At 37.1% G+C, this 144,179-nt stretch overlaps 2 protein-coding genes across 2 annotated transcripts; one reads left to right on the top strand and one right to left on the bottom strand.

The window, feature by feature from the left end:
- Nucleotides 1-1,747: 1,747 nt before the first annotated feature.
- On the top strand, nt 1,748-5,941 carry SP8 (Sp8 transcription factor). The gene has a single exon (XM_043589063.1). It carries the CDS (start codon nt 1,796-1,798, stop codon nt 3,263-3,265), a length of 1,470 nt encoding a protein of 489 aa, XP_043444998.1. The 5' UTR covers nt 1,748-1,795; the 3' UTR covers nt 3,266-5,941.
- A 20,937-nt stretch (nt 5,942-26,878) lies between these two features.
- ABCB5 (ATP binding cassette subfamily B member 5) lies at nt 26,879-143,241 on the bottom strand. Its single transcript, XM_043589061.1, has 27 exons — nt 143,187-143,241; nt 140,999-141,053; nt 139,243-139,393; nt 135,783-135,837; nt 127,132-127,323; nt 126,875-127,046; nt 124,333-124,457; nt 124,075-124,252; nt 122,651-122,764; nt 122,230-122,340; nt 118,843-118,968; nt 117,350-117,553; nt 110,547-110,717; nt 90,177-90,338; nt 86,512-86,652; nt 74,360-74,503; nt 73,343-73,447; nt 73,089-73,166; nt 68,798-68,881; nt 60,048-60,251; nt 57,041-57,141; nt 56,025-56,165; nt 43,772-43,928; nt 40,958-41,155; nt 35,947-36,153; nt 29,649-29,795; nt 26,879-28,119 (listed from the first exon to the last, which is right to left on the bottom strand). The coding sequence occupies exons 1-27, from the start codon at nt 143,237-143,239 to the stop codon at nt 27,922-27,924; spliced, it is 3,774 nt and encodes a 1,257-aa protein (XP_043444996.1). The 5' UTR covers nt 143,240-143,241; the 3' UTR covers nt 26,879-27,921.
- Nucleotides 143,242-144,179: the final 938 nt, after the last annotated feature.

The raw sequence follows: 144,179 nt of genomic DNA, 5'->3' as shown, positions 1-144,179 counted from the left end.
CGCACACATTCACACAGCCTTCTCCCTCACTTCCTCTCCCGCGCACACACTCATCCACCCTCCCTCCTCTTTCACACGGGCAAACCACATATTAATATTCCTCCCTCTACCCCTACACCAAGCACACTCACGCCACCTTCCCCCCACACTTTACTGCCCTGTCCTTCTTCACTCACAGTTACACAAGAGTACACTCACACCCTTCCCCAACACTTTACTGATCTGTCCCTCTACCCTCCTGTCACACATGGTTATATTGTCACCCATAACACCCTCTCTCTTCTCAGCACTGTCTGCCCTCCTCCCCCTCCGCCAGTGTCCCTGCTACACTCACATCCACTACCCCTAACTCCCGCCCCCGGTCTGCACTGTCTTCTCCTTCTCAGCTTGGTCACACAGTTACATTGTTACACACTCACACACACGCTTTGTAACACGCGCAGCCACTCGCGCCCCTCCCGCTCTCTCCCCACCCCCCCGCGGCGGCCCGCGGCGGCGCCGATGACCTCACGGCGCGCGCGCGGCGCGGCCCGGCGAGGCCGCAGATTGGCTGGCCGCGCCTCCGCGGCACTTCAAAGCCGGAGAGGGAGCTACAATTGTGGTGGAATGGGCGGAACTGATCATTGTATTGCACACCTCTAAAAAAAACACTGCCTCTGATTTATCAATATAAAAAAGATCCTCTGAGAGGAGGAGGGCACTTTTGTGTGATGGCAACTTCACTTCTAGGGGTGAGTCTCAGGATTTTCTCTTGCTGGTTTAATTAGTTTCCTTTTATTGCCGATCGGAGGGGGTTAAAGTCGCCCCGGCCAGGCCACGGGCTATCAGTCTCTATTGAGAGCTTTTTTTTTTTTTTTCCTTTAAATACAAGTGAGTTTGGAGAAAAGAAAGAGGGGGAGAGGGGGGCAGAGTCACTTTTTTTCAGCGCAGGAAAAGGTTCGAAGGGCATTTAGACAAGCCACCTCGCAGCGCCCGGCCGCTCCCTGCCCGGGAGACGTGCGCCCGGCCCATTTTATACGCGACGATTTCGGGGGTAAAGAGAGCAAGTTTTTCCTCCTTGAGCAAACTGCAGATTTTCCCTCTTCCCCTTAAAAAATACCGCAGCCCGCCTTGTCTTGCAGGTACGTTGAACCCGTCTCTCTCTCTCTCTCTCTCTCTCTCTCTCTCTCTCTTTACTATTGTAGTTTTTTTTTAATTTTTTTTTTTTAAGCAAATAAAAAGGAAAGCAGGACAAGCGAGCAAGCCCTCTAGTTTGACCTCTTTTGGCCTGGGAGAAGCGACCCAGCATGGGTTTCTGGGGACCGGAACAGGATTTTCAAAAGTCTCTCTGGATTACAGGGGAAGCCCTCTTAAAAGCAATCCAATGGTTTTTCCCCAGGCTTCTCGGCAGAGGAAACTTCCTTTCTCCCCAATCTGGACTTTTTGCTTGCTTGTTTGTTTCGAGGTGCCTGGGGCCTTGTGTGCACGAGTGTTGTTTTAGGTGAGAATACTTGTCAAACTCTTCTTTAGCATGGCGCTTTGCTCCCGAATCGGATGCCGGCAGCCAAACTTGTCCCCTCCCGTAGAGTAGGAAGCAGCCGGGCGCCAGGGCTGTTGGGGGAGCCAGGTGAGTTGGTGGCGGCGCGCCGCAATGAGAGATGGGGTGCCGTGGGGCGTTTTGGAGGCTTCCGGAGGACTGATGCACATTTCTTTCCTCCCTCCCCCACCGGCCTTTTGCCCACTTCCCCCTCCCCCACCCATTCTCCTCTCCTCCTTCTCGCAGGAAGAACCGAGGTTGGGATCCACTCCTCTGGCCATGCTTGCTGCTACCTGTAATAAGATCGGCAGCCCCAGCCCGTCTCCCTCCTCCCTCTCGGACAGTTCTTCTTCCTTCGGCAAAGGCTTCCACCCGTGGAAACGTTCCTCGTCCTCCTCGTCCGGCAGCTGCAACGTAGTGGGTTCCAGTCTCTCGAGTTTCGGTGTGTCGGGGGCCTCCCGGAACGGCGGTACGTCCTCGGCGGCGGCGGCGGCCGCGGCGGCTGCAGCGGCGGCCGCGGCCCTGGTGTCCGACTCGTTCAGCTGCGGCGGCTCGCCGGGCTCCAGCGCCTTCTCACTAACCTCCAGCAGTGCCGCGGCCGCCGCCGCCGCGGCCGCCGCCGCCGCCTCTAGCTCGCCCTTCGCAAACGACTACTCGGTGTTCCAGGCCCCTGGTGTATCAGGGGGTAGCGGCGGAGGGGGCGGCGGCGGCGGCGGCGGCTCCTCAGCGCACTCGCAGGACGGCTCCCATCAGCCTGTGTTCATTTCCAAGGTGCACACCTCGGTGGACGGGCTGCAGGGCATCTACCCGCGCGTGGGCATGGCGCATCCATACGAGTCGTGGTTCAAGCCCTCGCACCCGGGCCTGGGAGCCGCCGGCGACGTGGGCTCGGCCGGCGCCTCCAGCTGGTGGGACGTGGGCGCCGGCTGGATCGACGTGCAGAACCCGAATGGCGCGGCGGCGCTGCCCGGCTCGCTGCACCCTGCCGCCGGGGGGCTCCAAACCTCGCTGCACTCGCCGCTCGGAGGCTACAACTCGGATTACTCGGGCCTGAGCCACTCAGCCTTCAGCAGCGGCGCCTCCTCGCACCTGCTTAGCCCCGCCGGGCAGCACCTCATGGACGGCTTCAAGCCAGTGCTGCCTGGCTCCTACCCGGACTCGGCCCCGTCGCCGCTGGCCGGCGCTGGGAGCTCTATGCTGAGCGCTGGGCCGTCGGCGCCGCTGGGGGGCTCTCCGCGCTCCTCCGCACGCCGCTACTCCGGTCGCGCCACCTGCGACTGCCCCAACTGCCAGGAGGCGGAGCGGCTGGGCCCGGCCGGGGCCAGCCTGCGGCGCAAGGGCCTGCACAGCTGCCACATACCGGGCTGCGGGAAGGTGTACGGCAAGACGTCGCACCTCAAGGCGCACCTGCGCTGGCACACGGGCGAGCGGCCCTTCGTGTGCAACTGGCTCTTCTGCGGCAAGCGCTTCACGCGCTCCGATGAGCTGCAGCGGCACCTGCGGACCCATACCGGTGAGAAGCGCTTCGCCTGTCCTGTCTGCAACAAACGATTCATGCGCAGCGACCACCTCAGCAAGCACGTGAAGACGCACAGCGGCGGTGGCGGCGGCGGCTCGGCCGGCTCGGGTAGCGGCGGCAAGAAGGGCAGCGACACCGACAGCGAGCACAGTGCCGCTGGCAGCCCGCCCTGCCACTCCCCGGAGTTGCTGCAGCCCCCGGAGCCCGGGCACCGCAATGGCCTAGAGTGACGCCCATTCCGTGGCTGCCCATCTCCTCGACCCCCTCCCGTCCCGGTCCGCTTGGGCCCCGTCTGCCCCAGCCCTTGTTCCAGCCTCTCTCCACTGCATCCTGCTCGCACTTTCTGTCTCTTTCTCTCTCACTTAACTCATTCTGTGACTTTACTTTGTAAAGGGCATATGGACATGTAAGTAACACGCTCTCCTGGGCCCTGGCTTTCCCTCTCCACCAGGTAACACTGTCAGAGCCCCGTGAAGCCGTAACCGCCGGGTCTTTATTTCTCATCCTCTCCTCGTCCTCTCTCTGCCATCCCCAGGTTGTGACGGGCATATCTTTTAGAGGGAAGCGGCCGCTGGAGGTAGAGCTGGACGAGCATAGTGCCTGGGAGACCGGGGGCCTATGCACCAGCGGGAACAACTCCGCTGAGCAAGGTGGAGCGACGCCGTGGGGAGGGCAAGGCAGGAGGCCCGGACAGGGCATTCCCGCTGGGGCAGCCGCCCACTGGGTTCCGGAACCTCAGTATCAGGGGGCTCGGCATCGGAGAGTCCAGCCTGGCCGCTGCGTGCCGCTGCCCTCCTTGCGCAGAGCTGTTGCAACTGCGTCGGGGTGCCCATCTGGCGGCACCAAGACCCGAAGTTTGCGGAGTTAGTTCTCCCAACGTCAGCTCTGCCTCCTTTCCTTTGTTCCCTGAGGTGGAACCGATTCAAGTTTCAGCTAAGGGCAGTCTTGGCGAATCGCTGCAGCAGCCTTCTTTCATCTTTATAACATTTTTTTTTTTAACTAAAAAACTAAAGAAAAAAATGACAGCATTCTTCCACTTCGTTTCCCTTCTAGATAGTTTTTCCTCTAAGCAGTGAGCAAGTCTTTCTCTCGAAACTGCTAATATCGATCCCAAAGTTATTTTGATTGCATTAACTTAACTTATGGGGTGGGGGTGGGGTGAGGGTAGGTGTCTTTTTCTTATGCAAAAATACCCCTTTCCGGTGAGACCAGATTAACTATCTCCGTGTTTGTCCTTTTCTACCTCGTTTTTCACCGCTCCTGAGCATAATCTCCCAATCTTTTTTTGGTAGTCCAGCCATCAATTTGTATTGTACCCATTTCTGTAAATTCTTGGAATTCATTCAAGATTCTTAGGGTTAAACTTTTTTGTGTGTGATTTAAACCTATAAACACGTGAAGAAGCTATCGTTTATTTAAGACGAGGCTGTAGTTTAAATGCCAAAAGAGGGAAAATAGGAAAAAAAAACCTTTGTAAAATATATCTGAACCTAATGGTTTGTACAACTGGAGAATCGTTCTAGATTAGTTACCAATTAATTATAACTCCACCAGTGTATGGGTGTGAGGTGCAGCTGTCCAGGAGACGATTTTGTATAGTATTTTTCTTGTACATTACTTCCAGTAAATATTTGAAAATATATTGAAGTAAAGTTGATTTTGTCACAAAAAATATTAAGAGTTATTGTTGCAGTGCTGAAGAGCTGCAGGTATTTTGAACTCACTTCTGGAGGTGCAGAGCCACAAACGCACTTTCGGGGCTTAGTTTTGCTCGAATATGAATTTAGATAGGTATCAAACTGTAACTACGACAATATTTGATAAATGTGGGATGACATTTAATTTAATGGAGCATGTACTTATTTGCATTTGCTGGCAGTTCAGGCATAGTTAAAGTGAGAGTTCTCCTATATTTCATAATAACTGGGTCTGCCAAAACCCATGTATTAAATAAATTGTCCAAGTGAAACTCAACTAACTTTGGCCTTTGTGTATTTCCTGAAGGTAATATTGTTAACTGTTAATAAACACTCCTGACACTACATTTAAATGTTTGCAGATTTTGCAAACTAATTGCTCATTGTAATGTTGAAATAATTTGGATATTTCACATTGAAATGAAAAGCCTTTCTCTGGAACATTTTAGACTTGCATTTTAAATGCATGAGATGTAATTGATTTATTTGTAATATTTTAAATGGTATTAATAAACTCAGATAAAAGACTAGGCCAGTTAATTTGTATTTTTTTTCTTTTTAAAATATGGACATTTGCATTTTATCTCAGTTAAATGTCTAATTTAAGCAAAGTATAACCCTGTTTTTGTAGGAATATTTAAATAATTGCCTTTAAGATATTACTTAGATGGAATGATCTATTTGGCAAAGCTGTGTTACTCTATTTACCAAGATTAAGATTATAGTGTCTAAGAAATGTCATTAATTATTTACCAGTAGATTTAGCTCAAAGCATCAGGATTTACTGACCTCTTAAAATTTGTACTAAGTCACCAAACAATTCAAAGAAATTTCCCTGTTCTGCTTTCTTCTTTCCAGAAGGAGTCAGGTTATTGGCCATTGATTGTATTTGGTATTTAAAAGGCCAAGCCTTACATTGGAAGATCAATACATCTAAAATAAAAACATGGGTTTGGGGATAACTTTTGTTGTTAGGGGGTGGAGGAGGTCAAGCGAACAAAAGCTTGTTTTTGGCATTCCATGTCTTAGCTAAAGATTATGTAGAAGTAAATATCAGTAGTAGATTCCTGCTGAAATGAGTTATCTGTTCTTTTAAAGTCTCTAAACAGCCACCAAAGAAAAGGAAGGTTAAACCTTAATCTATTTACTAGGCTATTGTTCATAGGTGTCAATGATGCCAATAAAAAAATATTGTCTTGTTATGTCTAAGTGCATTTAAGCAATGAGTGTTCCTTGAGCCATACTTTGAAACATAAAATACTTTAAATGTTGACTGATGTTATATCAAACTATTTCATTATTAGATTAATATTATTATTTTGAATCAAATTGAATAAAAAGTTAGTGTGTTCAGATTCTTCTAAGTTTAGCTTCTTTCTTTCTCTTTGCATTCTCTCCCCGCCAAGTTCAGTCTTGGTGTACATCTGGACCTGAAAATTTTCCAATGAAATTTCTGTAAAGTCATTATTATCCATAGAAACTGAAGTGAAAATACAGAATACTATGAATATTGTAAATCCAGAAGAAAAAACAATTAGGGATACAATATTTTAGAATAATGCAATTTGTTCCCAAGGAGAAGACTGCCTTAATCCTGTTTTCTATGTAGGTACTTGAGCCATCCATTCCCTATGGTTTTAGGCAAGCAAGTTAGCCCTGATTTTTTGGTATGCTATAGCTCTAAATAATGGTTTTGAAAAGTAAAATAGTCTCTTTCTGTCACTTTCTTCCTAGGAATAATATGCAGAACACAGTTTAAGTGTTGTTTCTTTTTTATTGAATGTTGCAATGCTGAGGGATTCGGAGAAAACGGTTCTGAAGGAGTTAAATGTAGTGGCAGGTAAGAGGAAAGCTGCTTGGTACATTTGTAATATAACTTGCATTGCATACAGAATCCCATTTGATTTAAGAAGTGGTTAATGACAAGAGATATTTCTGAAAGGTTTCTTTGGGTTAGTTGAGGGGGGACAGATTACAAACTTTCACTTTTCTTCATCCCCTCCTCATCCCCCTTCTAGCTCTGGTTTATTTTGTTTTGATGGTTACTGAGAGTATTTCTAGATTTCCTTTGTGGAGGGTGGGCAGTATTCTTTTTGGGAGATGAACATCCTCTTCAGAGGACAGAAGATAAGGTGCAAAACTGTGATTTCTCTCTGCTTTGTCTGTGGTAAAGAACCTTTTAACCGTGCCTGAAGGCTCACTCAAATAAAGCCAAAGGCTGGATCTCACTTTGAACCAAGGGACAAGCTTCCAGGCTTGCAGATCAAGGTAGAGTTAAACTAGTTGTTGACCCAGAGGTCAGGCCAGTTTATATCAGTCCACCCTCTAGAGACCGGAACAGGGCTATGGCTGAACCCAGCCTTTCAGTTGATCTGCTTTATCTCTTCCCCAAACTATCTTTCCTCCCTTGCTTTCTTTATCCTTTGCTGGTTCAATTTCTTTCTCTCTCTCTGTCTCTCTCTCTGTCTCTCTCTGTGCTCTTCATCTTAGGGACATGACTGTGACTTGTTGATGTTGGACTATCAACAAAAATATTTTACACTAGAAACTTAAGCCGATGTGATGAGTTACTCTCCCTTATCAACTGATATTCGAAAAAGTTCTTAGATGGTTTTGCCTTCCATAGACTTTCCTCTTACCCCAGTTTTGGTATAACTTCACAGCTGGGCTTCCCTTGGGGAGAGAATGCTGAAATTAAAAATTAAAAAACAAACAGGTGATGAGACTGGACTCCTGAGTGGTCAGATCGATAATCCTGCCATCAACATTTTCATCTCCCAATGGATCTTTTGATGAGATTGCTGAATGGAATGTTACAGAAGGCCTGTGAAGGAATTTCTTTAAAATAAATATTTTATTTTATAGGATTAGCTTTCAAAGGTTAAATGATATTTTAGGTTGGTAAATTAAGGCAGGAAATTTAAAGAAACAAAATAGTAGATATGACTATTCTCTGGTTGCCTAAAATGGTAGAGAGAGATATTATAAAGAAAGAAGTTCTACATTTTGTTCAATTTTTCATATGAGTAGCCTCAAAGAGAGGTTAATTTGAGGTAGGTATTTTGAATAAACTGGGATTTTTATATTCCTGCTGATTTTTGCTGCTTCTGTCCAAACAGGCATTATTATTTCTCCCTACATCTGTAAGAAAAACTCAGGTATGATCAATGCTTTTTGTTAAAAAAAAATATATGATTTCTACAGATTTCTTTCTTTCTTTCTTTCTTTCTTTCTTTCTTTCTTTCTTTCTTTCTTTCTTTCTTTCTAACATAGGCCAGCAGATTAATTCTATCACTGTATTTAAAGAAAATCGTGTTAAGTAAGGAATCAAAAGGAGTGGGGTGTGGAGTAATGGTGTACTCATTTTCAAGTTAGGACTATGGTTCTGGGCGGCATTTTTTGAGGACTTTGCTTGTTATACAATTGTTGCTGTTGTTTAAAAATAAGATTCAGAATTTCCTTACGCCCTATTTATTCCCTACTTCCGGATTAAAGGAAAGCCGGTAATTCCTCGCTGTCCTGGGCTCCAATCGCTGCGGTTTAAGGGGATGCGCGTCAGTCAGTGGCCATCTCTTTAGGTTCGCTGCATTCCCGGTGCGCAAAAGTGTTGATTTGCTGTAGCGTGGGGGAGGGGGGAAAATCTATTTTCTTTGGTCCCTAGGCGCGTGTTTAATTTAATTTAATTTTCTGCGGAGTCTCCTGGCAGTGAGGAAGCAGCCTTATATATTTAGCTTTGGTTCCTAAGGACAGTCGGGGCTTCCAGAGCTCTAGGGACAGCGAGGAGAGCCTGCAGTGACTGAGAGTCAGGAATAAAGCGCCCGCTCAAAGCTGCCGCTTTTCACTGCTGTTCTAAAGCAATTCTTTAGAGCCCATCTAGGGGGGCTTCCTTTAAGCCCACTCCCTAACTTTGCTTCTCAGGCAAGCACTTCTTGCTGCGCGGGAGAGAACGGCGGAGGCGCCCTGTGCTTCCCTTGCAGGGTTCTTAGCTGAGGTCTGGGCTGCCCAAAGTTTCCCTAATACTCATATTCGGTGAATTCACGGGGAGGTTTGAGCCCCGGAGAATTTCCCAGCCTTTCTAAACTCTACTTCCTCTTTCCTCTCTCTGCTGCTTGACGTGCCGGCTGCTCCTCAGAAAGACACTCCGAGACCTCCAGGGAAGAATTCCGATCGGGCGGGCCCCGTCTTCCACTCGGGGACTGCAGCGAAGGGTGGGGCCGCGGTCTGGGATCTCCCCGCGAGCCCGGGCGCCCGCCCGCTGTCCCCCTAAGTGTTGCCTGCCGGAGCCGCCCACCTAGCGTCGGGGCACACAAAGGCGTCGCGGGCGTCTCCGCTGGCTGCGCGGACAGCGAGCGCCACCATGCGCCCGCGCTCGCTCTGCAGCGCGCCTGGCGCCTGCGTTGCGGGCGGGACCGGGCCTGAGCTTCCCAGAGACTCCGGCCCTGCTCGAGCCCGTGGGAATCGCGGTGGTGAGGCTTCCCGGAGCTCACCTCCTGGCTCTCCAAAGACACAGGGCCGGAGAGGGTTGGGGGTTTCCCTTCTTTCCTTGCTCTCCAAACTGTCAGCATCCTCGAGCGCCTGGACCTCGAGCCTCTCTGTCCCCCCACCCCCCACCCCTGTCCCGGAGTGGCACGCCCTGCACTGCATCCTGCCAGTGCCACCCGCGCCTTCCCCGGCAGGGACGGGACCAGGTCGTTCTCCCCAAACTTGTTTAGATTTCTCTTAGCGACGACTCCCTGCCCTCCTTCACCCCCGGTATTCTTTTCTGGCCAGACTGCTGCATTCACTCGCGCCCGCCCCCATCCCTCGCGGCGTTCCACAAAGTACAGCGTCCTCCGTCGGCGGGAAGTTTTAGTCTTGTCATTTTATTATTGGTTTGCCACACTCAAATCAGGGAACTTCCGCACCTTTAACCACACTGCTGTCATCAAGGAAGCAAAAATCAAGTCTGATTGGCTGTGAAAAAACTGCTCTTTTTGATTTTGGGAATCAAAGAACAGTATAGCCACCTCAGTGGCTACTTAGGGGAGCATTTTATAGATGGGGAGAGAAAGAGAGAGGGAGAGAACGAAGGGGTGTGTGTGTGTGTGTGTGTGTGTGTGTGTGTGTGTGAGAGAGAGAGAGAGAGAGAGAGAGAGAGAGAGAGAGAATATGAATCACTGTACCTGTTGAACAATACTCAACTTTTCCTTACCGCCTTGTGCTAAAACCCAGCAACTTGGGCTTTCTTCTCCCACCTTGCCTCTTGACCCTTTGGCACCTAGGTATTTGGGGAGCGCTAGCAACATTCTCCGGGGCCCATATTTGGGTGACACTTGAAGTAAGGGGAGGACAAGGGCACCCTTTAAAAGGTCTTTCCTGGAGAATGTTCCTGCCTCTCCCTGGGCAGCCTGAGGAGCTGGCTCGTAAGCGTCTTTCCCGCTGCTCTCCTAGGCTTCTCTAGGACTTAGTCCCTCTCGTCTTGGAAGTTCATAGTACAGGTTTGGATTCATGGGCTACGCTTTGTACTATGGAGGTATGCCAAGGATTAAATTTGGTGCTTATTGATGGTTATGCGTGCACCGTCTATATGCGTTTAAGGCACCCTGTGATGCTGCTGCACCACGCTTGCGTCCAGGGAGTTCTCAGGGCAGCACACCTGCGCACGATAGGGCTCCATCCTCGTCGCGCCAGCGGCTAAATCCAGGAGCTCTATTGACGCCTATCCCCGTAGCGAGTCGAGTAAGGCAGGGGAATGACCTATCAGATCTGCCGTGAGGGCCTCGAGTGCCAAGCCCCTGCAGCCCCCCGAAATAAAAATTCTGATCGCCAGAAGCTCCAGGATATACTTGCCGCGACCACCTCTGTATCCGCCACCACCCTCCTCCCTCAGAGTAGCCGGTGACTCGAGCCCCCGCCCCCCACCCCTCTCTCCGGGGTCCGGAAAGCCGGCAAGCGCTGGAATGCCGTGTTCTCTCACCCTATTGTGCCTAGGTGTTGCAAACCACTGGAGGACAGAGCTTCGCGCTTTGATCTCACGTCCCAGTCATTCTTTAGCACAGAGGGGTGAGTTTAAATTAAATTTCTTTCTTTACTGATAAGTTCTACTGGGCCTCAGAAGGTGAATAATTATGCAGTAACATTTCATGGGTTGTTGGAGTGGGGATTCCCACTGCGCTGCCACCAGGAACAGAATGTCCCCGGTACGCTCTCTGCTAAATGAAGCTTCTCAAGTAAGCTACAAGTGTCTTTCAGATCTCGGTGCAGATGATAGTTCTTCCCTGCTCTCACCTTTCTTCCTCCTGCAAAGCAGTTTGTCGTTACATTTTTCATATAAGTTTGTGGTTAAAAATAATTTAAAAAACTTTTCTAAAGATCTTATATTTGACGGTTAGAAAATATTGCTTTGTTGATTAAATATGCATTCCTATTGAGACAGCATACACATTACTGAAAGCTGGGGCCACATTTTCCTGGAAAATGGGAAGAGACACCACCTGGGATTTGTCTCTGAATATCTGAACTTAGTTTTGCCTTTTCTCTTCGCTTATTTTAGTGAATTAGGCTTTTTTTGCTTCAATCCTGAGAAAAAGGGTCAAGACTGGGAGCTGCCACAATCAGTTTTCTGAACCTACCTAGTTTGCAAATTCAGAAATGGACTTTTCACAGAGGGGTAGGTTAAAAGAGAAAAAATACCTTTGCGGCTTTATTCAAAAATAGTCATCTACTATTAGAAAATGTGGACTTAATTTTTTAAGATTTTTAATCTCCCCCCAAGGTATTATGAAACAGCATTAACACTTGAATATTTAAATGGTGATGACGTTTTGATGCTCAAAAGGAAATTAGACTCAACCTAAATCAAAGAAATCTAAATTTGTAATTTAAAAGCACAATGGAACTCTTTATTTTTTTTCAGAAAAGACTTTATGCCCCATTCTCATCAGTGTTTCATTGCATAGCATTTTCCTTGTTTACTTTTCTTCCCTTTACATTTCTTTCTTTAAATGAATTAAGCTCCCACAAGCTTTAAGATCTCTAAATCAACACATAGAAATTGGAGCCTGCTTATCAAGTTTTCACTTTTCTTTTGGCAACTAATTTGAAAGGGCCCAAACAATGAGCTGATTTACATTATGCTCATTTCACTCTGTACTCTATGTGAATGTTGAAAAAAAAAAGAAAACTCAATAATTCACCCAGGGTTATCTTTATATCTTTGAGGCAACTGATCCTTCAAGCTTTAAGTTTTTAGCCACTCCATTTTAAGCAATGACATAGAAGGAAGAAAGTAGATGTTTTCCCCCCTAGAGTTCAGATGATTGTGTAGTTCAACTGAAAGTAAAGGATTTGTACTGTGCAATTTTGCACCCAATTTAATGTCCCTAATTATGCAGGTACCCTATCATCAGGTTTCCTATCATTTCAGGAAGTTTTGTGCTCATTCTTCTACACTGATCAATGCTTCATTTCTCTCCTACATACCTATCCCTTATTTTGGCTTTTTTTTTTTTTCTTTGCATAAGTAGTTTCTTTCCCCTTTCAATTTAACAAACAATGGCCTTTGTAAGGGAGGGGAACCTGGTGGCAGGTGGAAATGCATTTAAAAGATAATCACATTAATTTAGTGATGTTTTAAAAATATTAAGTTATAAATATACTCTTTAACAGAATTTGTCTAGAGATATATAGAGTTTCTATTTTAAAAAGTAAAGTTTCTATTTTGGGGAAGATAATCATTTTAGTAACATTAAATTATATCTTTCCCAAAACTTTTAAGAAAATAAAGTTCTTGTGGGTGACAATTCAGTACTTTTTCTACTGTGATGCAGATTAAATTTTGTTCTTTCTCCTAATAAATAACTATTTTGCTTAAAACTGTAGTAGTTTTGAGTAAGGTACACATATATTTCATTTCCTATGCCTTTACTAGTGACAGATTTTAGTTCATTATCACAATTAAATGTTGTGATAGTAATGAAGAGAGAGCAGAAAAACAACCTTGTAAATATTTTGGCAACACGACATCATATATTCTTCAGTTGCATGCACTTTGTAAAAAGCATATGATATAATTTATTTAGTATATGGTGTAATTATTAAACGTGAATATACTTTGCTTAGTGACATGTTCACTTGAGTGTTTTAGTATGTATATCCAGGAAAATCAGAATCAGTGAAGTGTTCCATTCTTAAAATTCCATCTGTTGTTTTGCAGAGAAAATTTTAGTTTCATAAGAGGGGTATGCTAGTGGTCTCTGTTGCAAAGAAATGGGATTTATATCTGTGAAGCTGTTTTGGAACTACCTTTATTATAGTCCAAAAGCAGTGCATCAGTCTTTTAACTTCATTTTTTAAAGTAAACTTTTCATTTTGAAATAATTTTACATTTATATAAAAATTGTAAAAATAGTACAGTGAGTTCTGGTAGTTTCCCCTATTGTTAGCATTTTACATTGCTATGGTATATTTGTCAAACCTAAGAAATCAATATTGGTATGTAATTTTTTAAAATGAAGAGTGAAAGGCAACATATGTTTCATTGCATGTCAGTCAGTGGCAGATTGTAGCTTAGAAAAATGCTGACCTCATAATCGTAAGTTATATAGAAAGCTGTTCCTCAGGAATATCCCTTTAAAGTATAGTTTCTTAGAATGAACGTTTTTATTTCTTTCATAGTTAATTAAAATCTAAGAAAACATATCTAGCTCAATTTTTTTTCACATATAGAAGCATCAGATTAAATTTTGAAAGTTTGACAGTTTCACTTCAAATTATCAAAAATGTATTCTTAGCAATGTTTTATTTGCAGCCTAGACCTATTTTTTAATTCTTCAATTTAAAATGATTTATTTATTCATTATTATTGTCCTTAATGTAGTAACTACAAAATACAAATAATTTAATAATTTTATTTATTCCCACCGTATTTTTCAAGTTAAATTTTAGGGTTATTTTTACGAAGGAACTAGTTTGTCAGTATAGAAAGCTTTAAAACCTAATGATTGTCTGTTTTTCTTTTTTTAAGCACAGATAAATGTATGTCCTGTAGGAGTAATACATTTGCATGGGTTTTTGTCCTAAGGAAGATTATAAGGAGTTTCATTAAAAAAAGGAAAGTATTCTTTATTTAGAATGTATTTTTACTATACCTAGGGTTGCCAGAGGAATAGAGAATACACAGTTAAATTTGAATTTTAGACAAACAACAAATGATTTTTTTAATGAATATAATTTATTGTCAAATTGGCTTACATACAACACCCAGTGCTCATCCCAACAAGTTCCCTCCTCAGTGCCCATCACCCATTTCCCCCTCTCCCCCAGCCCCCCATCTACCCTCAGTTTGTTCTCTGTAACAAATGATTTTTTAGTATAAGTATGCCCAATGCAATATTGGCAACATACTTACACTAAACATGATTTGTTGTGTTTGTTTTTGAAATCCAACTTTATCTGGATGTCCTGATTTTTAATTCTCTTCTTTTCAAATGAAATTTATATATGCATAAAGACAAAATAACCTGTGCCTATTCATGAAAATGCTACGGACATAATGAAATTAAGATTTACTTGTTACCTGAAGGGTGAAAATATAAATTTGATTTTCCTATTGCTCTTTTGTGTTTCTTATTTTTCAGCTCATTTGGCTTCACTCTGAGTTATCCTTACACATTTACAATACTAGTGCTATCCTGTGCACCAAGATGGTATGTTTAGCTAGCATTTCAAGAAAGTATTATTATGCTGATGTTTGCTGGTCAGTATCTCCACACTTCTTTGTAATATTAATGCTGTAAAAAAGGAAGTATCTGTAAAAAATCCTAATTTCTGGGGCACCTGGGTGGCTCAGTTGGTTGAGTGTCCGACTTGGGCTCAGGTCATGATCTCTCGGTCAGTGAGTTCAAGCCCCGTATAGGGCTCTGTGCTGACAGCTCAGAGCCTGGAGCCTGCTTCAGATTCTGTTTTCCTATCTCTCTGCCCACCCCCCCACCTCCCTGCCCCAAGGCTCTGTTATCTCTGTTTCTCAAAAATGAATTAACATTAAAAAAAATCCTAATTTCTACTCTTTAGATTCATGCAGTTGAGACGCTAGCTATACTGAGGTTTGTTCATATAAATTCTATTCCACAGGTATTTTACACCCATCTCCTGGTTTCACTCTTACTTCATTGAACTGCACAAACATGGACACCTGTATTTCTAAAAGTCATGTATAAGTTGTAACAGCAGTACTGTATATAAAATTCACTTGCTAGAAGTGCCTGGGTGGATGAGTCAATTAGGTGTCCAACTTCGGTTCAGGTCATGATCTCATGGTTGATGAGTTCGAGCCCCACATCATGCTCTCTGCTGTCAGCATGGAGCCTGCTTCAGATCCTCTGTCCTCCTCGCTCTCTGCCCCTGCCCCACTCCCTTGCTTGCAGGCATGCTCTTTCTCTCTCAAAATTAACATTTAAAAAAATAATAAAATTGACTTGCTAGGCATTCCATAAATTATAACTAAATAATAATATGTTAGAGTTCTCTATCCTAGGAGAGTTTGTTTTTCCTTCTGTGGAAGCATTGCTATAGGACATGGAGGTAATATTTACTCATTTATGACATTTTCTCTTAATATAATAGTTTTCTTCTTGTGGTTCATCTTGCTGTTAATTTTTCTAATACTTTCTTATCTTTTGATAATTATTGTTTGTGATTATCCTCCGAAATAATGGGTAAAAGTCTGTGTGGCTTATATACAATACAGGCTAATAAGGGGTGAGGGGGAGAATGAACCTGGCATCTAAGGTTTATCCATCTTGCCTTCACACAACTCAGAAACTGAAAACAGTATTAACCCGGGCCATGTATACCAATCAGATAAATCATTAGAAATAGTATATGCAGTTTTTTTTATCCACAAACAGGAAATTTATCAAGGACCAGGCGTAAAGGGTAACCGCCTCTTCCATTCTGCTTTCACTAGGCAACACAGTTATTACTGTGAGGCTTCAGAGAAACTGGTAAGTGGGAAGTTTAGGAAGTTTGGGGGGCTGGCTTGATGAGTGTTCCCTGGAAAATTAAATTGTAAGTAGGTTCCCACAAACCGTTCTACTTTTTTTCCCCCTTATTTTATAAAGCCAATTCATTTGGATTAATAAATATTTTTTAAATTATAATTATCCCTCCGAATTCTAAGAGAGGCATTCACATACAAGTGCAAATTTGTCAAATCATATTATATGCATTCTAATCCAAATACTTTCCATTTCAATAGAAGTTTTAAAAATCATTTGTTTTTGGAGATAATTAGATGCTCACTGAAGATATTCTAGAAAGTACAAGAAATTGTGAAGCAGAGGAAACAAATTATCTTAACCCTACCTCTGAGATGTAATAATTGTGTCTTTATGTGGTTTTTTCTTATATATATGTACAAGGGTATAACCCTTTTTCCCGTTAATATTAAAATAAATTTCCCTATTAAAAATTATAAGCAAACATAATATTAAATGAGTATAAAATACTGTATTGACCATATATATCAAAATTCTACCTGCTTCCCTAATGCTGGTCATTTAGTCATTTCCAAATTATTGAATGTCCTTATGCACATTTTGTTCTAATTTCTGATTATTTCCTTAGATGCTAGAGGAGAAAGGAATTCTTGAAGAATAAGAACATACTAAAGGCTCTAGATAAAGGGCTGCCTGCCTGGGTCTGTTGGAAGAACATATGACTCTTGATCTGGGGGTCATGAGTTCAAGCCCCATTTAGGTGTAGAAATTACTGAAAGAAATAAATACAAACTTAAAAAATAAAGGTTCTGGATAGAGATGACCAGAATACTGTCCTGGAACTATGTAGAAGTTTATACTCCAGGAAACGGACTGCGAGAACCAGCTTTAAATGCACTGAATTATTACTTTTTAATGTTTATTTATTTATTTTGATGGGGGGAGGGGCAAGAGAGAGGGAGAGAGAGAATTCCAAGCAGGTTCCATGCCCAGCACAGAGTCCAAGGTGGGGCTCCATCTCACAAACTCTGAGATCATGACCTGAGCTGAAATGAAGAATTAGACACTTAACCAACTGAGTCATTAAGGTGCCCCTATATGCACTGAATTCTTGATCTTTGTTGAATTAATAAGGAAGAAATAAATTTCATTACTGTTTTTTTTAATTAAAAAAAGTTTTATTTATTTATTTTGAGAGAGACAAAGACAGTGTGAGCAGGGGATGGGTAGAGAGAGAGGGAGAGAGAGAATCCCAAGCAGGCTCTACACCATGAGTACAGAGTCCAACATGGGGCTCGAACTCATGAAACCATGAGATCATGATCTGAGCTAAACCTGAGAGTCAGATGCTCAACCGACTGAGCCACCCAGGCTCCCCTGAATCTCATTACTGTTGTAAGCTGCAAATTTTAGATTCCTAAACTTTTTTTCCATTTATTTGCCATTTTAATTCCTCTTTTGTGAATTGTCCTACTGTGGTTATGCACTTTTTAAAATAATATTTTTGTTAAGATTTAATTTTAACTAATTTCTACCCACAACCCCAAGATCAGGAGTCACATGCTCCACTGACTGAGCCAGCCAGGCACCCCAGTTATGCCCTTTTTTGAATGAGAGTCCACTTGGTTGCAAAATGAAACAGATGATCTGGGCCAATAGAAAACATTTTGGGGAAAGAGTGCTGCCTCTGGAAGCAGAAATTCTTTTCAAGCCTTGGTACCATACAGTTTCCTTAAATTGGAATTTGAAAATTGTTTTCCTTTTATTAGTTACTGGATTAGCAACAGGAAGTGGGCAGAATAGAACCTTATTTATGCTATCATTTTACAGAAGAATTTTGAGAAAACAACCTGTTCTATTTCCCAAAGAATGGACATTGTTTTGTACTGTCATATGGTACAGAAATATAGATTCAGTTGAACATGTTAGCTGTAACTGGTTGAAAAGTAAAAAAAAAAAAAAAAGAATCAATAGGTTTATAGAATAACCAAAAAAATAAATTAAGTTTTTTGTAATTTGTTAACTGAGTTAGCCAGGTGTTTTGGCATCTGGCTGCATAGAGCCACAGAACTGACCTTTAAAGAAAATTCATTTTTCATGGTCATCATAGATAACTCTGATTTGAAGGAGCCATGATAGCTGTACAAAAAGATCTATTTTAAAACTTTAATCTTCTATGGCTATTGGAGAAATAGTGTCTAAGAGTACAGTCTGTTCTACTCAATTACTAATTAATTCTAAGTTTTTTTAAGCTTCTTACATAATTCTATATGAGAGTTATTCTTTAGAAAGCTTGAAGTTTTGTAATACCTAGGTGACATATACAACCACTGAAGAGTCTTAAACTCTTGAGTTGTTGGAGGAAGGAAGGGAAGAAGAAGATGAGTAGACTGGATGTATATATCTCTAATATAGCTTCAACTTATAGGACAGACAACTGTTATCTTATAGTGATGCTTTAAGTGATATATTTGCTTTTGTTCAAAAATTTTAAAAATCAAATCAACAAATATTAAATGCCAACTTTGTGTGCAGTACTTTGGGTTAAAAATATGCCTTGAGCATGATCATGAATCACAGTCATAATTTGAGAACTTACTTATAATTGTAAAACAAAAGTAAAATATTTCTTGAGTTCTTTAAGGGAAAAATTATAATTTGAAAAAAATAATCACCCCTTCTTCCTGCCCTTATGACTCTAAAATTAACTACTTAAAAATTTAAAAATACATAGGCATTATAGTGTTATAATTTTAACATGCTCAGAGTGTATTAAAATAACTTAAACCTTGGAATTTGAACGTATATGTATTTACCAGGAATTAAGCCAATCTATTTTCATCCTCACATTGTTACAAGGGGACAAAGATTAATTTTGTTTGTACTCCAAATAAAGTTACTTGATTATTAAGTAAATTTAAATATTCTGCTGTGTATAACAAACTAAGAGAGCTCACTGATGGTGCTAAATAGATTTAGAAAAGTAACAGCTCTTTCTTTTCACTCTATACAGAAAATTCTAAACACACTAAAAAGAGACCAAAACATGAGGACAACAGCCTGTGCCTTTTTAAAACTGTAGTGCAACAGAGAAAATAAGTTAATACTTATCTGACATCTTTAATAGTTCTATCCATGCTCAAGCTTATAACTAGTATTCATAAATTCTGTACATAAAGTGATTGATTTTTGAGACTTTTTTTCTTTGTCTAGAACAGTACTTTTCAACTTTTTTTTTTCTTTTTTGGTTAACAAACTCCTTTGAGACTCTGATGCAGGCTATGGATCTTATCTTTAAAAAGTGCTCATCTCAACACTTCTCTGATGACTATAAATGGACCTTAAATTTAGAGGTAGAGGTGTACTCTTGAGTCCTTTGTATGCTCGACTAGCATGTTACACATTTTAGAAGAATTTTACTTGAGTAAATCAAAGAAAGTGTCTTTCTCTTATCTTTGGTTCTGTCATCTACCTTGGTAAAAATTAACATGGAGAAAGGAGAAGGGTTAACTCTTGGCTATCAGAATGTGGAGTTTCTGTGAAGATTCCAATTTTATTGGAGGAGCAACTTGAAATACATGAGAAAAACTGTGGGGGTGTTGTTCCATACATCTCACAAGAATCTGATCAAAATTTTGTGATGTTTGCATTTCTCTTGCTTGTTTGGCACATGCTAGGTTTGTGGTATAATTTAGTACTGGTTGCTCCAAATGGTTTAATTTTTTTTCTAGGTTAATGTCACAAGGCCTTCTGCAAATATGAAAATATATATAGAATTTTACAGTTTATAATTAAATTTTAAAACTCCAGTTTTAAAACAATTTCATCACTTGAAGCAGTATTTATTTTAGAATATTTGGGAAGTCATTTGTATGAATGGGAGCCTGGGTTAAGCATACCTGAATGACTTTTAATGACTCCACATTAGCCAGCACATTACCCAATGCATATGTTACTCCTTTTTTCAGTTACAACATTTGTAAATCTGTCTTGGTTTCTGCATGATACAGCTGTCAAGATCTTTTTTTATCTTAACCAAAGAAAGGAATGATGCATCAGTAAGTGGGTTGCAAATGGAACAAAAGAGTTATGATAAACACCCTGAAAATAAAGATAGCAGGGATGATTCAACAATGAGAGACAATCTGTGTAGATACCAGCCAGGGTCTAATCTTCCCATATACTGTGTGTGTGTGTGTGTGTGTGTGTGTGTGTGTGTGGTGTGAAGGGGAAGACTCAAGGGCTGTGGGGAAAATGTGCTATTGCTGGAGCAGCTGTATTTCTAACTCTTTCAAGTTGTAACTGGGCTGCGTACAAGAACTTTTGAGTGTGGGTGGGCAGAAAAAACCCAGCTTCATATCAGAATGTGAACGAGGAACCATGTACCTATGTATTTTTGTAGTGTTAGGAGGAGGCAAATAGCAAGTTGTTTCCTATGTGAACAGCTCAAAAGTATCTTAACCATTTCCAGTTCCAGTTCCATTTTAGCAGGATAATAGGTTAGCCGAGTGTGGGCTATGGAATCAAACAGATTGATTTCTGTTGTTTCATTGGTGTTTGACCTTGGGAAGTTTCTTTAATTACTCTGTGCCTCACTTACCTCATTCAGTAAAATCTGAATAATAATAGAATGTATCCTAATGTCAGTAAGTAAGTTAACACCTATGAGGCTCAACCACAGTGCCTGATAGGTGAGTGCTCAATGAGTGTGAACTTCTTTTTAGTAGTTCTAGCTTTCTTTTTATTCTTGATCATATTATTGTTACTGCTGCTAACAGGAGCATTCCATTTTATTTTATTTTATTTTATTTTATTTTATTTTATTTTATTTTATTTATTTTTTAATCTTTATTTATTTTTGAGAGAGGCAGAGACAGAGAGCGGGGGAGGGGCAGAGAGCGAGGGAGACACAGAATCCGAAACAGGCTCCAGGCTCTGAGCTGTCAGCACAGACAGAGCCCGATGTGGGGCTCGAACTCAGGGACCTTGAGATCATGACCTGAGCCGAAGTCTGACGACCAACTGACAGAGCCACCCAAGCGCCCATTCCATTTTATAATGGAAGACATTTACCTTCTCTTTGTTATTTTGGAGGTTTTCTGCTTTCCCTATACTTGGGAATCCTGATGACCTTGTTGTTATTCTTGATGACTTTACTTTTGCTCCTGCCTTCCTTTGGTGTCCTGTACGAACCATCTGTGAGGGTCAGGCTTTTTCTTTTTGGCTACCATGTCTCTTATTAACCCTTCTCTCTTCAGGACACTTAGCTCTAGGAAACTGGGGACTACAGGAATTTAAGAAACTAATGTGGGCAAAAATATAATTCTGCCTGAATGGGGCCATGGAACTAGGAATTTAAATTTAAATTTATGGGGCGCCTGGGTGGCGCAGTCGGTTAAGTGTCCGACTTCAGCCAGGTCACGATCTCGCGGTCTGTGAGTTCGAGCCCCGCGTCAGGCTCTGGGCTGATGGCTCGGAGCCTGGAGCCTGTTTCCGATTCTGTCTCCCTCTCTCTCTGCCCCTCCCCCGTTCATGCTCTGTCTCTCTCTGTCCCAAAAAAAATAAATAAACGTTGAAAAAAAAAAATTTAAAAAAAAAAAATAAATTTGTATCTCTTTTTGAGGTTTTCTGAGGATATGATGGTGGAATATTTTTTCCTTCCATCCTAAACTGTTTGCTAAGGGCATATTACATTCTTTATTGTTTGTTTTCCAATATTTTTTTCTTCTTTTTTATTTTTCTTTCTCTCTGTTTTCATTTCTGCTTCACAGTTGTCCAGAATGTGCTAGGAATTTAACGACTTCAACCTTTTTCTCAGAATCTTTTCTTGACTTTTCAACTGGGCAGAAAATATTTTAGTCATGTATTATATTACTGTGATGTAGGTAAAGTTGATGATCAAACAAAGTACCTCCATTCAATAACAAATTTTACTTGGCATGTAAAGAATAGCATTCCATCATTCTGTCACTTACATCTACAAAAATACAAATGAGTTTACTAGATCATATTTTTCCCTCAGTCTAATATGTAACAATAATTGCATTCATTATAATTTTTCACACCTACTTGTCTAACTTTTGCTTTTCTGAAATCTCAGTAAACTTCTTTAAGTAGAACCTCAAGTTGAGACACTGGGTGGCTCAGTCGGTTAAGTGTCCCACTTGATTTTGGCTCAGGTCATGATCTGTCCTGAGACTGAGCCCCGTGTGGGACTGTGTGTTGGGCGTGGAGCCTGCTCAAGATCTTCTCTCCCTGTCCCCCTCCCCTGCTCTCTCTCTCTCTCTCTCTCAAAAATACCTACCTACATACATGAATGAATAAATAAAATCTTAAAAAAATAGATCCTCAAGCAGTTTAAAAAGAAAAACATTTTAGTATGATTAAACTGAACCTTGATAATTAAGTACAAATCATTAATAAAATATGCCCAACAAACTCAGTTACATTGGTGATGCTTTTTGGCATATTTCCACAGACATTTTAATCAAAGATACTATGCTTTTGTCCAAGAAGTGTGTCTCTTAAAAAATTTTTTTTTTCGCTTGGAATATTTCTGTAATTTTGCCCATGAAAAAGCATCCAAATCCACCATACTTGTATATATGAGTAAACACTAAAGGAAAAACAGATCTCCTACCTTGGGCTGAATTCAGTGTTCTTCCAGTGGTGTGGATGTAGAAAATATTTTTAGAGTGTGGCTAGTTAGTTTTACTAGACTAGGTAACTGCTGCCAAAACTTTGGTTTGATTCTCACAATGACCCAATGTACTTCTGCGAGCAGTGACTGCAACTCAATTCAGCTAGTCATCTTCCTGAATAAATTGTGGACAGAGGTTCTCGGGGTGAGGATGGAGACTGGAGTTAGACAAGGGTATGAACCCTAGAGCTCAGGTCTCAACAAATTACTGAATTTCTTTATGCTTTAGTTTTCTTTGTTTTAAAGAGAGATAATATTAATAATAAATACCATTATAATGTTGATATGAGGACTAATGAGATAATATACGTAAAGTGCTTATCTCATACCTACCTGGAAAATTTCAAAAAAAATGTCAGCTCACTAGAAGCAGTTGTTTAAAATGGTTTTAAGAAAATCCAAAGTGCACTGGGTCAGAAGTGTGTGAAAGCTCATATATTTGCAGTATTAAGGATGCTGTTTTTACTTTCTGGCACATAAAGTTATTCAGTGGAAAGAGAATAAGGTTAAGAAAGTAGAACTTAGTATAAACTTCTATTTAATAAATCTAGTCTTAGAATAAAAGGAAATAGCAGCAATAGCAGAATCCCAGTAGCAAAAGTAAAGAGTGAAGGGCAAATATATCCCAAATCCTGGACTAGCAATGAGGATATGTAACATGTTACAATGGACAAAGCACAGTGCTTGGAGGTAAGATATGTGAGTGTTTGCTCTCTCATCAACATATAATGATGTTGGGCTGGATGTTTTCAGGGTTCTCTTTGGGGTGTTACTTAATGCAAATAGGAAGAATTGTCTTCTACGTGGAATAAATGTTTAAATAGTATTTAAATATTTAAATGGGTAGTTTAAGTAGTAGGCTGAGTAATGGCCTCCCAAAGATGTCCATGTCCTCATTCCTGTAACCTGTGAATATGCTGCCTTACTTATCACAAGAGACTGTAGATGTGACTAAGAATCTTGAGATGGGAAGATTATCCTGGATTTTGTATGTGAGCCCAATGTAATCACAAGGGACCTTATAAGGGGAAGAGAGGAAGGTCAAAGGCAGAGAGAGATGTGCCAAAGGAAGGCAGAGGTCAGATAGATGTAGGCCAAAGAACATAGGAAGCTTCCAGAAGATGGAAAAGAACAAGGGACAGATTTGTCCCCAGAGCCCATAGAAACTGATTTTAAACTTTTGACCTCCAGAACTGTAAGGTAGTAAATCCATGTTGTTTAATACACTAAGTTTCTGGTAGTTTGTTTGTTACAACAGCAATAGAAAAGTAATACAAACTTTATCAGTGTGGTTTTGCTAAAAGGAGGCAAATTGTGTTACTTGTACTATATAGAGACATTTGGTGATCCACGATTTATATATATGTGTGTGTATGTGTATATATATATATATATATATACATACACACATATATTATATATATATATACATACACACATATATTATATATATATATATATATATATATATATATAATTTTGGCTTTTAAATGAACTTTGAAGTTTCTGCTAATTCTTACTAATGGTAGAAAAATTAATAAAGGCTTGAAAACTACTGTGTCTCCCAACACCTCTTGCCCTTATTCTTTCATTTCCAATTCTTCCAGCTTCCTCCCTTCACTAGTTCTTATGAGTGAGCTTTCTAATTAACCTATGATTCCACCTCACAAATGTTTTATAGTAAGAGCTCAGAATTAAAACAATGAATACACAGGTGGACACTAATGGGAACTATTTTCATACAATAGGTAATACCCAAAGAACTTTGTGTATATTATGAAACCACAGACTAAAACCCAGGTTAGTAGCTATGACCTAAGTTGACTTAACACAGAAACACACTACAGCCTATTTTAAAATAGTAGGATATAAAGTAGATTGGTTGGGTTATACAACAGACGTAAATGGCATTTGTTTGTTTTTTTCTTTTCACTAACATTTGTGCCATACCTTATCCTTGTTAAATTGTTTGTATTCCATGGGTACCGTCATTAGTATCTCACTTATTTTAAGACTCAATTTTAAACTTTTAAGTTGTGGCAGTCCCAAAGCAGCTAGTCTCTACTTACTTTCTGCCTTTATTAGCTGATAAGCCCACAGATCCTTATAAACTGTTTGAGACACCAGTTCTCAGCATGGTTGCTTGTTCTGGTGAGCAGTGAGTTTAAGAGAATGCTGCCTGTGGAGCATCCTTTAAAATCTTTCATAATAAAATGCAAATAAAAATTAGGCGGCACTATTAATTAGAAAGGAAAGTGTTCTATTGACATCTGTAGGTATGACCATAAGATTGGTGTTGATAGGTTCAAGGGGAAAGTGGGCACTGCAGGTATAGGTATAGGTATACCTTGGAGATATTGTGAGTTTGGTGCCAGACTACTGCAATAAAGCAAATATCATGATAAAGTAAGTCAAATGAATTTTTTAATTATATACTGGCTTCACAGTACATATAAAAGTTATGTTTACACTATACTGTAGTCTATTAAATGTGTAATAGCATTATTTCCAAAAAATGTATGTACCTTAATTAAAAAAATACTTTATTCCTAAAAAATGCTAGCCATCATCTGAGCTCTCAGCAAGGCACAATCTTTTTGCTGGTGGAGGTTCATGCCTTGATGTTGATGGCTGCTGACTGATCAGGGAGGTGGGTGGTTGTTGAAGTTGGGGTGGCTGTGGCAATTTCTTAAAATAAGATAATTTTGCCGAATAGATGGATTCTTCCTTTTATGAATGATTTTTCTGTAGCATTTTACCCATAGTAGAACTTTTTTCAAAATTGGAGTCAGGGGCACTTGGGTGGCTCAATCGGCTGAGCATCTAACTCTTGATTTTGACACGGGTCATGATCCAGGGGTTGTGGGATCGAACCCCACATAAGGCTACAACCATGTTGTAGATAGATGTTCTTGTCATCCAGGCTTTGCTGTTCTACTTACAGAGCACAGGCAGAGTAGATTTAACATAATTCTTAAGGGCCCTAGGATTTTCAGAATGCGAAATGAACATTCACCTTAAAACTTAGTCACCTATTAGCTTCATTAGCTCTAATAAGAGTCAGTCTGTGAAGCCAGACACTGACTTCTCTCTACCTATGAAAGTCCTAGATGGCATCTTCTTTCAATATAAGGCTGTTTCATCTACATTGAAAATCTTTTGTTTAGTAGACATTGTCATCAATGAACTTGGCTACATCTTCTGGAGAATTTGCTGCAGCTTCTACATCAGCACTTGCTGCTTCACCTTGCACTTTTATGTTATGGAGATGGCTTCTTTCCTTAAACCTCATGAACCCATCTCTGCTAGCTTCAGACCTTTCTTCTGCAGCTTTCTCACCTCTCAGACTTCACAGAATTGAAGAGAGTTAGTAACTTGCTCTGGATTAGGCTTTGGTTTAAGGGAATGTTGTAGCTGGTGTGATCTTCTATCCAGGACACTAAAATTTCCTTCCGAAGGCTATTTTACTCTTATCATTTTTGTGTTCATTGGAGTAGCACTTTTAATTTCCTTTGAGAACTTTTCCTTTACATTCCTAATTTGACTTTGTGGTGCAAGAGGCCTAGCTTTTGGCCTCTGTTAGCTTTCGACATGTCTTCTTCACTAAGCTTAATTTTTTCTAGCTTTTGGTTTAAAGTAAGACACGTGTGACTTTTTCTTTCACTTGAACACTTATGGCCATTGTGGGGTTACTGGCCTAATTTCAATATTGTGTCTCAGGGAATAGGGAGGCCAGAGGAGAGGGAAAATGATGGGGGAATGGCTAGTAGGTGAAGCAGTGAGAACACACACACAACACTTATCAAATAAATTCACCGTCTTAATGGGTGCAGTTTGTGGTGACCCGCAACAATTGCAATGGCAACATCAAAGATCAGTGATCACAGATTGCCATAACAAATACAAGAATAATAATGAGAAAGTTTGGAATGTTGTGAGAATTAAAAAGATGTGACCCAGAGACATGAAGTGAGTAAATGCTATTCATAAAATAGTACCAATAGACTTACTAAATGCCAGGGTTGCCACAGATCTTCATTTTGTAAAAAATGCAGTATCGAGGGGTGCCTGGCTAGCTTAGCCAGTACAGCATATTCTTGATATCAGGGTTGTGGGTTCAGGCCCCATGCTGGGTGTGGAGCATAGTTTAGAAAAATATAATATTGAAGTGCAATAAAGCAAAACACTATAAAATGAGGTATGCCCATATTTGCTAATCTAGGAGGGATTACGGAATTAGAGCCTGAGGTTCTCCTGCTCTGAGGCTTTTAAGCATATCCATATGGTACTGCCCTTTTCCTCCTGCCCACTCTACTCTGGAAACAGAAACCACTAAGAGTTCTATATCCATGTATAATAGCAAAGTAGCCACAAGGCTTTCAGTGCTAATGCTTCTAAACAATACATCTGTCCCCAACCCCCCACTCCTATTTTTATTTTCCACTTAAAACAAGAGGCATAATACACAAATGGTTTCAGTTTTTTTTTTATAATACTCTGATCATTGGCATTGTGTACTTTAGAGAAGGTGGCTGTGTCAATAAATGGAAGAAAATACAATTAAAAAGAGAGATAAAATCACTAGATGAAATTACATATTTAAGTAAAGAGAAAATGTGACTCAGTTTACCAACACTGTTATTTACACTTAACTTTTAGATAATACATACATTACATAAAATGAAGTACATATAAAATTTAAACAAATTACTTGATTGAATAATAGAAAATGGCTTTAAAAATTTTTCACCCATAATAAAACTAGCTTTTATTTTAATAAGTGGTCATACACTGGTATGCCTATAATTTATTCTGCAAAACTCAAAGCTTGGAATAATGAAATCTTCAGAATGGATCATGTGAAGCATTTCACTTACTGGCAAACTAGAAGATAACTACCTAATCCTGCTGGGAATTTTACATTGTAGTCCTTCTTATCCCCCTAACAAAGGGATATAATGGAGTTTTGGGAAACAGTGGATATTCATTAAGAGAAACATTGAGAGAGAGATTATGAGAGAAAGTCCTATGGTTTGGAGAACAGGACTCACTCAAAGTACTTTGATATGTGCTGCAAAATGCTGAAAGTTCCAAATTATAATCATTCTCTCTACAATGTCTGGCCCAACGGCATCTTTCTCTTTACTAAAATCTTTCAATTTAAGTTAACTGGATAATTTTTTCCCTCTTGGAATAATTCCCAGTTTTATAGTAGAAGTTGATAGGAAAATAGGTTGATTTTGCAGAAAACTGTTTTATAAGCAAATGTGACAGAACATTTTTATAAAGGAGGGTTGCAGGCATTATCTCACTTACATGAGTTTAGCAAATTTTTGTTTCCTTTAAAAAATCTGAAGAGAAGATGGTGTGTACACAGAACATGTCTGTACTTGAATAACATGATTCTAGTTATTGATATATGTAATAAAAGAGATCAAAGCAGGCCAAATAATTACGAAGTATTCTTTCTTTGCATTACACAAAGATCAAAATATATGCTAATTCTAACAGTATCACTGCAGTGACTGTGCATTTACTAATTTAAAATATATATCTCGATTTCTCAGGAGCTCTTGATGAGTTCCCTGTTCCTTTATTTTTCCATTTTGCAGAACTACTATCAAATCTGCATTCTGTATTGTGGACAGTCTGTGAGCAACCACTAGGCAAGTCCTCCCCTGGCTGGCCTTATCAAGGGCGTGCTGAACCACCTAGAAGAGAAAAGGGCCCATGATTGCTAGCTTGAGTTAGATGCTAATATACTTATCCAAATCAAATTGATAAAGGTAATCTAATAATATTCTCTCTGTATTTGCTTATCCCCAAGGAAAACTGCCCAGCTCTGTGAAATATTCACCGTATTCAATAGGAATCTAGCAAAAGTAACCACAGACACATTAAGACTTTTAACTAGAAAAGCTTTTCTGATAATGAATAAAAATGAGATGGTTGTTTATATATATGTAAGCAGTTCTAAACTCAGAGTCAGAAAGTAGTATTTCTAAACCTAAGCAGAATGCCTAACTTACTTCATTTCTTCTCATAGCATTCATTTGTTTTAGTAGAATTTAGCTAGAAAACTGTCCTAGCAAAAATCTCAGATGCAATGGGTTATAATGTTGTATAGAGGAAATAGGAGTGGAGGGTGAAAACCAAAATTTCTTGAACAAATTCAACAAATTTGTTCAAAATTTGTTGAACATACAAAATGTTCATTCCAGTGATGGATATCTCACTTAAATCCTTGCAATAACTCTATAAGGTGGGTTATTTATTTATTTATTTCATTTTTCTGATAAATAAACTGAGATTCCAAAAGTCCAGGTCACTTGACCAAGGTTACACTGCTAGTAACTGATAAATCCAGGATTACAACTCAGGCATGTCTGATTCTAAAAATCATGTTTTTCTCTTTCATAACAGACTGTTTCCTTAGAAATCAAAGATAATCATTTGTAAATAGCAATCATGTGGTGGTCAACCACATGAGCTCTTAGATCAGACATCCTCTCTTAAAATTCAGAGAAGTTACTTAACTTTTCTAAGCCTTACTGAGCTAGCCTATCAAATGAGCATGCTAATAAAATAAGCTAATTCATTAAGTTGTGAGGATTGAGATAATAGCATATAATGGACACTTGGCAAATATTAAAGATTGTCATTCATTCAACCAGTGTTCATTTAACAAGTAAGTGCCTAGTATGTGCAAGAAACTACTAGAGGACAAGGACATAGCAAAATTAAACATCTGAAGGAACCTGCAGTGTAGGTCTATTGTCACGTGTCTCTTTGCTTTCTTGTTTCCTTCTCAAATGTAACTAATAGTCTATTAAAGATGGACTAACTGTAGGTTCTGACACTGCAGTGTAGATTACTCTTTTATGCATGCAGATTGCCTTATGAATTTGTTTGGTATCATAAGAATAATAAAATAGGAAGGTTATTTTTCTTGGGCTTTTACCTTGACTGGAGAAACATTTCAAGAATTGGGCCTTTTTGCTAAACCCATTCAAGTGAGAAGACCTTTGTAGAACATGAGCTGCCCTATGTCCCACCTCTTTCCCACCTCCCCACCAGCGTCTAACTTTTTTTTAAAGGCCAAAACCTTAATTAGAATTCGTGACCTATGACTGCAGTTCTCTCCAGGTTTTTCTTTCCTCAAGCTGACCTTGATTTCTTCCACAGTACTCCACTCTCTTATTTGATATTATATTCTGAGATGAAATAAAGAGAATGTTACCTTTTCACTCTCATTATCAAGGGCTGAAGTGGCCTCGTCCAACAATAAAATTTTTGGTTTCCGGAGAAGAGCCCTTGCAATAGCTAGCCTTTGTTTCTGGCCTCCAGAAAGCTGTGTTCCTTTTAGTCCAATGTGTGTGTTGTATTTCTATTACAGGAACATGCAATTAAGAAAGCAAGGCTTGGTTATTTAAATTAGCATGGCAACTGTGGGCGAGAACCATCTAAATATTTCAAATTTTGCTTCTCTTAAAAATTTGTGTCCCAACAAGTTCTGAAATCTATTCTTGGCCTTTGTTGCAAATAAATGCTAAACCAGCAGTAAGCACTACCATCTTATTTACATATCTAATCTGATCGCAAACAGCAGACCTTTGCCATTATGCTTCTACAAAGGAATTGTTCGAATTAAAGCATAAGAAAAAAAATTATTGGCAAAAAAAGTTCTCAGTAAACACAAATCTTTTCCATTAAATTACATTACCTTCTATTTTCAGGTCAAAACAATTAAAGGAAATCACTGGGTTTCCTCACACTGCCTCTTGCCAAACCTCTATGGGCGCATCTCTCCAGGTACTGGGATGCTGTTCTCAATGGTACAGGTAACTTCCTGACAATAAATAAGGCTGATGTCTGGAGACAGTCTGTTCACCTTTTCAGCCCATAATAGTGACATCTGGCACTCCCAATGTTTCTACAGCCCTCCTATTTACTAATGTCCTCTTCTCCAGTGTTTTCCTCCACAGAAGGATAAAGAAACTACGGGAGGAGTATCCTGAGGCTGTTGTAGTCTGCCAAATGATGACTGTCAGTTCAGTTGGTGCAAGCAGGCTCCCAATTGCTTTTTAGATTGTCCCATTGACTCTACTTCCCTCCGAGGTTTGACACTGCTTTCTACTAGCTCTTGCTAGTTGTCTAACAAATATATACTCCTGGTATCCAGACAAGAATGTGTGGATGGATCTGCTCCACTGGAAAAGCAAGGCTAATTATACAACTTTCTTTTTTTTTTTTTTAATTTTTTAAAAGTTTATTTATTTTGAGAGACACAGAGATGGAGTAAGTGGGAGAGAAGCTGAGAGAGGGGGAGAGATAGAATCCCAAGCATACTCTGCACTGTCAGCATGGAGCCCCATGCGGGGCTTGAATTCAGGAAACTGTGAGATCATGACCTGAGCCAAAACCACTGGATGCTTAACCAACTGAACCACCCTGGCGCCCCTAATTATACAACCTTCTAAAGGTGGATCCTATAGCAGCATCATTGAAAACATGCAGCATGTGATTAATATGCTATTCATTTTGTCTTAGTGCCTTAGAGAAGCTTGAATTAACTGCCTTTCCCTCCATATCTGACTGCCTTCAATGGGTACCATTTGGGCAGAGTGGGTATTGAGAGAGCCTGTGACACAGCTTTATGATAAACGTGTCTACTTCAACTCAAAGTTCATTTTTCAATTTAAAATGTGATTTTTTGCTTCATATAAAACAATGGGTGTCTCAATTACCACAGCCCAGTAAAAGTGTCTTTTCTGAAGTGAATGCTGCCCAAAGAAAACAGACTTTATCACTTCTGTAATTTTATTTAGGACTGTCAGCAGGCTGGGACTCTTCCCTCTAAAATGCATTTTAGGGCCGCCTGGGTGGCTCAGTTGGTTATGCGTCCAACTCTCTATCTCAGCTCAGGTCATGATCTCATGGTTCCTGAGATTGAACCCTGTATTGGACAGTGTGGAGCCTGCTTAGGATTCTCTTTCACTTGCTCCCTCTCTGCCCCTTCCCCACTCACATGCATACACACACTCTCTCAAAATAAATGAATAAATATTAAAAATTCACTTTATGAAATTTGGAACCATAGGGCAGGATAACAGATAAATCTATGTCATTCATTTCCATATACCACATAGTTCCCATTCAAATTAGAGAATCCAATCCTAAACCAAAAACAGAGAGAGGATTGGGTGGGAATGATAATGGTTTGTAGCTCTTTCTGCCAGTCTAGCTTAAATTGTACATAGATTCTTCTTGTGTAGCTAAAGAAGACACAATACTAGCTTAGAGGTCACTTTGCATTTCTTGGCCTTCTCTGGATTACAGAAAGATATTAGTCTCAAGAATGAATTGGATTTGGGGCGCCTGGGTGGCGCAGTCGGTTAAGCGTCCGACTTCAGCCAGGTCACGATCTCGCGGTCCGTGAGTTCGAGCCCCGCGTCAGGCTCTGGGCTGATGGCTCGGAGCCTGGAGCCTGTTTCCAATTCTGTGTCTCCCTCTCTCTCTGCCCCTCCCCCGTTCATGTTCTGTCTCTCTCTGTCCCAAAGGTAAATAAACGTTGAAAAAAAAATTAAAAAAAAAAAAAAAGAATGAATTGGATTAAAATTAAATTCAGATGGTTTTGTCCATCTTTAAGCAGAACAGATTATAAATGGGGGTATACACATGGTCTCAATACCACCCTAAAAACATTTTCAGATACTTAAAGTGGAGGTTTTTATTTTTTAATGAAGAACTATAGACTTCTATTCTCCCATTTAAACTGAAAATCTCAATCAAGTTTTTGGCAATCAGTGGGATGAATGGTGAGTGTCCTGGAATATTCAACCTGTTTATGAGATGCTCAAGGAACAATGGCTCCTTGATAAGAACCTGGGGCTAAAAGCCAGTTGGGTCCCGGAGAGAATATCCAAAAAGAGTCTGATCCTAAACCAACTACATTCTAGAGAATCCCTGCAGGCTCTCGGGAGGAACTTCAGGGTGATTTCAGTGGTTGAAGTCTTACCCAAGGAGTCACGATGTGACTTGACTGAGAGCTGCAGCTACACTCGGTGTGTTTCTCAGAGGATCCCTAAGACCAAGGTGGGGTTGCTTCAACTCCCCTCCTAGGCAAATATTTCCAAATATCTGTAGGTCATCTCCATGGCATATAGAATAGACGTGTTACCCTTAGCACACTCCAAACTGACTTGCTGTTTGCCCTCCTAGGTTGAGTTGCCAGACAGGTCCACAATCCTTTACTAGAAACCCTTAAGGATATATCCACTTAAGAATTCTGTTTTTTATTTGTCTGTTTGACTTTCTCTCTCTCTCTCTCTCTCTCTCTCTCTCTCCCCGCCCAATGTGGGGCTCAAACTCACAACTCTGAAATCAAGAGTCACATGCTTTACCAACTGAGCTATCCAGCCCCTGTTTGTTTAACATTAGAAAAAAATATACCATAAATTGTATATACTATGTATTATATATATTTAACACGTGACATGTATTAACACCCCCAGAAATGTCTGGGGAAGCAAGTGGTAATCAAATATATGAGTATTTATGCAGAAATATTGGATTATTCATTCTAAGTAGGATTAATAAAGGCTACATATAGCCTCACATCATTTTGGCCATCAAATATGCAAAATTTGTGTGTCAGGCATGGAGTTTAAGAGCTTTTGGAAATTGGAACTGGGGAAAAGAAAATGTGGACTTGCATTGTTCTCATCCAGAATGTTGTAAAGCACCAGGACTTGTCCTTTTAATGCCAGTCTCTGCCATACCTCAAAGGCCACAATGGCTTCTGGATGAGCAAACAAAAGGCTGAGCTCAGCAGCAATTTTTTTTCTTTAAAACACCTAAAACACCTCCAAACACCTAAAACTGTTTTATGTGTATATGTTTCCACACAAGCTTATTCTGTCTTCTAAGAATGTATTTGTCCCTTCTCAGCCTGGTGAATTCCTCTCATTCTTCAAAACCCAGTGTTTGTTTGTTTGTTTGTTTGTTTTTAATGTTTGTTTATTTTTGAGAGAAAGAGCACGAGTGGGGGAGGGGTAGGGGCGGGGGGGTGGGGGGAGACACAGAATCCGAAGCAGGCTTCAGGCTCTGAGCTGTCAGCCCAGAGTCTGACACAGGGCTTGGAACCTATGAACCGTGAGATCATGACCTGAGCCAAAGTCAGATGCTTCACCCACTGAGCCACCCAGGCACCCTTTCAAAACCCAGTTTAAAACAACATCTTCTGTATGGTTTTCTCTGAGCTCCTAGAGACTTTGTCATTCCTTCTTTTGTACTCTTATCATACACTCTGTGTGTTTTTATTCCAGCAGGCTGTCCAGTGTATCATGCACTTTCTCACCCAGTTTCCACAATCCTCAGCCAAGTCTTGGCAATTCTACCCTTACAGTATCTTTTAAATCCTGTTCCTTGCTTTATTTCACTTTATAATTACTAATTCAGGCATTCATAACACTGGAAATAGCTCCTAAGTGGTCTCCCAACTCCCTGTATTTTCTTCACTACAAATGATCATTTACATTACTGCTGGATGTAATGTCCAATGCCCTATTTCAAAATGATATTTTGGTACCATGGCTCTTTTTTTTTTTTTTTTTTTTTTTTTTTTTTAGAGTAACAGTGATAAGTCAAGTTAAAATTAAAAACACTGAGGGGTGCCTAGGTGGGTCAGTTAAGTGTCTGACTTTTGATTTTGGCTCAGGTCATGATCTCATGTTCATGGAATTGTGTCCTGTGTTGGGCTCCACACTGACAGTGCAGAGCCTGCTTGGAATTCTCTCTCTTCCTCTCCCTCTATCCGCTGCTTGCATTCTCTCTCTCTCAAAACAAATAAATAAACATAAAAAAAACCAAAAACAGTGAGAAACTAGTTATTCTTTCTTTTAGGAAATAATATCATCTTGGTTCTCAAAGTTTTTTACTGTAAAAAGTTAGTGCACTGAATCTCTGAAATACGTAGTTTTGGGTAAATGTGGGAACTAGCACAACAAAAATAATGAAAGATAATAAACAGTTTAAGAATAAAAGTCAAATGGTATAAATATAAAATGGTTAACATTTTACCACACATAAATTAAAGAAACAAACCTATCAGGATTATGGGGATAACAATCTGACCACAAATTGACAATACAGCAAATGCCTTGGTTAAAAAGGAGAATTACTATGGAAAGATACTCATAGGATCACAATATTTATAAAAATACATCTATCCTTTCATTATAGTTAGTAGTGTAGAATATTACTGGAGCAGGAGAAATTGTATTATTTATGGCCCCTTTCTAGTTATAGGCACCATTTAGTGTGGACAGGAGATGGTGAGGGAAGATCTACTTTTATAAAAGTCAGAGAGTATGGTGACCATTACCCTCCCCCAAAGAACAGGATACTAGATTGTTTAATGTTAATTAAACTTAGGCATTGCCTTTTAAAGTGAGCTAGAAAATAACGTTGTAGAAGTTTGTTTCTAATTAAAAGTAGGTATGTATATTTTAATTTAATTTTGCAGGTATAAACATTCAGATATTATAAGCACTTTAAGTTACAATTACTCATCTCTCTTCATGACTTCTGGATTTGTATTAATGCTTGCCATACTAAAGCTCTCTCTACAGTTAGCCAAGATTTTAACTTTCCTGTGTCAGCTGTCACAGAGAAGTGACATTGTGTTTGTCATTTCAGAGAAGTGACAAAAATGGCAAGCAAGGACTTAACATTCTAGTGGGGAAAGAGGACACTAAAATAAGTCTATAATCCCTCAGGGTAACTTTAGATTGTGATAAGCACCTTGAAGACTATATGGTATGTGATGGGAGTGGTGGGGACACTTTTGATAAGGTGGCCAGGGAGAGTCTCTGCAAAGATGGCATTTCAGAGAGCTTGAAAGTTAAGGAGATAGCTCTGCAAAGAGCCAGAGGAAGGGAGGTTACAGCAAGTACAAATGTCCTGAGGTAGGGAAAAACTTGGTGTGCTTCTGAGACAGAAAAGAGGACAGTGTGCCTGGAGCAGAATGAACACGTGGTGAGGAAGGAGATGGAGAGGCGAGCAGGACCACGTCACAGAAGGCCTTGCCAGCTACGTAAGAAATTTGGACTTTATTCTAAGTGCAAAGGGATGCCATTAGGAAGTTTTAAGCAGGAAGGGACAGAATCTGATTTATGTTTTTAAAGGGTCCCCCTAGGTACTATGAGGAAGAAGAATTATGATGCAGCACACTGGAAGCAGGAAGACAGATTAAGATGCTACATAATCAGAGTGGGGGGATGATGGTGGTGTAGACCTAAGTAGAGTGTATATGGATAGAAGGTAAGCAATCAAAATAAGAAAACAAATTCGGTGAATATTAATACAGTTTGGTCTTGGAAAAATTGGTCACAGAAAAATCTCAATCTTCACTTTTTATGCATAACTTGATTAGATACTGGCAATAAATAAATTGTATAATTCAAGGAGCACATAAAGACAACCACTTAGGCTTACTTCGCAGTTTTGTAATTCAAGATTTCAGATATTTTTCTTACCGCAGGGAGACCCTCAATAAAAGAGTGGATATTTGCTGCATCTGCTACTTCTTTTATTTCATCGAGTGGCACAACACGGCTGTTATCACCATAGGCAATGTTCTCAGCAATGCTACGGTCGAAGAGTACAGGCTCTTGAGAAACGATGGCTATTTGGGAACGGAGCCACTGTACACTCAGTTCCTTTGCATCCACACCATCGAATAGCTGCCAAAAGCAGAATGGAGAGTGGCATGTGAAGATCCAACAACTGTATTCTGTTGCAGTTCACTGTATTCAGACATGTACAAATTGTAACAAGAAAAATAGGAATTCAAGGTATTTCACAGTAAAATGCTACCCAAGGATGTATAGAAGCTGTATAGAAGCATAGTGTAACTGCCTAAAATGCCAGCTCCTAAACTTATTTGACATTGCTGTGAATGGCCACATATTCTAGAGACTTGCCTGGAGTCTAGAGTCAAGGCTGGTGCTCTGTGCTGAAGTCTGATGGAAAATGAGCAACCTCCACTGTAATAGGACCCCACTTTATTAAAGGCCAGAGAGAGAAGGTAGGGACCTATACAGTAGTCTGCATATAGGTGTATGTCATTTTGTACATAGCCGTACTTATTCACATGAACATATAATAACATTCAACCGACATTTGATAAGCGTATCTACTAGCTGATGTGGACTCTTCAAGTGCCAGGGAAATAGTAGTAAGCAAGACAAAGCTCTTGCCCTCCTGAAGCTTACATTCTAGTGGAGACAGACAGACAATAAACATACTAACAAATAATCAACTCAGAAAAAGAAAGTGTCATGAAAACTGAATAATGGGATAGGGACTGACTGAGGATGTGGGGAGAGTGTGGGAAGCAGGTGGGTGGATGCATTATTTTCTACAGAGTAATCTAAGAAGGCTTACCTAGGGAAGTAGCATTTATATTGAGACATGAGTGATAAGAAGGAGTCCACAAAGAGGTTAAAGCAAGAAAATTCCAAGCAGGGGAACAGCGAGAACAAAGGCCATAAGTGAGTTTAATTTTTTTTTTAATGTTTATTTATTTTTGAGACAGAAAGAGACAGAGCGTGAGTTCAGGAAGGGCAGAGAGAGAGGGAGACACAGAATCTGAAGCAGGCTCCAGGCTCTAAGTCATCAGCACAGAGCCCAATGCAAGGCTCAAACCCACAAGCTGTGAGATCATGGCCTGAGCTGAAGTTGGATGCTCAGCCAACTGAGCCACCCAGGTGCCCCACTAAGTGAGTTTAAAGAACACTAAGAAGCCAGTGAGACTGACACATAGTATACAATGAGGTGGGGAGTGACAGGGGAGTTTAGTGAGAGAGGGAGGGGCCAGATCATGGGATGGACTCCATTTTATACAAACTGCAGGAGGAAATCATTGGAGGGTTTAAAAGAGAGGGTGTGCTATGCTATGTGCAAATAGATGACTGTTACCTATTGTGGGACTCACTGTTAACTCATTGTTATCACTGGTAATAGGGAGCCATTCTGGACCATTTTATTTTGCAAATAGTCATTAAGAATCTGTGATGGGAAAAAAACCCAACCCTGTAAATTGGAGGAGAATGAGGACTAATATGACATTCTTTGACTTTTGGGGACTAGAAGAGGAGGCAGAACAGGAAGTCTGTGTGTGTGGGGGGGGCGGGGGATGGGGGTGGATGTGGTGGTTGTTGTGTTGCTGGGAAAGGATAATTGAAAACTTGAAAATATGGAGAGTAAGAAAGGCGCTAGTGAGAATAAGTCACTGGAATGCTAAGGATGAAGAGGTTGCATTTTTTTGAAAACAGGATGCAGGACTTAATGGAACTGATTCAGATAAGCCCTAACCATGCATAAAGTTTTGGGAGGTGGGCGGTAGAAAAGGCCGGTGGGAATAGCAGGAAGCCTGAATCAGCTGGCAGAGGAAACTTATCTCTGTTTTTTTTTTTTTTTTTAATTTTTTTTTCAACGTTTATTTATTTTTGGGACAGAGAGAGACAGAGCATGAACGGGGGAGGGGCAGAGAGAGAGGGAGACACAGAATCGGAAACAGGCCCCAGGCTCTGAGCCATCAGCCCAGAGCCCGACGCGGGGCTCGAACTCACGGACCGCGAGATCATGACCTGGCTGAAGTCGGACGCTTAACCGACTGCGCCACCCAGGCGCCCCAAACCAGAATGGTATAAAAAGAGCCCAGGTATGGATATTAGACCCCTCCTCCAACATCGGTATTCTAAAAGAATTCTATGCCTTATAATATCAAAATTCCTGTTTTCTTTTTTTAAAATTTCTAATTTGTAAACTTTTAATTTTTTAATTTTAATTTTTAATGTTTATTTATTTATTTTGAGAGAGAGAGAGAGAGAGAGAGAGAGATGGGGAGGGGCAGAGAGAGAGGGAGAGAGAAAGAATCCCAAGCAGGCTTTGCACTGTTAGCGCAGACACAGGGGGAGAAATGCACAATGAGATTGTGACCTGAGCCAAATAGACCTTTTAAAAATTTTTTTGAGTATTAGTTTCAGGTGTACAGCATAGTGATTTAACTTCTCATACATTATGCTATGCTCACCACAAGTGTTACTACCATCTGTCACCATTCAAGGCTACTGCAGTATTTCTGGCCATATTCCCTATGCTGGCCCCTTATTCTTATGACTTACTCATTCTACAACTGGAAGCATCTCCCACTCCCCCCTTTATCCATTCTTCCCATCCCCCCTTTCCCTCTGGCTACCACCAGTTTGTTCCTCTGCATTTATAAGTCTAATTCTGCTTTATTTTGTTTATTCATTTGTTTTGTTTTTTAGATTCCACATATATCACGTATGTATTTACATTTTACAATCTGACTTATTTCATTTAGCATATTATCTTTTAGGTCCATCCATGTTGTCACAAATGGCAAGACCTCATCCTTTTTTATGGTTCAGTAATATTCCATCACATATATATATATCTTCCATATACATATATTCCATTATATATATATATATATATATATATATATATATATATATATCTCACATATATATTCCTTATACATTTGTCTATCAGTAGACACTTGGGTTGCTTCCATATCTTGGTGCTGTAAATAATGCAGCAATAAACATAGGGGTGCATATATTTTTTGAATCAGTGTTTTCATTTTCTTTGGGTAAATTTCAGTAATGGAATTATTGGACCATATGGTATTTGTATATATAATTTTTTGAGGAACCTCCCTACTGTTTTCCACAGCTGCTATATCAATTTAAATCCCTACCAATAGGTCATGAGGGTTCATTTTTCTCCACATCCTTGCCAACATTTGTTATTTCTTATCTTTTAAAAATATTTATTTTTGAGAGAGAGAGAGAGAGAGAGAGAGAGAGCATGAGCAGGAGAGAGCATGAGGGGGACAGGGACAGAGGATCCAAAGTGGGCTCTGCACTGACAGAAGAGAGCCCAATGCAGGACCTGAATTCATGAACCATGAAATCATGACCTGAGCTGAAGTCGGACGCTCAGCTGACTGAACCACCCAGGCACCCCTAATTCTTGTCTTTTTGATTCAGGTCATTCTGACAGGTATAAGGTAATATCTCATTGTGGTTTTTATTTGCATTTCCCTAATGATTAGTGATGCTGAGCATCTGTCCATGTGTCTGCTGGCCATCTGTATGTCTTCTTTGGGAAAATATCTCTGTAGGTCCTCTGCCCATTTTTAAACTGATTTTTTTTTTTTTTTTTTTTTTGGTGTTGAATTGTAGAGTTTCTTTCTACATTTTGGATATTAACCCTTTATCAGATATATCATTTGAAAGTATCTTCTCTCATTTAGTAGATTTCTTTTGTTTTGTTGATGTTTTCCTTCACTATGAAAAAGCTTATTTTGATATAGTCCCAATAGCTTATTTTTGCTTTTGTTTCCTTTACCTTAGGAGACCTACTTAGAAAAATGTTGCTATAGCCAATGTCAGAGAAATTACTGCCTGTGTTCTCTTCTAGGACTGCTAGGTTTCAGGTCTCATGTGTATGTCTTTAATCTATTTTAAGTTGTTTTGTGTATGATGTTAGAAAGTAGTCCAATTTCATCCTTTTACATGTAACTGTCCAGTTTTCCTAGCACTAGTAATTGAAGAGACTGTCTTTCCCCTATTATATATTCTTGCTTCCTTCATCAAAAATTGACTGTATAGTGTGGCTTTATTTCCGTACTCTGTATTATGTTCCATTGGGCAATGTGTCTGTTTTTGTGCCAGTACCATACTGTTTTGATTACTACAGCTTTGTAATATAACTTGAAGTCTGGAATTGTGATGTCTCCAGCTTTGCTTTTCTTTTTCAAGATTGTTTTGGCTATTCAGGGTCTTTTGTGGTTCCATAAAAATTTTAGAATTGTTTGTTCTAGTTCTGTGAAAAATGCTGTTGGTATTTTGATAGGGACTGCATTAAATCTGTAGATTGTGGAGTTCTTGGGTGGCTCAACTGGTTAAGCGTCCAACTTTGGCCCAGGTCACGGTTCCATGCTTTGTGGGTTCGAGCCCCATATTGGGCTCTGTGCTGACAGCTTGGAGCCTGGAGCCTGCTTCACATTTTGAATCTCCTTCTCTCTCTGCCTCTCCCCTGCTTGCACTCTGTCTTACTGTCTCCCAAAAAATAAAATAAACATTAAAAAAAATGAAAAAAAATTTGTAGATTGTTCTGGGTAGTGTAGACATTTTAACAATATGTGTTCTTCCAATCCATAAGCGTGGAGTATCTTTCCATTTGTATCATCTTCAGTTTAAGATAAAAATTTCTGCCACTATCACGACAGAAGAATCTTTGAGTCTTTATATTTTCTATTTAGCCTCAAAGTCTTATCCATCATTTTTGTTACTGGCTTGCTTGTCTGATTAGTTAAGGGAGAGATTTTTTTTTTTTTAAACTACTGCCCTGTTTGCCCTATTCAAACCAGTAAGGATGATTAAGCCCAAGGGAATGTTTAAGAATAGCACCACCAAAAACGAGATAAGCTGTATTTAAAATCAGTCTTACCACTTGTCCTTTCATAGGGTCATAAAATCTCTGCAGAAGGTGGACAGAAGTACTTTTTCCACAGCCACTGCTTCCAACAAATGCTACTGTCTTTCCTTTCTCAATACTTAGGGATAAGCCACAAAGGATGAGAACATCCTGGCGACATGGATAGGAAAAAGAGACCTCTCGAAACTCTATATTCCCTTCACATGTATCCTGGAAAAGAAAGTTAGCAGGGTTTAGAATGATGACTTAAAAAGATTCTAACACATTATAGTGTTTTCTGAAAATTATGCATGTTTCCACATCATTTTATTTTAAATGGTATTCCTATTGAAGAGCTACTGACTGCATGATTGTTTCTTTCACTTTTGTATGGATCTTTATATCTGTACTTCTTGTCTTCATTACCGGACTTCACCAGCTTCCTAAAAAGCACTGGTTTCCTCTGGCTTCACTACCTAGACATAGTCTAATCTGCAGATTCGCTGTTTGACAAAATAATTACATATGTATATGTAATATATACATATATACATACATATATATACACATATATTTATATTTATATATATGAATATATTTATATATTTATATATACATAAATTAGTTTGTGTTTTACAGACCTTTATCACTTAATTCATAATAGCTGGCATCCTCATAAACTATATGTACAAATGTTATTTTTGTAAGTTGGACCATGTTTTACAGTTAATATACATTATACTTTGAATTGGGTTTTTGTTTTTGACTGGTTATTATTTGACAGTGATGCCTAAAAGCTTATTTATTTTTCTCTGTATGCTTTGATATTTTAGGGGTTGATAATTTGTAAACCAATACTTCTATATACCAGGGATGTTTATAAAAGACTTTCCAGAACTATCACTAAATGATTAACTCTCCCTTTACATATTTGGTTCATAGAATCTAGGTTCTTTTTGAACTTTATGTTTGCCCTCAATCAATTACATTTTAAATAGGTTTAATAGTCATGTTCAGCATATTCTGAGTGCAGCATACAGGTAGAAGGGAGAGGTAGGTGGAGGACAGGGGCATCAAAAAATGTTTGAAAATGATATTCTATTGTCAAAGAACTGTTAGGAGATATGCCAAAAAGTTAAGTGCAGTAGTAGTAATAGCTTATTTTTAGCTTATTCAGTGCTTTCTGTTTTGCCCCAAAATGAATATTATTTATGCAATAATGTTTGACAAAATAAACCCAGAAATTGAGAATAATGAAGAGTGTATTATTTTGTGTATGTTCTGTGCCTTTGGGAAAGGCATAGAGATATTCTACACTTCTAGACTTTAATACATCTTAAAATTTATTCTTACTATTTTAAACACTTTATTATGGAAAATTTCAAACAACTGAAAAAGTAGAGAGAATAATGTAATGAACTGTCTCCCAGCTTCAATAATTTCTGACATTTGCCAGTTTTGTTTTAGTAGGCTTTAATTTTTAAAAGCACAGTGAGTGAAATTTAGAAGTATCTGTATATTAAATAAAATGAAGATTAAGTAAATTAATTTTACAGTCTTTATTAGAAACGTTTCCATATTCCATGCCATGTAATGTAGTTCTAGGAAGACATTTATCAGTGAGATACTCAAATCCTCTACTGTAAGGTTCTGAAAGAAATGAGTAACAATGTTATTATCCATCTAAATCCTAAAATTAAAAAGAAGTTTTCTACAACCTTTACTTTCCCAAAGACAAGTATGAAATCTTATTTTGACTGTGATGCATCGTTGAGCATTCTATTTTGAGAATTTCAAGATCTTTTTATTTCTTTAACTAATGACTGGCATTGGCATCCCTTTTAATAATTATGTAGCTTTAGTAGTAATGTACTATTTTAAGCTATCATACGTAAAATCAACTGTTAAAATTCGAGTGGGAAATATTTTTAAATGAAAAATTTCTTTTAAGTATATACCTGATGGCTATTCTTACTTTTAAATTTAAAATGTCTAGGGGGTGTGTGGGTGGCTCAGTCAGTTAAGCGTCCAACTTCAGCTCAGGTCAGGATCTCACTGTGGGTTCGAGCCCCACGTCGGACTCAGTGCTGACAGCTCAAAGCCTGGAGCCTGCTTCAGATTCTGTGTCCCCCTCTCTCTCTGCCCCTCCCCTACTCGTGCTCGCTCCCTCTCTCTCTCAAAAATAAATGTTAAAAAAAATTAAAATGTCTAGAAAAATCTTAAAGTTGAATTATATAAATATATGATATATATTTAATATATAAGATACTATTAAGAAGCTTGTTTTGAAATTATATAATCTCACTATTATTTCTCTTTTAATATTCATGGTCTTTTAAAGTTTGTGGCTAAATATGTGTGTCTGTGTATATATGAATTTAATAAATATACTTCCTTTATTTCCCTCTTCAGTTTGCATATGTAAACTATAAAATATGGGGTCTGAACCAGGAGGCATTGTTCACTTTGTATATATTATCAGAGAAAAAAACGAATTAACTCTACTGCAAATCTTCATCCAAGACTAAAGCTTCTGTTGTCTAAATAAAATTAAATATATGTTAATTCTTTGTTCAAGAACATTCTCAAGGCATCAAGCAAATAAACTAGAAGTATGTATTTTTCAATATAAAATATGTAGAGGTTTCAGTAGCAGAGGTAAAAATTTGCTTAAGACAAAACCCCCTTTTTCCCTTTGTAGCTACAACAGTTACTTTATACAAGTTTTTAATTCTTTATAGCACTATCTTTTGAAAAGTTATCACATAATGCCTTCATTTAAGTCTCTAGAGATCATGCATACAGATAATTAATAATGTAGACATTTAAAATCATAGTTGTGCTTACTGGTGTTTTCCCTTCTTGACTGTAGCTGTCTATAGTTGGTTTCTTTTCCAACAAAGCAAACAGATGTGCAGCCCCAGATTTGGCTCTTGAATATTCAGGTACCAAAACAAGTGTTTCTCCAATGGCCATAGCTCCATATGCAATTGCAGTAAAAACTCTGTCAAAAGATAAAACATTTGAATCTTAGGTCCATTTTCAAACAATAGGACTCTAAAAAATAAAGGAAAAATCAGGCACAGGAATATAACCTTTTGGTCCAGACAATACCACTAATGCTAGAGCCCCAACCATGATATGTCTTTTATAATTTTCTACCAGACAGTGATCATCTGTAGCGTTGTACATCAAAATAACCTTTGGAGCTCAGGTAATCTTAAAAATTTCTCTTCCTATCAGAGACCAAGATCAAAGGCCCTAACAAGTAAATATGAAACTTTCTAGCCACTTTGATACAAGGCTTACTTGCTTGGAGATTTGACAGAGAATTCAACTGACAATGGGAAGAATGAGTCTGCAGTAATGAGATCTGAATTTACACAGTAGATATGAATGTTTTTTTCCCTTTTTTTTTCTTTTTTTGCATATAATGTAGTTAGAACAGATAATTGATGTCAGATGATTGGTTATCTGCCTGAAGTACTACATGGTTTAAAGAGAGCAAAGAATGGAGACTGCACTTTTTAAGGTCCTCAAAACAAAATAGGACTAAAATATACCTTAGCAAACCTGGATGAAGAGCTTTGATCTTTTAGGTATGCTATACAGATTATGATCTGTTTTAATTATAAAATAGCAAGTATGAAAATGATGTCTGGAAGCATACAGAATATTCACAGATATGTGGCATATCATGTGGCCATGGTTAAATATGTTTCTATGTTCATTTTAGCCATGAAAACATTCTACTAGAATAAAAAATAACGTATCTCCATAGCAGAACTAAAGGTATAATTCAGCTAAGACTGGACAAGTTCTAGTGGCTTGCTTTATTTATTTATTTATTTATTTATTTATTTATTAATTATTGAAGGGTAGTTAACATATTATTATATGTTACATTAGTTAGGTGTACAGCATAGTGATTCAACATTTATATACATTATAAAATGATCAGTATGTTATCTGTCACCATATAAAGTTATTATGTTATTGACTTTATTCCTTATGCTGTACTTTACATCTCTGTGACTCATTTATATTATAACTAGAAGGGTGTAGCTCATAATCACCTTCCACTTCTTTTGCCCATCCCCCTATCCCTCTCCCTTCACTGGTAAGTAAAAGGACATCACGGAACCCACTTGCTTATTTGCTATGCTGGATCATAGCAAGGTAAACATGTTCTGATCTTGTGAATTTCTCTGGTGGATGTTGATGAACTTTCTTCAGTGACCTAGACCTCAGATCCTGAATTTTGTTGCCTTTGAAAGGTCAAGCACAGTATAAAATATAAAAACAACCAGTTTACTTGGATGCTTATTGTTCTGTGATGTCAAGGCATTTTTAGTACTTATGTTTACAGAAATTGTTTAAAGCTCAAAATGCCATTCAAAATACTAAATATCAGAAGTGATTACTGAGTTTAGGTAACCCATCAGAGTTTTTGTTTTTGTTTTTTGTTTTTTGTTTTTTTAATTTTGAGAGAGAGAGAGAGAGAGAAAATGCCTGTGTGTGTGAAGGGGGGAGGGGCAGAGAGCGATAGGGAGAGAGAGAATCCTAAGCAGGCTCCGCACCATCAGCGTGGAGCCCAACTCAGAGGCCGTTCCTATGAACTGTGAAATCACGACATGATCTGAAATCAACAAGAATCTGACATTTAACTGACTCAACCACCCAGGTGTCCCCTCCCCCACATTTAGACTTTCTAATGGGAGCTGATCCCACTGTCTCAAAATACATCCCTGAGGGGTATCTTTGGGGATGAGGTGAAATTTTCCATTGTCTTCAGGGAGAGAGTTGACTCCAATGAAGAGGGTTGCTCAACACACCCTGACCTCCTCCTGGCTGGCTCACCAAAAAGGTGTTACAGGGTGGAGTGGGGAGACCTGGGCCCTGAGGCCTCTACCCAGCCTGTTCCAAGGATGTTCCTGACAGCTCTGGGTCTCATTGCAAGAAAAAATTCAAGGTCGGACCAGACACAGTGGATGCGTGGTAGAAGCAGGAAAATTTATTAAAGTGAAAATACACTCTGTGAGAGTGGGATGGCTCAAGGAAGAGCTGCACCTTGTTTTTGTTTTTTTAATGCAAGGAAAAATCTGACTGAGTCAGACTTAAGTCTTAATCTGATGCAAGAGTCAGCAGGTGAGATGGAAAGATCATTGGATTGAGTCAGGAGACCTGGATTCTAGTCCCAAAGAAAAGATCATTGGATTGAGTCAGGAGACCTGGATTCTAGTCCCAAAGAGATACAGGCTTCTCAGAACAATACAGAAAATATTTCAGACATGGCAAAATATCTACCTGTCCTAAAATTTCCACCAAAAAAGTCAGTTTAAGCATTAGGGATAAATATAAACAGGGCAATGTCTTTGTTACATCCCTCTTAAAATGGAAGTTTACTGAGATGGGGAGAAGGGCATTCCATTCAGAACTTTTATCTGTGAAAGATATATGACCTGAGGGATGCACAGTAGAGGAAGGAAAATTTCAGTCGAAAAGGGAGGGAGAGTACCAGCTAAAAGCCCTGATGCTGTCTTTCTTAATTGTGTATGTGTTGAGGGGAGGATAACTCCAGATAGGGGTTGATGTTGATGAGGATTATACTGAGGAACCTAATTTTGTGGTGATGGAACTCTTACCATCAATCAGGGTGAGTCAGGGACATTCATCTCATATATTTTTTCCCCAGGTGGGTTCTGTATAAAGATAGGCCAATGCTGGTCTGCCACATAACATGCCTTAGCTGACTATGGCCCAATTAGCTAGAATGAACTAACCTGCAGTTCATCTCTACTCAAAATGTATTTATTGCACAACTTTTTGCACAATTTATTGCAACTCTCTGGGTTGGCTAGGGTTGAGTGAGAAGAATATTGAGCAGGAAGAGGTCTGGGAAGGATTTTCAGGGGCTGGGCTTCTGCTTCCTTAGTTTTATGGGTTCTCCTGGGTTCATGGGGCCATTGACACTACATCCTCACTATAATGATTCTTTTAAGCATGTCCAAACAATGGGGAAATCCCCTTGCCCATCATGGCTGCTGAAATCAAATTGGAATTTTACAAAGATCCTTTGTCTAGGAATAACACAAAAAAGTATAGAAATGATTAATCCTAATTTTAACACAACTGATCCAAATAGGAATACCCTGCATAGTTACTAGCTCTAATCTGTTTCCCCTTAATCTTGCTTCCATACCCAGTTTGTATACCTTTGGTGACTCACTCTGATAGGAAGTATACTAGGAGGTTCAGAGCCTGGGCTCTGAAGTCAGACCAGCAGGACTGCATCCAAACTCTACTGTTTATTTATTAGCTGTGACCTTGGGCATGTTCTCTGTGCTTCTGCTTCCTTATTGGCAAACAGGAGATAATAGGGGTAGCTACATCTTACAGCATTGTTGTGAGAATTAAATACATTAATAATACAAGATGCTTAGTGAAGTGCTCAACAAATGTTTAAATTATTATTATTCCTCTCATAGAATTGAAAGTTAATGAGACACTTTCTGTTGAAAATCAGCTCTCACACTTCTATAGAGATACATTAGCACACCAGCACAACTTCTAAAGTCCTCGCTCAGTAAGTTTCTTCTTTTTTAATGGAAAGCAGAGTATTTTCCCTCACAGATGTGGCCATTATCATTATACCCATACTCATAACTCTTTTCCCCTAACATCCATATAACACTCCAAAGATCCTTTTCTTCTGACCCTAAATCCCTTCTTCAACACATGGGAGACAGAAAAATACACAACTTATATTCATTTGGCACTCTGGGTTTTAGAAAATGTTTTCATATACTTGTTACCACTTCATCACCTAGGAGATAAATAGGGCAGGGACTCTTAGCACTGCTTAACAAATGAGGAGACTCTTGCTCAGAGAAATTAAACAATTTGTCCAGGATCACTTAGTTATAAAACTGTAGGGCTGGGACTGGAACCTCCTTATTCACTGTACTTTCGCTTACCTGGTGTTCATTCCAGTGGAAAGCTGGCCCGAACTGTCTCTCCCTGCATATTGGGGCTCGTTACCACTTGTATCCCATTTCAGAATCTTCAGAGGGTCCTAGATATCAAACCTGCCTTGATTTGTCTCCTTTAGATACCTTCAGTGGTTGATCCCTCTATCTACTCTCCTTATCTTGTCTTCTTCCCTTCTGGATAATCCCTGGGGAGGAGCCTGGTACAAGTTGGGTAGCTGCCACGGCAATAACACTGAGAGAAGACTTTCCTGTTTTCCTTGTTTTGGCTAATTAAGGCTGCTCTCCTACACAATTATAATGATGACACACACAGTTCTTCCATGGCTGCTTGGTCTACCTGAGTAAAGATGGTGGTGGAGGCCTGGCTTGCTTCCTTCTATCCCTTAGTATTTCAAGATATCAACTAACTACTAATATTCATTGAAAACCCATCTATGTTGCTCTTTTGGCCAATAGTCACATTTAATATTCAAAGTTCAAAGGATTACTTGTCAAAAACTTTATTTGGACTTTTGGAGGATTAGGCCACAACACAAAAAATACCTGGCTCTGCTTCTCAGCAAGTTTTCAAAGCTGTGGTTTTTATTATCACTGTACTTAAAGTTACCATGCCCATCTGCTTCCTGCTAATATGTAGAGCAAAGAAGGAGGAAACAGAGATAGAGGGAAGTTCTGAAGTGGAGGTATGGAAAGTTACAGAAACCCTCTGCTGGACACTAAAAGTTTCTGAGCTATATTGCAAAGGGCAAGTCAGCTAGAAACAAACCTAAAGGTGCTAATTAATGGAAAGTCAGACAGGAGAAAATAAACTTATTTTGTATTTCTCAAAATGTGCACATTTATAGTGAAGTAAATTGAAAGTGTTGCCATGGTTAACAGGCAGAAGGGGAGAATTTTACTACACATATGTGTGTGAAAACCTAAACAAGAGATTTTCCAAATGCCTACACAGTGCTACAAGGCAGCAGAATGAAAATGCTCTCACCTTTTTAAAATGCTTATGTCAGAGAAACGTTTACAGTAACCGAGATGGAGGAAGACAGCTTCTACCATAAGAATTGTATGTTGCCTTCTTTTAAGAGGAAAAAGCTAACGCTTATAGTAGCCTTGCTGATAAACTAATATTATGAGCACATCAAAAGGATTTTGCTGTTAACAATTATGCATTTTCCTTTAAAGGGCACACTGTCATTTCTGACAGAGACAGCTCACCCATTCCTGTAGCTATAAATCATGAAGATACATTCACACTTATTGGCTGAATAACATATCTTTATTTTTTAAACAATAAACTAAAATATGACTTCACTAATTTTTATACAATTCTAGAAAAGTTCCTGGTAGTGGCCAATAGAAAACCCCATGGTTTTAAGCAGGTAAGGAGAGCAGCCTGGGATTTAGTCCCTATGCTCGTATTTCTTAAAGTGTGGTCCTCAAATTCTGTGCCTCAGAATAATCTGGGATGTTTCCTAAAATGTAGTTTCCTGGCCCTATATCAAATCTACAAATCTCTGGGTTAAGTTTGTGAGGGGAGATGCGGGTATCTGCATTTTTCACCAGCTTCTTGACTGGTGAGCTAGGAAACCACTGATTACAGAACACACAAAGTTCTTTTCACTTAAGGAGGTTCTAGGAGGAGGAAGTTTTCTTTGTAAACTTCTTCCATTCAGTTAGTTGATTAGATAGAAAGCTGTCTGTCACCCTAGATTCTGAAAGGCATAGAGTCTTCTAGGCCAGGTATAATTCAGTGTGTCTAAAGGACACTTGTAACATATTCATGGTAGTTGGGGGCCACAATGGGTCTTTAAGAAGGCTGGAGACTTTGGTGTTGATGGCAAATCTCATCTATTCACATTTTGCATAGACCGGTATCCATATTTCCCAGATACTCTCCTTTGTCCATACTATAAAAGTATGGGTATCCCTACTTTGCCTGTAGTCTGGTTGAATGAAACTGAAATGAAAAATGATACCAGTGACCCTAGCTCAGATAGCTCCCTATTTCTTCCTTTCCTCAGGAAGGGAGGAATACCAATGTGATACTGTTCATTAACCACTGCCCTTATATTAATAATCCAATGTAAGTTCTGACAGCTAAAAATGTCTCCATGGTTCAGAAATGACCGTTTTTAATGAATTTAATGAAAAGAGATTCAGGAAGTGTGATAGGTTAGTAGTAGGAGGAGTTTTTGTATTGGAGCCTTTTGATTCCCCTCTATTTCAGAGTCATAAAATAACATTAAGCAAGTTACTTGTTCCATTTACGTTAAGAAACAGCCCAGCTCTGGGTATTCACATGTTGGAAAACTAAAAAAGAATAAAAAGAAAAGTTTATAGGAGATTCTATGAACTTTTCCTACAGAATTAGTAATAATAATGATCATAATGACAATAACAATAAAAAATGTCTGCTAAGTAAAGCCTGTGGCATCTTGAATTGTGATTTTGGGCATGTTAGCTAACTGTTGTCTTGAGGCTTAATGTTCCCCATCTGTAAACTGGGAATCATACTGCACATAGTAGTTGAGAGGATTAAGCAGTTAATATATGACAAATCACTAATATTGAGTAAGGACTCAGTCAAGATTTGCTGTTATAGTGATTATTGTATGAAACGGAATGATGTCAATTGCAGGCATGACTATATTTAACATGATTTTGAGGCTGCATCATTCTTCAGCTAAGAAAATTCTTTGCTTATTTTTAACCTAAACAAATCTCAGTAAAGAAGTGGACTCCCAATTACAACCACCCTATTTTTATATAAATGGTTGTCCTTGACTTAGACCCAGTCCTTCTGCCAAAGCAGCTGGTATTAGATATATCAATGTAGAAGGGAAGAAAAATAGAAAAATCCGTGAAAAACAGGAGTAATGTATTGACTCTGGAAACACATTTCCAGGAAAACCTGGACTGCCTAATTATGCACCAATCCAAATTTTCCTCTTTATTTTTTTATTTTTATTTTTTTTAATGTTTATTTATTTTTGAGAGAGGGAGAGACAGAGCATGAGTGGGGGAGGGGCAGAGCATAAAGGAGACACAGAATCTGAAGCAGGCTCCAGGCTCTGAGCTGTCAGCACGGAGCCCAACGCAGGGCTCGAACCCATGAACCACGAGATCATGACCTGAGCTGAAGTTGGACCCTTAACTGACTGAGCCACCCAGGCACCCCCTCTTTATTTTTGATTCATTTATTTATTCAATAAATATTTACTGCATGCCTACGACATGCCAAGCTCTTGTTTTTGGCTCTAGGGAAATATTAATGACCAAAACAGGCTAAGCCCTGCCCCCACAGAGCTTACAGTCTGTGCACTCAATACAGCAACAGAAAAGATCAATTCATGTAGTGATAAGTGCTATCACTAAATAAAACATGGTAATGGGATATAGAGTGATAAGGCGGATGGGTAAAGAGACTACTTAACAAAAGTCTCTCCAGGGAGTGGACTTACCAGCAGAGGGCAGGGTGGTGACAAAGAGGCAGCCTGGCAAAGACCTGGGGAATGAACATTGCAGGAAGAGGGAAAACCAAGTACAGACACTGAGATGGGAGTTCTAGGGGCAGAAATGGCAAGTGTGTGCCATTTGCAACGATGTGGATGGAGCTGGAGTATATTATGCTGAGCAAAATAAGTCAATCAGAGAAAGACAAATACCATATGATTTCATTCATACGTGGAATTTGAGAAACAAAACAGATGAACATATGGGGGGGGGGAGAAAAAAGAAAAAAGAGAGAGGGAAAGAAACCACAAGAGAATCTTAAAGATTCTTAAGAATTCTTAAAGAACAAACTGAGGGTTGATCGCAGTAGGGAGGTGGGGGATGGGCTAGATGGATAATGGGCTAGATGGATGGAGGGCACTTGTGGTTTTTTTTTTTTAACGTTTATTTATTTTTGAGACAGAGACAGAGCATGAATGGGGGAGGGTCACAGAGAGAGGGAGACACAGAATCTGAAATAGGCTCCAGACTCCGAGCCGTCAGCACAGATCCCAAAGTGTGGCTCGAACTCACGGACTGCGAGATCATGACCTGAGCTGAAGTCGGACGCTTAACCGACTGAGCTACCCAGGTTCCCCAAAGGAGGGCACTTGTTATGATAAGGCTGGGTGTTGTATGTAAGTGATGAATCACTGAATTCTACTCCTGAAGCCAATATTGCACTGTATGTTAACTAATTAGAATTTAAATAAAAATTTGAAAAGAGAAAAAGACATTAAAAAAAAAACTTCGGCAAATTAATGCAGGGACATCTTCTAACTGTATTTATGGTTGTGGATGTGTGATATAGTTAGTGTTCAGTTATTTGAATTTAAAATTAAACCAGAATACTTTTGAATTTTCATGAAAAAAAAAAAGGCAAGTATGGGGCTGACAGTTCACAAAAAAGAATGGTGATTGAGGTTAGACAAGAAGGCAGAGGCCTGATCTGTAGGGCTTTCAGGTTAAAGTAAGGAATTTGGCCTTATTTAAATTTCAATGGGAAGTCATTACAATATTTCAATAAATCGATGGAATTAGATTTATGTTTTAAAAGATAAGCCTAGCTACTGTGCCAATAATGGATTACAGGGAAGCAAGAATAAACACAGGGACATTAGTGAGCAGGTTGTTGGAGTGAGCCAGTCACAAGGTTAGGAGGTAAGGATGAGGGTGACATGGGCAGAGATGGTGAGGAGTATTTTGGAGTTAGAGCTCTCAGGACTTGCTGCCATATGTGGTAGGTAAAAGCGAGAGAAGCAACAAGTATGACCCCAATATTTGGGCTGAGCAAATGCAATGGTGGTGCTATTTACTTAACATAGGGAAATCTTGGGGAAGAGAACCCTTGAGAAGAAAAAACCTAGAGTTCTGTTTTAGACATAATAAGATATTATTAGACATCTAAGTGGGATGTCCAACATATAGCTGGATAAGCATGTGGTGTTCAGGGAGCTGGAAATGAACAGAAGGGAGTCCTCAGGATACAAGTGATACTACCAGACTGGATGAAATCAGTAATGAGAGTGTGTAGATGAAGAATGCTGAGAGCTCTAAAGCCCGCCAACATGTGGAGGCCTGGCAGAAAAATAGCCAATCAAGGAGCAGAGGAGAAAGGGTCAGTGAAAAAGGAGAAAAGCCCAGAGAAGAAAATGTTTCAGGAAGGAGAGTGTCAAATGCTGCTGAGGGGGTCAAATTAGGTAGATGGGAGAATGACCACTGGATGACTGTCTGGGTGGGTGAGATGGGGGTCAGTGGTAACTTTGATAAATCTTTCTAGTGGCATGGTGGGAACCAAGGGTTGACTGGAATGAATTTAAAAGATATTGGAGATGAGAAGGTGTAGAGAACAAAAATAGGCAACTCTTTGGAATTTGTTTTGCTGCAAAGGAGACCAGAGAGTCACTAGAAGTAGGTAGAAGGGAACTTAGGGTCATGAGAGAGATTTCTTTTTCTCAAGACAGATGATTATAAAGCAAAAACAAAAAATAGTAGTGACAGAAAAACTAGTGTGAAAAGATGATTGCAGAAACTCATCATAAGCAGGGACAGTTATTTCTTCCATGGAGATGGCTGGCATGGTGGACCACATGGTAGTGGTGAGTTTGGTGATGGAAAGATGCGGTAGTTCTCCCTTGACTGCTTTGTTATACTACCTTCAGGTAAACCCACTGGAAATTAATTAGGGTTACAATGTTTTTCAAATATTAAATTTCTTCTGTGAGAATTGGTAAAACCATCAGACATCCTACATTAGTATGGATATACTTAACTGGCTTGTCTCTACTAATACTAAGGACCAGTAACCCTGAAGAAATGAGACCCTGTGAATTTAAAGATGGCTGCAGAAAGTTCAGAGCAAAACGAAGAAAATATGTTCAAACACTTGGCTTGCAAACAAACTTCTGGAATACAACCAACTTTTAAGCTTGTGATTGCTTGTATCACATTAGAACCAAGGGAAAAATGCTAATTTAACAGGCTGGCAAGCTGAATAAATTACTGTAAGTGATTCTACATTTAGTTTCTTGTTAATCTAAGTAAATTAGTCTGTGTAATCAGAATGAAGCCCAATACTAAATGTTATACTGTGGTTTATATGTTTATACAGGCAATACTGTACACTGTTTTAAAGTGTAGGAAAACACAGAACAAGGAGCATACACTTTCTATTGAAATTTTAAATACAGATATTCCATTTTACCAGGAGATCTGCTTCCAGGAAACTGCTAAGTGGACTTATAGTCAGGTAAGATTCAGGAATACTGGGTTGATGAATTGTGGACTATTTTCTTCTGAGTGCCAAGCAAAAAACCTTCCTGGGAACTCAGTTAATATTTGATAAATACATACATAATCATATGAATGGAAACCAAATATTGCAACTTATTCTGAAATTATTTGGCTTCAAATGATTTTTTGTCATCTCCTCATATTGAATATATATTCTCAAAATACAAATACGTGCCATCACTGAGGAATTCAAAAGAATGTGCCTGAGTCTTGGGAGGTGAACCCCAAAGAGGAGTTCCCAACATATTTTGCCAAATGGCAGCATGTTTTGTACAGGTGTCATCTCCCAAGTCAGTGTTCTGAAGAGGCTGATCCTTGCTTTGATGTGTATATTTTGGGAGACTTGTAAAAAAACATAACATTAAATTTGGAGTCAAATATTGTATAGATTTCTCTAGCTCTAAATATTTAGCAGTGACATTTATTTTTCCTTTCTTTGTAGTTCCTTTTTTCTCCATTTTTTTCTTACTATATTTATGTTTTCCTTTATATCCTTGAACATTTTTATAGTAACTTATTTAATGTGCTTGCCCCCTAATTTCATCATCTCTGTCATTAATAGATCTATTTTTATAACTTTTTTTTTCTATTTATGGATCACATTTTCCCTTTGCTGTGAATGTCTATAGTAATTTGTGTTGCATAGTGGATGTTATAAATATTATATTGGTAAGTGTCTGCATACTGCTGTCCCTCTTTAAAGAACACTGAATTTGTTTTGGCAGCCATTAGGTTTATTGTGGAGCAGCTTTATCAGTTGTAGGTTTTTAAGCTTTGCTAAGGTCGATCTAGAGTAGTTATTACTACAGCTATATTTTAGCTCTCTTCTGAGGTTTTATCCTTCCTGGATCACTACTGAATAGTCTGTATTCAGGGAAGCTTTTTCACTCTGGCTGCTTTTTAAAATTTTATTTTATTTTTTCTTTTTAGAGAGACAGAGAGAGAGAGAGTATGGAAGCAGGGGAGAGGGGCAGAGGAAGAGAGAGAGAGAAAGAGAGAGAGAGAAAGAGAGAGAGAGAGAGAGAGAGAGAGAGAGAGAGAGAGAATCTTCAGCAGGCCCCCTGCTCAGCATGGAGCCCGATGCAGGACTTGATCCCATGACCTTGGGATCATGACCTGCGCTGAATTCAGAGTTGACACTCAACTGACTGAGGCACCCAGGTGCCCCTAGCAGTGGCGTTTATGATACAACTTAGCAATGTTCTGTTATTTTACAGAGTCTTAAGAAGTTCAGAATTAACATTCAAAATTAATTTTTCTGATTTCAGAGGTTGAAGTTAGGTGTTCCTAGAAAGTAAAGCAACTCATAACTGTGTGAACAGAATTCCAAAATGGAAGCTCCAACAAGTGCTTTGGGAAGAGGCAGCCTCAATGGGATGCCATGATTAATTCCAAATGTGATTTTTCTAAAGGGAAATATTTATGTGTATTTCTTCTGGAGCAATTTGCTTAGCAAAGAACTCAACCTTTACATCATATTTGATAATGCCATCTCCATCCTGGGAGTTCCATGAAGGCTTACAAATTCTCAAAGGAATGGATGACAAGAAGGCATATTTTACTCCTACATTCCCACATTCAGTAAACTGAAGTAGGGAGAAATTTATTTGGGTGTTTAACTTAGACTGCCTGTACTATATCAGTATCAGTATTTTACCAGGTAGACTGCACTTAGAGATATTAAGTAACAAAATACATTTAAAAATTTTCCCAGCATGTCTTTCCCACCATGTGATTTAGATGAGAATGTACTATAAACTAGGCATCTTTCTGGCTAATTTAAGTACATAACCCATTTACAGGGTTTAAATATTTGAACAACTTACATGAACATGCCCTCTGGGGTCATTCGTCCAGCTTGAATTAAATAGACTCCAAATCGAAACCCCACTGCATAGGCAAAATATACAAAAGCATGGCTGAATGCATAACAGCTTCCAACGATCTGTGCTTTCTTCAAAGTATTTCTGAAAAGCATAAAATTTACTAAATAATGGGACATGAGGTATAGCAAGGTAATTTAAATAAATGTAGAGTAATGAATACAGAAGATTAGCCATATTATCATTTAAGGCCATGTTATATATCATTAAGCCATGTTATACATTTTTCTAAGAATGAGAGAGAAAGTGAGTTTTTTAAAATAATAATTATTATAGAGAAAACAGAAAACATAATGATTCTCTCTATAGCTATACACTCTATAGCTCATTGTAACAGTTGCCTCTGTATACTTTCAAATGAGAGGACAAGTCTGTGAATGAACAGCTAATGAGACTTGAAGAGATTTAGTTTTGAAGCATTTAGAAATATTTTCTATTGTAATCTTTCACTAGCACAATAAATAGTGGAAATTAAAAGGTGGTATCAATCACAAGCATGAGTGTAAAATAAAATAGTACAAAGCTATCTCTCTGATAAAGTAATACAAATAGTATCATTAAGTAAATGTGATAAGGAGGACTAGTTTAAAATTAAAAGGAGTGATCACATTTGTTATATATACATTCATTTTCAAATATGAACTATTTTAGAGATTCAGTATAAAGGGCTGAGCAATCTTATTTTCTTTCTTGAATATGTTATTTCCTCAATTTTGTTTCAGGAAAATAATAAAAATGTGCATAGTTCATAGCAATGTGGGAGGACCTAAAATTTTCTACTTGTGCTTGTTCTCAGTTCTCCTCTTGATGAGGTCATATGAGAAATTCTGATATGCCATTATTAGGAAAGATTCCAGAGCAAATGAATTGGCAGGCAAACCACTGCAGTCATCCAGGAAGGCTGCCTTCACAGGGACAACTATAGTTAGTGAATGGACTCAGTATGAATCTACAATCACCTGTGCTGTGTCTGAAGCATCTCCTCGTATGTTCGCTCAAAGGCTTTTTCTCTTGTTAATGACACTATAGTCCGAATATTTCCCACAGCTTCAGTTGCTACCTTATAAAATAGGACAATAAGATAGAGAAATAAGATTAGTAATGGTTAACTTCTCTGTCTGTGAATTCCAGTCACTTATACTGGGGGCATATTAAATAAAGCATTAAGTCAATAAGTTTTCCTGACAAGTTTTCTTAGCTTCTTTTTTTCTTTCCCAAAAACAAGACAGGAAAATAACATTTTAGGATAATAGGCTCAAGGACAATTTTTAAAAAGATTTAGTCGGCTGATCTAAATTCAGTCCCCTTCAGGTCTTCACTGAATTTCTATTTAAACTGGTTCCAGGAGTGCCTGTGTGGTCTCGTCGGTTAAGCGTCCGACTTTGGCTCAGGTCATGATCTCGCAGTTCGTGGGTTTGGGCCATGCATCGAGCTCTGTGCTGATAGCTCAGAACCTGGAGCCTGTGTCTCCTTCTCTCTTTGCCCCTCCCCTGCTCACACTCTGTCTCTGTGTCTCTGTCTCTCTCTCAGAAATAATAAATGTTAAAAACAATTTTTTAAAACTGGTTCCATAGTCAGAGAGATCAAACATTAGCATTATGTCATTTGCAATTGTGCAAAGGAATTATGAGATAATTCAAGAAGACAGTAAAAAGAATCAAATAATTACTTACTTGTAATTATTTGAGAAATTGTCTGACTCTAGCACAGAAATGCGAATAGCAACCCCCCAAAAAACTCAGAAACACTGCAGTAAAGTAATATGGGTATGTCTATTAAATGCTGCATAAGATACAGCCATTTCTCATTTTGATATTTGTGAACTTAAAAGATATTTAATTCATATATAATTAATGATTTTCCATATTTATATAATTTTTGAAAAGAAGATTCCTTCTTTTAATCACATGGGATCCAAAATGGAAGAGACTTTTGGCTTAGAATAGCTTGTTGGACATGAGAACACATGTTGACTTGAAAGAGAAACTTCCTGCTTTCACATTGTTTCTAGAATGGCAGAGTGGATTGAGGGACAGAGGAAGACCTGGATGGACGCCCAGTGTTATTTAAAGAATAGCTTGGGTTACAGGAGAGAATCAGATTTCTGGAGGTGGGCAGGACATCCAGATTCTGCTCTCAATTTTGACTTTGAGTTGTTCTAAATTCTCATTAATTTCAAAGTAAACTCAAAGAAACCTCCATTTGTAAAATACTATGTAGTATGCAAGAAAAATAGGTGAAAGTGCTAAAACCTTGAGGAAAAAAATGAACAAAAAAATCTTTAAGTCTGAAAAGTAAAACATTTGATGATTTGTCCAAATCTACATATGCAACTGAAGAAGGACCAATGTGCTTTATTTGGTATTTGGTAAATAGATTAAAAGCTACTGAGGAAGACACAGACTGTTTGTTTGATTAGTTACTGATTGTATAGTCTGAAGTTATTTTAATAATATGAAAAGGAAAAATTAAGGATACATATACAATTAAAGCTCATGACATAAAAATTAGGATGAGTAAAATACAATCAATTAGGGCCCCATTAATTTTGGAATTTGTGATAATTTTCACCACAGGGAGGGCCAAACAACTTTTCACTGTCTCTGAGGCAAATGTATGCTAAATAATTCAGTCTCTACTGCCCAGAGATTCCAAGTGTCCTCATCTAAGTCAAGAAAGGTAGAAAGGTCCAAGGGTCACACAAGCCGAATTTTGATGAGTCATGTGCTTGGCATCCCTATTCATGAATATTCATGCTATTTATAGCGTGCCAATGGTGATAGTCACTGTGATATAGACCATAACTGGTATTAAAATCATTTCTATAATCAGAGGATGTTCACCCAAATGATAAAGGTCTTTGAAACTATGTCATGAGAGGAATAGCTTAAAGACCTGGGGATGGGTGACTAAGAGGAGACTTGGCATTTAACGATGTGGCTTCCTAAAAGCTGCCACAAGAAACAGGCTTTGGACCTCTACTGAGATGAAAGCCAAGCAATGTAGAAGGCCACCAAAAACAAATAAGTAAACAAACAACCTCCTCCAAAAAACCCCCCAAAACAACCCCAAACTGCCTACGAGCCAAAGGCTATTCAAAGGTAGGCAGCTTGAGAAAGTAATGCACTGCCTACCACTGGAAGGAAAGGACAGGTAAAAGACAGACAAGGGATTCCTTCTTTAGGTAAGTGGTTGGATTAAATGATATTTCTTTTAATTCTTACATGTTATGATATTATAATACTAATGTTTCCCTAAATCTCCAATAGAATGATTTATTTTTATAAATAATGATTGATCCTGAGAAGCTTAAATATGACAAAGCATTTTCCCAGTATTTAAATTATTGTTCATTTTAATCGGTATAAAGCCGACTTGTTTCTAAAGCCTTATTTTAGGCACTATCAATAGTAGCAAATTGCCTTATTTTCAGTAACTGTTATATTTCCTCCTCATTTTGAAAAATAAAATAACTAAAATCATTTAAGAAAATTTAATTACCCAACAATCAGAGAATGGGGAATCATGATGTTAGCAAATTCCCCCATGGTAATATGGCTGGCACCACTGAGTGCTTACTGTCTTCCAGACACTATCCTAAAATGTCTTACATAGAATAATGCTAAATGTACTACTTACAAAAATCTGAAAATGGTATTATTATTATTACCACTTTACAGAGAAAGAAATTGAAGTTCAGAAAGGTTGACATAACTTGCTCATATGATTCATTTGTTAGTGATAGAATCTGAATTCTAATTCAGCCAATTTGACTCTAGGGACTATGTTCTAAATCATGAATCCTACTACTATAGCATGTCTACACCCCATCCTAAACTAGTCTGTATGCATTTCAATGAATGTACTTTACAGATTCCTAAGAAAGAAAGTTAACATACTGTAAAAATGGGAACTCTCATTGTTTTCCTCTTAAAATGTTATGATGGTAACAAGTCTTTATTTTACCTTCCCAGCACGCTTAAATTCTTGCTTATCCTTATTGGCAAATCCAGTCATAGCTGTGGCTTCAATCATTCCTGTCAGAGCAAGTATTGGAGCAATACTCAGAATCAAGAGTGTCATCTCCCATCCATATATGAAGGAAATGATAACTGACAGTCCCATGTTAGTTGCATTTTGTGTTAAGACACCAATCCTTGAACCTGTTACCTATAATCAGACAGATTTGGGGGGAAAAAGTCAATTAATTTTATATTTACAAGAATTTCTGTTATAGTTTCTTACAAAACAAGACAGGCTTTCTTTTTTAGGATTTATACTTACATTTTTATTTTGAGCTTGTACTTAGAGATTAAATAATACCCATACTTAAAATTTTTTTTTCAACGTTTTTATTTATTTTTGGGACAGAGAGAGACAGAGCATGAACGGGGGAGGGGCAGAGAGAGAGGGAGACACAGAATCGGAAACAGGCTCCAGGCTCTGAGCCATCAGCCCAGAGCCCGATGCGGGGCAGAGAGAGAGGGAGACACAGAATCGGAAACAGGCTCCAGGCTCTGAGCCATCAGCCCAGAGCCCGATGCGGGGCTCGAACTCACGGACCGCGAGATCGTGACCTGGCTGAAGTCGGACGCTTAACCAACTGCGCCACCCAGGCGCCCCAGTAATACCCATACTTTAAAAACTGTCCTCTACTAAGGAGTGATTATGCTTTGTTTACTTTATGTTGGATATCGTTGTCCTTTGACATGTCCCTGTCATTCTCTGAATATGTCCTTACTTTCTGACACAAAAAGGTTCTCCAGACTCTATCCCTGGAATCTAACATTTCTTCAAGATGTCCTAGTTTCTTTCGGTGGACAAAGTTATTTAGAAGTAAATATATGGTGTTAGTTGTGCTAATTATTAATGGAGTATCAGTGGACAGAACTGGTGTGTGTGTGTGTGTGTGTGTGTGTGTGTGTGTATGTGTGTGTGTACAGATGTATGCACAAACTGAAATCTGTATTTTTCTGTTTATGTATCTTGAAGTCCATGAATTCACATCAATATCTCCAATACCAATCCAACACCACAGAGTTATTTTCAGTTTTGTGCCTTCTTATATTTGTTACCCCCATCTGCAACAGTGGTAAACCTGGATCCCATCTTTAATAGATAGATTTATGTGATCAAGCTCTCTGTAGATAACCAATCTGACATCATGGCCCCTATTTATCTCCTGTAGGGATACCATTCTCATTCTGGTCTGGCGTGGCTTTCCCACACCAGGCTGCCACCACACAAGGAAGCGTAACTTACCATATGTGGACTCCAAAACCCAACATTCCCCTTTCTCCTACAATGATGGAGGAGCTGGCACTCTTGGTCACTATACCAGTAGTGCTGAATTGAATGATTGATACTATATATTAAGAGGTATGCTTTGGATATTGTATCTTGTATTCCATTTTGAGCATTTTATAATTTGATTTCATTGAGAAAAAGTCTAAAGCAGCATTATCAAGATAGAAAAGGAGTTGGAAACATCATGGTAAAAGGTAACTTAAATAAATTCTAAAAGAAAATCTCAAAATAAGTAGAAATATCTTTATAACTATTTTACAAGAACTAAATGTCTTATGAATCAACTTTCAGTGGGACACATGATAAGTAATAAACTGAAATGTTAAATTCCTTTAGTGCTAGGATGAAAAAATGAGAACCCCATTTACCTAGAAAAACAGGTATAATAAACAAAGATATCAGTTCATATTTTAAAAGATTTATTTTGTTACGATCATGAAAATATGACCATTGGAAAAGGTTTGGATTATGTTAAAATTTACATCCTTTCAAACAAATACACAAACATATTCAGATTGGATTATTGTGTATATGTAGCTTTGTATCCTGCTTTTATCCCTTTACATTATACTGTAAGCTTTTTCCTGGGTCACTGAATAGTCTTCAAAAAATATTTAGATTGCTTCCAACTTTACTAAAATAGAGACGTAATGAGCACCTTTGTGCATAATTTTTATGCTCATTTTTTATTTCCTAATGTTGAAAACCTAGACTAGCGGTATATGTTAAAGGGTATACATTCTTACATTTTTGATATTGTCAAATTTCTTCTCTAGAAGATTATATCAGTTTTTATTAAAGTACCCCCAAATTAGTATCATCATTACAAATAACAACAATAAAAAGCCCTACCTCCCTAAAGGCTCTGTCTTATTCCTAAAAAAATTTTTTCTGGCTTCAGCTTCAAGACTGTATTTGGTAATCTGCTATTTCCCCTTTTCTTGATAAACTATTAAAGAAAACTCCAAAAATGTAAAAACAAGTAACAATTGCAAACATCAAACAAACCATTAAATAATGAAAACTAAGACAACACATAAAGTATTTTAAGTGTCTTAGCATGTTATACATTAACTCTAAGACCTATGAGGCTGAAATATGAATGTCATTTGCTACTTAATACTGATTTACACTCTGTCTCTTGACAGTTGAAGGATGATGCCGGAGATAAAAGATGTTGAGATGTTGTATGTTATGGGATGGTTTGTGTTTCCCCCCATCCCAAATTTACATTTTGAGGTCCTGACTCCAAGTTTCTCAGAATGTGGCTATATTTGTATTTGAGATCTTTATTTTTCGTTTATTTATTTATTTTTGAGAGAGAAAGAGAGTGCTCACAAGTAGGGGGAGATGCAGAGAGAGAGAGAGAGAGAGAGAGAGAGAATGTGAGAATGCGAATCAGGCTTCAGGCTCTGTGGTGTCAGCACAGAGCCCAATGCAGTCTCAAACCCTGCATCAAACAAACTGTGAGATCATGACCTGAGCAGAAGTCAGATGCTTAACTGACTGAGCTACACAGGTGCCCTGGAAATGAGGTCTTTAAAGAGGTAAAGTAAGTTAAGTTCAAATAAAGTCTCTAGTGTGAGCCCTACTCCAGTATGACTGATGTCCTTATAAACAAAGGAAATTTGAGGCACCTGGGTAGTGCAGTTGGTTAAGTATCCAACTTCAGCTCAGGTCATGATCTCACAGTTCATGAGTTCGAGCCTCATGTTGGGCTCTGTGTTGACAGATCAGAGCCTGGAATATGCTTCAGATTCTGTGTCTCCCTCTCTCTCTGCCTCTCTCCTGCTCACACTCTATCTCGCCCTCTCTCTCTTTCTCTCAAAAGTAAATAAAAATTTAAACAAAATTTAAAAAAAGAAAAGGAAATTTGAATGCAGATATGTACTCACATATGGGAAGGACTATAGGAGGACACAGTAAGAAGATAGCTATCTACAAGTCAAGCACAAAGGATTCAAAATGAAACCAATCCTGCTGACACCTTGATCTTGGACTTCCAATCAGAACTGTAAGGAAATAAATTACTGTTGTGTAAGCCACCCAGTCTGTGGTAACTTTTGTTATGGCAGCCCTAGCAAATGAATACACTTAACATGTTCCTCTCCTCCCACCTAGCTGCCTTTTAGGGATGGTGGTAGAATAAGAAGAATCTGAATTTAGTTTTCCTGTTCCAGGAAGAATTAACAGAAAAAACCAGACATTTGGCCTTGAAAAATATTACAAGAACTGAAGGAAAATAGAACAGAGTTTTAAAGACCTAGAGGATAATGTAACTCTGAAAAGAATTTAGGACTGGAATCAAAGGAAATTTAGTTAAACTTCCATAGATTCTTTAGCAACATGCATGAATATACAAATTTTTCTTGGAAATTAAAAACAGGAAGTCATGATTAAATAATTCTTGAGATAAGAATTATTTATGGATTATTACTATATCTATGGAAGTTTGCTAAATGTAGAAAATACAACTTTTGTAAGAAAATGATAGTGTACAAAGAGGGATGGCTAGCATAAGAAAATAAATGACAGAAAACTCAGTATGCAATTGTAGAAATAAAATTCCATGTGATAGGATTTCTGTTTCTGGTTAACATGGAGTAACAGGAAATAGATTTATCCTCCCATCTGAAACAAAGGCAGAGATGGGAAACAAACAAGGTGAACCCTATGATTGCCCCAGTTTGGCCCTTGAAAGAGCTTCCAGGCTAAAGTGGAGGGTAAGTGAACTAAGACAGAGCCTAACAGACTCCCAAAGTTAAGTAGATAAAACTGAGAATCTGGGGCATGGAGAATCTCAAGGAAGCTAGAGTTTGCAGTATAGAACACCAGAGAAGAGAGAGGTACACAGAAAGAGAAATATGGGTATCTGCAGAGGGTCCTTCTTGAATATTCAGGTAAGTAGTTCATGTGTGAGGGCTGGGAATAGTTTCCAGTCACACCAGTCAGACTGGAAAACCTCATGTCCTCATAGGGCATTGGGTAGAGTATGTAGAAAGGTCTTACCTCAGTTGGCTCTTGTCCTAACAAACCTTAAAATAAGACCCAAAAGGATTAGACTGTTCCAGGTAACTGAATTCCAGAGGGAAAAAAAAAGAATATTTCTAGAAATATAAAAATATCCAGCACCCCAAAATGTTATATTTACAATGTGTGCCATCTTGTAAAAAATTACCAGATATACAAAACAGCAAAATAGGACCCATGATGGCATAAAAATCAATCAATTAAACTAACCCACAACTGACACAAATGTTAGACTTAGTAGATAATGATATTAAAAGTTATCATGGTATAACATATATTCCAGAAGTTAAGAGATAAGGAACATACAAAAAAGATCCAAATCAAAATTTTACAAAGGCAAATTTCAGAGTCCATAAAGTTTTATTGGAGCACAGTCATGGTCTTTCTTTACCTATTGTCAGTGGCTATCTTAGAATTATAATGATGGAATTGAGTAGTTGCTAGAGAAGCCATATGTGCCACTCTCCTCACTTTGTACTGTTGCTCAGTGTGCTACAAATCTGTGATGCAATTATAATTTGACAGCATGTTGAATGCCACATGAATTGCTGTACTGTGACATTTTATCTTAGTTTTAAAAATTACCATTGTATGTACATCATCTAAAAATAAGAAAGGAAGAGAAGAGTAGACTTTGAATGTCCTTTTAAGGCATAATGGACCGTGGATTACTTTTTCTGATCAGATATCACAGTGTTGTTTTTATTATGCTATAAAGTACTACATAGTACTAAAAATATATAAAATAGGTCAACATTTTCAGATGAAGCACTCATCATTATATTCTTAACTCACAAGAAACCAACATTCAGAAAATTTGGAAAATTTTAAGTGGAATATCTGATTTCAGTAGAATTTCTTCATAAAACTGAAAAGTGAAAATGAAGCTGACACCAAAGTAAGTTTCTGAGTGGCTCATTCATTAGTTAAGCAAAGAAAATCAGTTATGGATAATGAGTTAATTAAATCATGTTTAATTGCAGCAGAGGAAGAAATGTGTTTAGTGAGCTTAAACCTATTATCAGATGATGATTAACCTTTTGGTAAGAACAGTTGCTCAAAAAGTAGACAACACTGCAGCAACACCAACAGCAATAAAAAACCAGGTAGCTTTTTTGAATAGTTTTCCCTGGCTCTTGATGAGTTGACATATGTTACTGGTACTGGTACTGGTAAATCAGGAGCCAATGCTGAGTTTGAAGTGACTAAAAAATTTGTTACTATGAATGGTCTGTGTGGAGCAACTACAGGTGATAATATTTTCAAAGAAGTTAAGAAAAAATGAAGTCAGTATAAACTGAAGTGGAATCTACTAAGATATATTACAACTGATGGTGGTAAGATTTATAGAGTAGAAAAAAAAAGCTTAGTTGGACAAATTTACAAACTGTGAAAATGTAAGATGTTTAAAGCCTAAGTTTATTTCCTGTATTGTTTATCAGCAGGTATTTTGTGGAAAATAACATCACACTTTATTGGACCAGTATGGTCAATGGTGAAGTTCATTTACTCTTATAGATTTAACTATTTTTATTTCTATTTTTGTGAAATATGGAAGATGAATATCTTGACTTGTCTTACCACACAACAGATTGAGGGTTTAGCAATGATAAGGTTTCACTGAAATATTTTGAGTTCAGGGTTGAGACTGAAATTTTCCTTTACAAGAACTACCTTTAACCACTCTGGCTTTGGATATTAGCTTTTGCTGTAGACTTGGTAATGTTTCTTAATGAATTCAACCTAGAATGGTAAGGCAAAACAACAATTACTTGCCAATGTTATACTATGGTAAAGTCATTTTGATGATTGCTAACATTTTTTGAATCACAAAAAATATCAAACTGTTTTTATATACTTCCTATGTCAAAAAGTTAAATCAGGAAATGAGGTCACCCCTGTCCAGGGAATGATATTCTAGTTCTACCTAATCAATTCATCTGGTTCTTGGAATTAATAAATGAAGTTTTTATGATTTCTTGGGGCTATATAATTATAGTTCTGATGAGAAGAATTCTTGGAACTAACATTGTATCTGTCAGTGGTATATCAAGTGCACATTGTGGCATGAATAACACACTTTCTTGTGGACAAAAATGAGGTAACACTTTTGGGTGATGAAAAGGGGTTGCTAAAATATACAGAAATAATACCTTGTAATTTTGTGGAACCTAGATTCCCAAGGAATCTAAAATGGCTTTGTACCTTTAATAACACTATATGTTACACAGAAAATAGTCTGTTGACAGATGTATGGCAATAAGCCATAACCTTGGGCTGAAATAATATCAGTTAAATTGGTTGTATTCAGTAAACTATTTCAGGAATCATGTTGTTCCATGAATTTATTTTACTAACATGTTTTTCTCATGACTCTCAAAGTACCAGAGTTTCTAAAAATGGCTAAGGGTGTATATATTTTTGGCCATTAGTAAAGGTTACAAAATAATATTTACTATTATTAAGGAGCTAGTTTGTGGACACTTATGCTAATATGTATGATAAAATAAAATTTAACTGAAATTACATGATGAAGAAACTGAAATGGAATATGCCTTAAATTGATACAATAGGAAATATGACCCCGAATAATTATTTCCTAATTCATCTCTAGTCTAGTGTGTGTTTGTGAGAAAATACATAGTAGATAAACAGGATTGGTAAATAATTCTTCCTTCTGCAGAAAGAGTATCCATTCAAGTTAGATATGAACCTACCTTTATATTGCAAAGCAAGTGTTTGTGTGAATTAATTACATGGTAGTAGACATAGACTTACTCTTACAAAACTTCTTTTCTTATTCTGCTTTCTAAATTCAACAGCTTTAAAATCTGCCATCAGTAATTCAATCATTTATTCTTTAGCTATTACTTTTTATTCAATGCAAATGGTCTTACTTGCCCAGAAATTATTATGAGACCAATATTTACAAATTGGAACAAGAAAGTTTCCAGTGATTAAACAGAATTAGTCAGATGCTTGTAAGCAATCAGGCTGACAAATGTTTTCATTAATTTTTCTCAATGAAAGACAACACTATTTGTTAAAAACAACTAATGAATGTAAGGAAAGTAATGTTGGTCTTTCAGTTCTAATTTGTTCTTTTGGCTGAAGCAAATACTTGCTAAAAGAGATTATATAATATATATAAAATATGGCTGCTAGCAGAATTTCACTGGGATTGTAAAAATGTTGAATGATAGATAGTAAGAAAAAAAGAGCACAGTAAAGAAAAAGAAAAAAAATGGCAAATTTTGTGGAATGGGGATTCTACTGGAATTATAGGGATATTTCTGCCTAATATGTGAACCCTACAATTCCTAAACATAGAAATTGTCATTCTATTATGCTATGTAAGATTAATGCTACGCTCCTTACATAACTATTAAGTGAATATTATTCATGATTTTTTCCACTTATGCGAGTAAAATTGATTCCTTAGCCTTATTTAAAAAAATTAAAATTTTTTTTAACGTTTATTTATTTTTGAGAGACAGAGAACGACAGAGAACGAGCAGGGGAGGGGCAGAGAGAGAGGGAGACATAGAATCTGAAGCAGACTCCAGGCTCTGCGCTGTCACACAGGGCCCCATGCAGGGCTCGAACCCATGAACCAGGAGATCATGACCTCAGCCACCCAGGTGATTAACTGACTGAGCCACCCAGGCGCCCCTATTTTAAAATTTAAATTCTATCTAATAAATTTAGGGCATTGTCTTCCAAATAATGAAAAAGAGTTCAGAAAAAAAAAAAAGATGATGCCACTTTTCTTCTTGAACTCTTTCTACATCAAAACATTAGTTTTGCAAACCATTATGGATGCACATGAATATTAACTGTAACCAACTTGTTCTATTATTTGGTAATACAAATCTACCCTTAGAAGGAAAAACTACACTTTCTTCTTTTATTAAAACTTCTAAATTGTGTGTGTGTGTTTTCATTTTGTTACTTTTTCTAGTCTTACTATTTAATTCAGAGCTCTTTTCTCTAACATTTGTAGTATCTTCTTTAGTCCTCTGGTTATCCTATTACAATTGCTAAATCTTTTTTTCCCCCTTTTTTCCTATTTTTTATATGAATATATATAGTTGACATACAATGTTATTATTAGTTTCAGGTATACAATGTAGTGATTCAATGAAATCTTTTTTTTTTGTTTTGTTTTGTTAAAAATATCCAGAACTGAAAGGTTTCCCTCTTTCCTTTATTGAGAGCTCCCAGTTAGTCTTGAGACTTGCCTGGTCCCCTTAAAGATGTGGGTAATCTTAGTATAGCTCACAAATACGCACTGACACATGTGTGTGTACAGGTATGTATGTGTGTACACATACACACAGAATACACACTCCATTTAAAAATAAAAACAATGTACATACTCCTTGGATTTGTGCTATATCCATGGCTAATATTGTTGTCAAGGCTCCTGTGCTGTTTTCCTTATCATCAAACCAGGAAATATCCTAGAGAAAAAGGAGAATTAATATATGGTTATCAAAAACAAGACAAAACAAAGCAAAACAAACATTGTTATCAAAAAGATTGTTCTCTGATTTATGATTCTGCTCTAAGTCAGAAGGCATTTACCTTCTCCCTCACATACAGGTATTTAATTCTTATAAATAGTATGGATCAAATGACTTTTGTTTCTTACTTCACAAAGATCTATACTTAGATACAAAATGAAGAATGTAAGCCCAATATCTTGGAACCATTACCAATGCTACAGTACTGTATAATAATCAACATCAAAAATGGTCATTTTGAACCACTAAGTAAGTTGTAATTTCAGTGAAGAGCAGACTACTTAAAAAGGTAATGCACAACATGATTTAGAAATATTTCCAAAGCTCTCTATCTAAACTGATTAATGATAAAAAGTCTATCTCCTCTTTAGGACCCACTTAGGCAAGATTTTCCCTGATACTTCATATTACTCCTGAGATCCTATAACCACTGGGCATTGCGAGAGGCTAAAGAGGCAAAGAGGCTGATGTAAAACCCCTGTGGCCAAGAAGCATGCAATCTGAAGGAGATAGGTCAAAAATACAAGCAATAAAAGCATAACATTATAGCCAATTTCATTTTCAACAGCAAATAGAGATAGCACTTCTTAGCAGTTCTCAACCTGAGGCATTCTGATTTCCTTTTATTAGCTATTGAATGTTTCCTCCCACTTACTCAAACCACTTAGATCTCTTGTGGATTAAAATCATATGGAGCCTGTCTCTGAAAAATGACTTATTTTTAGTAAGTGAAAATCCAAAGAATTGTTGGCTTACAGCGCAGCCAGAGCCCTGACACCCAGGTTACATGTTTCAGGCAACTAAGGAAAAAGAAGCATAACAGATAGAAGGCTGTGCATTAATCATACAGTTATGTGAGAAGAAAGTTCCCATGGAGGAATATGACAAGAGCAAGGGTGGGCACAACCCCAGCATGACAGCACTACTCTGTAAGCCCTTGCATTGGGAAGCTGTCCCAAAGAGTTGAGGGTCCAAGATGCCCAAAAGGGCATCCTACAGAAATCACAATCTGCACTACCAATTGTCCCTTTGAAAACACAGCCCCACTCATGAGCCTAACATATTGTGAACATACATCAGCAATGATAATAACTATAGCATTCTTGAACTGGAAGACATTACCTGTTTTTTTTATTGTTATACTAAAAAAAAATTAAGATAAACTTTACATTTTCTAATTATTTCTTTATTTAAACACGGTATGGAACACACAAAGAATTTTTAGATACAATATAAAGTAAAAATGTAGAAAGATAATTTATTATGGAATATTACTTCTTGATCCTAGAGTGTCTTCCTATAACACACTAGGTATAGTATATATATGTGACTAGTCTTAGTCATTATCTGATCTTCAATCAGCAAAATGTCCAAAATTACTTTCCAACAAGTCAGTATTGTGTACTCTAGGCACTGTATTCCAGCATATGCCATATGTGCTAAAACATTTAAGAGTTTCTGGAACATAGCTGGTGTCAAATAAAATTTGGCTTGCTTTCTCTTTTTCTGATGGTAAAATGATTGTAAGTAAGGCTATCAGGTTTTTTGATAGTAGTAAATCCATTTTTTTCCCTGTCAGTAATACACTAGAAGTAAAAAATACAATAACACTATGATGCCTACACATTTGGTATGTATTTTCTCAATCATCATCATAACTGTATGAGGTAGATACTATGAATATCCATATTTTATAAATGAGGAAACCGAGGTACTGAGAGATTAAATAACTTGCCCAAGGCCACATAGCTGGCAAGTGCTAAGGCCAGGATTTGAACCTATGCAACCAAATGCCAGAGGTTTTATTCAACTATCCTGTTCTATCTCCCACTGAACTGAAGCATTACAGTTGAGTTTCATTACCTGTTTCTCCTGTGTCAGGACTTAATACCTCAAAAGCTTTTGGAAGTAGCTTTTTGAGATCCCTTAGTGCTTACCATTAATTCTATCATCTCATGATTTAAAGACCCCCCAAAGAAGCCCTAGCCAATCTAATGTAAAGAGAAACAGGCAAAAATACGTATCTGTTCACAAACCCAACAGATCTACAGGTCAATATTTATCATTAGGAAATATAAATTTAGCTTTGAACAATGAATTATTTACAACCATTGAAGTCAGCAACACTTAGAACATTCTTTTCAAGTGGAAGGATGTCAACTAATCAAATAAAATACAGATTTTATACCTATAAAAAGACCACACCTGATTCCATAAATACTTCTACCTCAAATGAGGTTCCAAACTAGTTATAAAAACAACACAAGTCTCAGCATGCTTTTTAAGCCTTAGAAAGCCTTAGGACAACAACACAGGTAATAAGAGTTAGGCTAAACTGCACATTGGGAGCACCCCTTACTATAGACAAAACTGAAATGGGGAAGATATTTATAAAGAAAAGGCCAAATATCCTATTGTTCCCCCTCCATTTTAAGAAAGCAAAGACAAGAAACAAAAAAGAATGCTGAAGGATACAGAGGGAAAACAAACAATCAGCTGGAAGGGGCTGAGTTGAATTTATGGGGGAATATAATAACATCTGATGAACAGTGCAGAGTTTCTGTGTGTGTCTTTGTGTGTATTTTTGCAGGACCAGAGTTTTCGGCTTAAAAACTGGGGGCTTCTTATGGGCAGAAGCTACTTTAGCCTAGAGTGTTACTATCCAGCTATTCACATGACTAACATTAAGAAGAGGATTAATGTCTAGTATTAACCATCAAGATACTGGATTAACAATAACCACTAATTAAACTGGGTGCTGGACTTGAGACTCTTCTCCCAAAAGCACACTGAATCTCTAGAAAGGCAGTTCAAAGTAATGTTTGGTTAAGTTATATATTCTTTTGTTCAAAACATTCAGACATTCAGAGAACACTGTCGAAAATCCCTAGAAATTAAAAATAAATTTCCTTGAATATGGAAACATATAAACTCATAAAGAAAAACAAAAATGAGCAGAAACTGTCAATAAGTATGAAATTTTAATTAGCTAATAAAAATTCCACCTTATTTCAAAGATTTGAGGTAAAGACATAAAATGTTCAGAAGTAAAAAAAAAAATTAAAGTACAAGTATAGCTTGAGTGAGTTGTGCAGGCATTCACTGGTTTTATAATCCCTCAAATAGATTTTTTTCTGGCTTAAGGAGAGTCTCCAATTATCTCTGATAGGCCTTTGACCAGAATGTCAGGCATCAACCTCTTCAGAGCATCAAGTTGCTATGGGAAACCTTGCACTAGTGGGGTTGAATTTTGTATCTTGTAGTTTCCCAAGAGCACAAAGGCCTGGGCATTTTGTTACGCGGCAGTCCTCTGAGCGCTACTGCTAAAAGTCACAAGAGGTAAAAACTGGTTTTGACAACTCAGCTGGTGTGACAGTAATTCTATTTCTGACAAGAAATGAACTTGGCAGGAAGCTATTTGCTCTTGCACAGGGAGCTCTGGTGACAGAAAGTATGATGAAGGGCTCCAAATGATTACCGGCTTTCAGGGAACCCAATACATCTCAGCCTCCTGAAAGAATTTTAGAAGTGCCAATCTGAGACATTCCTGCCATTTGCCACTAAGACTCACTTCTCAAGATTACTACTTGATCTACCTATTTTTAGTTATTTCACAGGTATGACTGATCATCTATATATGGCAGGCCAACCCGCCAGCTGGACTGCTACCTGAATTCAGGACTCTTCTGATGAGGACAGAGAGACTGACTGCTTTCAGAAGTGGGGAGTGAGGAAACTTAAGCAGTGCACATGGATGATAACTAGAGGAATTAACTCCTCCTTTTAAAAGATGTTCCCCAATATACTGTAGCTCTTAATTCTTCTTTTCAGTTTTCATTTGGTCTTTCAATCTGATCCTAGTACACTACATTATCCATTTAAAAAAAAAGATTTGTCAAGATAAACGCAAGGAAAAAGGAATGGACTCTAAATATTGTTTTCTGTAAGTTGTATTTTCAAACATAACAATTTTGGACTTGCTTCTATTAGAAAAATAAACTAAGAATTCTAATGTCAGGTGTTGATGGGAGCACAAAAAGCACGCTTTCAAAGGATCAAAGGAAAGATTATGTGAAGAAATTGACTTGAAAAACTACAAGAATATTTAAGAACACATTTTAAATAAGATAAATGAAACACTGACCTGATATAACATGGCTTTAAATGCCAAATGTCTTAATCTCATGGTTAAAATTTCCCCTGCTCTGCCATAAAATAATCCCTGGAAAACAAAAGAAAGGTATATTTATTCTTAACTCTTTTTTCTATTTCTTTGTAACATTTAATTACTATATTTACTTATTTATACTTTATTATATTTTGTTGTTATTTTCAACTCAGAGAGGATGACATAAAAAGTACTCATGTTCAAACTTGTTTAATTCATTAAAAGCTTACCTGAATGAAATAACTGACAAAGCAAATAACACCCAAAATGACAAATATCATGGAATACATCTCTGAATCATGCTTTAATGTGGTTTTATCATCATTTTCAAACATCTGAGAAAAAACAGATTTTTTATTCAGGTTATTGGAAGAAAATACAAAAGAAAGAGAAAAAACTAAAACGTTTATCCATCAGGAATTTTTGACTGGATTTCAACATAAGAAAAAGATTATATATACATTTCCTGGGGAAAAGAACTGCACCATTATTCTATTCACTACATTCATTACATATGATAAAAAAATGATTTGCTGTCAATTTTCTCACTTAGGCTATGTAAATATGAGATCAGACAATGAGATTATCACAGTATATTTTCAAAGAAACTACCAGTTTGTTTGAATTACTATTTCTATTAACTGCTAATAACTTAGGTTTCTTAATATTATTTTATTTAAGGTATTAACCTGCAGTGTGAGGTCTTTATACATGTCCCTAGAAATTGTTCCTATAATTAGTAATTATACATATATTGGCATCTATGTTGACACAGCATAGCTGTGCAAATCTGGGACTGAAGACAACGTGGCTCAGTCCTTGAATCCAGCAACTCTCCTGAGTCCCTCAGCACAATCCCAAGCTCTTGTTATTTCCTCTCCCTCGTGAGCTGACTGGTAATAAAAAATGGCCATTGTTTGGACTAGTTGAAAGAAGAGTAGTCGTCTTTGTCTATTTTATTGCTTCAGTGCTTTGGAATGCTGATACGGCAGTGGAGTCAAAATTAGAAAACAAAGTAATTTCTTTACTGATTGCCCAGTCAACAAGGCCCAGCCAAGACTTCACAATAGAGGCTGGCTTATCCCCTGAGAACATTAGTTAACCTTCCTATCATGGATCCCACACTATGGGTGACCCACCGCAAGTCCCAATTTCCCCATTGCTGAGTCAAAGTACATCAGGTCTGCTCTCTCAGGCTACACTTTGTTTAAAATTGTTAAAAATATTTGCAAATTAGCTTTACTTACAGTTATGATTTTTGCAAAGATGATGGAAAATACTGGATGAACAGCTCCATTTAGAATAGAAGCCAATGTCCCCAGGACCACAGAAAGCCATTCAGACTTGTTTAATTTAAAAATTTTTAACATAGAAACTTCAGGAAGACTTGTCTATGAATAAAATACTTTGGTTAAAACCTCAGTTTGAGAGCGTAATGGAACCTAGAGAAGTTAACCAATCTTAAACAGAACCAATAATGTAAAATATCAAATATAATTAGGAGACGAGTAAAAGTAGAATATATCTTAGAAAAATTTCACCACCCATATTACCTGATGTCCTCAACACATACAGGAATCTTATCCCAAAGTGACTCTCTGAGCAATTTATCCTTTTGGTATTTCACTGTTACTATCATTTAAAAATTACAGATTAACTCACAAGTTCTGACAGCTAAGACTCACTGAAGAAATGACAGTCATATTTTCTTTATTCCTGTTAAACTAGATGGAATATTATACCCTAAGATAAGACAAAAATCTAGGTAGAAATGAAGCAAGACAGAAAGCAAGAATTTTACTAGCTAGCATTTCAAGCTTGAAAGTTTTCTAGTTTCATGACTTATTGACAGAAACATTTATCTAATATCTTAATTTAAAGCTTGTTTTGGGGTTCCCATTTGTAAATAAAATGCTGCAATATCTGAGCATATCACTTAAACTTACCAAGCCTCAGTTTCCTCATCTTTCCAAGGGGGATGATATCATTTCCTATCTTCTTGGATTGTTTTTAGAATTAAGCTTAACTCAGTATTATTATAGAAGAAGGATTATATGATGCAAAATCCTAGGTTTTATACAGAGAAAGCACAATGCAAGTAACCATTCTGTCAGCCCTCCCAGTGGAGAGGTAGCGGTCACAATGATCAGAGGATAAATAATATGATAATGATTTCTCCTTACTCTTGTCCAGCATGCATAGTGGATTTATTTCAGAAATCTAAAATATCTTATGGTTTTGTAGTGAGTAATTATTTTGAATAGGAAAGTAGACAGCAAACTACTAGGCATTTCTTTTTTATTTTAATTAAAAAAAATGTTTTTATGTTTACTTATTTTTGAGACACCTAATGAGAGAGAGCACAAATTGGGGAGGGGCAGAGAGAAGAAGATAGAGAATCTAAAGCTGTGCTGTCAGCGCAGAACCCGATGCAGGACTTGAACTCACGAACCGTGAGATCATGACCTGAGCTGAAGTTGGACAATTACCTGACTGAGCCACCCAGGTGTCCCTAGGCATTTCATATGTTAAAATTGTCTCTTGGCATTCACTCTAGAAGTAATGACATTTGTGAACCTAATAACAGGAGAATTCTTCGGGAATGATTATAAAATAGTCTGTAATTCTTGTGTTAATCTTAGTCTGGCAACTATAATGTAAACTCTTTTGTTTGAACAATAGAACTTTTAAAGTTCTAAGGTATTTATGGTCTATTTTTAGGATGGGTAAACCACAATTATATTGGGTTACTGAATAATCTATTTCCTTTCTCAAGTTTTCTGAAGATCATCATCACAAAAAGCCTCACTTTTCAGTTAGGTGACTGTCCAATATACAGAAATGCATTTCATTTTTTATTTTTTGAAAATTTTTATTAAAAAAAATTAATGTTTATTTTTGAGAGAGAGAGACAGAGTGTGAGCAGGGGAGAGGCAGAAAGAGAGGAAGACACAGAATTTGAAGCAGGCTCTAGGCTCCAGCTATCAGCACAGAGCCTGATGGGGGGCTTGAACTTATAAACTGTGAGATCATGACCTGAGCTGAAGTTGGATGCTTACCCAACTGAGCCCCCCAGGTGCCTCAGAATATACAGAAATTTAAAAAGTTGCATACCAACTCTGTCAAGCACTGAGCACAGATTTTCTGTCAAATTCTTTATAAAATTGCCTCATTTTGCAATGAAACTAAGACTTAGTGTGTGCCAGAACATAATACCAGTAAATTAGAGACAATAAATGTAGGAGGGCTATCTCACTCCTACAGAATAATGTATCTTTTACCTTTTGAAAAATATACAATAACAGGTTAAATGAGTGTTACTGAAATAATGTTATAAAGATAGAAAAGAATAAAGATAAGAACAAAATGAAAGTAAGATCATGAGTTTCTATGTTATGTAAATATGTTATAGGTTATTACATGTTTTAAGAGAATCTGATATAAAAATATATGAAATTATAGGCATTTTGTAAAGAGATACAGAAGGGCTTTAAAAAGTTAAACAAACCTTCCTAAAGAATTTTAAATTTCATACATTTTATTTTATTTTTTATAAGTTCATTTATTTATCTTAAGACAGAGAGAGAGAGAGATAGACAGACAGACAGACAGAGAGGCAGAGAGACAGAGGGAGAGAGAGAAGCCCAAGGAGGTTCTGCACTGTCACTACAGAGCCCAACATGGGGCTCAAATCCACAAACTGTAAGATCATGACCAGAGCCAAGATCAAGAGTTGGATGCTCAACCAAAGGAGCCACCTAGGCACCCCTAATTTCATGTATTTTAGAGCTATAATGAGTTATTATAGTCTTCATATAACAGGCTGTATATGTTTAAAATGTAGAACTTGGTAAGTTTAGACATAACTACACACCCATGAAACCATTACCACAGTCAAGATAATGAACATATCCACTACCTCTAGAAGTTTCCTACAGCCTTTTGTAATCCCCCTCTCCCACACCTCTCAGCTGCCAACCCTCTTCTCCTATAATCACGGACATGCTGTTACTACATATTATTTTTCATTTCCTAAAATTTTATATAAATGAAATCATACAGTATGTATTCTTTTTTCCTCTGGCTTCTTTTGCTCAACATAATTGATTTGAGATTTATTCATAATACTGAATAAATTAACATTTCATTATTTTTATTGGTGAATGGTATTCTATTGTATGAATATACCACAATTTATATATTCAGTCACCTCTTGATATGAATTTAGGTCATTCCCAGTTTTGGGCTATTACAAGTAAAACTGCTATGAATATTCATATTCAAGACTTTGTGTGGACACATGATTTAATTTCTTTCAGGTAAATACCTAGAAGAGGAATGCTTGGATCAGATAGTAGATGTATGTTTAATTCTTTAAGAAATTGCCAAACTGTTTTCCAAAGTGAGTTTGCCATTTTGTATTCCCACTAGCAAAATATGGAATGCTTCTGGCTTCATATCACTGCCAACACTTGTTAGAGTCAGTCTTTTTAGTTTCCACCATTGTAATGGTGTGTCATGATATCTCAATTATGAGTTTAATTTGCACTTCTCTAATTACTAATGATGTTTGGCATCTTTTTGTGTGCTTGTTTGCCATATGCACATCTTCTTTGGTAAAATGTCTATTCAAATATTTTGCCCATTTTTCTTTTTCTTTTCTCTTTTTTATTTTTTTTTAAGAGCCAGAGAGGGAAAAAGTGAGCAGGGGAGATGGGCAGCGGGAGAGAGAGAGAATCTCAAGCAGGCTCCACACTCAGCACGAAGCCTTAATGTGGAGCCTGATGCAGGGATCGATCCTATGACCCTGGGATCACGACCAGAGCTGAAATCAAGAGTCAGACGCCCAACTGACTAAACCACCCAAATGCTCCTTTTGCCCATTTTTTCAACTGGGTTGTTGGTATTCTTATTATTGTGCTTTGGGAGTTTTTGTATATTTTGGACACAAGTCCTTTATTAGATATGTGACTTATAAATGTTTTCTCTCAGATTATGGCCTATCTTTTCATCTCTTAAAAGCATTTTACAAATAGCAAAGGTCTTGATTTTGGTGAAGTCTAATTTATCATGTTTTTTTTTCTCTTTTATGAATTGTGCTTCTGGTGTTGCATCTAAGAAATCTTTGCTAAGGTTTTCCTACTGGATTTTCTTATGGAAGTTTTTGAATTTTAGGTTTTATAGTAAATTCTGTAATCCATTTTGAGTTAATTTTAATCTGTGATCTGAGACAAGGATTGAAGATGATTATTTTGTATATTGTTGATACAGCTATAGCATCATTTCTTGAAAAGACCATACATTAATTATTCAATTGTCTTTACTGTACTTTTGTCTAAATACAATTAACCATCTGTGTGTGGGTTTATTTCTTAACTCTATTCCGCTCTATTGATCTATTTTAATATAGCTGTATTATTAAGAATTGGAATTAGGTAGTACAAATTCTCCAACTTTGTTCTTTTTCAAAGTTGTTTTGATTATTTTATCCTTTTGAATTTTCATTTATAATCAGTTTGTCAAATTCTACAAAAAAGCCTGCTGAAATATTGATTGGTATTGCCTTGAACCTATAGATCAATTTGGAGAGAACAGATGCCTCAATGATATTGACTCTTCTTATTTATGTACATAGTATATTCCTCAACTTATTTAGGTCTCCTTTCATTTTTCTTAGTAATATTTTATATATTTCAGTGCATGGATCTTATAATCTTTTATCAAATTTATCCCTAAGTATTTCATATTTTTGACAATATTGTACATGAAATTATTTTTAAAATTTCAATTCCTATTTTTTGATTTTTGTACTTTCTTTTTGGTGCATTCTATAGGATTATTTATATAGATAGTCATGTTGTCTGTGAAGAAAGACAGTTTTCTATCTTTCTTTCCTATTTGGATGCCTTTTATTTTCTGGCCTTATTGCACAGGCTGGAACTTGTGGCACAATGTTGAATAGAAGTGGTGAGAGTGTACATCCTTGCCTTGTTCTTGATTTTAGTTACCTCACTATTGAGAGTGATGTTAGCTATAGATTTGTTGTTTATGCCTTTTATCAGGTTGAGAAAATTTCTTTTAATTCCTGGTTTGCTGAGAGTTATCAGGAATAGACAGTGCATTTTGTCAACTGAATTTTATACATTGATTGAGATGATTATTTTTTTCTTAATAAGAAGTATCACATTAATTTCTTAATGTTAGGCCATATTTGTACTCCTTAGATAAATCCTAGTTGGTGATGATATAGTATTCTTTTTATACATTGTTGATTAGACTTCCTAAAATTTTGTTAGTAAGTTTTCCATCTATGTTCATGAAGTAAATTTATCTATAAACTTATTTTCTTGTAACATCTTTGTCTAACTTTGATACCAGAGTAATACTGGTCTCATAGAATTGGTCTCATAGAAGAGAGAATCTCTTAGAACCTCATAGAAGATTGGTCTCATAGAATATTTGTCTCTTCAATTTTCTATTTGGTAGAATTCACCAGTTAAGACAATTAGGCCTGAAGTTTTCTTTAAGGAAAGGTTTTCACTACAAATTTAATTTCTTTTTAATAGATATAAGATTAAGTTATTAATTTATTTTTGAGCGGGCTTTGGTAGTTTGTGTCTTTTAAAGAATTTGACCATCTCATCTGAGTTGTAAGATTTATTTTCATAAATGTTTTCATAAGATCATCTTATTCTTTAGAGGAGGGAGAGAGAGAGAGAATGTGAGAGAGAGAGAGCATGCATGTAAGTTGGGGAGGGGCAGAAGGAGAGGGAAAGAGAATCTTTCTCCTTTTTTTTTCTATTTTTTTTTAATGTTTATTTACTTTTGAGAGAAAGAGAGAGAGAGACAGAGGTGTGAACAGGGGAGGGGCAGACGCAGAATCTGAAGCAGGCTCCAGGCTCTGAGCTGTCAGCACAGAGCCCAATGCAGGGCTTGAACTCACAGACTGTGAGATCATGACCTGAGCTGAAGTTGGATGCTTAACCAACTGAGCCACCCAGGCTCCATGGGAAAGAGAGAATCTTAAGCAGGCTCCATGATCAGAGAGGAACTCTCACAACCCTTAGATCATGACCTGAGCTGAAATCAAGAGTCAGATGCTTAAATGACTGAGCCACCCAGACACCCCTATTATTCTTTTAATATAGGTAGAACTTGTAGTGATGTTACCATGCTCATTCTTGATATTGGTAATTTGTATCTTCTTTCTTAAATTGTTCAGTCAGTCCAGTGGTTTTCAGTTTACTGAGGCTCTCAAATAACCAGTTTTGGATTTCACTGATTTTTTTTTCTTATTTAAAAAAAAAGTTAATTTATTTTGAGAGAGAGAGAGAGAGTGAGAGCACATGCAAGTGGGGTGAGGGGCAGAAAGCAGGGGAGAGAAAATTCAAAACAGACTCTATGCTCAGAGCAGAGCCCGACTTGGGGCTCAGTCTCATGACCATGACATCATGATCTGAGCTGAGATCAAGAATGGGATGCTTAGCCAACTGAGCCACCCAGGTGCCCCAACTTTTTTCTTTATAATTACCTTCTTCCTTCTAGTTTCTTAAGGCATAAGTTTATTAATTTGAGATCTTTCTTTTTATGTATAAATTTCTTTCTCAGTAATACTTTAAGCCTCATCTCACATTTTTTTTAAACTGGAGTTATTTTTATTTTTTTAAAGTTTTTATTTAAATTTCAGTTAGTTAATATATAGTGTAATATTAGTTTCAGGTGTACATTATAGTGACTCAACACTTCCATACATCACCTGGTGCTCATCATGACAAGTGCACGCCTTAATCTCCATCACCTATTTAATCCACCTCCCATCCATCTCCTGTCTGGTAACCATCACTTTGTTCTCTATAGTTAAGAGTCTGTTTTTTGGTTTGCCTTTCTTTATCTTGCTTTCCTTCCCCCCCACCCCTTTACTCATTTGTTTTATTTCTTAAATCATACGGGAATTTGTCTTTCTCTGACTTATTTTACTTGGCATAATAGTCTCTAGCTCCATCCATGACATTGCAAAAGGCAGATTGCATTCTTTTTTATAGAGGAGTCATATTCCATTGTATGTATATGTATGTATTCATAGTAGTATTCATTTACTAATGTACAATTGCAGTGTTTTCATAAATTGGCAATTGTAGACAATGCAGCTATAAACATTGGGGTGCATATATTCCTTTGAATTAGTATTTTTGTATTCCTTGGGTAAATACCCAGTAGTACAATTGCTGGATTATAGGGTACATTTTAATTATGTTTGGCATCATTTTCATTCAGCTCAAAATACTTGGGAATTTCTCTTTTGATTTCTTCTTTGATCCATGCATTATTTAGAAGTGAGTTGCTTAGCTTCCAAATATTTCAAGATTTCCAGTCCACTTCTGTGCTTGATCCCTTCTCTTCTCTTCTCTCCTCTTCTCTCTTCTCTTCTCTCTTCTCTTCAGATTTTACTTTTAAGTAATCTCTACATCCAACGTGAAGCCTGAACCTACAATTCCAAGATCAAGAGTCGCATGCTCTACCAACTGAGCCAGCCAGGTGTCCCTCTGCTCTTGATTTCTGATATAATTCCACTTTGGTGAAGTAATATATATTGCATTACTTGAATTTTTAAAACCATATTGAGACCTGTGTTATGGCTTAGAATATGGTCTGTCTTGATAAATGTTTCAGACGGATTTGAGAAGAATGTGTATTCTTCTGTTGATAGGTGGAGTCTTCCATAAATGTCCATTAGTTCAAGCTGGTTGAGAGTGCTGTTAAAGTCATCTATACCCCTGCTGAATTTTAGTCTACTTGTTTCGTCAATATTTAAGAGAAGTAGTGAAATCTCTGGTAAAACTATAAATTTTTATTCTCTTTTTGGTTCTTTTATATATTGATCCTTTAATATAATTATGAAAAAAACCCCTCTTTATCCCTGGTAATATTTTATTGCTTTGAAATATACTTTGACAACTATTAACATCACAGTCTATCTTCAAGTAATATTCCATACCACTTAGGAGCCTTAAAATAGAATATTTCCATTTCTCCCTCCTAGTCTTTTGGATACTGTTTTTACAAATTTTTACTTATACTTCTGTAATAAACCCTATACTGCAATGTTATTTTTTTCTTAAAAAAGTAAGTTATTTTTGAAATACACTTACAAAAGTATTATTGGGGTGCCTGCCTGGCTCATTCAGTAAAGGATGTGACCTTTTTTTAAGTTTATTTATTTTGAGAGACAGCGTGCGTGTGCATGCATGCAAGTGAGGGAGGGACAGAGAGAGAGGGAGAGAGAGGATCCCAAGCAGGTCTGCACTGTCTGCACAGAGCCAACGCAGGGCTCTGTCCCACAAACCATGAGATTATGACCTGAGCCGAAATCAAGAGTTGGACGCTTAACTGACTGAGCCGCCCAGGTGCCCCAAGCATGTGACTCTTGAACTCAGGGTCATGAATTCAAGTCTCATGTTGGGCATGGAGACTACTTAAAAAAATTATTAATCATTACTAACTATTATTATATTAGTCCATTTATTACTATTTTGAATATTTTTTATTCCTTTGTGTAGATTCAGATTTCCATGTGGTATCACTTTCTTTCTGCTTAAAGGCCTTCTTTTAACATTTCTAGTACTGTAGGTCTGGTGGTGATAAATTACTTTAGCCTTTTTTTCCTGAAAAATTCTGTACATTGTCTTATTTTTGAAAAATATTTTACTGTGTAGCATTTTGATTTTTTTCTTTTTAGTACTTTCAAGATACTACTCTATTGTCTTCTGGCTTGCATTGTGTCTAATAAGAAGTCTGTGATTTTCTTATTTTTTCCCCTTCCACATGTTATGCTGATATTCTCTGGCTGCCTTAAAATTTTTCTCCTTATTGCAGGTTTTAAGCAATTTGGTTATGATGTGCCTTGGCATAGTGGACCCTATATTTCTTGTATTTGGAATTTAATAAGCTTTTTGGATCTGTAGTTTTTAGTTCTCACCAAATTTGGAAAAAATTTTCATTGTTCAAATGTTTTTTACTCTTCCTTTGGGAACATATGAAATACAGTAACTGTTTAATGTTCCTACTCATTCTACCCAGTGTGTCATTTCTGGGTTTATTTCTATTGATTGAGTTACTTCATTTTGGGCACTATTTTCTTGCTTCTTTACTTGCTGGTAACTTTTGATTGGATGACAAATACTATAAATTTTACTTCTTGGGTACGTTTGAATTATCATTTTTTTAATACTTTATTTTTTCAGTAATCTCTGCACCCAACATGAGGCTTGAACTTACAACGCCGAGATCAAGAGTTGCATGCTCTACTGACTGAGCCAGCCAGGTGCCCTGGTATTTTTGAATTCTTAAATATTTATTATGGAGCTTTGTACTGGAACACATTTAAATTACTTGGAAATAGTTTGATCCCTTTCAGGTTTGCTTTTAAGCTTTGTTAGTTGGGCTCATAGCTGTGTTTAGTATGGGACTATTCCCCCTTTTCCCCCAAACTCTGAGGAAATACATTCCTTAATATCCAACTCAATGACCCATGAATTTAGAGACTGCTCACTTGAGCTGGTTTAATAAGAACTACTTTTTTTTAAAGTTTATTTATTTATTTTGAGAGAGAGAGAGTGGGAGAGGGGCAGAGAGAGAGCAAGAGAGAATCCCTAGCAGGCTGTGCACAGTCAGTGCTCAAACTCACAAACTGTGAGATCATGACCTGAGCAGAAATCAAGAGTTGGACACTTAACCGACGAAGCCACCCTGGTGCCCTAATAACTACTTTTAAACTGGTGGTACCAGAGGCGGGGGTTGGTTAAACAAGTGATGGGGATTCAGTAGTGCACTTATCATGATGAGCACTGGGTGATGTACAGAAGTGTAGAATTACTATACTGTCCATCTGAAACTAATATAACACTGTATGTTAACTAGCTGGAATTAAAATAAAAACTTAAAAGAATAAGAACTACTCCTGACCCTTTGTAAGCCTTTGTGAAAGGACTGTTCTCTTTCCTCCTTTCCGGCACATCTTTCCTCTGCTGTTGGCAGTTTTCTTAATGTGCTGATCAGTACCCAGATGAAGACTCAGTGGAGAACCTATGAAGATCTCTGGAACTCTGAGAAACTCTCTTCTTTTAGTTCTTTGTTCTAAGGATGCTGCCTAGTTTGGCTTCCTGGGCTCTGCATGGGTTTCCCCTTCTAGCTCTGAGGCTTGGAAACTATCCAGACAGTAACCTGGATCAGTGATAAGATTTATTTCATTTGTTTCTTTTTCCTCAGGGATCACGATGTCCAATGTTAGAAAATTGTTCCACATATTTTGTTCTGTTTCTTAGGTGTTTCAAGCAGAAAGGTAAACCCGGTTCCTGTTAACCTATTTTGGCTGAAAGCAGAAATCTCTAATTTCATCTGGTTTTCATAGCACTTGACACAAATGATCTCTTCCTCTTTTGTGACACTTTCCTTTGTTGGCTTCTATGATACCATACTCTCCTGGCTTTCTTTTTATTTTCTAGCCATTCTCTAGATTCCTTTGTTGGTGACTGCTTTTCTACCTGAATTTAAATTTTGCTGGGTCCTGCTTCTCAATATCCTGTCCTAGTTGCTTCTACATCTACAATTTATTTCTAATTGGACAGCTTTAATCAGGTCCATCAGGTCCATTGCTTAACCACTGTCATCTCTTCCCTGCCTTGGTTCCCAAACACCATTCTCCACACAGCAGCCAAATCAAACAGATTGGTTCATGCACTTTTCTGAATAAGACCCTCTCATGCAACAGTTCTTAACCTGCTTTGTGTCAGGGACTCCTCTGGAAGACTGATGAAATCTGAGGACTCCTTACCAGAAGGATTTATAACAATGTGCTAAATAACCCATGGGTCTCAAAGAAAACAAATAAATTGAAATATAGTATTCAAAATATTTAACAAAAAATTTAAAGTTGTGATACAGTTATGGTTGTGTTTCATTATTAGCATATTAAATAACAAGATATAATAGTGATGAGTGTAAAGATATTCTAACATGTCTATAACAACTGTAATGAGATATCAAAATTTCTGTGATTTTCATTGGTGATGTTATAGGCCCTGGTCATAATACTGTAGTCTGTTGTTCATATTCATAATTAAATTAATTTTTCATCAAGGATAGGTGGGAAAAAAAGTTATGATATTTTTTCTAATTCAGGTTAATTGCCTCTGAATTCTGTCCAGACTTTCCTTGTGGGTCATGGACCACTGGTTAAAAACCTCTGATGGCTTTCTGACAGAATAAGAAAAGAATCTAAAAGACAAGATCAAAATCTTACTATGGTCTACAAGGTGCTGCCTGATCCAGCCCCTGAGTATCTCACACAACTCTTTGCCCATCTTTCTCCTTAGTCACTGTGACCCCCAACTCCAGGCCCTTATATTAGCTGTTCCCCCTATTTAAAATAATACCACCTCTGTCCTAGCTACTGATTTATTACCTTTTGGGTCCAAATGCACCCTTTTACCTGATAAATATTTTTCCTTTATCAGATAGTAAGATGTCAAGCTGTGTCAGTTGAGGGTACTGGAAAAACCCTACAGGGGGGAATTTTTCTTTCTGGTGGCTTACTGGGAAGGCTCCTGCAGGATGAGTTTTTCTCTCTGCTACTCTGCTTGCACAGTTTTTTTCAGAGTTAATTGAGTGCAGTTTTCTCTTGTGTTTGGCCACCAAGTGCTTTGTCCAGCTCTTGGCTTGGCCAGGAGAGGCCTAACCATGGGACCCAGATAGCACTGGCCTGTGATTCAGCCAGGTCACTAACGCATGCACCTTACTACACATGGGGCTGTACTTGACTCTTGCATAGGGCAACCTGTCCAGCTCCTGGTTCCAACAGTGCCCTGTAGCTTCTCCTGGCACCTAGGGATTCTGGCATGCCACAGGACAGATTTCCAGCAAACCCCACCAGTGAGGTATCTTATCAACTTCTCTGCCATCCAGTGAACAAAAGCTGTGCCTTCTGAAGTGAGGCATGAATCTCAACCTTGGCTGGGGAAGAATCAGGGCTCTTCTTTGGGTCTCTATTTCAACCTCACTAGTGGTTGCTACTTTTGTCTGCTACCTCTGTATTCTTTAGAATTCTCTTAATTTTCACTAGCCAAATACTGCTATGTCTAAAGGAACTAGAAAAAGAAGAGCAAAGCCCATTCTTAAGAGATTTCTTGCCTCCAAAATGACCTGTGACATAAATGCAGTCTTATTTGAGGACCTCTTTCTTAGAGCATTACTGTAATACTACAGTGAAGTTTGGGAAAGATTTGCTTTATACACTTAGTGCTAAAGTAATATTTTATCATATATTCTAAATATTATAAGAATTAAATGAAAATTAATTGGAGAACATGTGGGTAAAACTTGTTGATATTTGTTAAACCATTACCTCTTTATATTGGATGGATTCCTCAGACTTGCCAGTAAAGTCTGACTTGATGTTACTCATAGAGCACAGAGAAACCGAGTTGGTATTTTTTTCAGTAGAATATGCCATTGGTCCCATTTGTTCATCAGCTTTTTTAATATCCTTAAATGAAGAATATACATGTCACCATTAGAATAATGCCTTCAAAATTCAAAAGAATTTTATTAAGCATCCCTCTAACACTGTATTGCAACTGATACTGAAGGTGATATATTCTTGTGCAGTTCTTGCTGAAGTTTTCAGGTGTGATAGAGGACTAGTAAGTCCAACTTATACTAAAATGTTAGTGGATGACAATAGCTTTCTTTTCCAAAGACCTGTATAATTAACTGGAGAGAACAATGCCTTAGTTGAAAACAACTATTCCACTAGAAGGGACAGATTTTAGTAAAAAGAACTTTGTGAGGGAGAAGACTTCAAAGATACTCTTTCTGATTCCTTATTCCTAGCCTTTCATGAAACTTATAAATTTATAACATATAGCTAGGCACTTAAATGTGATGCTGGCTCTAGGCTTGAGAGAGATGTCAGGAGACAATAACACTTTCTAGGCCTGCAACTGCTGCCCCTTCCAAACTGATTGGAAAGCAACTCAATGGGCCAGCTCCTAGAGAATAAGAAATCGCAGAGACATCAAGTTAACTTTAAAGACACTGTTTAAATGATAGGGCAAGGAGGAAGTTCTAAACCAGACTGCTCTAAGTCTAGTTTTTGGGTTTTTTGGCTACTCAGAGAAATGAGATCAGATTTAGTGAAATAAAGAAAAACTACACATTCTCTGCTCAACTGAATATGGTGTGAGTAAATTTGTGACTTCCCCACGAAGAGATGAAGAGGGAGATGAGACAGAAATGAGGAGCCCAGTTTGGATGATGGTGTCCCAGACCAGGTTGGAGCAGAGACAGACAGTCTTAGGTGGATTTAGGTGCAAAAGAGCATATGCATATGGAAGGCTTTCCAGACACTGTGCTTCTTTGACAAGCTTAACAACTGTTAATCAGTCATTTCAAAGTATGGTAAGCTTTAACCAGCTTTATAGTATCTTAACATCTTTAATCAGACATTCTTTTATGCTATCACTTTCTTTTTTTTTTTTTCTTCTATAAATTTCTCTACCAAGAAAGAAATCATTTACTTGGCTTTTTTCAGGAGCTATTTATTTTGTGGCAGGCTTAAAATGAAATTTTGACCTCTTCTCATAATAAATTTTTCTAAGAAGGTGTTTAACAGGTCAAAGACAATTTCTTTTCCTGAGAAGGCTGCTAGACAAAATACTTATGATAGGAAGTTTTGGTATGTATCTATCTACCAGTTTTTATTTCATTTTCATGTGAAAAAATCACTAAAGGAATATGTCTGTAAGTAATCATATATGTTTAAGATAAATAATTACAGCATTACTCTTCCCGGTTTGAACTTTTCTAAAAAGGCTGATTGGATAATACTAACAATAGTAATATAATAAAATTTAGTATGCCAACAGTAACTCTAAATACTTTACATGAATGACTCATTTAAGACTTACAGAAATTCATAACTAAGTTACTTTTATTTTCTCCATGTTAAAGATTAGAAAACTGAGGCACAGGGAATTTAAATAACTTGCCGAAGGGCCTAAAACTATTAAGTGGCATAGTCAGAATTTCAAATTACAGTGTCTCCAGAGCTCATAACCCTAACCACTGCTATGCTGCTTCTTGTGATTGATTCTCTTAACAACAGTAACTTTACAACACTTATGAGCATCATGAATTCTAACAAACTGATTCATTTGGACATTACAGGTATAGTGGCAAATAAGCACTTCCAGAGTTTCAGAAATGCGTCACTGTTTATGTAGATACCACAGATGTTATGTTTGCTATGCAGTACCCAGAATATTGTAGTTGTTCACTGAGTATTAAAAATGGTATTGTTTTATCAGAATGAACCTTATTTTTGGTAATCAGAGACTACCAATCCATTCTGAATAAGGTGTTTTAAATACTTATACATTTATACCACAAACATTCCATTTTTGTTTTCCTTACATTGTGAAACTCTTTAACATAAGACCTAATAATGGAGTTTTAGTTTAGTTATAATGAAAAATAAAGGCACGTTACTTCAAAGAAAGATACGAGTGTAGTAGCTTTAAAAAACATCAAAATAGGGTTAATTTAACCATAGCTATTTGCTTTTATTGGTATCCTTATTAGTTTGGAAGTATGGAACTTAATAATTTCATAAATTGTTAAGTGTACTCTGGAATGAAAATCATACAGATTCAACTGTCATATAATGGCTAATTTTATTTTTAAAGAAAAATATGGCCTAATATGAAATAAAATTGAAACTGGCAGGTTTTGAATCTATATAAGATTACATTTTCAAACTTTTTTTTTTTTTTTACTATGACTGTTTTATAGAAGGTGTTTAAAAATAATTCATTCTAGCATTGTGGAGAAAGCTAGGGTTCAGAATGTGAAGTTTTAAGTGTGAGGAGGACATGGAGGCTCATAACTTTCTAAATTTCATAATTTGTGAAATAATATTTTTAATTAAGTTTTCCATTGTAATTCCAGTACAGTTAACATACAGTGTTATATTAGTTCCACGCATACAATATAGTGATTCAACAATTCCATACACTTTGACCTACGTACTGACCTATTTTCACTGAGCATTATACTCTCTAGCTCTGTCCATGTCATTTCAAATGGTAAGATTTCATAATTTTTTATGGCTGAATAATATTCCACTGTATATATACACCACATCTTCTTTATCCATTTATCAATCAAAGGACACTTGGGCTGTTTCTATAATTTGGCTATTGTAAATAAAGTTGCAATAAATACAGGGGTGCATGTATCCCTTTGAATTAGTGTTTTTGTATTTTTTGGGTGAATACCAAGTAGTGCAACTACTGGATAATAGGACAGTTTTACTTTCAACTTTTTGAGGACCCTCTATTCTGTTTTCCACAGTGGCTTCATCAGTTTACATTCCCACCAATAGTGCATGAGGGTTTTTCTTCACACCCTCACTAACACTTGTTTCGTTTTTCTTTTCTTTTTTTTAAGTTTATTTATTTTGAGAGAAAGAAAGAGAGAAAGAGAGTGCGTGTGCAGGTGTGGGGCAGAGAGAGAGAGGGCTCTCAGTGTAGAGCCTGATGTGGGGCTCGACCCCATGTAACATGAGACCATGACCTGAGCCAAAATCTGGAGTTGGATGCTTAACCAAGTGAGCCATACAGGCATCCATTTCTTGTGTTTTTGATTTTCACCATTTTGATAGGTGTGAGGTGATATCTCACTGTAGTTTTGATTTGAATTTCCCTGATGATGAGTGATGTTGAGCATTTTTTCATGTTGGTCATCTGGATGTCTTCTTTGGAAGCCTGTTTTCAGTGTGCCTGGCAAATATTAGGTGCTAGGTAACCATTAATTCTTTAATTTTCATCATATTATCTAGCACAATGCTGAGGATATTAGTCACATTGCATTTATTCACAGAGGAATTATAAATAAGCCTTGGTTGCTTTGTGAAATCTAAGATTATGATTCAGGACCTCTGTGGTATGATCCCTGAAAGGTTAAAAAAAAAAACCCTGCTAACATAGCATTATGTTACATAAACATTACCTGTGACATTACAAGTGAATAATATAGACCTTGTTTTGCCATTAATTCAGCATGTATTCCTTTTTCTGCCACCATCCCATCTTTTATGGTCACAATCAGATCTGCACTTCGAATAGTGGAAAGTCGGTGTGCTATGACAATTGTAGTTCGACCTTTGCTTGCCTACAAAACAGTAAGTATAGAAAACAAATATGAAATTAATAGAAATAACAAACTTTGAAATATTCAAAAAAGCTTGTTATTTAAAATATTAAGGAATCCTTGAATCTAGAAATTTGGACTTAAATGGATTAGGAAGACCAATAAAAATAATTTGGTAATTTAAAATGTAAACATACTCCTATCATAAGATCCATCCATTTAAATCCCAGATATTTATTCAAGGGAAATAAAAGTGCATGTCCACAGAAAGGCTTACATATGAATGTTCAGAGCAACCTTATGTGTAATATCCCAAAACTACAAACAAACTTAATAACTTAAATGGGCATCGATACCAATAAGCTCAAACATTCCATACAATGGAATACTATTTACCAATAAAAAGGAACTATTGATACATTCCACAATAAGGACAGGTCTGAAAACAAGTATGCTGAGTGCAAGAAGTCAGAGAGTATAGAATACATAATGTATGATTCTATATACACAAAGTTCTAGAAAATACATACTAATTTATACTGGCAGTAAACAAACCAGGGGTGGTCAAGAGCCAGGCAGAAGAAAGAGGGTTGGGATGGAGTATTTACAAAAAGCATGTAAAAGTTTTGAGGAATGATTGGTTGGCTATGTTGATTGTGGTGGTTTCACAGGTGTACATTTATGCCCAAACTTTTCTAAGTGTATACTTTTATATGTGCAGTGTAAGTCAATTAAACCTCAAAAAAAGCTGTTAGGAAAAAGAATCTCAAACAAAAGAACCAGCTTATTTATACCACCCAAGGTGGCCATTCTTGAAGTTCTGTAAGAATCCTGAATGGGACTGAGGCATTTTAATGAATGTTATGCAAATGTAATGATAAAGTAGATTGAGGAGCAACTAACTATTGTAGGTAGAAAGATTTATTTTTCTTAATTTTGGCAAAGTCTGATGAAGCACACATAATTATATTGTTAATTGGCAATTACTAGAATATGTGAGTTTCTCTAGGTGATATTTATGTGATATAGTCTGAAGAAGACAAGTCTAAACACTAAAATGTGTAGTGCTCCCTTTATTTTTCATAGTGCAAATATAGACTTCTTTTCCTTCCAAGATTTTATTTAAATTCGTTAGTTAACACATAGTGTAGTACTGGTTTCTGAAGTAGAATTTAGTGATTCCAAACTTACATATAACACCCAGGACTCATCACAACAAGTGCCCTCCTTAATGCCCATCACCCATTTAGCCCATTCCAATAAACAGTGGAGCTCATGCATCCCTTCAAATCAGTATTTCTGTATCCTTTGGGTAAATACCTAGTAGTGCAATTGTGGGGGTAGTCCTATTTTTAACATTTTTGAGGAAATCTCCATACTGTTTTCCAGAATAGCTGCACCAATTTGCATTCCCATCAACAGTGTAAGAGAGCTCCCCTTTCTCTTCATCCTTGCCAACACCTGTTATTTCTTGTGTTGTTAATTTTAGCCATTCTGACAGATGTGAGGTGATATCTCATTGTGGTTTTGATTTGCATTTCCCTGATGATGAGTGATGTTGAGCATTTTTTCATGTGTCTGTTAGCCATTTGTATATCTTCTTTAGACAAATGTCTGTTCATGTCTTCTGCCCATTTCTTAACTGGATTACTTATTTTTTTGATGTTGAGTTTGATAAGTTCTTTATAGATTTTGAATACTAGCCCTTTAACCAATATGTCATTTGCAAATATCTTTTCCCATTCTGTTGGTTGCCTTTTAGTTTCGTTGATTGTTTCCTTTGCTGTGCAGAAGCTTTTTATCTTGGTGAAGTCCCAATAGTTCATTTTTGCTTTTGTTTCCCTTGCCTCCAGAGACGTGTCTAGTAAGAAGTTGCTGCAGCTGAGGTTAAAGAGGTTGTTGTCTGTGTTCTCCTCTAGGATTCTGATGGTTTCCTGTCTCACATTTAGGTTTTTCATCCATTTTGAGTATATTTTTGTGTATGGTGTAAGAAAGTGGTCCTATATAAACATGGGTGAATGATAACTGGGAAGAGAGTTTTTATTGTTTGTTTTTTGTTTTCCTCAGTCTATTATTTTTATGTGGTAATTCTCAGTCTTGCTTATGAATGGTATAATACAATAGGCAAATTTTTTTGTTTTATTTTTTAATAAAAATTTTTTTTCAGTTTATTTATTTTGAGAGAGACAGAGGCAGCACACGTGCATGTGAGTAGGGGAAGGGCAGAAAGAGTGGGAGAGAGAGAGAGAGAGAGAGAGAGAGAGAGAGATAGAGAATATGAGAATCCCCAGCAGGCTCTGCACTATCAGCATAGAGCCTAATGTGGGGCTCAAACTCGTGAACCATGAGATCATGACCTGAGCCAAAACCAAGAATCAGATGCTTAAACAACTGAGCCATCCAGGCAACCCTAGTTTAGTTTTTTAAAATCAACTTTATTTTAGGATGGTTTCAATTTAGGGAAAATTTGCAAAGATACTACGGTATTCATGTACCCTGCACACAGTATCCCCCAGTGTCAATACCTGACATTTCTATGGTGCATTTTTTACAACAAATGAACCAGTATCAATATCTTATCAACTACATTCTATACTTTATTCATATTTCCTTAATATTTACCTATTATCTTTTTTCTGCTCCCAGATCCCCTTCAAAATACATTGCCACTTAGGCATCATGTCTCCTCAGGCTCCTCTTAGTTGTGACAATTTCTCAGATATTCCTTATTTTGTACGAACTTGGTATTTTTGAGGAATACCAGTCAGATACTCTGTAAAATGTCTCTCAATTTGCATTTGTCTGATGTGCCTAAGTTTTAGAGGTAAGACATTCAGCCTATATAATCCCACTTTTCTCATTTGAACTTCAAGTCTGAATTGTATTCTGGATCTTGGAGACCTGAGACTTGCCTACAGCACCTTAAAGGGGAATGAATGTAAGAATGCTGTTGTTGAGTGGGCATTCATTAGGACTACCAGTGCAAAGGTGAAAACACTCAAGACACCCAGGTTCCTGACCCATATCTCTCTCAATTATTCAATTACATTTCCTTGAGGTGACAAATGTTATTTCTTAAAAGCAACCAGATCTCAAAACTTACTGATGAAGCTATAAGATGTTACCAATTAGCTTAATGATTTCACAATACTATTAAATATTTCTCATAGCAAATTCATATGTATGAAATTTACTTAAAAATATAAAAGGGCACATATAACATGTATACTCTAAGGAGAATGTAGGACAGAAGGACTTGTAAAATCAAACAATGGGGAGACTGCAATTAGAAAAGGTTTGAGAATAGTATGCAGTCTCGTGACATAATCAGAATATAAGGTTTCCTGAAGCAGGTTATATTATTCTAGACCTTCTTTTCTTCATGGGAGACTCACTTTGCAAGCATTTTTACAGACCTATCTACTAATATTTCTTCACTTCTTAGGCATTACTTATGGAACAAGTTTACTTATTTTGCAAAAGTTCATGCTGTTGTCTGACATCTGAAAACAGACAGTAAGGGATGACATTTCTGCAGCTGTGCCTCAGTGAGCATTGATGTTCCCTCAGACTGAAATGGCCTGCACTTACTCATCTCTACCATCTTTACTCTGCTAAGCTCATGATCTAAACTCTAAACATGGGAAGACGGCAAGATGGCGGCTTAGGAGGACGCTGGGCTCACCGCACGTCCTGCTGATCACTTAGATTCCATCTACACCTGCCTAAATAACCCAGAAAACCGCCAGAGGATTAGCAGAACGGAGTCGCCGGAGCCAAACGCAGACGAGAGGCCCACGGAAGAGGGTAGGAAGGGCGGCGAGGCGGTGCGCGCTCCACGGACTGGTAGGAGGGAGCCGGGGCGGAGGGGCGGCTCGCTGGCCAAGCAGAGCCCCCGAGTCTGGCTTGCAAAAGTGGAGGGGCCTGACAGACTGTGTTCCCACAACAAGCGCGACTTAGCGTCTGGGAGGTCATAAGTTAACAGCTCTGCTCGGAAAGCGGGAAGGCTGGAGGACAAAGGGAGGGAGAGCTGCTGAGCCCCCTGACAAGAGAGCTCAGTTTGGTGGGGAACAAAGGCACTCACCAGCGCCATCTCCCCCGCCCATCCCCCAGCCAAAATCCCAAAGAGAACCGGTTCCTGCCAGGGAACTTGCTCGCTCCACGCAAACACCCAACTCTGCGCTTCTGCGGAGCCAAACCTCCGGCAGCGGATCTGACTCCCTCCCGCTGCCACAGGGCCCCTCCTGAAGTGGATCACCTAAGGAGAAGCGATCTAAGCCTGCCCCTCCTGCCCCCGTGCACCTTGCCTACCCACCCCAGCTAATACGCCAGATCCCCAGCATCACAAGCCTGGCAGGGTGCAAGTAGCCCAGACGAGCCACCCCACCCCACAGTGAATCCCGCCCCTAGGAGAGGGGAAGAGAAGGCACACACCAGTCTGACTGTGGCCCCAGCGGTGGGCTGGGGGCAGACATCAGGTCTGACTGCGGCCCCGCCCACCAACTCCAGTTATACACCACAGCACAGGGGAAGTGCCCTGCAGGTCCTCACCATGCCAGGGACTATCCAAAATGACCAAGCGGAAGAATTCCCCTCAGAAGAATCTCCAGGAAATAACAACAGCTAATGAGCTGATCAAAAAGGATTTAAATAATATAACAGAAAGTGAATTTAGAATAATAGTCATAAAACTAATCGCTGGGCTTGAAAACAGTATACAGGACAGCAGAGAATCTCTTGCTACAGAGATCAAGGGACTAAGGAACAGTCACGAGGAGCTGAAAAACGCTTTAAACGAAATGCATAACAAAATGGAAACCACCACAGCTCGGCTTGAAGAGGCAGAGGAGAGAATAGGTGAACTAGAAGATAAAGTTATGGAAAAAGAGGAAGCTGAGAAAAAGAGAGATAAAAAAATCCAGGAGTATGAGGGGAAAATTAGAGAACTAAGTGATACACTCAAAAGAAATAATATACGCATAATTGGTATCCCAGAGGAGGAAGAGAGAGGGAAAGGTGCTGAAGGGGTACTTGAAGAAATAATAGCTGAGAACTTCCCTGAACTGGGGAAGGAAAAAGGCATTGAAATCCAAGAGGCACAGAAAACTCCCTTCAGACGTAACTTGAATCCATCTTCTGCACGACATATCATAGTGAAACTGGCAAAATACAAGGATAAAGAGAAAATTCTGAAAGCAGCAAGGGGTAAACGTGCCCTCACATATAAAGGGAGACCTATAAGACTCGTGACTGATCTCTCTTTTGAAACTTGGCAGGCCAGAAAGAATTGGCACGAGATTTTCAGGGTGCTAGACAGAAAAAATATGCAGCCGAGAATCCTTTATCCAGCAAGTCTGTCATTTAGAATAGAAGGAGAGATAAAGGTCTTCCCAAACAAACAAAAACTGAAGGAATTTGCCACCACTAAACCAGCCCTACAAGAGATCCTAAGGGGGACCCTGTGAGACAAAGTCCCAGAGACATCACTACAAGCATAAAACATACAGACATCACAATGACTCTAAACCCGTATCTTTCTATAATAACACTGAATGTAAATGGATTAAATGCGCCAACCAAAAGACATAGGGTATCAGAATGGATAAAAAAACAAGACCCATCTATTTGCTGTCTACAAGAGACTCATTTTAGACCTGAGGACACCTTTAGATTGAGAGTGAGGGGATGGAGAACTATTTATCATGCGACTGGAAGCCAAAAGAAAGCTGGAGTAGCCATACTTATATCAGACAAACTAGACTTTAAATTAAAGGCTGTAACAAGAGATGAAGAAGGACATTATATAATAGTTACAGGGTCTATCCATCAGGAAGAGCTAACAATTATAAACTCTAAACATTTGATTATCTTATTATAGAATGATTAATGTCTGAGTGTATCAAATAAATTACAGAAATGCCTAATACTTTAAAAGGGAAAAAATGCTCTATGCTCTAAAAGCCTACAAAATGGGCCTAAAAGTATTGTACATACTCAAGGTACTATAAAGTACACTACAAAAATACCACTCCACTACATCATACATGTGACCTTAAAACACAGAAGAAATTATGGAAGCCAAGTCCTCGTAGAAAACTGGTCAAAGAAATTTGAGCTGATGCTTTGTTTTCTAGCAAGAATTACTGTAAAAATAAGGGAGGTGCAATCCATTTTTCAGATGTCTCAGAGTAGATGTGGTAGTACCAATTTGAAAGAATTTCCTAATATCTTCTGTCCTTTATAGTTTAAACACAGCTAAGAGCCAAACAATTAGGTATTTGACCAAAAAAAAGGTCAACAGGAAGGTAGGTCTCTATTTGACACTTTGCTGGCATTTTTCAGATTACTTTGCAATTCCATACACAACAATAAATCACCAAGCAATTAGTTTGCACTTTGAAAGAGAGGGTGCTTTAAAACATCCCTCATAGAATTGCTAGGGCAGAGATAAGGGCCTGAGGAAGGTAGCTATTGTCTCACCAGTGGTGGTCATGTGCTTTGAATAAAGGTGGGCAAAAGGAAAAGAAAGAATAATGTAAAGTTGTGAGCATTTGAGAAAGCCTGAATTTGACTGATGGGTCAGTTAGCAGGGGTAATATACTCTCTGGAGAAGCCTGTAAACAGAGTTCTCATGTCTCACAGCAAGCATGGGATGGGAAACCAATGAGAATGCAAGTTCCCACTGACTTCCTGCTAGCAGGTAGGCTTAGGTGAACTTGGTCCTCACTGATGACACATACTCCATGATGCAATGCAGTCTTGTGGTCTTCAAATTCTTTTTTTCTTAAGCTGCAAAATCCTTTTATCAAAAGATAGCACATATGGGAACTTAACAGATTTAAATAAACCATACAGGTTAATGGTTAGTTGGTATTTGAATTTTTGGGGGTGGTGGTGCACAGCCCTACTTGCTCATCCACCCCATCTCTCTACCCTCCTTCACTCTTCACCAGACTCCTAAAAAACCCTAGAACACTAGTACTCCAAGAATACAGTCTGAAAAGCCTCTCACTACTATTTTACAAATTTTCAGTTCTTTTAGCTACCGAATTTTAATTGACCATCTGCTATAAGAAGGTCTTTATGGTAGTTTTATGGGAAACACAGGAGTTTTGGTGTCTTTACTTTATTACGATGTTGAAAGCCAACTGGCTTGCCATTCCTGTGGAACAACACTGGTTCCATAGCTGAACAATGTAGAATTACTGTCAGGTCACTTCACCTGTTTGAAAATGCTTTGTCAGGGGTCCCTGGGTGGCTCAGTTAAACATCTGACTCTTGATTTTGGCTCAGGTCATGATCTCACATGTGCGTGGGACCAAGCCCTGTGTTGGGCTCTGTGTAGACAGCCCAGAGTCTGCTTGGGATTCTCTGTCTCCCTCTCTCTCTGCCTCTCCCCTGCTTGTACTGTCTTGCTCTTTCTCAAAATAAATAAATAAAATAATACAAAAAGAAAATGCTTTCTCTTTTGTAAAATGGAGTGACAAATAGCAAAATGTCAGGTCCTTAGAAGCCATATTTAATAAGTGACTCACATCCTACTTGACCTCTTCTTTTCAATTTTCAGGGATCTACTCACATGAGTATACACACACACACACACACACACACACACACACACACACATCTACTCACATGAGTACACACACACACACACACACACACACACCTAAGTTAAGACTCTTTAGAGAGTAAAACATATTCAAAATCTAAACTCTTTGCTGAGATGAGGACACATGTAATACCTCATTAGGAATATGGAATAAGACCCTATAGTACAATGTTTTCTTTTTATAACCTGAAACATCTTCATTCTTACTTTTGAATAAGCTAACAAACAAGCTAACAGTTGTTAGTAATAAAATTATTTCTAGTCATTTAATACCTTTCTCCTTCACTGTGGAGAAATTATAACAAGTAAATGATGAAGTCAATGGTGGGCAAGAAGAGAAAAGCCTATAATAATTAGCTCATCTTTCTTCCAAGAGGGAATAATATCTTATCTAGCCCAGATAAGACAGTAAGGGATGATATTTCTGCAGCTGTTCCTCAGTGAGCACTGATGTTCCCTCAGACTGGAATGGCCTGCACTTACTCATGTCTACCATCTTTACTCTGCTAAGCTCATGGTCTAAACTCTAAACATTTGATTAACTTATTATAGAATGATTAGTGTTTGAATGTATCAAATAAATCATATTGTCAATTAGAAAATTAGCAATTAGAAAAATCGATATATAGAAGGTTTTCTTATTTTGGGGGAGGACAAGGCTTAGGAATAATTTAAATTTACAGAAACCACTCCTGTCTTGAGGGGAAGATGACGGCGTAGAAAGACTCTGAGCTCACCGCGTCCTGCTGATCACTTAGATTCCACCTACACCTGCCTAAATAACCCAGAAAACCGCCAGAAGACTAGCAGAATGGAGTCTCCGGAGCCAAGTGCAGACGAGAGGTCCATGCAAGAGGGTAGGAAGGGCAGCGAGGCGGTGCGCGCTCCACGGACTGGAGGGAGGGAGCCGGGGTGGAGGGGTGGCCCGCCGGCCAAGCAGAGCCCCCGAGTCTGGCTTGCAAAAGCGGAGGGGCCGGACGGAGTGTGTTCCGACAGCAAGCGGGACTTAACATCTGGAAGGTTATAAGCTAACAGCTCTGCTCAGAGAACGGGAGGGCTGGAGGACAACGGGAGGGAGAGTTGTTGAGCCCCGGCCGACAGAGCGCAGCTTGGCGGGGAACAAAGGCGCTCGCCAACGCCATCTCCCTTGCCCATCCCCCAGCCAAAATCCCAAAGGAACCAGTTCCTGCCAGGAAACTTGCTTGCTCTGTGCAAACACCCAACACTGTGCTTCTGTGGATCCATCCCTCTGGCGGGTCTGACTCCCTCCCGGTGCCGCAGGGCCCCTCGCGAAGCAGATCACCGAAGGAAAAGCGAGCTGAGCCTGCCCCTCCTGCCCCTGTGCACCTTCCCGATCCACCCCAGCTAATACGCCAGATCCCCAGCACCACAAGCCTGGCAGGGTGCAAGTAGCCCAGAAGGGCCACGCCACCCCACAGTGAATCCCGCCCCCAGGAGAGGGGAAGATAAGGTACACACCAGTCTGACTACGGCCCCAGCGGTGGGCTGGGGGCAGACATCAGGTCTGACTGCGGCCCCACCCACCAACTCCAGTTATACACCACAGTACAGGGGAAGTGCCCCGCAGTCCCTCACCACTCCAGGGACTATCCAAAATGACCAAACGGAAGATTTCCCCTCAAAAGAATCTCCAGGAAATAACAACAGCTAATGAACTGATCAAAAACGATTTAAACAATATAACAGAAAGTGAATTTAGAATAATAGTCATAAAATTAATTGCTGGGCTTGAAAACAGTAGAAAGGACAGCAGAGAGTCTATTGCTACAGACATCAAGGGACTAAGGAACAGCCAGGAGGAGCTAAAAAATGCTATCAATGAGCTGAAAAATAAAATGGAGACAACCACGGCTCGGATTGAAGAGGCAGAGGAGAGAATAGGTAAACTAGAAGATAAAATTATGGAAAAAGAAGAAGCTGAGAAAAAGAGAGATAAAAAAATCCAGGAGTATCAGGGGAAAATTAGAGAACTAAGTAATGCACTAAAGAGAAATAATATACACGTAATTGGTATTCCAGATGAGGAAGAGAGAGGGAAAGGTGCTGAAGGTGTACTTGAAGAAATAATAGCTGAGAACTTCCCTGATCTGGGGAAGGAAAAAGGCATTGAAATCCAAGAGGCACAGAGAACTCCCTTCAGACGTAACTTGAATCGATCTTCTGCAGGACATAGCATAGTGAAACTGACAAAATACAAGGATAAAGAGAAAATTCTGAAAGCAGCTAGAGATAACATGCTCTAACATATAAAGGGAGACCTATAAGACTCGTGACTGATCTCTCTACCAAAACTTGGCAGGCCAGAAAGGAATGACAGGAGATCTTCAATGTGATGAACAGAAAAAATATGCAGCCGAGAATCCTTTATCCAGCAAGTCTGTCATTTAGAATAGAAGGAGAGATAAAGGTCTTCCCAAACAAATAAAAACTGAAGGAATTCGTCACCACTAAACCAGCCCTACAAGAGATCCTAAGGGGGATCCTGTGAGACAAAGTACCAGAGACATCGCTACAAGCATGAAACCTACGGACATCACAATGACTCTAAACCCGTATCTTTCTATAATAACACTGAATGTAAATGGATTAAATGCGCCAACCAAAAGACATAGGGTATCAGAATGGATAAAAAAACAAGACCCATCTATTTGCTGTCTACAAGAGACTCATTTTAGACCTGAGGACACCTTCAGATTGAGAGTGAGGGGATGGAGAACTATTTATCATGTCACTGGAAGTCAAAAGAAAGCTGGAGTAGCCATACTTATATCAGACAAACTAGACTTTAAATTAAAGGCTGTAACAAGAGATGAAGAAGGGCATTATATAATAATCACAGGGTCTATCCATCAGGAAGAGCTAACAATTATAAATGTCTATGCGCCGAATACAGGAGCACCCAAATATATAAAACAATTACTCACAAACATAAGCAACCTTATTGATAAGAATGTGGTAATTGCAGGGGACTTTAACACTCCACTTACAGAAATGGATAGATCATCTAGACACACGGTCAATAAAGAAACAAGGGCCCTGAATGATACATTGGATCAGATGGACTTGACAGATATATTTAGAACTCTGCATCCCAAAGCAACAGAATATACTTTCTTCTCGAGTGCACATGGAACATTCTCCAAGATAGATCACAAAAGAGCCCTTCATAAGTATACAAGAATTGAAATCATACCATGCATACTTTCAGACCACAATGCTATGAAGCTTGAAATCAACCACAGGAAAAAGTCTGGAAAACCTCCAAAAGCATGGAGGTTAAAGAACACCCTACTAAACAATGAATGGGTCAACTAGGCAATTAGAGAAGAAATTTAAAAATATATGGAAACAAACGAAAATGAAAATACAACAATCCAAACGCTTTGGGATGCAGCGAAGGCAGTCCTGAGAGGAAAATACATTGCAATCCAGGCCTATCTCAAGAAACAAGAAAAATCCCAAATACAAAATCTAACAGCACACCTAAAGGAACTAGAAGCAGAACAGCAAAGGCAGCCTAAACCCAGCAGAAGAAGAGAAATAATAAAGATCAGAGCAGAAACAAACAATATAGAATCTAAAAAAACTGTAGAGCAGATCAACGAAACCAAGAGTTGGTTTTTTGAAAAAATAAACAAAATTGATAAACCTCTAGCCAGGCTTCTCAAAAAGAAAAGGGAGATGACCCAAATAGATAAAATCATGAATGAAAATGGAATTATTACAACCAATCCCTCAGAGATACAAACAATTATCAGGGAATACTATGAAAAATTATATGCCAACAAACTGGACAACCTGGAAGAAATGGACAAATTCCTAAACACCCACACTCTTCCAAAACTCAATCAGGAGGAAATAGAAAGCTTGAACAGACCCATAACCAGCGAAGAAATTGAATCAGTCATCAAAAGTCTCCCAACAAATAAGAGTCCAGGACCAGATGACTTCCCAGGGGAGTTCTACCAGACGTTTAAAGCAGAGATAATACCTATCCTTCTCAAGGTATTCCAAAAAATAGAAAGGGAAGGAAAACTTCCAGACTCATTCTATGAAGCCAGTATTACTTTGATTCCTAAACCAGACAGAGACCCAGTAAAAAAGGGAACTACAGGCCAATATCCCTGATGAATATGGATGCAAAAATTCTCAATAAGATACTAGCAAATCGAATTCAACAGCATATAAAAAGAATTATTCACCATGATCAAGTGGGATTCATTCCTGGGATGCAGGGCTGGTTCAACATTCACAAATCAATCAACGTGATAGATCACATTAACAAAAAAAGAGAGAAGAACCATATGATCCTGTCAATCGATGCAGAAAAGGCCTTTGACAAAATTCAGCAACCTTTCTTAATAAAAACCCTCGAGAAAGTCGGGATAGAAGGAACATACTTAAACATCATAAAATACATTTATGAAAAGCCCACAGCTAACATCATCCTCAATGGGGAAAAACTGAGAGCTTTTTCCCTGAGATCAGGAACATGACAGGGATGCCCACTCTCACCGCTGTTGTTTAACATAGTGTTGGAAGTTCTAGCATCAGCAATCAGACAACAAAAGGAAATCAAAGGCATCAAAATTGGCAAAGATGAAGTTAAGCTTTCACTTTTGGTAGATGACATGATATTATACATGGAAAATCTGATAGACTCCACCAAAAGTCTGCTAGAACTGATGCATGAATTTAGCAAAGTTGCAGGATACAAAATCAGTGTACCGAAATCAGTTGCATTCTTATACACTAATAATGAAGCAACAGAAAGACAAATAAAGAAACTGATCCCATTCACAATTGCACCAAGAAGCGTAAAATACCTAGGAATAAATCTAATCAAAGATGTAAAGGATCTGTATGCTGAAAACTATAGAAAGCTCATGAAGGAAATTGAAGAAGATATAAAGAAATGGAATAACATTCTGTGCTCATAGATTGGAAGAATAAATATTGTCAAAATGTCAATACTAACCAAAGCTATCTACACATTCAATGCAATCCCAATCAAAATTGCACCAGCATCCTTCTCGAAACTAGAATAAGCAATCCTATAATTCATATGGAACCACAAAAGGCCCCGAATAGCCAAAGGAATTTTGAAGAAGACCAAAGCAGGAGGCATCACAATCCCAGACTTTAGCCTCTACTACAAAGCTGTCATCATCAAGACAGCATGGTATTGGCACAAAAACAGACATGTATACCAATGGAATAGAATAGAAACCCCAGAACTAGACCCACAAACATATGGCCAACTAATCTTTAACAAAGCAGGAAAGAACATCCAGTGGAAAAAAGACAGTCTCTTAAAAAATGGTACTGGGAGAACTGGACAGCAACATGCAGAAGGTTGAAACTAGACCACTTTCTTACACCATTCACAAAAATAAACTCAAAATGGATAAAGGACCTAAATGTGAGACAGGAAACCATCAAAAACCTAGAGGAGAAAGCAGGAAAAGACCTCTCTGACCTCAGCCGTAGCAATTTCTTACTTGACACATCCCCAAAGGCAAGGGAATTAAAAGCAAAAGTGAATTACTGGGACCTTATGAAGATAAAAAGCTTCTGCACAGCAAAGGAAACAACTAACAAAACTAAAAGGCAACCAACAGAATGGGAAAAGATATTTGCAAATGACATATCGGACAAAGGGCTAGTATCCAAAATCTATAAAGAACTCACCAAATTCCACACCCGAAAAACAAATAACCCAGTGAAGAAGTGGGCAGAAAACATGAATAGACACTTCTCTAAAGAAGACATCTGGATGGCCAACAGGCACATGAAAAGATGCTCAACATTGCTCCTCATCAGGGAAATACAAATCAAAACCACACTCAGGTATCACCTCACGCCAGTCAGAGTGGCCAAAATGAACAAATCAGGAGACTATAGATGCTGGAGAGGATGTGGAGAAACGGAAACCCTCTTGCACTGTTGGTGGGAATGCAAATTGGTGCAGCCACTCTGGAAAACAGTGTGGAGGTTCCTCAAAAAATTAAAGATAGACTTACCCTATGACCCAGCAATAGCACTGCTAGGAATTTACCCGAGGGATACAGGAGTGCTGATGCATAGGGGCACTTGCACCCCAATGTTTATAGCAGCAATTTCAACAATAGCCAAATTATGGAAAGAGCCTAAATGTCCATCAACTGATGAATGGATAAAGAAATGGTGGTTTATATACACAATGGAGTACTACGTGGCAATGAGAAAGAATGAAATATGGCCCTTTGTAGCAACCTGGATGGAACTGGAGAGTGTGATGCTAAGTGAAACAAGCCATACAGAGAAAGACAGATACCATATGGTTTCACTCTTATGTGGATCCTGAGAAACTTAATAGGAACCCATGGGGGAGGGGAAGGAAAAAAAAAAAGGAGGTTAGCGTGGGAGAGAGCCAAAGCATAAGAGACTCTTAAAAACTGAGAACAAACTGAGGGTTGATGGGGGGTGGGAGGGAGGGGAGGGTGGGTGATGGGTATTGAGGAGGGCACCTTTTGGGATGAGCACTGGGTGTTGTATGGAAACCAATTTGACAGTAAATTTCATATATTGAAAAAAAAAAAGAAACCACCCTTGTATAATGGAAAAATATTTTACCATATGTTTGAGGCTTTTCTTGTAGTTTTTTAAGACTCTGAAATTTCCTGCTAACTAATAATGATTTAAATCCATTCGTGAAAGAAAAACCCACTAGCTACAAATACAATAGGATAAAAATAAGTGGCTTAAGGGACAAAAGTGAGTCTATTACAAGCCTACGTGGGATCCTCAATTTCACTGGGGTATGGTTTGAGTTTCTTTCCCAACGAGGCAATATAGTTTTAGAAAAAGGATCGTGTTTTTTTTTTTCTTTTAATTCTGGTAAAATATACATAACATGAGATTTATCATTCTAGTCATTTTTAAGGTAGTATTCTCCTGGATCAGAGAGGCCAATTCCTTCTGTGTCACTATTATTTTATACTCAGCCTTACATTGCTATTCTTTTTTTTTAGTGATAAAATAATCATAACATAAACTTTTAACCAGTTTCAACCATTTTAAAGTGTAGAATTTAGTGGCATTAAGTACATTCATATTTTTGTGCAAACATCACTACTATCTAACTCCAGAACTTTTTCTTCATCGTGTGCTGAAATTCTATACCACTCTGAACCATAACTTCCCATTTCCCCATTTCCTTAGCCCCAGTAACATCCAATGTACTTTCTGTCTATGAAGATGACCATTCTAGGTATCTCATATAAGTGTAATCACATAATATTTGTCCTTTTGCATCTGTCTTATTTTAGTTATCATATCTTCTAAGGTTTTCCATGTAGCACGTGTCAGAATTTCCTTCCTTTTTAATATTGAATACTATGAACTGTACACACATATAATGTGCTTATCTATTTATCTGTCAAAGGACATTTGGGTTGTTTCTAACTTTTGGCTATTGTGAATGATGCTGCTGTGAACTCTAGTATACAAATATCTGTTTGAGTTCCTTCTTGCAATTTTGTTTGGTATATACCCAGAAGTGGAATTGCTGGATCATATGGTAATACTATTCTTAAGAAGAGGCTAGTTTTAAAGAATGATCCAGTTTCAGATTTAGCTTAAATCCCTAGAAGATACATAATCTTGGGGAATATAGCATGGTGGTTATGTGAATGAACTCAAGAAATGTGTCTGGGTCCACATCCTGGCTTCACTGTTGCCTAGCTGTTATTCGGCCTGTCTGTGCTTCAGTGTGCAAATCTGTGTAATAGGAAAATAAGTGTTCTGATCTCACTGGGTTCGTAGAAGGATTAGCTATTATCACCCATTTGTTCCTTTATTATGCCTACAATAATGACTCATGAATGGCTTTAGAGGGATCCATGAACCTCTCAATGTTTTAGGTAAATTTTTGTGTACAAGAGCATTTGTAGATTTTTCTGAAAAAGTTAGTGGTTTATTTTTCCCTTTCTTAGATTCTTAGATGGGGCCCTGATCCATCAAAGGGGAAGAAGCACTGCCCTAAAATAAATTAGTGGTCTCTAATTTAACACCAAGCCTAACAAATGTGAGCTTGATTAGGCAGGCTTATAAAATGTTCCATGATGCTTTTAGGATGAGATAGTCTCTATGCTACCTTTGTTCTTCTGGCTAAATTCCAGCCAAGGAAATCCCCTTGCAGAAATTCCCTTTCTGTTCTCAACTATTATCATGTTGCTACAAATGGTTTTGAAAAGAAAGAAAAAAAAAACAAAAGAAAGAAAAAGAGAAAGGAAAAGAAAGAAGAAAAAATTGAATAAATCCCTAATTTCATATATAAAAAGTAAAATATTTAATTGTCATAGATGTACCAAAATGTGTAATAATTAACCTAACTTTGGATAACCACTTGTTTGGGCTTAAATTAATAAAGTAGCCCACAGCTTAATGCATCATACCAATTTTCTTATTGTTCAATTCTTCAAGTTATATAAGTATGTTAAGATCCTCTGAGGAAGATCAACGGGATGCATCATAGTGAGAAAGAGCAGTAATGATAAAGAAAAGCCCATGAAGCCTGCAACAAAGCAGCTCTATCTCTTTAAAGAATAAAACTGTGATGGAAACCCTTCCCTCATAATTAGCAAAGGGTCTTTTTAAAGGTTCTCCATTGATGTGGTGTAGCTGAACCTCCCTTAATAATAATTATGCCTAGATTAGCATACCACTTTTAACATCTCAGAGTGTTCACAGGCTTTATCCCAAAGTCAGTGTGGGCTTCCCCTGCTTCCACAGGGGCCTACAGGTCTTTACTGCCATGCCTTCTGTACTGGGACAGAATAGAAACCTGCTGCATTGGCATGCTGGGTCCAAACCAGTAGCAGAGTGGTACCACATAGTCTGTGGCATAAATCTTTATCCACTGACACTTGATCCTCCTCATGAATAAGATAAGTGAAGCAAAACTAGTTTGCAGTAAGTCTAACTTAAGAATTCCAGAAAAGAGAACTTTAGACCTTGGAACTATTCTGTACCAAACTCATCCAAAATGCATTTAACAAATGCTTACTGGCTGTCTAAGGACCAGGCCTCATTCTAGTGCTGGGGACACTGCAGTTAACCAATCAAAGCCTTTGCCACTACTGAGTTTACATTCCAGTAGGGGAACAGAGACAATAAAATAAACAAAAACATACACAGTATGAGAGCTGATAAGAGGGGCGCCTGGGTGGCGCAGTCGGTTAAGCGTCCGACTTCAGCCAGGTCACGATCTCGCGGTCCGTGAGTTCGAGCCCCGCGTCGGGCTCTGGGCTGATGGCTCAGAGCCTGGAGCCTGTTTCCGACTCTGTGTCTCCCTCTCTCTCTGCCCCTCCCCCGTTCATGCTCTGTCTCTCTCTGTCCCAAAAATAAATAAACGTTGAAAAAAAAATTAAAAAAAAAAAAAAGAGCTGATAAGAAGTACTATGGCATGTTTAAGGAGCAGCAAATGTGGAGGAGAATGATGGGGTGTGAGGTTCCAGGAGCTTAGAGCCTGATTCCATAGAACCTTGTCACTTACTGTAAAGATCTTTTTTTTTTAAGTTTATTTGTTTGTTTGTTTAGAGAGTGAGTGCGAGCACACTTGCATGCATGCAGAGCAGGGGCAGAGAGAGAATCCCAAGCAGGCTCCTGACGTAGACCCATGCAGGGCTCAATCTCACCATGAGATCCTGACCTGAGCTGAAATCAAGAGTTGGATGCTTAACCCACTGAGCCACCTAGGTGCCTGGTAAGGAATTTGGTATTTACTTAGAGTGAAGAGTGAGTTAAAAAGCCACTGGAGGATCAGATTTACATTTTAGTGGCATCACCTGACTGAAGGGAGCCTGGGGGGCTCAGTCAGTTGAGCGTCCGACTTTGGCTCAGGTCATGATCTCACGGTTCCTGAGTTTAAGCCCCGCATTGGGCTGACTGCTGTGCGCAGAGCCTGCTTCAGAAGCTCTGTGCCCTCTCTGTCTGTCCCTCCCTCTCTCGTGCTCTCTCTCTCAAAAATAAATAAATGTTAAAAAAAAATCCAACTGAGGACAAGAGTGATAGTTCCCTTATGCTCATTTTAGTCAAAACCTACCTTCTGCTCCAGGAAACTATTGATTTTATTTCTTTTTAAAAATCACTATAGATTAGTTTTAGTGGTTCTAGAACTCGATATAAGTGGAAGACAATGGGGGTAATGGAGAGGAGGGGTGGGAAGGAACAAGTGAAGGCTGGGCATGGAGGGGGTGGATACAGCATTCACCAATAAGAAGAGATATATTTTATTGTTCCCTCTTTGTTCGTTTTGTAGTTTGGAAGATATTTTGAGCTGGAACTGTTAACTGCTGTGGGTTAGGCCATATCATGCAGCAGGTCTGAGAGTTCTTAGAGGAGCAGAAATGAGATGTGCTGTGTGCCCTACCCTCCTTAGGTAGGAACCTCTCCAAAGGTTTGATTCCACAATCGCCCTCTGTGTGGAATGTACAGAGGACTCTCAGGGCACTGGAGCTTTCATTACCTGGCCTTTTTTGAACTCTCCTCTTTGCTATGAGTCACTTTCTAATAAACTGATGCATATATAATTAATTCCGTTTATTGTGCTACTTGTCACCCCTTTGTTACCATTTACCTTCATCCCATAAAAGACCAGCAAACCAAACTTAAAGCAGTTTCACACCTATATGTCTCTACAATGTCAATAATTCTCTCACCTTTAAAAAGTGAAGAATAATAAGAGTAAATACATTTTTAAAAACTTAAATTCCTTCATAATTCTGTCACACAACTGCTGGTATTTTCATATACGTTGTCTTCATTTTTGTGCACATGCACACCTATTATATATAATTGTAATCATAGTTTACAAACGATTTGTGTTCTTCTGTTTTTATCATGATACAGATTTAATTTTAACCATTAGTAAAAAAACTTTTATTAGTTTATTATGTCACTAATCAACTACTTTAAAAGTCTGAACAAGTTCTGATCACCTGAAGTGATTAACACATTGGTTGAAAAGATAATAGACACTTAACCTTTAACAATTCTGGAACCTATTACAATGTTTTTAAATATCTTATATATATATATGTCAATTGTATCTCAAGAAAATGAAAGAAAAATCTTATGTAAGTTAAAAGATGGTTGGTTATATTAAGTGTAATAATTTTTTGGTACATTCAAGCCCTAAGTAACTAAGCATCACCATTACCGAATACAATTTGAGTGCATTCCGTAGAGCCCAGTCCCAGTTACTAAATTTAAAAAAATGAATAAAGCATCAGCCATACCCTTGAGGGAATCATTATTTCTTTTCCACTAAAATTAACCAAACTGGCAAAGTATCTACAATAAACATGGACTTTCATATCACTTCCTTACTTTATGGAAATAAGAAATATCACGAACAACAGGTGGCACTCTCATTGTGGGATGAAAACAAGGGTAAAAACATATACAATTTAATTTGCAAGTTGATAATAGTAACTAACAGATTATTCAATAAGCAGTGTGCACTCTGGCTGCCAGTATCCATTTCTGGTGGCACAAAGTTAGTATTTAACAAGAAAAGTCTGTAATTTTCTAAGACACAAAAACACAACATGTTTTCAAACAAGTTCAAAGTAATTTGTGTCATTAAGCCTTCTGAAAGGTTTGAAGGCCATGATTGATTGACTGATTTTTTAAAGAGAGAGAGAGAAAGCGAGAAAAAGCGAGAGAGAGAGAGAGAGAGAGAGAGAGAGAGAGAGAGAGAGAGAATGCATGCAAGTGGAGCAGAGGGGCAGAGGGAGAAAGAGAGAGAATCTCAAGCAGGCTCCATGCTCAGTGCAGAGCCCAACACAGGGCTTGATCTCATGACCATGGGATCATGACCGGAGCCAAAATCAAGAGTCAGATGCTTAACCTACTGAGCCAGCCAGGCATCCCTGAAGGCCATGATTTAAAAGAGGGGTTGGCCATTGAAAAAAATATTCATGGTTTTTCATGTCACTGCCACCAACTACTGTCCCAAATGCAATGCAGTTTCATAAAGGACCATCACTGAATTGAAGTCCTGAAGCAAGTCAGTAGCATGCAGTAAGCAGGAGGTTAGTATGAAGTTAGAGGGCCAAGGGCTCTTACAGGAGAATGATTCAAGGGTAGGGCAAACCACACTGTATGCTTCCACCCTGGAAATGAAATTAAGTTAAAATGAGTACTTTGGGGTTGCCCTAAAGAGGAAAAGTGGTCAGAGAAGAGAATCCTACAGGTGTGTATGCAAGAGGCTAAGAATGGATGTGGTTATAACTGTGATAGTGGTAGTGGTATGGGGTTACTAGGGGGAGGTGTAAAGTGTAGACCATTGGAAAGGAAGTATATATGGGATGACTGCGTGGATATCAGCCCTGTATGTTTTTAGCACCAACTATAGCATCTTCTTCTTTCATCCAAATCACTTCCTATAACTATCATGTATAAGTTTTTACAAGGGTGAACATTCTGCATCAATACCTTAAAGAGGGCTCTGAACTCAAGAAATAATCCAGTGCAGAGCCATACTTTCTTGTATTTAAAAACAATGTTGAGCCAGGAATATGGAAATAAGAAATGATCTGCTCACTTACCTTCTCCAATGCAGCTTGAACAACTGATTCACTTTCTGTATCTAGGGCAGATGTAGCCTCATCTAAGATCAGGATCTTTGGGTTTCTAACTAAAGCTCGAGCAATTGCGATTCTCTGTTTCTGTCCTCCACTCATTTGTGCTCCTTTTTCTCCTACCAAGGTATTAAATTTCTAATGAAAAATAGGAAAAGAGCACAGAAACAGAAGGCAGCATGATCAAATTATTAGAATAGGCAATGACAGGCAATAACAGTTGTGTTTTAATACCACCTTAACCACTACTTCAGCCTGGCTGCTTTTGACCTTTGAGTTGTCCTTTGTGAAAACAAACAACTGTTGGAAAAAAAAGAGTTCAATAAAGAGATGACCAAAGGAAAATTTGGCTAGGACTAAAAGAAATGAGAATGTATGATAGTCAGGATTTTTAGGGAGATTAATAATATTTGAACCAATCTTGAAAGTTTTTAAAGACAATTTAAAATGTACTGATATCTTTAAAAGAACTGCTGTAATACACATTCTTAACTATCTGAAATGTTTAACAGCAATTTAATATATTATTCACAATTTCCTTCCTGGATATTCTGAAAAAAGGTATGAAAAGATTAATGCAAAACAAACTTCTCAAAATTTTTTTCAGTCTTGGGACACTTTTGGACCTGTGTTTTATTTCCTTTACTTTTTATTTTTTGGGATATACCTCTTTAACAAATGAGATATTTGAGGTTGGAGGTAATTTCTAGAACTAATGAAGCATAGTTGTAATATTGTATTGGGTTAGGTCCATGACCCAAAGCTCATTTCTTCAAGGATATAAATTTAAATAGTTTTCTAAACCTTTGATTTCTAGAGTTTGACCTTTACATTAAAAAAAAACACATAGGGGCACCTGGGTGGCTCAGTCGGTAAGCCTCCGACTTCAGCTCAGGTCATGATCTCACGGTTCGTGAGTTTGAGCCCTGCATTGGGCTCTGTGCTGACAACTCAGAGCCTGGAGTCTGTTTTGGATTCTGTGTCTGCCTCTCTCTCTGGCCCTCCCCTGCTCGTGTTCTGTCTCTCTTTTTCTCTTTCTCTTTCAAAAATAAATAAACATTAAAAAAATTAAAAAAAAAAAAGAATTGGTTTGTTGATATCCACAAAATAGCTTTCTGAGATTTTGATTGAAATTGCACTGAATCTATAGATCAAGTTGGGAAGAACTAACATCTGGCAATACTGAGTCTTTCTTTCCATGAACATGGAATAGCACTGCATTTTAAAAATTCTTCTTTGATTTCAATCTTTATATAGATCTTGTACATATTCTGTTAGATTTATACCTAAGTAATTCATTTTTTGGATGTTAATGTAAATGGCATTGTGCTTTCAATGTCAGATTCCACTTGTTCATTGCATATATATAGGAAAATGATTGATTTTTGTATATTAACTTTGTATCCTGGAGCTTTGCTATAATTGCAGTGGGTATTTTTTGGTCTGTCTTCTTTTACTTAGCATAATAGTTTTCAGATTCATTCATATTGTGTGTATCAGCAATTCACTCCTATTTATTTCTGAGGAGTGCTTCACACAATGTGAATCTACCTTAAGCTACCAACTTCAGCAAAAACAAATAAAAACACAAAAAACCCAAAGAGGTCAGTTAATTCTGATTTTCAGTTAACAGTGAATACTTTTCTTAGTGTATGTACATTTCATACAATATTTGGGATATACTTATGATAAAATTATTCATTGTTTATCTGAAATTCAAAATGAACTGAAAATCTTGTATTCTATCCAACTTTATATCAGTTGCAATTTATCTATTCAGCTGCTGCTGAACATTTGCATTATTTCCAATTTTTGAATATTATGAATAAAGCTGCTATGAACATTCATGTACAGAATGTTCTTGTGGTCACATTTTCATTTCTTTTGGAAAAATATGTGGGACTAGAATGCTGAGTCATAAATGTATTATAAGGTTATTATGTTAACATTATAATAAAGTGTCAAATTTCTTTCTAAAATGACTGTACCAATTTCACTTTATTCAGAATGAATAAGAGATCTAATTGATTTACATTCTCATCAGAAGTTATAATTGCTATTATTTTTAATTTTGGCCATTCTAACAAGTATGAAATGGTATCTCATGGTGGTTTTACTTCACATTTGCCTGGTGAATAATAATGCTGAATATTTTTCATTGGTATATTGTCCATTTCTTTGTGTGTGTGAAATGAAATGTCTATTCAAGTTTTTGTCCATTTTTCTGTTTTATAATTGTGTTTGTTATAAGAGTTCTGTATATATTCTGAGTGCATGTCCTTTGTCAGACCTGTGTATTGTAAATATTTTCTTTCACTCTGTGTTTGGCCTTTTTACTTTCTAAATAGTGTCTTTTAAAAGGTTTTGATTTCAATAAAGTTCAGTTTATCATTTTTTAAATAGTAAATGCTTTTCTACCTAAGAAAACCTACCTTGGCTTGGTTACATCAAGGTCACAAATGTTTTTCACTTAAGTTTTTGTTTTTGAAGTTTGATAGTTTCAGTTTTTATATTTGATTTAAGATCCATGCCACATTAATATGTATACATGGTATGAGGGAAGGGTCACATTTTATTTGTTTTTCCAGAAGGATATTCAATTTTCCCAGCACCATTTGTTGAAAAGACTTTCCTTTCTCCCAACAAATTAACAATGGCCTTGTCAAAAATAATTTCACTAGATATGTGTGGGTCTTTTTCTGGACTCTATTTTTTCCACTGATCTACATTGTGCCATTTCTACTTTCTTAATGCTGTCTTAAAATTACATATTGTAGGTCTTCCAGCTTTGCTGTTTTTTTTTTTTTCATAACTGTTTTGTCTATTTTTAGTCCTTTAAATTTTCAAACAAATTTTGGAATTAGCAGGTTGATTTCTAACAAAAAAGATTTGATTTGGATTTGGAATTAGCAGATTTGATTTCTAACAAAAAAGACTTCTGGGATTTTGATTGATATAGCATCAAATTTATCAATTTTGGAAAAACATGTATCTTTAAAAATACTGAATTTCTAAATCAATGAATAAGTTACACTCTATTTAGATCTTTAATTTCTTTCAGCAATGTTTCATAATTTTTATACAGAAGATTTACACCTTACATAAAATTTAGTCTATTTTAATATTTTTTGATGCTATTGTAAATGCCACTTTTTTTTTTGAGAGAGAGAGAGAGAGAGAGAGAGAGAGAGAGAGAGAGAGAAGGGGAAGGGCAGAGGGAGAGAGAGAATATTAAGCAGGCCCCATGCTCAGTGCAGAGCCTGACATGGGGCTTGATACCATGACCCTGGGATCATGACCTGAGCCAAAATGAGGAGTGGATACTCAACTAACTAAGCCACCCAGGTGCTCTGTAGATGCTGCTTTTAATTTTGATTTCATTTGTAATTGTTGCTATGATTTAGAGATCTAGTTGACTTTTTTTTATAGTTATAGGTCTTACTAAGATTATTTCTGTTTTAAAAAAATTTTAATGTTTATTTTTGAGAGAGAGAGAGAGAGAGAGAGAGAGAGAGAGAGAGGGCGCTTGGGCGGGGGGGAGGGGCAGAGAGAGGGAGACAGAGAACTCAAAGCAGGCTCCAGGCTCTGAGTTGTCAGCACAGAGTCCCATATGGGGTTTCAACTCACGAGCAGTGAGATCATGACCTGAGCTGAAATTGGATGCTTAACTGATTAAGCCACCCAGGTGCTCCTAATATTACTTCTTTTTGAGTGACTTTTGGTAGTTTGTGTCTTTCAATGAACTGACCCGCAGCTAAGTTGTCAAATTTATATAAAGGCATAGCCTTGTTCATAGTATTCCTACAACATTTTAATGTCTTTAAGATTAATAGTGATGTACTATCTTTCATTCTTCCCATCAGTAATTTCTCTTCTGTTTTCAGATTCTTCATCAGCCTTGCTACCATTTACTGATTTTATTAATCTTTTCAAGGAAACAGCTTTTGATTTTAATGATTGTTTCTAATATTTTTCTTTTTTTCTTTTTTGCTTTCACTGATTTTTGTTCTAATCTCGATTATTTCCCTTCTTCTGCTTGCTTCGGGTTCAACTTGCTCTTCTTACTCTAGTTTCTCAAGTTGGAAAGTTAGTTGATAGATTTTAGGTCTTTTTTTCTTTTCTAAAAGCAAATACTGATACATAGCAGTTTCATTTTTATTTAGTTAAAAAAGTCATTAATTTTCCTTGAAACTTCCTCTTTCAGCCAGAGATTATTTAGAAGTGAGTTATTTAATTTTCAAATATTTGTGGATTTTCCAGATATATTTCTCTTAGTGATTTCTATACTTTAATTCTATTATGGTTTGAGAACATATATTGTATGTTTTCTTTGAAATTGCAAAGTTGTTTTTTTAACGGCCCAGAATATTGTTTACTTCCGTGAACATTCCATGTGTACTTGAGTAGAATATATTCTGCTGCTATTGGGCAGTGTTCCATAAGTGTCAGTGAGATCTAGATGGTCAGTAGTATTGTTCAGGTCATCAACAGCTGTACTGATTTTCTGCCTACTTGTTCTATCAAGTACTGAAGGCTTCAACTAAAATTGTGTGTTTGTCTGGTTCTCCTTTCAGGAGCAGCAGTTTTTGCTTCATGCATTTTGAAGCTTTTCTTAAGTGCTTAAGCATTTAGATTATAATTTCTGGCTTATGGATCATAGTTTCCTATTTCTTTGTATATCTAATTGTTGCAGAATGTACACTTAATTCTGTGAATGTTATGTTGCAGAAACTCTGAATTCTGTTTTCTTCTGAAAACAAAGTTAATTTTTGTTTTAGTAAGCAATTCAAATATTGCCTGATCATCTTGAACATGTGTAATTCTGGTTTTACGCTTTTTTAAGGGAATCTGTAGAAAGTCTCAAAATTTGGCAGCACCCAACTGGTAAGTTCTGTCTCCTCTGGGGATCTTGTCATGGCTTGATTTTGTTAGGGTAGGTCTAGAGTCAGCCTACTCTAAGGTATGGATTTACTCTTAAGGTGTGGCTTTTTTTGGTGGCTCAGCTATATGTCTGGGGTATTAAAAAATGTTAATGTAATCTCTCCATTCTGGCTGGGCTGTGCTTTCAACAGACTTCCAGTATCTTTATTCTACTCTCAGCTTTGTAGCAGCTGCTCTCTAGTAAGCCTTGGGAAGTCTTATCTTCAGACAAGGATTTCCAAGTGGTGCTGACAGGGACTTCTACCTCCACACCTCACTCCACAGGTCTCTCATTGCCTCTCCAGTTGCTTATGCTGTCCTGAAACTCTATCTCTGTCTTTCAGTTTAGTGAAGTGCCATGTTCTGTCTGGATTCTAGTTCATAGAGATGGGGGTGAGAGGTGTGTTCCTCTGCAGAATTGCTGCAAATTCATGGAGTTTCCTCATGAGTTTCCTTTCTCTCTGGAATCACAATTTTGTGCTACCTCTTGTCCAATGCTTGGAAACATACATCCTATGCTTTTCTGGTTGTTGATGGGAAAACGCTAGCAAGTATCAGTTAATCCTAATATATTAATTTTAAAATATGTGTATATCATAGAAATAATGGCATTTATTTAAACACATATTTCCCCAATTTTTCCATTGGGGATGTCTGGAACTTTTATTTATTCCTGTGCTTACTATTATTTCTCTGCTCAACCATGGCTGTGAAATTTAGTTTCCATCATGAGCCAGTATCTTTAATTTGTTCCTTGGATTATATTTTTAAGATTTATTATTAATTATATAGCAAGGGGCATCTCTGTATAAATACTGGACTTTTAGTAAGGCAAGTAGTAACTTACAGAGTGTGATTTAAGATGTCCCAGAAAATTCCTAATTCCAAGTGGGAAACTAAAGATCTTTGGTGTTTGACGAAGGGAAGTCATTCAAAGTGCCAAAAGAAAGGTCAAAGAAAGGAAGTTTGTTTTCGCAAACTACAAGGCAAAGGATGAGCTTAAGCCATTAATGAGTTTGCTATTCCAATTATGACCATAAATAATGGGGATAAAAGGTAATTACTGATAAAACAAAAGTTTTTATTAAAAGAAAAAGAAAGAGCAAAAATTATTATGACCCATGGAGTATGGTTTATAAAACATATACACTAAAATAAAGTTTTTTTGTTATTGTTGCTTTTTGATATAGTAGAATTTTATTCTGTACTTTTATTTCAAATCTCATCCTTTCATATTTTACAGGGTGCTCCCCACAATAGTTTCACGTGATACTGAGGAATGAATACTTTGGGAAATGTAAATAAATGGCTTTATAGCTATCAATTTTAAATACCTTTTAGGATCTGATATGTCCTAATATCAAGAATCTTAGTTTACTATATCTCTTTCCAAGTATGATAATACATTTCCTGTCCGATATTGGATCTATGTGCTTCTAAAAATGGTCATAGTTTTCCTTTTGCCTTACCATTGTCTGTGACAGTCCCACTCTTAGCCACAAGATGGCCTTGCAAATCAACATTTGGCAGACATCAATTCTCAGCTTGGACTGATGAATTTGTTTCATATTTCTTTGTTATATTTTAATATATCCTTCATTTATTTTTCTTTTCCATTTGCAGTGAGAGCTAGTAAGAACTAAATATGGCTTTAAAAAACTGACCTTCAATGATGCATTTCTTCTTTTGGTTGCTGCCATGCTTTCTCATTCATAGATGTTTCATCTAGGACAATTCAGCAGTTATTCATACTCCTCCTACTCTGTAGAAGTTATTGTTTTGTTACCTTATTTTGGAACATTGAACTGCTTTAGCTCTAAATAAGGACACAGGTTACATAGTGTACTTACATTGGGAAACTCCATTATAAAATCATAAGCATTTGCTTCCTTTGCTGCTTTCTCAATCTCTTCATCGGTCACACCATCTCGTCCATATTTAATATTATTATTAATGGTGGTCCCAAACAAAACAGGCTCTTGGCTGACCACTCCAATATGTTCTCGATAATACTGAACATTTAAAGTTCTGATGTCATTCCCATCTACTGTGATCTGCCAATCCAAAGGAATAAATCATGTGGTGATACCTTACACTGCACTGGGTTTAGAGTCTTTTTCTTTAGTTCAAAGTGTAAGCTGAGAAGCAGGCTATTTCAGGAATCAACTATTGGCTTCTTTTGATAAAATATTTATAGCATGTGTACTGTCAACAGCCTTTTCTGGTAGATGTGAACCAATAAAACCTCAAAAAAAAAAAAAAAACCACTGGCTTAAAATATTGCCAAACCACTTGAATATCCTTATTTTAAGATCCACAAATTAGGTGCTACATAGATCCCTGGCTATAGGAGCCACAAATGTTGTCATGTAGACACATGTAACAAACTTCAGTTTTGTTAACTTAAGACTGATGTGACCTTTGCATTTTTTTTTCTAGGAAATACCCTTTCTTCAACACCTCACTCTGCTGCAAAAGTCAAAAGTGTCTTCTATTCTTTCATATAAATAATAGTAAAAGAATACTGTCTTCTCCATAAATAGTGCCATTACCCATTACCCCACATATTCCAATGACAGAAGCCGAGGTTTGATAATTATAACTCCCGGAGCTTCTCTTTATCACCAACTCTGGAATTCTCTCTGGGCATGAGTATTCTATGCAACTGCTTTATATATGGAATGCTTAACCATAATTTATTTATTTAATATTAACATGGATACATGAATCTAGTATACTCCAAATGAAAACTTAGGAAGTCAAATTTAAATGAACCAGGCTCTAGGAGAATAGATTTTCTTTTAAAAATAACAGTTGAAAATTTGAATAGAAGCATTAAGATTTATGCTTCTGTGACTATCATAGTCTTGTTCTCTATGATATTTACAAGGGTAACAAAGTCAAGTGCAACATTATGGATGACATAAAAAAATGAGAGAGCATATTTTCTGCAGATATTCTGCTGGGATTTTTTGAGAAATGGAAAAACTTGTAAATTCTGGGTACTACAAATTATGTCATTTTCCTCCACAGCTTTCATCACCTTCTAAAATACTATATAATTTACTTATTTGTGGTTCTCTACTTATTACAATGTAAACTCGATGAGGGTAGAGGTTTTTATGCTTTGCTCATCTATGTTCCCTAGTACCCAGAACAGTGCCTAGCAATAGGTGCTCAATAAATATTTGGTGGATAAATGAATATGCAGGAAAGAAAATGATATGGCTTCTATCAGGTCCACTGTTAAATCAAAGCTGAGATAGCTGTAAGTTCCCTATAGTAGGTGGTATTTCCTAATTTCATCATGTGGGCTATGCATGATTTTGCTAGGTACACTTACAAAGCCGTTGTCAGGATCATATAACCTCTGAAGAAGCTGGACTGCAGTACTCTTCCCACTGCCGTTGGGGCCAACCAAGGCTACTGTCTCTCCAGACTTAATTTTGAGATTCAGACCTTTTAGGATCTATTGGGATGTAGGGGGAAAAATTCTATATAACTAGGATAAGTGAGAATATGATTCACATATTTTCAGAAATTTAATGTAGAATTATAAACAGAAAAAGAATTCTGTGACACTTAAAAACAAATTTAGACCTTGTTTTGTTTCATGTACATGTATAATAAAAATCTACATAATTTTGGAAAATAATATTTAAAAATGTCTTACCATCTCTCTCTATAAAGAGGAGATCTAGATTAAAAGTACACAAAGAATATTAACTAGCCATAGCAAACTGTTCACATTTTCGGCTGAAATACTTTATATCAATTTCATGAGTACTAAGTTAGTAAAAGTTTTTTTTCTTTTAATTTGCAACAATTGAATGAAATCTTGCCAGATATCTTCATGAGCTATTTAAGGAAGTTCTTTCTTAAAAAATATATATTTAACATTATTGAAAAATACAGTAAAACCTTGGCTTGTGAGCATAATTCATTTCAGAAACATGCTTGTAATCCAAAGTACTTGTTGATCAAAGCTAATTTCCCCATAAGAAATACTGGAAACTCAGATGATTCATTCCACACCCCAAAGATATTTATATGAAAATGATTACAATACTGTAATATAATATAAAATAACAAAGTAAATACAAAATAGAAAGAAAAATAAACAAATTAAGCTGCACTTACCTGGCTGGTGTGGGGGAGATGAGAGAGAGGAGGCTTACTGTGCAGGACGACTTTCACTATCACTAATGGAATCACTGCTATCTATTGACTCAATGGAATCTTTTTCTGCATGGGGGTCACTGTTACACTTACACGGATGTCGACTACAGTAAAGTATTAATAAACTCTTGTCATACTGTATTTAATGTAACTGGCAATAAGGCAGCAGAGGAAAGGGTCTGTATCTGCAGGCAGCCTGACCTAGAATGAAGCAAAGCATTCCTAAGCTTACTCTTGTATGAAAAAGCAAAGGGCTATCCATAGGGGCTTTGAGGTGACAAAAAAATACACAAGCGCCAGTTGTGAGCACCTTCCAATGTTCTGAAAAATCACTGATTTCTGCCAAACACTACAGCCTGACACTCAGCATCCAAGCATGGGAGATGATCACCCACAATCCCGCATCCCGCAAGAGAAAGAGAGAGAGAGAGAGAGAGAGAGAGAGAGAGAAGAGAGAGAGAGAGAGAGAGAGAGAGAGAGAGAGAGAGAGAGAGAGAGAAACCATTGGCTTCATTGTGATCATGTGACATTTGGCCTCACATACTATTCGTATTGCAAGACACTGCTCATTTACCAAGTTAAAATTTATTACAAAGGTTTTCTTGTCTTGTGGAACACTCATAGAACAAGTTACTTGCAATCCAAAGTTTTCCTGTTGCAAAGTAAGACAACTGGCAAGACTCCTTAGGTGCTCCCATGAATGAATTCCACTATTAACCCTCCTTTTCTAGTGCTGGATCTCATGGGGACATTGAAACTCAGGGTAGCACTTTAAAATATTTCTCAATGCCTGGAGGTTGCTACCAGCTTTTAGTGTCCTAGGGACTTGCAGTGTGAGAGAAGCCTGACAAATAATGACAGAATGGCAGAAGCCCTACCAAAATGACAACAGCAATCTCGTTGAGAAACTCTCATCTATCTTTGCTTGCATTTATTATGTACTCAGCTTAAAAACATGGGAATCTCTCTTTGGGCTCTCACTTTGATCTCCCTGTTTGTAAATAAACAGACCCTTTAAATAACTTAAACATAAAACTTGCAAAGGGTCAAGCAGAGAAGAATTCTTTGAAGGAGGTAAGAAATTCAGGACTCCTGGTGGGAGTACCTCCTCTATCATCTCCACTTTCACCCTGGAGTTGGTTTCTGTACTTTCATTGGAAGAATATGTTTTATTTATTTAAAGTGGTAACGAATTTCTTTGTTTGAAATTATTCACTCTTTAGCTTAGTAAAAAGGGATATATTTCAAATGTTCACTGAAAAATAGTTTGAAACCCAGAGAACACTTTACCATGCAATATAATGGCACAATTGGTACTTAAATCTCTAAGAGCCAACCCAAATGTAGTTGCAAATGTGTGTTTCTGTTGAGAAAAATGGTAGAAGGCAACACTATGTCAATAATGGTGATTAAGTAACAAAGATTTCAAAAAAGAGCTTTGAAAAGAGAATTTCAAAGACATAGGGAAAAATAAAGAAGTAGGAGTAGGTAGATCTTTTCTGAATGCAAATTATGCAGGGGACATTTGGGCACTTTATAGGCATTAAAAGTTGATGGCAAGAGTAATTTTTATCAATTTCATTTAAAATAATATTGTCCTTGGGGCGCCTGGGTGGCGCAGTCGGTTAAGCCTCCGACTTCAGCCAGGTCACGATCTCGCGCTCCGTGAGTTTGAGCCCCGCATCGGGCTCTGGGCTGATGGCTCAGAGCCTGGAGCCTGTTTCCGATTCTGTGTCTCCCTCTCTCTCTGCCCCTCCCCCATTCATGCTCTGTCTCTCTCTGTCCCAAAAATAAATAAACGTTGAAAAAAAAATTTTTTTTAAATAATATTGTCCTTTTGTATAAAATAAGTGTTTTATTAGTAATTATTCTTTGCAATTTTTAACTGTAACTACTTTTTTGGATAAATATACTAATAACATGAAAAGAGGAGGACAGAAGAGACAAACGTTTTCACAAGAACTTGTCAAAGACTGAATAATGGAGGGTAATAAACTCTGGGCTGCATGTGCACCTGTGCACACGTGTGATTGTCTGCATGTATCTAAAAGTGAGAAAGAAAGTACCTGAGACACAAATGCTGGTCCAGTAAAGCTCTTAGGAAAAGGAGAAGGAAAAGGCACAACACATGCATAATTCCTCAGGTTAGAGAATCTGAGGTTAAAATGAGTTACCTTTGTTGAGTGGGATAATATTTGGGGACCACCAATAGGTGATGCCATCAATCCGAGACATTTTGGTGTGCTCCCAAATGCAGTGAAGGAATTTCAGGGAGTTGAAAATGTTTTAGTAAGCTGAATGTAAAAAAGAGGCTGTGAAATGTAACTAGCTCTTCCAGAGTTATTTGTCCATTACTGATCCATCTTTCCTTCCTTCCCTCCTTCTTTCCCTCCCTCCCCACCTTTCTCTATCTTACTTTCTCCTCTCTCTTTTCAAAGAAGAGTAGCAAAATCTTGGTCAAAATGATCCTAAATACTCTCTTAAGAAGAGATCTTAGCCAATAAAAGACAATATCAGAGTACTGTACAATTCTGTAATTAAATTAACCTACCTTGATAGATGGTCTTGATGGATAACTGAAAGAAACATTTTTAAATTCCACAGTTCCTTCTATGCATTCTGGTTTATATCCTGTTGTTGAAAAATTATCTATAGCAGGTTTCTTAGAAAAACAAAGAGAATGTTACAAATCTTCAAGGGACTAAGTTGACATTCTACATCCTAAAAACAATTTAAAGATGGTTTACTTTTACAATGCTTTCTTTTCTGCTTCCAAACTACATTGAGTTAGACATAAAGGTTTCAATAAAACACAATGCCCTTGTAGAAGAGTTAAAACAATCTCTTTGCATATCTAATTATCCAACGTGGATTTTGCCCATCTTTTGTTTTAATGAAATGAATGTATGTATTTTTTTGGTTTCTTTCTTGCAGTAATTGTAGTTATCTTTCAAAGCAATGTGAAGCCTTACCTTGTCAATAACCTGGAAAATATTAAAGGCGGCTCCCCTGGCTATAGTGAAGGTTTCAAAGCTAGGGGCTGCTGTTCCAATGCAGTAGCTACTATGGATTACACTAAAAAAAACCTATAGGAACAAGAAAATAATATTTAATCTTCCTCAAATATATAAGAGACACAATGGAATAAAGTGTATATTTGGTTGACACTCAGAGAGATATATTAGAGAAATTAGGTAGGAAAGAATGCAAGCTGCTGCCAAACATAAAGGAAACACAAGTTAATCCAATTTTACATGGCTTTTTCTTAATGTGGAACAACTTTTGATTGTCTCACAGTCTCATTATCACCTGCTGGGAAGCTTGAGCACAAAAATCTGTTTACTGAGGAAGGCTCACTGGTTGAGTGAGGAGGTAAGCTGCACTCCCTCCCTGCTGGTCAGTCAGTTCCTTAAACTTTACAGAGAAGGATGGGATACATTTCACTTACATAGAGACATAGTACTATTTCTGTCCAAACTTCTGAATTCTTATATTAATGGACATCTTTCAGTTTCAGACACATATATCTTGGCAAAAAATCAAATAAATAAAGTATCCCATAAGCCAGGTGCTTTTTCCCTATTTTTACAAATGAGGAAGCTAAGGCTTAGCGAGTCATTGGCCTAAAGTCACATATAAATTGAGGAGTAAGGATGTGCCCCAAATTCCTCATGCTCAAATTTCATTTATATAAAAGTCTTAATTATGAAAGTCTCAAATCTAAAAGATGACTTTAGTTGACAGAAATCTACATAAAATGGGAAGGCCAAATGAGAACTGAAGTATATAGACCAGATCAATTCAGTTCAGCAAGACAAACTGTCTTTAATCCTGAACTGAATTGTTTATTGTTCAAATTTGGGAGGATGACCGAATAAACTCAAATTCAATGCATAATCCTAAGAGTTAAAAAAAAAATCTAAATTGTGATGTTGGAGAGAGCTGTAGATGATAATTCTGTTTTTAACATTAGTATATGCTGAAAGGACAGAGGAAGGTCAGGAGAGTTTTTATCTCCAGAATATTACCAGAGGAAGCCATTCAGCAAGGTGAATGTAGAGTCTTGTCTTACCTCAGCAAGCTTGAAAGGAGAAAGTCTCACGAGAGAATGGCCTTTTTGACTGCTGGATTAAGAAAACTCTACATCCCAGGGGAGAATTCAGTTATGATTCTTCTAAAAGTATGATGCTTTTAAAGATATGCTGGATGACTAAATCCTGCCAGTTCATAGATATAATTTAAAGATATACCCAGATAATTTGAAAGAAACGAGTATTTGTTTGTTAAAAACATTCATCTTTGAATATTCATAATTATTCAAAGACAGATTTTGTCTAAACTCTAGATAAGAAGAGATTACATAGGCAAGTTACCTTTGTTCTTAAATAAGACTTACAGCAAGAACAGTTCCGATGGTATAACCAGGTTCTCCACTAAGAATCAAAGAGGTGCCATACCAAAAAGCAAGTCCATAGGTTCCATTCATAAAGAAGTACACTGCACCAAGAGAGAGTTTTGAAGCTATAGCCTTTCTTATGCCAACATCCTTTGCATCTTTTAGATTCTGTGTATACCTTAAAAAGACAAGACACAATGTAATAGACTTTGGGGAAAATAAAACCAAGAAAATACTATCATAATTAAAGGAACAGACCTTTGAATTTCTTTTTCCTGGGCTCCAAAGGCTACAACTGTTCGGATGGATGACAAGACTTCTTCTGCCACAGCCCCAGCTTTGGAATAGGCATTTAATTCCTTACTGGACAATGAGATCATTATCTGTAACAAACCATGACCACAGTTAACCAAAAGATGACCCTGAGGCAGTAACAATGTGCAGAGAACTTAATTCAGGTGGAATCTAGAATAGCAGAATTTTATTATTGAAAAGGTACTTAGTATCATTTAATCTAATTTTCTCAGTTTGCAAACGGGGAAAGAAATGGCCAGAGATATTAAGTGACTTTTTAAAGTCTCACAGCAGTGAAAGAATTTAGTGTGACATAATCTTCCATCTAAATCTCTACTCTGTCTTCTACAAGCAGAGCTTCCCTGTTTTCTCTCTGTATTTTTAAAAATTTAGAATATGTGTACTTATGCTAACACAATTGGGAAAGACGATTTGGAGATGGGTTTTAGGGACATAGACCTTTTCAGGTGTACTATGGAAACTGGTGAGCCTGATTTGACTTGATTTATTATCATGTAAAAAGCAAGTCTTCCAGAGGCTATGGATCACAGTACCAGGCAGAAGAAGATAATCCTGCATATGTCTGGAGTGTGACCCCTGAAACTATTATTGCATAACACAGCCTACCTAGTAAGTGCTATATCTCCAGCACTTAAGAGGTGAGATTTCAGAGACAGAGAGGAAAGAGAATATCATTCTTATCGTTATTAGGCAGGTTTAAAAATTTTTCAAAATTTTAAAATCAGAATGTGCCTTTTTCTCTATTATACATTCCACTTACTACTCCTTTAATTAGTAACAGATTTCATTTAGTAATTAGCACAATGGTCCAATGAAATGGAATAGGAGGAAAATTGTCCACTGAGCTGTGAGTCTTAAACTATTACCTACTCAAATAACAAATCTATCCATTTTCAAAACACATTCCAAATAATTGGAGATGATTTTATGTAAGACATGCTTGGACAGTTGTTAAAGTCAGAAGGTAGCATAAACTGAATAATACTTATTTTCTGAATTCACTTTCTGAATTCACATTTTAAATGTAAAAATTTACATTTACAAAATTCCTATCTCATTGGAGAGGAAGCAGCACCTAGCAATAACCACTGTACATAGTGAGTGTTTAATAAATGTTTGCCAAATTAAACTGAACCAAAGGAAGCTGGAAACCACCCACCCTGGCTTCTTTAGTCATTTGAATAACTTTGACCTTATTGGCTTCTTCCTTACAACCAGTTCATACAGTAGCAGAACTGTATTTCCCACTGTTGTTCCTTTGAAACTTCTTGTCCACTTTGCTTCCCTGAGCAATTTTAAGTTTAGGCTCTGATCTTAGTAACACATAGTGGGTAATCTTCCTACTGAGTGGGTCCTAATTTCAAATATGCTGGGGATGAAGATTTTGACAAGGGTTACAAGGTCAATCCTAAAAGTCATACTAAATAAAGATTTCTTGTCTAAACATTGAAGTCTATCAAGAAATCATTCAACTATAGAATATTTTTATTGCTGTAAATTCTTGTTTGATTGGATCTGTATATTGCTACCAAATAAACTCTGAATTTTATGGCTTTGATTTCAGTAAAGAACAATTGGCTTTGCAAAATTAAAAATCCCATCTATCCCTAAGAATACACGGTGCCTCCAATCTAGGAGATGGATATATACATTGGTTGAATTGTCAGGCTTGATTTAGAGAAAGATATTAGGGACATATGTGTTGCTTTTGGACTTCACAAAGAGCACTGCTTTCAAATCCAGGCTATACATGATCAATATCTTGTGCTATGCTCACACCAGCACTAGAAACATAATTTAACATGAAAATGCATAATTTATTTTAAAAATTGTATCAGATTTATATAGTACATAAAAGTAGACATTAAGCAGACATTTTCAATGTAATTCAAGTCTTATAAAAATATGAACTTGAAATGGCTGACATAAAAAATGTTTACAGTTTTAGCAGTTTCTTATTCTGTTTTAATGAAATGAATTGCACACATTTATCTGGACATTTAGAACACATAAGTCTCTTCCAAAATCCAATGTATAATGGCGTAATTCTTTATCCATGCTATCATTTGAAGTTGCGCTAGGCTACCAAATGAAGAGGAATGCTTTTGTTTTGTTTTGTTTTGTAAGTAGGCTCCACACCCCATGCATAGTCCAATGTGGGGCTTCAACTCATGACCCTGAGATCAAGACCTGAGCTGAGATCAAGAGTCAGACACTCAACCAATTGAGCCACCCAGGTGCCCCAAGAGGAATGTTTTTTAATGTTAGTAACCTCTTTAATGTTAGTAACTAACCTTATTGTAGCCAAATAACTTGAAGACAAAAGGGTGATTAATAGTGAACAAAATCAAAAGTATTTGTGATGCATAACATCCCTATTTTTAGACATAGGAACTGAATAGAAATGACTTTTTTGACAAACTTGATAAAAAACCTAGTTCATATTCTTGCTTCCAGTCAACACTGCATTAGCCATCTTGCCTACCCTAGAAAACATGGCTGCTGAAGCAATTATAAGAGGTGAGGTGGAGAGAGTCACCAGGGTGAGTTTCCAGCCCTTGACCAAACCAATCGCCAGGCCAATAGAAAAAGTAGACATGTTTTGAAACAACAGAGCAATCTTGTCTCCAATACCATCATTGATTTTGTTGATGTCACTGAAACAAATAAATAAATGCATTTAAGTCATTGATATATCATATATGGAAACAAAGTTGATATACTACAAATCCATCCTCTTACTCAGTCATACGAGTATTAAGTTCACCAATGTCACAACCATCAAACCAGCTGATGTCCTGTGCCAAAATTGAATGGAAAAACTGTTTTCGAATTCTTTTGGTCTGTCGTGCTGCAGTCATAACCCAAAAGGAAATCTGCATGTAGCCAAAAACCAAGGCAGTAACTCCAATTCCAATATAATATAGGGTCAACCTGAAAAAAGATTATTGGAAACATTAGTGAGATTCAAGTGCAGTTTTTTCCCTTTGTTATCAACAACAACAAAAGAAATCTACCATAATATTTGATTGAGAGAATTTGTGCTTTAGCCTATAAAATAACTAAAAATAAACCTCCATAAGAAGAAATAAAGTACACTGAATATAAAAATTTAGGTTTCCCTAGTCTAGAATATGTCTCTCTTACATTACTAGTAGAAATTAGTATTTTAAAACATTTGTTATTTATATCTTCTTTCAGTAATTTTTAAAATTTTCATTTGAAAAGTTACATTGACATAATTAAGATAGCTGTATGTGGAACAGGTAGATAAAGAAATGAAAGTAGTCAAAAACAGTGTATAAAATATTTAATATATATATGTATATATACTATTAAATATAAAATTCAACTTTTTAGGAATTTACCATAAGGAAATATATAAAAAAGATTAATCTAGATGGATGGTCATGTTAGCATTAACAACAATAAAGAAAAGCTGAAAACAATCTAACAGTAGACCAGATAAATGCAGTCATTTAAAAAATGTATACTGGGTACCTTCTATCTGTGAGGTTTTAGAGATATAGTCATGAGCAAGATGATAAGGCCCTATTCATGAAAAATTTACATTCTGGTGGGAGGAGACAGACAATACATATAGAAAAATAATTTCAGGTGGTTCTATGAGGGAAATAAACAGGGTGATAAGTCACAGACTAACCAATGGGTAAAGGTGAGTCGGGAGAGCTGGTGCAAATAGAGTGGTTAAGAAAACATTTTTTGAGGAAGTGATATTAGAGCTGGGATACAAAAGGTAAAATAGAGCCACACATAAAAATAGCAAGAAGAGTGTATTCTAGGGAAAAGAAGAAGAATAAGGTCTGAGGCAGAAAAAAAGCTCAGCATGTTCCAGGAACAAAAGAACTCCAAAGTGGTATGAAATGATCAGGCCAGAGAATTTAGCAAATATTGTAGGGTGACCATGGTGCATTGCACAGATTTTATTTTAAGAGAAGAAGTAGACCATTGGAGGATCTAAGCATGGGATGACCTTATCAGTTCAACTTTTAAAAAGATCAGCTGGCCCCTCTATGGAGAATGAATGGAAATGAAAGCAATGGAAGCAGGCAGTTTAGTTAGGAGGATATTGCAATGGCCAACGTGAGAAGGATAGGGCCTTGGATAAAGATGCAGCTTAAGTATAAAGAAGTGGGAAGATTCTAGTTACATTTTTGAAATACAACAAACTGGAATTGCCAATGTATTGGATGCGAGGAATGTAGGAAGGGGAGAAATTAAGGATAACTACTCAGATTCTGATTTGAGCAACTGGGTGAAAGGTGTGCCATGTACAGCCATTGATGGCTGGGAATGGAACAGATCTGTAGGAGATATCAAGGGTTTTGATTTAGATATTTTAAGACTGAGATGCTTAGTAAACATAAAAGTGGAGATCAAGTAAGAAGCTGAAAATGAGAGTTAGGAGTACTTGGAACAGGGTCTAGGCTAGAGATGCAAATTTGAAAGGCATCAGCTTACAAGTGGTAATTAAAGGATTGACTGAGACCACCCACAGAGGGAGAGAGAGTGTGTGTGTGTGTGAGTGAGTTAAATGCAGATAAAAAAGATAAGAGGACCAAGGAATGAGCTCAGGTACTCTCCAAACATGGTAGTTTGGGGTGAAGAGAAAAAGCCTGCAAAGAAAGCTGAGGAGTGGCCAAGGAGGTAGGTGGAAAGCCAAGAAAGTGAAGTACTAAGGAAAACAGAGAGAAACATTCAACTGATCCCCATTATTCCCAGATTCTGTGTTGGCAAATCTGTGTGCTCACTAAGGCTTATTTTTAACCCTGAAATGAATACTCAGATGTTTTCATTGTTACTCATGGACATGCATAGAGTGCCAAAAAATTTGAGTTGCTCAACAAAGATGATCCCAGCTGAAGTTGAACAAGGCAACACTCTGCCTGCTTGTTTTAGTTCTCACATTGTAAACAAGTGTCATTTTTTGTGGCATATGTAGTACCACGTTTTTCTAATTTTTGTATTTTTTCTTGATGATTTCACTATTTAAAATGACTCTTAAGCAGCATGCTGAAGGGCTATCTAGTGTTTCTAAGTGTAAGAAGGCTGTGGTGAGTCCTATGGAGAAAATATGTGTGTTAGATAAGTGTTGTGTAGGAATGAGTTATAGTGCTATTGACTATCAGTTCAATGTTAATGAGTCAACAATATATATTAGATAAGATGTCTTTAAACGTTAATACGCACAAAATGAGGTTATGTGTTGACTGATGAAAATGTTGTGACCAGAGGCTCACAGGAACTTAATTAACCCTGTGTTTAACCTAGGAACAACAGTTTAATATTTCTAATTCAGTATTTGTGACTTTAATAAAACAAAAATATTGCAAATAAACAGAACTGGATGTTTTCTAATAAGAGAGGCTTTATAAGGACAGCATAAAACACAAGAGGTTTAATGAAAATCACCTTACTGAATTTTTTTACTGTTGTGGGGAAAATGTTTATAATATTATAAGTAAAAATGGGTTGTAAAAACAAATGAGAAGAAGAAATGCAAGATCTGCACACTGGAAATTATAAAACATTGTTTGGAAAAATTAAAGATCTAAAAAAATTGAGAGGTAATCCATGTTCATGGATTAGAAGACTCAAAAATGTTTTCAAGGTGACAATATCCCCAAACTGATGTATGCAATCCAACTGATCAATGCAATCCCTCTAAAAAATCCAGTAGGTTATTTGGCAGAAATTGGCAAGATGAACCTAAAATGTATGTAGAAATGAAGAGAACTCAGAAGAGCCAAAATGATTTTTAAAAGGAACAAAGTTGGAGGACTTACATTTCCTGATTTTATTTATTTGTTTGTTTATCCATTCATTCTCTAAAACTATACTAATCAAAACAGTGTGATATTAGTATAAGAACAAACATATCAATAAATGCAACAAAACTGACAGAACAGAAACCTTTACATTTGGACAGCTGATTTTTAGCAAAGGTGCCAAGGAAATTGAGAAAGGAGAATAGATAAGTTTTTCAAGGACTTAGTGCTTGGGACAAATGGATATAGTCACATGCAGAAAAGTTAGAATCTTACCTCATAACAGTCACAAAAATAAACTGAAAATGGACCATAGACCTAAGTATAAAAGCTAAAATATTCAAAGTCCTAGAAGAAAACGTAGGAGAATATCTTCAAGATCTTGGGTTAGGCAAAGAATTCTCAAATCCAAAGGCACAATCGATAAAAGAAAAAAACTTGATAAATTGTACCTCATCATCAAAACTTAAAACTTTTGTGTTTCAAAAGAAACCTTTAATAAAATGAAAAAGCTAGCCATAAACTGGAAGAAAAAACTTGCCAATCATACATATGACAAAAAACTTGTATCCCAGAACTTATAAAATAGAACTCTCATAATTCAATAATAAGAGAAGGCACAATTAAAAATAGTCTAAATATTTGAACATTTAACCAAAGAAAATATATGAATGCTTAAAATGTATTGAAAAAAACTTCTCATTATTAGTCACTAGAGAAATGCAAGTTAAAGCCACAATATGATACCACTTGACACCTATTACCAAGGCTATAATAAAAAAGACAGACAATAAACAAATGTTGACAAGGATGTGGAGAAATTGGAATCCATATACATTGTTGGTGAAAAAACAAAATGGTGTAGCCAGTTTCTTTAAAAGATAAACACAAACTTACCATATGACCCAGCAATTCCACCTAGGTAAACACCCAAGAGAAATAAAAACATATATACACACAAAGATAACTATACTGATGTTAATAGAAGCATTATTTTTAAAATAGTAAAAAACCAGAAACAATCTAAGCGCCCATCAACTGGTAAACAGATAAAAAAATGTGTACCCCTGAAATGGATTACTACTAAGCAATAAAAAGGAATAAACTACTAATATATGTTACAACATGGATGAAACTCAAAAACACTATGCTGGCTCAGTGGATTAAGCATTTGACTTTGGCTCAGGTCATGATCTCATGGCTTGTGAGTTCGAGCCCTGCGTGGAGCTCTGTGCTGACAAGCTCAGAGCCTGGAGCTTGCTTCAGATTCTGTGTCTCTGGCTCTCTCTGGCTGTCCCCTGCTTGTTCTCTGTCTCTCTCTCTCAAAAATAAATAAACATTAAAAAAAATAAACAAAATGAAGTGTGTATCATAGATAAGTGCCCTGGAATGACTCAAGCCTTTTTTTTTTTTTAATGACACAGAATCCTGTGTCTCCATCTCCCTCTACCCCCCACCCCCTGCTTATGCATTGTCACCCTCCCTCTCTCTCTCTCTCTCAAATATAAGTAAACATTAAAAAAAAAAACACTATGCTAATAAATAAAAGAAGCCAGGTGCCCTACATATTATGTTTCCATGCACATGCAATGTCTTAAATATAAATCTTTAGAGATAGAGAGCAGATAAGTGGTTGGCTGGGGCTGGGTGTGGGAATGGGGACTGACTGTAAGGGAGGGATCTTTACAGAATGATGGAAGTGTTCTAAAAATAGATTGTCATGATGGTTGCACAACTCTGTCAGTTTACTAAAAATCATTGAAGTGTACAGTTAAAACTGGTGAGTTTTATGATAAGTAAATTATGCCTCAATAAAGCTATTAAAATCATATAAACAGTATAATTCTAATTATATTAAAATTATGTATGTGTACTCATACATGCAAAAAGATTATAATAATAAAAACAAAACTAATGTTTATTATCCATTAGTGGCAGGATTATAAGTGATTTAATTTTCTTTGTGCATTTTTTCTTTTCATGTTATATACAATGAAAATATTAAGCACTTAATCAGAAAAGGTAATTAAAATAATTTTTACAAAAGCACTGATTCACTTTTTAATAGACTTTTCCTTAAGAAAAAAGAAAATAACACATTCAACTTATTGCAAATTGAAGATACTATAGTCATTACCTCTCATTTATCTAGTAATCAAACTTCCAAACTACCTGGGACCCAGAAGAAGAAGCCCCAGTAGTCCCAAAGTCCAGGTACTTTATTTTGCACCAGTAAATGAAACTACCTTCATGGTCTAAGTCTTCTGATTCAAAACCACTTGCAAATTAAGGCTGATTTAATAGCTTCATTTATTGAGCATTTATTTTGTGTTAAATATTATGTCAGGCCCTTGACATATCTGAGTATCATTGAATCTTCAGGAAGTATTAATATTTCATTTTGCATATGAAGAAACTGAAGCTTACAGAAGCTCCCCAACAGGTTCCATAGTTAAAAAGTGGTTAAAAATCCATCACCTTAATCCTGAACCCATGATATGAATCCTGAATATATGATCTGAATCACTCTAGCAATATTTCTGAGGAGAAAGCATTCTCAAATAGATTCGGGAAACCCTGTATACCTAGTGTCATTCCTCCTTGGAAACATGTGAACATATCAAGAAATCAAAAACTAAAGATATTAACTTTGTTCAATGCAGGATGTCTCAGACCGATTAACTATGAATACTCACCTCCTTTTAAAATGTACCACATATTAACAGTCCCATTTTACACAATTTAGGAATTATTCTAGGTCCTTACTTGATGCAGCAGAATTTGCTATTTACTTAATCTATCAGCCAATATCCGATTTTATCTTCCTCCTAAATAAGAGAACCTTCATTTTATTTGAAGTGGCACTATGCCCAGCTAAAATGGATGTGGTCCTATGACTAGAACAAAGACAGAAAGATGCTGAGTCCCTAATGCCTTTTGAACCATATTTCATCCTTAGACTACCAACTTTCAGATATTTACATGTAAGAGAAATAAATTTCTATCATGGTTAAACAACTATTACCATGGGTTTTACATTAAATGCAACTGAAGTAAATCTAACACAGCCTTGGTAATCTAGTTTGCCCCTTCATTTTCAAGTAGATTATGAAAGATATATTAGAAGTAGCAAAAAGGAGGGAACAACTTGCTTAAAAGTTCATACAGAATTAATTAATTAACCCTTGACAGATGAGGGGGCATCATATTTACCATCAATCATCTTGGGACTACTTAATCATTATGATTTGGACTCGACAAGAAAATATTCAATTATTTTCAGAATATTTGGTAAATAAAATAAGGATACAGGCTGAACATCAAAAACATTAAACTTATATAAAGCTATGAGTCATTATCTGTAGATAATAACATAGGTAGAATAAAATTCTTTGGTTCCTGATGATTATAGTTGAAAGAAGTATTTTTACCTTATCCTCATCCAAAAAAGAGGATATAAAGTAATGATTCTCAGAAATGTGTTCATCAAAACATTAGTTCCACAGGATGTTACTAGGTGTTTGGGGAAAAATGGGTTTTATAGTCAAATAGTAACAACTGGGAATAAATGGAGCTTTACTACACTTATCTGTCCTGTGTATATCCAAAAGGAGGTTGTCATATGATATTGTCAAAATCAGTTTGACCATGAAATCTTTTCTCTTCATGTATCTCAAATATCCCAAAACAGAACACCGGTTTGAGGAACAATAGCATAACAAATACAACAGATCAAAAATGTTAAGAATGTTTCTTTGTAAATTTCAAAATCTTTTAATAACTGTATGCAGACATATCTCTTCATTTTATTCTCCCTTTTATTATCTGTTCTTTAAATGGATGCTACTATTTTTCAAAATTCCAAAATTCTTTGTAAAAAGCTCAAACCTCATCATTATACATCAGAACCTCAGTTTAATACTGTAAGAATAGAATTCAGTAAAAGGCAATACACTGGATCTCAACAAGGAATTTTCAAAAGACCCACTATAAAGAAATTTTATGTAAGAGTTGCTAAAAAACAGAATCAACATTCAAAGAGAGTTCAGGCTGCAGCAAAGTACAACTGGAGGGGGTGCCATTTACACTGCATGCTGTCCAATACAACTTATTGTGTCAAAGAAAATATTCCATATCTGTGATAGACAAGATGACACCAGCCAAATGTGACTACTGAACACTTGAACTGTGACTAAAAATGAGGAACTAAATATGTAATTTTATTCAATTTTAATTAATTCAAATTCAAATAGGCATATGTAGCTGTGGCTAACATATTGGACAGGGCAGGTCAAGGATTATGGCCCAGAGAGTTTCACTGCAATGTGATAGGTGTCCCTTGGGTTGTGCAACATGTAGGATTCACTTTTGGGAGTAAAATGAGGGATCACTTAGGTCTGTAGCAAAAACTCTCATAATTTTAGTGAGACACTACTAAGTCCATTGAATATACTCAATAAACAGCTTCGCTTTAACAAACTCAACACATAACAGAGGAAATGATACCATTTAATATATAAAACACAAAAACTGAATGCCCTTATAAATTATTTACTTCAGACTTTACAATTTTTAGTTTGAATACAACATCACCATAATAGTCTCAATAATTAGTCTCCAAAATTAGTCAATGAAACTTTACTGTTATTGTTTTTGAAATTATTTCATTATTTGAGCAGCTGGGTGGCTCAGTTGATTAAGTGTCATACTCCTGATTTTGGCTCAGGTCATGATCTCATGGTTTGTGAATTCAAGTCCTGCGTTGGGCTCTGTGTTGACAGCATGGAGCCTGCTTGGGATTCTCTCTTTCTCTCTCTCTCTCTCTCTCTCTCTCTCTCTCTCTCTCTCTGCCCCTCCCCCACTTACACTCTCTCTCTCTTTCTCCCTCTCAAAATAAATAAACATTTAAACAATTATTTTACTCTTTTTAGTATTTGTTGCACATGACTTTTTGGTGTTTAAAGTTTATAGAAGTAGCATTTTTCTCTAAGATTTGTAAGGAAAGTAATTTGAAAAAAAGAAAAAAATAAGTTCTTTAGTCTTTAGGATATGTACCTTCAGTTCTAGAAGGCAAAATTGGTCTAAAAATACAAATCTCAAAATGAATTTTCTACTGATGACAATTCTGTCAAATACAATTTAAGGCTTATGAACTTAGTGACTTTCAAATAGAAGAAAAATTATATAATAACTCTATTTTGTATATCCAATGAAAGAAAAGGACACATTTATGGGGTGTGCCTGGGTGGTTCAGTTTGTTGAGCGTCTGACTTAGGCTCAGGTCATGATATCGTGGTTTGTGGGTTCAAGCCCTACATCGGGCTCTCTGCTGATGGCACGGAGCCTGGAGCCTGCTTCGGATTCTGTGTCTCCCTCTCTCCCTACCCCTCCCTCACGCACAGTCTGTCTCTCTCTCTCTTTCAAAAATAAATAAATAAATATTAAAAAAAAAAAGAAAAGGACACATTTGCTTTAATCACTTATATGTAATATTAATGATGAAACCTTCGTTTTTTTCTTGTAAGTACTGAATAAAGCAGCGTGCAATAAACATGATACTGATATTTTACATTACTTACACAGTAACACATTAACATTACTTACACAGTAATATCTTCATTCAGCTTCTCTTGAGACTGAGTACAATTCTGGTGATTTGCTGTAACACAGTTTTTTAAATTATGAAGGCAATTAATTTATAATTGGCCACACTGTTTCATACATAGCCCTCCAAATGAAATATAATGCATTCTCAAGAAAATGGACTTAATATCTTACGGTTTATGATCATCTTAACTTTCTATTCTCTAACCTAAAGTTTGAAACTATTATTGCTCCTCTCAAAAAGAACTCATGCAATGTGAAAAATTGTAAGGAAATACTAACTATGTATCTCATATCTGGAAAAAATTCTTTAGGACATCTCTGATTCCAGACAAAAGTTGTGTAAGTAATAGTAATAGAATTCACCTTTCCTGCTGAGATTATGCATTTAGAATTCAGTTTGAGATATCCCAGGGAATAATTTAGAAAGTCCAAGAAAAGCAGGAACTCATGTGAAAAATTCTAGAAGTAACAGTCATGGTAAAAATTTAAGTGAAGCTCATTGAAATATGTTGGGTGAAACAAGGATGGCAACATAATAAAACAGTATTTAAAATAATCTTTGGATTATAAATTTTATATGTAAACTCTTCTAAGAGTTTTTTTTAAAGTTTATTTGAGAGAGAGAGAGAGAGAGAAGGGAAAATGAGCAGAGGAGGGACAGGGAGAGAATCCCACGGGATTCACAACACAGGGCTCGATTCCACGACCATGAAATCATGACCTGAGCCGAAATCAAAAGTCAGATGTCCAAAATATTGAGCCACCCAGGCGCCTCTACATGTACACTTTTCTATACATCTTCTGGTAAAAAATACACCATACATTAATTATTATATCGAGGTTGTGATTTCACAAACAGCACAAAACAGTGGTCAATATCCACTATCCACTATCATAATTTTCTTTCTTAAAACTTTTTCAATAAACATTTGAAATGAATTCTAGACATCTCATCTGTTCATCTTTTACATAACTGCACCATCATCACATATGATAATGTTTATGATCTTTATATGTGAACAATAATCTTTTCCTTATTCCATTTATGGAATTATGGTAAGAAAACATTTTAAAGCAATTTATTCCACATATTAGAATTAATACAGAAGTACTAAACTCTAGTGGAAAGTTTTAATGAAATTAACTGAGCTAATTAAGAGAATAAACATTGTTTGTAAAAATGGTACCTAAAATCACATAAAAATGGCATATTCTCATTTTGGAGATTATAGTAATAGAGGTAGAATGTGCAAAAGTTAAGTGCTGGCACAAAAATGGGCCCTTGATCAGTGACAGTTATTATTCATATTTTCATTTATTGGAGCAAATAATCCTCTTCTACATTTCTCCAGAAAATCAATGTTAAGTTGAAGGTATATAATTTAATGTCCTCACTTCTCTTTAATAATATGTTGTACCAATAGTATCCATGTATTTATCTAAACCTTTACCAAACCTCTTTTGGTATGGTTTGGTAAATGTTCACCACATTTGACAAACAACACAATGAAATTTAAAAAACCTGGAGAAGGCCTAACCAAAATCAAAAGTCAAAATTCAAAGCAATATCAGTAGTTATGTTCTGCCCATCCTGTCTAAAGCTGGTAAGGGAATCAATTATAGAGTAGCTCTAACAAAATGAATATTCCTAAGCATATTGGCTTAGGTTGCTAGATTGTTCCTTCCCTCCTTCTTTCCTTCACTCATTCATTTGGAGAGAGACACAGTTGGCAGTCAATAAATATTTACTCAGTGAATTGGTGGCTTCATTTGTTTAACAAACAGAATAGCATCCTTAATTTAACTTCTATCATTAAAATACTAAAAATTAATTGTGTAGACAGGAGATCATCACATGAAAAGACAAAGAAGTGGAAGCAATGGCTTTATCCTGCTCAAACAAGACTAGGACACTTAAAAGATTAGCCTTTAGGTGGAAAACAAGAGGATATATGTTAGTATTTAAATTTAAATAGGACAGAGAGGGGGAGTACAGTATATAAAGCTAGGTTTATGTCTAAAAGACAGTCCAAGTTTTAATGACACATTTATCTCAGTTATAATAAACAGCTACAAGGATGCTTCTTATTGTATAATTTGTGGAAAACATAAAATCAGGGAATTACTAATATTTTTAATATCCTTCAGATTAAAAAAAAGGCTATGGATACTATGTCAGTGCATAAAATTACTGGATTTACCTCTAAAGAATGCTACCTTGAAGAACACGACCCTGAAATAGGATACCACAAAGGTAATGATACATGAAAGACATCTATAACTATGGGAAATATAAAAACACCTTTTCCCCTATGCCTGATTATTAGATTTCCCTCCTATCTTTATTCAGGGTATTTGTCTCTAGTACCGTAATTTTCTGCATGCTCATTTTGGCTTCCTTGCTGCATTATGTTCTACAATCCCATGCATGTTTATATACTATTAATGAAACTCGAAGCAGTGATCTGAGAGATTTTGTCACTTTTGATTTCTTCTTTTTAAAGTGTGTATTATGGGGGTTCCTGGGTGGCTCAGTCAGTTAAGTGTCTGACTTCACCTGAGGTCATGATTTCATGGCTGGTGAGTTTGAGCCCCCTGTCAGGCTCTGTGCTGACAGCTCAGAGCCTGGAGCTTGCTTCAGATTCCATGTCTCTGGCTCTTTCTGCCTGTCGCCTGCTCATGCTCTCTCTCCTCTCTCTCTCTCTCTCTCTCGAAAATAAATAAACATTAAAAAAATAATAAAGTGTGTATTATAAATAAGTGCCCTGAAATGGCTCAAGCCTTTGATTAAATCACGATACGATGATCACTTTTGATAGGAAATTATTTAATTTCCTGGAGAGACAAGTTGAGGTACACTCAGTCTCAGATGATTTTTTTTTTTTTTGAGAGAGAAAGCAAGTGAGGGAGAGGGGCGGAGGGAGAGAGACAGAATCTCAAGCAGGCTCCACGCTCAGCACAAAGCCTGACTTGGGGCTCGATCCCATGACCCTGGGATCATGGCCTAAGCCATGAAATCCAGAGTTGGGCGCTCAACCAACTGAACCACCCAGGTGCCCCTCAGATGATTTTTATATACTATGAACGGAAATGGCTTTTGGACTTGAACTGCAACAATGGTTCTCTTCTGGGACTTCAGCCTGCTGGCCCACCTGGCAGATTTTGTATATATCAGCTTCCATAATGGCATGAGCCAATTCCTTAACAAAAATTTCTTTCTCTTTCTCTCTATAAATATATACACATGCACTCACATCCTTTTGGTTCTGTTTCTTTGACAAATACTAATACAGACTTTGGTTCCTTAGTCCCTGGCAATATGGAAGAATAAAGGACTTATATACATATCATGTAGATATTGTTTGACAATATACAAATCTGTATTATAAGCTCTCTGTTTGTTTTATTTAATGCTTTTGAGTCCCCAGAAACATAGAAAAGTAAATACTGTGCTCACTTGTATTGGTTTTGACTAGACATCCACTAATAAGGTTATCACTCATTTCTCCTAAAATCAGTGACATTACAGGAAGACAGGCTCCGTTTACCAGTGATGCCAGTAATCCCAGGATCATGAGTGTGATGTCCAGTCTGTCAGCAAAGCGAAACTGAGGAAAACAAAACATAGTAGCATTACAGCTGTAAAAAACAAAAATAAAACCAACCTACAGTTTTTGCCATCAAGTAAATGTTATTTCATAAATTAAGGACTCAATAAATGTATAAAATCATGGAAAAGTATTTTATATATAAAATTAAAAAAAAAGGATCCCTGATATTAGCGATTTACAATGTATTTTGAAGAAGTTGTTGCTGGTTGTTGAAGAAGTTGCTATAAAGTAGCTCTGTCTATCTCTAAAATAAACATTTAAAAGATTTTTTAAAAATTAAAAAAATAAAGTAGCAAAATCTGTACAAATTATGCATCTGTGACACAGGTCAGATAGATGTGGGTATGAATCAGAAACTTCCTTCCATTTGGTTGATTCTAAAATAAATTAATACATTTTGAAACACTGCAATGACAATATCTTGGCTTATAGACAGTTGAACTTCAAACTTTCAATTCTTTAGGTTTATCAACATCATAGCGATGATAAAAGTAAGTGCAGTGAACGGTAACCATGTGGTAAAAATTAGTTCACCAAATATAATAAATTATACTTTTCATTCTTATTTTAAATTCCTTTGTTTTTTTTCTAGCTGGGACAGTATCTATTCTATAAACTTATTTATAATAATAATTTGTAAGTCTGTTTGGAATAAGAAAAAGATAACTGAAAAAAAAGAAGAAAGAAATCATTGAAAGCCAAATACTGAATGCTTTATATTCTATTCTATATCAGATCCCAACAATGCTATTCCAAAACAAAAACATGAACAAAACTTGAAAATATGGATTATTTATCTTACTGAGAGGTCAAGATAAAATGTATAGTGGTATTGAAATGAAATTAGATTTGTATAACAGCAAGAGGAACTTAGTACATATTTTATGAGTGGAGACTGAAAAAATTTAATGTATTACCATTTATTCATATGATAGCTAATAAATATTTATGGAGTAACTGCCACAGCATTGTACTTGGTACTACAGATGATAAGAGGGCATCTGTTCATCCACCTTCCTCCATAACAATGTGTTATGTCTTTGATAAAGTTTGTCATGTTCTGCTACTTCCCAGGTTTTTTAGAATTTGACTTTTGAAAAAGCAGGTACTGTTTTGTGTGAATTTCTAATGACACTGATAGCCAGAATGACATACAGATTAGAGTAGGTAGAGGAATTGTTTTGGGAACACATTCCTGAAAATGGTCCTTGAACATAATCCTAAAGACATATGCTAACATACTGTTTTTAGGTATATGTTTTATAAAATATTTACATAATTATTTTTTATTTAAAAGAATTTATACACTTTGAAAATAACCAAGCGACTTTTATCAATGTATGCATCACACACACATGCACACACTTTTTTTTTTTTTTGCAAAATTGGGATCATTGTGTAAATATTGTGCTTTTTTTCTTATCCCTTATTATGGAAACGTTGGGTTAATTATATTTTTTCCTATGAGAGGTAATATTGTAATTACTTATAAAATTCCCCTTCTTCCCCCCACAATAGATGTGAACTATCAATCATTTTAAGCACTACTGACAATTCCCTAAAATTGTATGATATATGTACTTTTTAACTGATTTCACTTACTATCTCAATAGGTCCAACAATTTGTTTTCTTACTTTGGGGAGTTCTTGTAGTTTTCTGGAAAATAAATGTTGAAGATGGAAAGGTTACAATGTAAATATAACTGCAGATTTTTCCAATTAAAATTGTTCCTAACTATCAAATCTCATTCTTGATAGCAAATCCGCATCAACAATGAAATTTTAAAAACACGCTTAAGGATATACAGTACAAGATTTTTATCATAATCAATGGGAAAACTAAGTTGTCACTGGCTATGTCTACATTAGTTAGGATAACAACTGAAGGCAAACCTCTGGAATAGAAATTTTTTAATTGCGGTTGGTTAAGTACATTCATATGGTGCTCCCATCACCACCATCCATCCACAGAACTTTTACCTTGAAAAACTGACTCTATACCCATTAAACAGTAATTCCCCTTCTTCTCTCTTGGCCCTAGCTTCTGGCAACTACCATTCTATTTTCTCTCTCTATGAATCTGACTACCTTAGGTGCCTCATGTAAGTAGGACTATATAGTATCTTGTTCTTTTCTGTAGGGTTTATTCACCCTATTCTGTAGGGTTAAATACCCAAGTTTATCTATGTTGCAGCACATGTCAGAATTTTTCTCCTTTTTAAGGCTGATTACTATTCCATTGAATGTATATAACATTTTATTTATCCATCCATCCACTCATCAGTCAATGAACACTTTCAGAGTGCTTCTACTCTTTGCCTACTATGAATAATGCTGCTATGAATATGGGTATACAAATATCTTTTCAAATCCCCACTTTCAATTCTTTTGGGTAAATAACTAAGATCAAAACTTGCTTGTTATATTTTGTTTTTTAATATACTTGCTATGTTATATTTTGTTTTTTAATTATTATTTTTAATAGCATACATCTTAATGGGTATAAGGTGGTAGACTGGAATTTTTAAGATTTGTAACAAGAAGAAATGTAAACTTTTAATGAAAGAAGTACAATTAAGTATGCATTAAATAAGTATAACATGAATTTTGTCCCCCACTGAAAATTTCCTTTCTTAGCTCACATTTCAAGTCCAGATGAAAACTATAGGTTTTATTCATTGCTTTCACAGAAATCTGTCAATTAAAGACACATACACATACAACATTCTTATACATTAAAGGAAGACTGGAAGGCAACATTAAGTTTTCAAAAAAAGACATCACAGAAGGATGAACTTCTGACTCTCCTCTCCAGCTTTGTAACATAGCTCCATCAACTTTGATGAATGTCAAGTCACTTAATTTTATTCCCTCTGAGGTTAAAAATTCATTTAAATACTGGGCCATTTTGTTCTGAGATGTTTCACAGATGACAACAAGTGCTTTAAGATTGTAAAGCCCTTCCTTTACCTCAAATGCTGATTTGAAAGTTTTTTATTTTATTATTTAAGTAATCTCTACCTCCAACATGGGGTTCAAACTCATGACTCTGAGATCAAGAGTGGCATGCTCCTCTTGACTGAGCCAGCCATGAACTCCCCATATCCCCCCAACAAATGCTGATTTTAGCTAAGACTCAGTAAGCTCTGTTTTGAAATTTTTTTCAGGGAAATATTTCTGTCTTTCATTGACCTTCATGAAAGGCCTCTGAAGGGGGGTTTGGGTAGTCTTTTGAAAGTCTCTTTTCTACCAGAATTTAAAGCAGAAAATAGTACATGAGCAGATATGGTGGGAACTGCCTTTCTGGCTATTTGTAGCCCTGCATTAAGGAAACAAGCTATCAAAAGAGGTCCTCTTGACTTTTACAGCTTATACATCTAAATGTAAGGCCATTATTATAATAAAAGTGAAACAAATAGACTTTAAGCTATTTCAATTTTAAATCTGTAAATTAATGGATTATAGGTATAGGAAATTTTTCTAACATACAAACATACATAAACACACAGACATCTATTCAGTGAAAAAAATAATCAGAATCCAGTATTTTCCTGCATTAAATGTACCACATAGACTGAAGGATCCCTAGAGAACGGAATTGAAAATATTCAGGTATTTCTTCTCTTGTACTGGTAAGCTACAAGAAATTCACTGATTATGTTGAATTCCAGCACAAAAATAGCACTGCTATTTTTGGAAAAAATTACAAACATTTCTGCTATAGCTTTGAAAAGGATAAAGCATATCTGAAATTGCAGAAGGCTTTCAGTAGAATCTAGACAAAGCTTACCCGTTTCTCAGATAATTTTCTTGCATCTCTTCAGCTCTTTCAGAATTTGCCATCTTTTCACAATTTAATTCTTCTGAAATATTAATAAATATATCATGACCATGCATTCTTTACATCCCTAACAACTTCTGAAAAAGTATGATGCTGAGTTTCACCCTGCCATCCTACTCTGCACCCTAATTGAAGTATCTGGTTAGGTAGCTCATTTATTCAGATTTTATCATTGAATTTACAGTTTTGTTGCTTTATTCTCAGCTTAGATTTGAAGCTAATAAAAATTCTAGAAATGAAATAAAAGGAAAGCCAGATCCTGTGCACAATGCATGTTTTTTCAGGACACTGGATTGTATTCCTACACTGCCACTGATTTCATTGTAATTCATGACAGTTTTAAATGTATCTCATGTTTAGTTTTCTCTATAAAAAGTTGATGCAACAGGGGGCACCTGGATGGCTCAGTCAGTTAAGCAACCGACTCTGGATTTCTGCTCAGGTCATGGTCTCACATTTCATGAGATGGAGCCCCACGTTGGGCTCTGATGACTGCATGGAGCTTGCCTGGGATTCTCTCTCTCCCTCTCTCTCTCTGCTCCTCCCCCACTAGCACTCTTTCTATCAAAATAAATAAACATTTTTTAAAAAGTTGAGGCAACAGTTTCTGTTAGCCAGCAGTTTGAAATTTGTTTTTAATGTTTATTTATCTTTGAGAGAGAGAGAGAGAGAGAGAGAGAGAGAGAGAGAGAATGGGAGGGAGGGAGAGAGAGCGTGTGCAAGCCAGGGTAGGGGTAGAGACAGAGAAGGAGACACAGATGCCAAAGCAGGTTCCAGGCTCTGAGCTGTCAGCACACAGCCAGATGCAGGGCTCAAACTCATGAATCGTGAGATCATAACCTGGGCTAAAGTCTGCCTCTTAACCAACTGAGCCAGCTAGGCACCCATATTAGCCACCAGTTTGAAGGAATACGGTATCTAATTTACCAAATATAAGCAAGT

Source organism: Prionailurus bengalensis, chromosome A2 (assembly GCF_016509475.1).
Source record: "Prionailurus bengalensis isolate Pbe53 chromosome A2, Fcat_Pben_1.1_paternal_pri, whole genome shotgun sequence".
In the NCBI taxonomy this organism is placed as follows: domain Eukaryota; kingdom Metazoa; phylum Chordata; class Mammalia; order Carnivora; family Felidae; genus Prionailurus; species Prionailurus bengalensis.
The sequence above is the reverse complement of the archived record's forward strand: the minus strand, read 5'-3'. Positions and strand labels throughout refer to the sequence as shown.

What these genes read in the sequence shown, in the direction of transcription:
- SP8 (XM_043589063.1), top strand. Translation starts at nt 1,796, where the DNA reads ATGCTTGCTGCTACCTGTAATAAGATCGGCAGCCCCAGCCCGTCTCCC.
- ABCB5 (XM_043589061.1), bottom strand. Translation starts at nt 143,239, where the DNA reads ATGGCAAATTCTGAAAGAGCTGAAGAGATGCAAGAAAATTATCTGAGA. An exon ending in AATTTAAGCGTGCTGGGAAG is followed by an intron (nt 57,142 to 60,047) that starts GTAAAATAAAGA and finishes CTATTTTATAAG; the next exon opens with GTAGCAACTGAAGCTGTGGG. An exon ending in ATGCTTCAGACACAGCACAG is followed by an intron (nt 56,166 to 57,040) that starts GTGATTGTAGAT and finishes TATGCTTTTCAG; the next exon opens with AAATACTTTGAAGAAAGCAC.